Below are 144179 nucleotides of genomic sequence, written 5' to 3'. Positions count from 1 at the left end.
ATTGTTAAAAGGGTTATGCTGAGGGCTTGCTTTGGTTTGTTACTATTACAAAAATAATGACTAAATAATATGAATTATTATTTTTGTATATTTGTATTTGAGTTATACAAGTTGAACAGCCAACGTAAAGTCAAATAAAAAACAATTGCAATCATTTATTTATTTACTTTTTGACTTGTCGTTGCTTCTTCTTTTGAAGCCAACCGGAAACAAACAGTCAAACTTGTTCCTCCGGATTTCCTTTTACCTTGTCGTAAGTTAGTCATCACGTCTATCTTTAACAAGGGTTTTACTTAGAATTGAGCAGTGCGGCTTTGAATTGTTTTAAAGCAGAAGCAGTCATTTGGCTCACCTCACTTCCTCCATGCCAGAGTGAGCTGGATTCTTTGTGATGGCCTACGCTGATGCTGTCACGTCTCCTTGTGTGTGTCACCTCCACAGTCTCAGGTTACACAGCTGTGGGAAACCTAAGGCGCGCTGTCCTCGCCTCCACTCCTCAGCTCTGTTCAGCACTAAAGCCTCCTCATGCTTGGGCAGTGGGGTCCGTTTCCAAACATCTATTAGCAGTACTTTAATGTAGATGGATGTATTTTTAAACCTAATTGGCATAGACTGTTTGACACTGCTGTCAATGCATTTAAAGCTGTGATACAATGAGTAATTTACAACTAAGTTTTTCTAGGCCTAAAATGCTATTTTCCAGGCTAATTTTAGTTACTTTACTAGGTGTTTTGCTGCGGTTGCTATGTGATTTATGAAACCAGTTTCCTCCGTCCTATTATTGTCATTGCTATTGTGTGTGTATAATGTGTGTACACAGACTCCTTGTGTGATTAGCCACTAAATAAATGGGCAGAAAACATGATGTATCATTAAATAATTTAAAAGGGATGGGCACATTTGCCTATGAAAATCGCCTAGCATATCAAACAAATATGCAAAATGACAGACTTCAATATGTGCCATGTGATCGTCTTAGTATCCTGGAACTCCTATTTATTATTAACCTTTATTTAAACAGTGTAAAACAATGAGACAGTATCTTCTGCATGCTTGACCTGCAGAACTTCTTCTTTATTTTTGAATGGTGCTTATTTTTCTGTATGTGCTGCACAAACTGTTTTAAAGCCTTATCCATCGGGGCCAGTGAAGCTCCCGCCCGTCACAGTGAGATCCGATAAGAATGTTTTCACAAATGCTAGTGTGGCTGATATAAACAAATGTACTATTGTATATTAGATTTATGTCATAGAGACAAGAGACGGCTTATATGGATTTTTGATGGTTTGTTGGATCAATACAAGTTGGTTTATTCTGTAGCACATTAATACGAATTATTAGTCAATATTCCAGAGAGACACAGATAGGCGCTGAATTAACTATTGTATACAACCATTTTCTCTCTGTGAACAGTGATCAGTACAGTGTGCAGAAAATTATCCAGTTTCTCAGCAAAGTGAATAAAATATAATCGGTCTTTCATCTAAATTAAAACCTTCCTAGAACTCTTGATCAAAACTTTGCAGCAGAGCCTCATTAAGCCTTATTAGAACATGGCTGACAGTTACACTATAAGACATACTGAAAGGAGCAAGTCATGCAGATAAAAGTAAATCTACTGGACTGTCTTAAGAAGGCAAGAGTTGGCACACGGCTAAAAGGCGCAAGATGGAGAGGAATTAAGCTTGTGCAATTAGGTCTGTACAATGTGAGGCTTGACTCCCAATCAAAATACCTGCACGGTCAAGTCTGTCTGAGAGAAAAATGTTTAGTGGCTGTTTCCTTCAAACACAGCAGGTCAACTGTATGCTTGTCCCCAATTAGAATATCCATTCTTTGTCGAAGAAAACAAGAAGACTGACGTGAGCTTACTGTTGTTGAAAATAAAGCTCTTATTTGGCCAACAATGTGAGGTCATTAGCATTGCATGATTACATGGCAAAGCAGGCAATTGCATAAGAATTGGAACAAAGCTGCACTCAAAGAATTAGATGGAAAAGCAAGAAAAAAAATACTTAAAACTAAAAAGGGCAAACAAATAAAATTCGGTATCCGCCCCACAATGTGTATCCACTCCTAAATAAGATGGGTTTATTCTTGCACATTTTACATAATTTTCACCAAGTTTTAAAAAATCGAGGCAGTAATTTATCTGTAATCCCGGCGACAACAAACAAACCAAACAGGTGGTGGTAATTAAGATAACATATAAATATTAAGTTGTGATAATTTAAACATCTACAGTGTTCAAATGTACAGTTCATAACATGGCCTACGTGACAGCAATGGCATGACATCTTACTGAAACCACCGGTGACACGGCATGTTTGTATTTTTTATACCACAGCATTTACACTGCACCTGGGCCACTTTGACGGAAATGAAACCGACACTTCCTACACAATGCTTTTTTACCAACTTGAGTCAAAGTTTCCATGTACTTGAGTGTATGCCACACATAACGAGGCACAACACTAAGTACCAGGTATGAAAATCCTGTCCACGAGATGTTAATTAGCCTGTGCTAAACTGCTTTTTCACTACAGCCTTGCAAAAGAACAGCTCAACCATTGTGGAAGCCACAACAGAGGGAGTGAAGCAACGAGCCTGGGAAGGAGAGAGACAACTTGGCTTCAACACCCCAGGGTTGGCAACCGCTTATTCCCTTGGCCGAGTCTCACTCTCTGTGGAAATCTGCTGTGTCGGTGTCACAGTGGAAACTGGGAACAGAGAGGACCGTTCCCATCACGTCCTCAACAGACCCCGACCAGCTGAAGGGTCTGAACAGGCAAAGTTTGCTCTTTGGCGACAGCTACAGAAACATGTTCTAACCACAATGTCAGTCTGGGCTGCCCCACTGCATTAAACTTGTCTTACATCAAAGAAGGGGGACGTTTTTAGTATATTTCACTGTGCAGAGTGTCTGTGTGTGTGTGTAACTGGGACTACAAGAACGAAGACAGAGTTAACAAACACTAGATAAGTCATGTTTACTTTCTGAATAACTGCATCACAGTGTTCAACTGATACTAGGTTTGGATTAGGTTAGTGATTGATAAGATCAAGTAATAAAAGGATGCTGGATGTAATACTTAAGAACTACATATTATGTTTGTGTGTTTTTAATTTCGATCGCTTCTTCTGTCGTTTACATAAATCTTTTGGTATATTTGGCTCCATAGGAACACTTTGATGCACATTCAGTAACAGTGTGTGAGGTTGTGGTTACGATGGCGATATCCGGACGCGTACAGCGAGGACTACAAAAAGACAAACGAGGTGACTGGGGATGTCTGTTAAAAAACTTTGCGAGCTCGAATAAATCATTTAAACCAGCTATTGTTGCCAGACTTATTACTGAATATCGTTCTTAAATGTGATACCAAGTCCATCTGAGACCTGTGTACACCTTCAGACAGCCTCCAAGTGAAGCGTACATTGTTTACTCACAATTTGAAAGCAGCGTGGAGAAGTCTTCATCTGTGTTAAACTGTGATCCGCTCAGGTGAAACTGTGATCCGACTTCTGTGGCTATCTACCAGCGATCATGTTTAATATGAAAGACTACACACACGTTTATCCCTTGTAACTTTGCAGCACTTATCCAGATAAGATGTGACTGTTTACTTGGTTAACTTTCGTTATGCATCGATACAGCGACACAAACCCAATGACGAGGATACTCACATACGTTGAGAACTACAAACACATATATTCATAATTTTTACACTGCATGTGAGCATCGTTTCTATCTTAACGTGTATGCTTTTATCTTTGTTCTTATATTTTTTGTATCTATTCCTGTGTAACTTGGCAATATTAATATGAATTCCTTGTTATTGTTGTCTTTCCATCTGTCGGTGATGATTATACCTAGCTACTACATAACGAAACACATGGCCTGATTTGCATATTGGAACTTTATGTGTGCACTAGAATACATTTATATGTAAAATTAACACTTATCACAACATAATGTGGGCTCGCAGGCTGATAAAGTAGGATATCTGATCTCGGTGGGTCTTAATGAGGCTTGATGCAGACCTCATTCAGTATACTATTTCTAAGCAAATGCCTACTATAATATTTATATTATATATTATATGGCTTAAACGTGTACATACATTCGCTCACATTATAAATGATGGTCGGGTTGCATTTTTCTGGAACTTTTTAACAATGTTAATGTAAGAAGATGACCTGTGGTCAGTCGCGGCGCCAGAGCCTTTTTGTTGGGTAATCTATGGTAGGGCTAACCCATACAGTGGTGGTGCTCAAGTCAGTATTTGCAATGTAATTACATACACGCTATATCGCCCCCTTGACAGTGAAACGCCACGCGTGAGGTTTAGATTATTTCCCTGTCTCAATCAAAATGGAACTGTATGAAATAAAACGGCACATTTGTCTTGTAGTAAATAAAAAGGGATCACTGTGAACGTGACGTATGATAGTACACGTTGAAGATCCAATGGGGATACTGAATGGCGGTTTCGATTGATCTCAATCAATAAGGCATGACGCAGATCCAACGTTGCGTTGCTCTGATTGGCTGTAGGTCTATTCAAATTGCATTCGGAGGCATTTTGATCTGACCGCGGCCGTGCTGATATTATAACGCCAGAGAATTTCCACACCTTTAGTGTATAAAACTCCCCCACTACTTAGACTATTCCTTGCACCCCTCTTATAGCATAAGCCCGAATGGTCTCAACCATATTGCATCAGTAACGTGCACTTGTTGTTACAACAGGATCAGTTTGTGTGCTGTGGACACGACCCGTATATTTTCGCAATCCGTGTTCTCAACATTTAGCATTTCGCTTATTATTTAATTGAATTTGCATCACTTTTCATGGTGGGGCTAAGGTGGGGCTAAGCCATTTCTTGGTATGGCTGTAGCCTACCCCAGCCATACCCTGGCGCCGCCACTGCCTGTGGTGATGTAACATGTCGTATTGATCTGTGGCGCACTCATACGCGCAGGGCTCGAGTGATTTTTGCTGTTGGGACTCGGGTTTGAGTCCAGCATGAACTTTTTTGTTATGTTCATGTCGATGGAAAACTGAATATTATGTTTGAATAGAGGATTCCTAATATTGTTTGCCGAGACCAACATTAATGACCAAGCAGCATTTTAAAGTCTAAATATCCCTGCACATGCAGTAATGACATGTCTGCTGCTATCTTTGCAAAACGAGTTAACAGTCACATCTTATCTGGATAAGTTCTGCAGAATACCGTTTTTATAAAGGGATACATGTGTGTGTAGTCTTTAATATTAAACATGATCGCTGGTAGATAGCAACAGAAGTCGTCCCACAGTTTCACCTGGGCGGATCACAGTTTATAAACCATTAAAAAAAACAGTTAAACTCGAACACCGGAGATTCCGGTTTAGGAGGTGCGCACGCAGCGTCTCGTTTTAACTGAATAATGGTCATGTTTACATGGACATACTATTGCCTAATTACCGCCCCCCTTCCAGAGACACACTGTCAAACACACTCATACCTGCTTGGTATGACATTGAAAAAGTTACATTAAATACAAATACATTACAATAAAATGACTGTTGTTTAATCTTCACATCTTGTGATCATGTCTATAATTTTGAGCACCAAATTATTGAAAAGTATCGATAAGAGTATCGAAAAATACCGGTATCGATAAGCAGTAGCCTATCGGTATTGGTATCGATAAAATCCTAACGATACCCATCCCTACTCGTGGGTATAAATAGCTCTTATAAACTTCAGTCAGGTAACCTTTTTTCCCTAAGTGACATAATACTTCATCACACCAACACTATGAAACACGCGAGACAAGAAAATCATCCTTAGTTACTATGACGTAAAGGAAAATATAACAAAGCTCACAAACTGTTGATTTTTAGATGCAAAAATAAAAGGAACATTATTTAAGATAAAGGTTGCTTTTGGGTGCAGAGACGAACTGGTCTACTTTAGTGTAAAGCGCCCAAAATAAAATTGCCTACGTTTAAACGACTTTTAAATACGCAAACACGCCTTTAGTTGATACAGAAGGGTAGGCCTACAGAACGACGTAATACATGACATAAACATTAGCTGCATTGTGTCTCTCCGTGGTGGCACACGTGTAAGTGCCTCAATGGGTTAAAATATAGTGAACTCACTGAACTCATGGGTCCCTTTGGTAACATTGACAGCTCAGAGCTAAGACAAAAAACACACATGGAACCGGTTTGACTGGATTTAAATGTTAAAGCTTCATGAAGTGAACTGAGTCACAGTGTGTTATTACCTTTCCTGAGTCCATGGCTGAGATGAGTGGGAGATATTCTTCGTATTCTTTGTCTTTTGTTAAAGTTGAAGGCGATGGTGGGACGTCCTCGGGGTCTCCCGGTGGGTTTTGCTCAGAAGTTTGTAATGTTGAAGGCTATTTTGCTCAGTTGAAATCACAAAGTTCGGTTGAGTGTTCTTTAAAGAGAAATGGGTCAAGTCTTTTGTGTGGGGTTCTCTGTAAAAAGCCGGGCACCAGCTTGAGTTTCTCCCGCGTAGTGCAGTTTGTGTCGCGGGTCCTTCAGCTCTTTCTCACCATTTCACATGAGTAAAGTCTTCCAGGATGTTGGTGTTAGGGCAGCCGAGGAAATACCGCCTTGTCCGGTAACAGATCTCTGGAGGCATAGGCCAGTTACGCTTCATATATTATAGCTGACGCAATGTTTAGTGGGATGTGCCCGATACAGGCCCATCCTCCTAAAGAGCCAATGAGAGGCTTTCCCATTAGACACACACCAAGCCTGCCAGCCCTGGGGGGAAGTATTCAGATCCCTTACCTAAATAAAAGCAGAGATACAAAAAATACGCAGCTAGAAATAAAAGTCCTGCATTCAAACCCTAAGAATAAGTATAGTATTATCAGCTAAATCTACTCAAAGTATCAAAAGTACTTAGCTACTATGCAGCAGAATGAAGTGTGTTACTGTTATTATAGAGGCTATTATGTATGCATGCACTGTAGATTATCCATTCAATATTTGTGTTTTTGTATTATTATAAACTTGCATAAATCTTAACTTGTGTGCAGAATTTAATGTCATTGTGGAAAAACCACAATGACATTAAATTCTTGTAATAACATTTTTTAAATCACCTAATTTTTGTTTATAAAAGTCCTGTCTATCCTGGACTTTATTTATTTGCACTGTTGTCCCCTTTTTCACTGTAGTTGCTATGTCTATTTTGTGTAAGTACATTGATAGCAAAGTACCTGTCCAATTAATCAGAGTCTGATTATTGTATTGTTGCCTTGCTCAGGGGGCACCTCAGAAGTACTTGATCATTGTGGGACTTGAACCAGTGACCTTGCAGTATGGACAGAGCCCCACTGCCCGACGTTAAACAGGTTCAAATTATATCTGACAAATTAGGTAAAAAACAGTTTTGTGAATACCTAATTTACTATGACAACATGTTGTTGAGTGTGTATACACATTTTTTTTAAATTAAGTGTCTTCATGTAATGCAATCTCTGTCCTTTCCATTATCATTTAACTTCCAAGCGAATTTGTGCAGTCCCATATGTAACCCAATGGTCTTGTGTTTAGTAAGTTGATTTTAAGAACACTTTGAATGTTTTACTTTAATTTGAAAGCTTTTTTTGGAATAATGCCATTTATGCTGATTGATGTATTCCAACAGTATATTGCTCTCCAAATGATTTTGAATGCATTTGTCTGCTTCCTTTCTGTTTTTAGCAGTCTAACAATGAGTAATTGAAAACATCCACATGTGTAATCTAATGATCTTTAAACCATGTTGGTGACATGACATGTCTACCCTCCATACAACCCCTGTGCTGTGATCTGGGATGTTTGTTACCAAAAGCTTAAAAAAACAAATTTTTAAAATGAAAATACGCGCTACCTTTTGTTTGGGATTGAGGGGAGGTGTCCGGTCTGACTGGATGTAAAACAATTAAGAAAATAATTATGGGAAATGCACGTGTTTGTACAGTGTTGGAGAGACCAGAGAAGAGGGAGGGTAAAGGGTAGAATTTGAAAAAAATGTTTCCCATTGTATTTTATCTTCTGCCTTTGAAACCTTGTGAAAATAATTATAGGGAAACGCAAAGGAAGTGTGAGCCACAAACTGACTACATTGGTTTCACACAAAATGCATTAAATTAAGAATTTAAAACAAATGACACAGCAATAAGATTGTTCTTAAACAAGTGTCATATTTTCTCAACAATATTTCTAGGAATCACTATTTTTCATTCCATTTACTTACCAAATTATTCATTTACAGTAATAGGAAAAAAGCTTTCTTTAACATACATTTTAAAATACATTTTTTTTATTAATTATGCACACCAAATTCATGTAATATAGCTAAAATGATAGAGGGCTGAAACAAACAAAAAATTCACCCTTATGCTTATCACTTTATCCAATACACAATAACTTTTTAAATGATGCCCTGCATTTGATTACAAGTGGTTACTGAAAACGGAAAGAAAATAACCATGGGTGTAAAGGAAGAAGAATGCCTGCATTGCAACAGCAGCAGCAAGGGGACATTAAGGGGTGGAAATGACACATGACGGAATAGTTTATTTTGTTTGGTTCTAACATGCAAATCCTTTGAAAGCCCAACAAAACAATAACAGACATTTTCTGGAACAAAGACTTGTGCAAAGGTTCTGAGGGATAGTATTGTGCACTAAATCAAACGCTCAGGATGCCAGCCACAAGGAGTCCAAATGTTGTCATGTTTATAGAAAGCCTTTGCATGAAATTATGTACTGTTGGAAACCTTACTACACTTTGCCAACACATGGAAAATGTATTTCCCGATTCACAAAGGAATCCTCTTTCATCCATACGCTTCCAGGCCTGCAGCCAAAAATAATCTTATCGAAACAAGCAATGAGTGGATTAAATAATAATATATTTTTTTACGGTTTGGGAAGTGTGCGTATTTCCTTTATTGCTGTGAGTTAGATAGAACGATTGATATTACTCTCACGCATAGTGCTAAAGCCAGAGGACAACAAAAATAGCTTAGCATAAAAGCTATAGAGGGGGATACAGCTTCTGGCTCTGTCAAAAGATTAAAAAAGGTTCACCAACCATGAATCCTAGAAGTTATTTATGACATGAATAGTTTGTCATTTTGGAAACTTATTTGCTTTCTTTTTAAGAGTTTTTATATATAATAATATATGATATTGTTTGTACGGTAAACATGAAGCTACAGACAGAGGCGTAGTTTAGCTTAGCAATACGTTTGGAAACTAAAGTGGCTCAGTCTGAATGTAATAAAATCCACTACCGGTACCTCTGAAGTCCACTAATTAACTATTGATATCTCTTTTGTTTAAAGGAGGTTTACCTTTGGACAGAGATTCAGTTCTTTATGCTAAACTAAGCCAAGCTAAGCTAAGCTAAGCTAAGCTAAGCTAACCTTAAGGCCAATTGGCTCTAAATGTATATTGGAGTTGTTATTATTATTATTAGAGAATTTCACAAAATCGTAGACTATTCTTGTAAAAACACATGTTTTTTTTTATTGTTTAGAGGCCTTGAACATATAATACATTCACAGATAGCTTGGTCCCTTCAGGCATCACAAACAGTGTAAACACAAAACATTATCACCTGACTAACTTGTTTTGTCAAACTTGTTACAGCCTGTTAGCACATTCGGCAGATTTGGGTAAACATTGGCATTTATATGGAGTCATGTCTCTGTCTGCCTGATGAATTTAAGCACAATATTCACTCTCTTTAAGGTTAAGTGTTCTCTAACCCTTGAGGGGAAATATGGCTGTGTAGCTACTGAATTCTTCACTATGATTACAAGCTACAGATCACTTTGAAAACAACGCTATGAGTGTTGACCTCATATGCACCTGACAGCACCTGTACTAAAACCCCGGGGCAATTTCACGTGAGTCCACTGGCAGCTCATGTTCTCCTGCTCTGAATGAAACCGGTCTGGGCCCTCCTGCACGTAGGCTCCCCTGCTTTGTTATTCTTACGAGTCACTGTCCATCACCAGCCTTTGTGTCGCTCAATGCTCTCAGGACAATCCTGCAGTGTTGGAGCTCACAGTTGAAAACATGGCGCTACATCCACTCTTTATCTTTTAATATTAATCATGAATGAGCATCTTCTTATTCTGAGTCACCTTTTTGGAATCCTGATACAGGATTTTATTTGGAGTGTTTGCTCAAAAGGGTGTTTTTGTGTCATTATTGGCAACAACCCCAACATTTCTGTGGAACTAGCGACTCTCCCAAACAGATCACATGTCAGCAAGTTACCACTTTATTATTATTAAAGGGGACCTATCATGCAAAATGCACCTTTGTACGTCTTTTATACATGAATATGTGTCCCCGGTGTTCCAGGGAACTCACCAAGTGTCAGAAAACACAACCCTCTCTATTTTCCTCCATACCCAAATCTCTAAAAAAAGGGGCTGCAACGGATCTGATAAAAACTGATCCAGATTTGAATACTTTACTGACGTCAGGAAAGTGGCGCTACGGCTATTGGGCCAACTCTCCACCTATCAGGGGAATGTGGGGTTGGGCCACGGCCGGCCATTGCCGCTCGAAAGCGCTGGAGACGCTGTAGTACATATGCCAGGCCTGTAAGTGGCGCTGTAGTCTGCCACAAAAGCAGCGAAGAAGACTTTCAGCGCATGGTTACCATGGTTGCCCTTCTGTTTATTCTCCGCTGTGGCTTTTTTTCTCCCTCCCCGAGGCAAGCGTTTGCTCCCGCTGCTTTAATTCAATGCAATCCCTCCCCGTCGAGGCAAGCACTGTAATTATCTCCGGTTAGTCCACCAGCAGTTGACAAACACCCACCTCTCCGCCTCTTCCAAGGAACGAGGGGACCGTGTGGCAGAGTTTCAGTTTCGGTTTCTTTCGCCGGTCAAGATGTCCGTTAAAGTTTAAATCTTCCGGACAAAATTAGAAAAGTGCCGGTCAAAGGTCTTCTTTGTTATTTATTGAGCTTTAAAACAAATGAATAACGACTCTATAGGCCTATAATAATATAATAAAACACGGAGGACGGAGATCTTTTTTTCTCACCCTCTTGACTTGATCAGAGCACGCTCCCCTCTCCTGCAGGGGGGTGTGGTCAGCTGCAGCTCACAGAATCAGCCCCGTAGACAGCAAACAGCACATAGAGCGAAATGAGGCATGGCTAAAATGCATGATCTGTTTGGTATTTTGAAAACAGAAACGTATAAATATACCTTATATAGGTATGGCCCTACAATATATCATTTAAATATAGCATGATAGGTCCTTTAAGTAATATTGATAATAAATCTTCAAAGATTAATAAAAAAACGTTTTATTTACCTGACGTGAAAGCCGGTTGAACAACTGAAAGTGTAAACATGCCAAATACTCATGAAGTGATCATTTGAGGTCATGTGTTTTCGTTACCTCCTCAGGCATGTCAGTAGGTAGGGCATCGATGTGGTTGGTGAAAGCATTTAATCCACAATCATTTGAATTAGTTATGACGTATAAACTACTAATGGAATAATACAGGCATGCAGGCTCATAACAAATAAACACAATGTGTATGGAATACTCAACCTCAAATGGGTGAACGTGTTGGAGATATTCGCCAAATATATACAGGTAATAAAATGGAATTAGATGCTCAAAGCATCAAAAATACATAGAAAAAGTCAACAGCCATGTCTCTACCATGTCCGAAATCTTAACCTGGATACAAAAATATCATTTGTACATGGCCAGGCTACCTTTTTTTTCCTGTTTTCAGCCTTGTGCTTAGCTAAGCTAACCAGCTACTGTGTAGCTTTACGTTTACTTTTCAAAATATTTACCGTACTGACATGAGACTTGTATCAATGTTCTCATCCAACTCTTGGCAGATAGAAAATAAGCCTTTTTCAATAAAACGTCCAACTATTTGTTGAATTACCAGTGGATAATGCAACTTTGTAATAAGTCTGCAGCCTGAAAAGCAAACTATAATCAGCTTCAAACTGACAGATCAATGCCTCTTGCTGTTTTCATTTTTTGACACCTACTTCGAAAAACAAGGTTGAGTTATCCCTGACTCTATTTCCTAAACTGACCTCATTTGACCACATCGTTCAAAAATGGTATTCACAATGTACAAAGATAAGGAGCTCAGACTATGAGCGGAAATGCGTCAATAGTAAACGTGGTACAGCATCTACCTGTTTGGCCCAATTTGCGTGTTTGCAGGAACTTCTCAGAAAAACCGAACATGCACACGCAATCCGAACACTCCCAAGAGCCTGGGTTTGGTTTTATCAATAAAAACAGATTTGTTTCCTGTTCTGCACAGCCAGGGTTGTGGTCTAGCAAAACACAAATGCATCAAAGACCTTCTTTAATCGTGGGGTCATAGCAGTTCATAGTTGGTGCATGTGAGATTACAACCTTAATGTCAGATTTGCCTATAGAGGCCTGAGATACTTAAATCTGCAACAAACAAAGGTAAACATGGATGGGTAAAAAAAAGTGTTAAAAATTACATTTCACAGCAATTGAGACTGTACAATATATTCTATAAATATCCCGTTGCCTATTAGTGTATTGGGAAGACACTGAGCATCATTGGCATTCATTTGGAGTTTGCTTGTGTCTTTCTGGTGAATATCGGACCAAACTTCACATGTCTTTTAGCTCTGCTTTGGTCGCCAAATCCTGAGGGAAGTATCTGGCTAAATGATGATGAATCATGATTCAACATAATCATCAGGGGGTTACTATAATTGTATTACTTTGTTTCAGATTTGGGGCTTCCAGTATGAAGACCAGTGAACACAGAAGCCAAGTAACAGACCAGTGACCTTCCAGTGGACCTTGTTTTCTGTCACTGGTGAAGAGTTATGGACTGGCCTCTTGATTAAAAGTTTTCCCTTGGCTCTTTAGTGCATGTCTGGTAGGCCAAGGACATAGGCTGGCCTGTCATTCATCCTTTTTAAGCTTTTGGAATGTAATTGGCCGACAGGATCTCATGCCATGGTTGTTAAAATAGTGAGAATTGTCTATGGTCTGAATGGGGTTGTACAGCTTAGCTATTACTCCCAGGGGTATAACCATGGATACAGCCAATCCAAGGAAATCTTCTCTGGCACAAAGGGAAAAAACCAACAAGGGTCACAGTGATATTTTTTTAGCTACACTCTAGCATGGCTCTAGGGATGTCAGTGTTGTTCAGTTGGTCTATTGTGAAACTGGAGACTAACTAAAATGGGGACATCTGCTTGGTTAATGTCATGCCTATTCAGCAGCTATTGATAAACTGGACTGTACTGTATGTGCAGACACACTCAATAAATCCCATGGAAATATCCAATGTCTGTAACATACCTTAGGTAACTCATATCTAAAGTCAACAGGAACATACATTGAAGTTAGACTGTTTGTTTTGATGAACCTTTACACAGTGCATTCCACTATAGGCCTACTGAAACAAGTCTAAAGCTGCCTTTAAATTACATGAAGGGTCAGTGAAAGCAGCTGGGTGGTTTTGCTTCTATTGTTTCCTCCCCTTATTGCCTGCATTGCTTTCTACGTCACTCCAGCAGCTCTGTGAGGCTGTACTTATGCAAAGCAGTGCTTTGAGCTTAATGCTAACATTAGCATGCTAAAATACTCAGAGCAACAATGCTAACATGCTTAGATTTATCAGGGAATAATGACAATGTTCAAACATCTTAGTTTAGCATGTTAGCTTGGGAAAATTCTCTAATTACCAAAGGTGTGGACTTAACATGACTTGGAGTCGAGCTAGAATCGCGTCACAAATGTGATGACTTAACAAACTACTTGGACTTTAACCCCGACTCCTGAACCTTTCTTGCTTTTTGACTCACTTTAAAAATCCCCCCAAGCCCAATGATGAAAAAGCATGATATTTTAAAAGTGTACCATAAATCAATGTATGATTTCCCTTCTTTTCATCAGCACAACATTTCCCAGACCATCCCAGTCAAAGTGTTTCCCATTAGGGAGTAAATGCAAAAAACGTTGCTCGAACTGTTGATGACACGTCAGAGGGCTTCATCTTTTGTTCTTGAGCCATACAGCTTAGGTAAAACATGTAATAATGAAGTAACAGCCAGGGGCCACATGAAAGAAAAATGAGGACAATGAATGTTGTGTGACTGGTATTTCTCTGCAGGGAATTTTTTACAGGTGTTTCAAAAATCCAGATTGAGACCACCTCCTGTTTGAGGTGCTTCTTTATTACCACAGCAGGTTAGAAATCTTTTTCACAAAGCTTTAACTTTCACTGACCAGCAACCAATTTACCAATATGCAGTGTCATCATTACTGACACAAATTAAAAGCCTCAGTACAGTTCTGTAACAATAGCATCATCAAAAAACATATGATGCAATATGATGCAACCTTGAAGTGTGTCTAATTTCATTTGGCAGGCTGCTGCGCTGATGATTACTGATAACCCTTTACCCAGTGACCTTTCCCCCTGGCCTCAGCTGATAATGTTTATATTATTTCACAGCTTTTACAATAGAAATTATAAGAAAGGAGTTCTACAAAAAAACACTCTTTGATTTAATCCGCTACTCTTCTCAGAAGTGCCACACAATTGAACCTCTGTTGTGACCTCCTAAAGCTGTGCTTTGCAAATCTGAATCCCTCTCAACTGTTCCTAACTCTGGCCCTCTCCCAAAAAGCCTTACTCAGACTCGTCAGAGATAATGCAGATTAAAACATATTTAACTTTTCTAAATTGACAACCCTTAAACACAAAGTGCCAATTCTGCATGTGTAAACTTTTGGAGGGAAGGAGGGAGAGATTTTCGTCATGTCTGCTTTGCTTGTTTGTTTTCATCCATTGAACCCGCAGGATTATCATTAAATATGTTACATAACTGAGGTGGAATTCAGACGTCAGGAAACAATCTAAACTCATGTTCACCTGACTTATATCAGCCACACCATTCATATTCAAGCCCATTTGACTTGTTTATTGTTTATGTGAAAATAAAGTGTTGAAAACACCGCATGAGATTCCTTTCACACATAAATAACTATTTAAGTTTTCAGTCTCCTGCTGTCTTCCCTAACACATAAAAACATCTATGAAGGAACGATATCATTTTGTGCCAAGGCAATGGTTTATGACATAAGAGGGATAAAGCTGCACTTGGCAGAGCTACTGCTCGCTTCTTTTGTTGACAACAAACAAAAGCAAAGTGTGGTTACTGCGTCGTCAGGTGATGCTTTCAGGAAGTGTTCTGCAAATCAAACACAATGGTTATGTTACGTAATTCAGCTTCTTTTCAATGACACATTGAGATTCTTTGGGTACAATTTTACAGGAAAAGACTCACCTTCTGCCCTCAAGCTTTCGGGTTTGTAATGCCTTATTTGTGATATGATATAAAGTTTAATATGTGCCCAAAAATCATTGAACAGGTCTGAGGGTTCAATCACACTAGTATTTATAACATCAACATTTTTGGACAGACATTAACTATTTTTAAAGGAAAGGCTGTGTTAAGAGAATTCACTCATAGAGCAGTGGTAGAAAAAGTACTAGTGGAAGTACAGGAGTGTAGGAATACTCTGTTACAAGTTAAAGTCCTGCAATCAAAATTGTACTCAAGTAAAAGTAGAAAAGTATTGGCTCTCAAATATACTAAAAGTGACAAAGTAAAAGTACTCATTATGCAGATTGGTCCATTTCAGAATAATATATATTATATGTTTAGATTATAAATATCGATACATTAAAGTGTTTATCAAAGCTGATAAAGGTGCATCTAGTTTTAATTACTTTGAATGCTGTACAGTAGGTGTAACTTTATTTTAGTCTTATTTGTATTTCACATCATTAAACAAAATCTGCAAAGTAACTAAAGGTATGCTAAAAAGGTATCACAAACTAACGCAGATGGCCGACTGCACTCTGTCCTCCTGACCTTTGAGGGAATGCAGAGAATCCCAAAAGTCAGAGATGTAGGAAGCTATCATATCATTTTATTAGCATTCAATTTCCTGCGACCGAAACCAAACAACACACATGGCAAAAACAATCCCCAAACAAATGTAGGGATTACAAAACTTGCAAACAGTCACAGGTCACCTAGCCTCAAGCACTTCCATGTCATGTGGACTTTTGAATTTGGTTTGCTTTGCATGAGTGGAGTGATGATTATGCAGTGTGTCCAGTATGTTGCTGAAAAATAAAACCTGGAAAATATATATTTTTAATTAAATGCAACACTAAGTTCATAAAACTCCAAATGTATAGTATTTTATTTTCTATTCCTGTTTTAACAGGAAAGCTTAAATAATCAGTTTGAGAATTCCTTGTTTGAAATGCTCCTGCATATCAGTTTCTGTAATTCCGCTTAGTAGAAAAGGACTGATGATGAAGATATTCACGTGGGAACACATGGGCATTGTTTCTGCATTTGTTTACTTCAACTCTGCTAAGCTCTTATTTCACTAACGCAATGAGATTCTTTGTCCGATCATACATTAGTTAAGGTTTTGTTGAATAACTGTGTATGAGATTTGTCACCACTGCCTAAAGGTGAGAAATGGTCCATATTAGATACAATCGAAGAAGGAAGCTACACTGACATGTCTACATTGAAGGCAACAGGAACTATTTGTGAAGACTTGTATACTTCAGTGCAAGACACCATTGTTTGCCAGTCATTGTGAGGACATTCTTCAACAATCATCTGTTACAATGGCAGTTTAACATTAGATACTGTACAGCTAGCATTGAACCACATTTCTGATTCAAGAACCTATATCATTTACATTGTATCTTTCATTATCTCCATATTGGCTTGTTGTTGTTGTTGTTGTTGTTGTTGTTGTTGTTGTTGTTGTCTTTGAGTGCAGATAAATCAAATATGCCCAAAAGGGCATTCAAATCCATTGCTTGATTGCTATTCTTGCGAAATGAAAGTTATTCTACTTGATCAAAACATTCTATGCGAGAACTACTACTCGAGAATCATCATTCAGTTTAACTTTAACCAATGAAAGGTAACAAATGTCTGTTATTTTCAGTCATGTAAATATTTTTTAAATATGTTTTCTTGATAATTTAAAGTTATATAAAACACCTTGAAGGATTTTGCTCTAGAAGGCTTTAACTTTATGGCACGTTATGGTCAATTATTTTTAAAGGAGGACTTTTTAGGTGATTTACAAATTCTTGTGATTTTAAACAATATTGTAATTAGTCAAGTGGATCTGAGATTACATTTTTTTTCATAATTTGAGTGATTTAAAAAAAATTAAAATCATCACATGACAGTAAATACCTGCTTAAGTGTCATAGAGGCACACATTTCTTGTGAAACAGGTTTTATGGGAAGCACTTTAAGTGACACATGAGGTGTGGTAAAATTAACATTCAAGCATTGACCTGGACAAATAAATAACTGCTACGAGAAATGCTCCAAGGCAACAGACAACAGAGGGCTGCGTTTCTGTTTGGTGGCCTTTTAAGAGAGTTGGCATTACAACTGTGGTCACCAAGGATGTCTCAATCTCTTTCATTTCACATCCCCCATTAACTGAGAGGTTGTGAAACAAAGACATCAAGCACAGTTCCTCACCAAATATAATGAAAAAAACCCACCATTGTGTGTTTTTTATTATCTTTTGTAGAAAGTTATTATAATATAATATTATCATAAATCCTTTGCAATTTCTTGGTCAAACAGCAACAGCAACAGCATGAATTATAAAGTGTTTTTTCCTTTACTATTTAAGGTGACACATATTTATAACAAAAAGTCTAATAGACAAAATACATACAGAATACTCAAGAATCAACAGGTGCAATTCAGTTGTTGTCAGTCAAAAAATATAATAATAATATTTTTAATAATATAATAATAACATTTTTAAAACCAGAAAATGTTCAGTAGGTACAGCAGTACATTTCTCAGTGAGTCTCTACTTCTGAGTAAGTTCATCATTCAAATATACAAATGTGTCAAAGCTCTTAAATCAGTCTACCTTTACTTGCATGTGGAACAGAAATGTATAACATTTAAATTCCATTCAAAATGACATCGAAAATATGTCAGTTGGATAACATGGTACTTAATCTTTTACTCATGAGAAAAAGTCATTTTGAAGACTCATAATTTCTCTTTGCCAGCCCAGTACCAAACCAAACCACGTGAAAGAGCCCACAGAACAAAGCGCAGCCCTAAGACCAGCCAGAATGAACCGGTTGGGTCAGATGCAGCCAAGGACTAAATGCCCATTCTTATTCTCTCCATCTCGCCTCATCTATCTTTTACAAACTCACCTAGGTCCAACAAGGTCCTGATTCACTGTAACTGTCACTCTGCCCAGTGCCCCCGCAGAACCCTGAGCAGGCAGCAGGCAAGAGGCCAAACAAGGCTGTAACTCTCTGCTAAATCGCTGACACACTCCTTTCCTTTCTTTGCTGGACCCACAAAGGCTGGGCCCCTGGTGTCACAGGGCCCCTAAGTCCGTCCCGATTAAGACGCCCGTTGAGGTGCGTGGAGGGGAGAGGGAGCTGGGGAGAGCTAAATGTGTTTAATCCCACAGTAATTAAACAACCAGAAACAAAGGAAGGCAGTATGAAATATTAGACTTTAATGTACATTTTAGTGGTAAACTTTCCCATGACCCTCTCACCATTATTGGACTTTGTTTGTACCTTAAGCTCCTTACACACCGAGCCGATTTTCGGCGTCGATAGATGTTGATAGATGTCGGGCCGTCGATGAGCGTCGTGTCGCCCTACTCAGATTGGTGTGTACTGCACCGTCGTGTCTTTTCGGCCGTGCCGACACCTTCCGACGCCGATTCGACATGTTGAATCGGTAGGCTGTCGGCCAAAGGCCGTCGGCCAAATAAATCACTCTGATTGGCTGTTCAGCTTAGCGAATCAGTGCATGAGAAGCGAAACGGAAGTGAGGGACCCAAACAAACTATTAAGAAGGCAAATCTGAGATTTCATTTAACTCCAGCTCTCGACACAGGTTCGGGAAAGCCCCATGAGCTTCTCGTTGTAGAGTGAAAATGGAACGCACACGCTATTTGTTGTTTGTTTATATCACGCAGTCTGTTCTTCTTCTCTCGGTGTATCACGCAGTCTGTCTTCCGGTTGTTGACTCTTTTGAATGACGAATACACACTACCGACGCCTGCTGGTAAGGAGAGTTATTGCCCCTCACGCATGCGCAGTTCGTACGTGCAACTTGGCCGTCGGCTGAAGTCTTTGCGGTGTGTTCCAGTGCGAAACATGGCCAAGACGCAGGAGACGTGAGGCGACGTGAGCCGACGATCCGTCGGGACGTGTTCTTTTGATGTTCTTTGGTGTTCTTTGGTGTTCTTTGGTGTTCTTTGGTGTCAGTTTGGTGTGTAAGGAGCTTTACATTACCGAAGATTATTGGCTAATAAGTTAAGCTTCTGCTTATCCATTTGCCGAGCTAACAGTAGCTACTGTAGTAGTAGTAGTAGTAAATGCCTCAGTAAAAGAAAAAAAGGCTTACAAGTACTCACAGTTTAATGCATGTGGTCATGTCAGTGCTGTAATACACACTCATACAGTATGCTCATGTACAATAAGAAAGGAAAAATAGAAATACTCGATATCTAGCTTTTCATTACATGGTAGTGGAAGAAGTAATCCTGTACTTGAAGGTAGGGTAGGTAAGAATGGAGAAACCAGCTCGAATGCGCTAGAATTTGAAAGTACGCAGCCGAAAAAAATCTGCCCCTTCCTTCAGACTTCCTTAAGGTAAGGACACACCAAGCTGACACCAAAGAACTCACACAGACGGACCCGACTGTTGTGTCGCCTCAAGTCTCCTGCGTCTTGGCCAACAGTCGCACTGGAACACACTGCTAAGACTTCAGCCGACGGCCAAGTAGCACGTACGAACTGCGCATGCGTGAGTGGCAATAACTGTCCTTACCAGCAGGCGGCGGTAGCATGGATGTATAATAAGAACTGGATACAGCGTGGGAGGCGGGGTCTCGTTCTTTCCTATGAGAGCTGCTCATTGGCGCATGAGGACAAAATGGCCCAACTTTTGAGAGAGCGAAACGTCACAGATTACCCGTCATGCCTGGCTTTCAGAGCAGAAGTACCCGTATGTGCGCTCATAGAGCATGCGCAGTTGAGTTGCCCCTTAAGCCCCGCCCCCGAGCTCCCACTCTCAGATGCGCGTTCTAAATGCAGAGGAAAATAACTCTCAGAATAACATTATTAGCACATTTTACAACTTGAGGACCGAATGTTTTTAATAAGGGCTATACAAATGTTCATACTGGGTAGTTTATTTAGTTTAAAAAAAATTATCCAACGATTTACAGACCACTCTTTCCCAATGTAAGTCAATGGGAAAAAGTGTTTCCGGGCCCACCAACCCATACAGAAGTGTAGTACCGCCGTTTGGCCGCAACGAATATTTTCCTCAGAGTCCGCGCACTTCCTGGGGGCTTGGGGCGGTAGTGTGTATTCGTCATTCAAAAGAGGCAACAACCGGAAGACAGACTGCGTGATACACCGAGAGAAGAAGAACAGACTGCGTGATATAAACAAACAACAAATAGCGTGTGCGTTCCATTTTCACTCTAGCGAGAAGCTCATGGGGCTTTCCCGAACCTGTGTCGAGAGCTGGAGTTAAATGAAATCTCAGATTTGCCTTCTTAATAGTTTGTTTGGGTCCCTCACTTCCGTTTTGCTTCTCATGCACTGATTCGCTAAGCTGAACAGCCAATCAGAGTGATTTATTTGACTGACAGCCTTTGGCCGATTGCCCTTGTAGGTTTTCGGCCAAAAAGGTGTCGGCCCGACCGAAAAGACACAACGGTGCGGGACACACCAATCTGAGTAGGGCGACAGGACGCTCATCGTCGGCCTGACATCCATCGACGGCCAACATCGGCTTGGTGTGTCCGGGGCTTTACAGAGCCCCTCCTCCAACACACACGAACGTGCACATGACCAATGAGGGTACGAGATAAGTTTGTGCACAGATGGAAGGCTGACAGGCAGGTAGGCCATCCAGTTATTTTAGCTGGGCCGGCTAAAATAATTGGTCGTGCTTTTTACAGCGCCACGGCTTCCACAGATGAAATATTTGTATGTATTTATTGTCAAAGCATTTAATGTATTCATTGCTATCGGGATGTTAATAGCATTCCATGGAATATAACAAAAAGTGTTTCTGAAGTGAATTACCTACCCCACCTTTAAGTCAAAGTAGAAATACCAAAGTGTAGGAATACTCAAAATCTTACTTGAGTAAAAGTACAAAAGTATTAGCATTCAAATATACTTAAAGTACCAAAAGTAAAAGTACTCATTATGCAGATTCTCCCATTTCAGAATAATATAGATTCTATGTTATGATTATAATTATTGATGTATTAATATTATTATCATAGTTGGTAAAGGTGGAACTCATTTTAATTACTTTATTTTCTGCTGTGTATGCTTGTGAACTTAATCCAGGTGTAGGTTAAGTCTTATTTAAGTATTTATTTTTATTAATTTGTGGAGTACAATATTTTTTCTCTGAATACAGTACTTGAGTAAATGTACTTATTCATTTTACAACACTTCATGGTACAAACCCATGAAGACACAGCATACCAGGACGTGAAATAGTCTTTTCATTCATTAATTAATTTTTCAAAAAGAATAATCTTATTTAGCAAGGAGGGGCCAAAGTCAAAGCAGGTTGATTTATATAAAATTACAAAGGAAATGAAGAGAGAACAACATATGTTAAATATCGGATTTATGTGCAGCAGATAGTGACATAAATGATGTTTTAGATGAGTGGACAGATATTAGATCAGTGTCGTAATGCCTCTTCCAAACCATCGCTGCTTCCAAAATGGGTTATCAAAGAGTTAAAACTTGCACATTGTCCTTAATATAAAAGGTGAAATGGACACATTATGATATCAAACTCAACACCCCTCCTCTCTGTACATCATTATGTCCAATTAGAGAAATGTCTCGCCCACTGCCTCCGAGACCCGTGCAAAATAGAAAAACAGATTGTCACATGGCATTAGCCTGCTGCTGCAGTGTTTGCTGAAACTCACTGGAGCATCTCTGAGGTCTGCAGCCTGAGCACAATGAGGTAAGAGGGGACTGAAGCCAAAGAGAGGACATGAAAGCCTGTCTGCTTGTGAAATCTGCATTTGTTCTGTCAAAAATGTAAAACAAGAACCATTGGTGGGTGACACTACTTGTAACTCAAATAATTTAACCCAGAATGTTAGCGAAACGAGCTAATCTGTATGTGAAAAAGGTTGCAAATGAGCAGTGTTTGCCAAAGGAAGCTTTGCTGGTAATACATCCAGCCTATTTGAATTCCAGGGTCTTGCCAAGTGTCTGGTGTTATAACAATTTAAACACTCCTCAAAAGGCTCACGGAAAGGAGGAGTATTAACTGTTAGGGAATCTTTATTTCCCGGAAAAGTTTAACATATCACTTTTTAGTAAGCTCGGAAATGTTTTATCCATGTTTCTTTTTATCTATATAATTAACACAAAGCATACTTTCTTTGTCGCGCTCTATATTGCTGTGGTGCTGTGTGTCGAGGAATTAGCCTCCTTTTGTGGTGTTCCCTTTCCTGTATTGTGATATAGGTTTGTGTGCATGTAAATGGTCTGCAAATGCTAAAATCCAAAAGTTCCCTCAAGAGGGAGTTTCTCCCACACACTCTCCTGCCTGAAAGGCCTATATTTTGATTGTTTACTTTTGTAACATAGTGACATCACTATGTAACAATTGTGCTTCTATTGGCTAGCGCTCAGACACATTGTACGTGATAGGCTAAGAGGCAGGACATCTCTAAACAGTTGACCAATCACAATAGAGCCGACCAGCTAACCAATCAGAGCAGGCTGGACTCTGGTTTCAGATAGAGGGTGAGAGGTGCTGGAGCACAGGCAGTATGATAGAAATAAAGAGCTTTTTGAACATTAAAGCAGGTAAACATGTCACAGTGGAGGCACACAATACAAAAATGAACCTGGAAATGAGCATTATATTTGAGCTTCCTTACATTTTCAAACATTTAACTCATGTTACCTCTCGGTTGTATCTCAAATAAAGTGATGTATGCGCTATACAACCTTTTGACTGATTGCCTGTTTCTTGCCCTTTCTGACATATTTGTATTCTCACAGTACAGCAACATTTTCAACATAACAGGAATGATTTCTGAAACTGAAAGAATAACCTCAAATTGTGATGACTGTGGCCACAAGAAGTAAGACCAAAATGTGTGGTAACTTGGTTTGTGGTTTTGAAGATATCTTGCTCTGAACTGACATTTTGAACATCTTTTAGCGGTTTAATTAGTGATTCAAATCTTTAGTGTTTACTGCAAAGGACCATCAGATTATTTTTATTATTAAAATATATGGTTTTGCTCGTTTTGCTTTTATTTACTGGAACAGACATAGAGAGAAAGGGGAAGAGAGAGGGGATGACTTGCAACCCAAAGGCTGCAAGTCAGATTTAAAAATGGGCTGCTGTGGTAAGGACTCAACCTTTGTACATGGTGATTTATTTACTCATTAGGCGAGGCAGTGAGAGCATGTAAATATGAACTTGAACTCAAAGGAGAGCCTGAGGCTGATTTAATCATGATGATTATGCATTATTAGAACATTACAAGGAAACCTGCTGCCGCAGGCCTGGAGCTTCACTCACTGGTGTGTCGTTATGACTAGTCACGCACCAACTCTGTGTCTCTCCTCCCTTTCTATCACTCTGCATTTATGCCAGCACATCTCCATCCTTAATATTTTAACCCAATCTCTTCATGTGTCTACCTTTGTTTCTTTAATCTATGGCATTTCTCTCTTTCATTTACACTCGGTCATTCCTGCATGTGTAAATGGAAAAAGCAAGGTTTAGTGATAAAAAAAGAAGAAAAAGGCACCTGGCAGCATTTTGTTATACAACAGTTCGAACAGTTATGCCACGAATGTGTCTCAGGAAAGTATCACAAAGGATGAGCAACACTCGTAGCACAATGCTGTAAATAAAAACATACTTTATTGATATGCATAGCACCAGGCCAAATAATGTCTTGTGTAGTTACGGCCATTTTCCAGCCCACTGTCTGAAGTCCAAAGACTTCAGATTTATGATTTTATATTCAACTTGCTATTTTTGTCAGAGTAATGTTTTCTGAGTAACAAGTGATGATTAAGAATGACCTAAGAATTCTAGATCCTTTCAGATATTTCCTGTCAGACTTACATGGTGGACGTGCACACTCTCACTCATTCATTCTTGCTGTCTGTGTCATTGTCGGTTTCCTGACAGCCAACCACCAACAGCATGGTTTCATATCTGGTACTGACTTTTCACAGAACACAAGTCCATGTAGTTCACCTCACACCGACGGACGGGAAATAGAAAATGTGTACGTGCAGGCAGGCATGCGGCATACTCTGTATAATATCATAATCAACCACATTAACATGTCAGTTTGAGAGCTGCACTCATCTCAGAGCTGTTCCTGCTTCACCTCATTTAACCTTCAATACACACAGTCACATATACACACACACACACACACACACACACACACACACACACACACACACACACACACACACACACACACACACACACACACACACACACACACACACACACACACACACACACACACACACACACACACACACACAGAGAGAGAGAGATTTGTGTAAGATGCTTCCTGCCACATTTGGGTTATGAACTCGAATCTTAAAAGTATTATATTTCAACTTTTTTTTGCAGTACCACTCAGTGGTGATTCAGGCACATTAAACCACAGGGCTCAAACTGTTGCCAGGTCATGTTTTCAAGGGTCCAGTTAAATGAAAGACACTTTTTATTTACTTCAGCTTGAAAAGTGCAGGGTAATAATGAATGCCAAAACCCAGTGTAACACTGCAGGTGATACACAGCAATAAAATACCTGGTTGCATTAAACCGAGCAAGCATGCAAGTTTTCATTTTCTAAAAGCAGTTTTGTTGTATTTACTATTGTACAAGTTATATCAACTAAAAAAATAAAACCCTTTTACATAGCTTAGTTCAGTTCATTCATGAATTCATTCATTTACCTCAAATGTCAGGTCCTTTAATCAGAGCGTTACCTGGGTTGGTATTTTGAACATTTTAAAGGGGTTTTACACGTTAAAATAATTGGATTCATTCAGGGGAAAATTGTAAACATGTTTTGATTGATCTTAAGGGGAACTGAAACCACCCTGATACTTTTGGTTTTCCCCCCTTAGAACAAACATTGCAGCATTAAACAAAATTAAACAATTTTTTCCACCCGATCTTTTTTTCTCTGTGCAGCTTTGATGTATCAGGATGCTCTTGATTGTCATCATTTCCCGGAAGCTACACTGAACCGATCACTTCTTAGTCATTTCACAGTGCAACCTCAAATGTCCTATTTCTCTTTTTTATTTCAAGGTACATACAATAGGAACATGCATGACACTGCACAACCCACCAAAAGAAAATTATGTTTTAGAGTTCTCAGTAGTTTTCACTATAAATTAAAAAAAAAAATTATTTCATTTTTAATTTATTTGCAGCTTTAAAAGATGCTTGTTTTTATTTGAGGTTAGATATTAATTGGTGAGACTTACATTACACAACCAATTTACTTCTATTTACTGTAGAGATGTTCTTGCAGGGCTTTCTCTTGAAAGATAATTGAAAGATAATTCTGTGAGGTTTTAAACTCACACGTTAAAAAAGCAGGAACAGCGACCATTCTTCGTCATACAGTTGTACATGCATGACTGGTATTTAACAGTAGAGGCAGGAAACAGTAAGAAACACACTTGTATTGATAGTCCTCAGGGTGTGGGCAAATAATAGCACAGGGAGGGGTGAGTCATTCCACTGATCCCTTCATTAAGTGTTTTTATTTACCTCTTTGTCAGTTCATTCATCAACTGATATGACATTTGTCTTTTCGAGAATAAATGGCAAACAACTGAAAAGGAACTGATGAGTAATCTGAGCAAAAAGGCAAAACAGAGGCAACTGTGCACAAACAGTTGCATAGGCTATTCAGTGGGTTCATTCATTCATTGAAACACTTTGTGAAACACCGGACTCTTGTTCTTCCACACACATCACTGCACACCAACCAGCAAAAATCCTATTATTTTGATCGGATGTGAGGAAATTGAAATAATGAGCAAGTTGGATGTACTCTTCCATTCAAGTTCTGCGAAGAGGATGGAGACACATTAAGCTGCTGTAATTTCACTATCGGCTCTTCAAACAACCACATGCTTTGGTGGAGAATCAGAGACAAGGTAAGTGATATAAGTGATCAGAAAGGAGAACGATTTTCCAGGAAGCCAGAAAAAGGAATCTTAGTTCATTTGGAGATGAACATTAACTGGAAGGGTCAAAGATTATTTCTTAGTTGATTCATCAGAGAAAGATGGAAGGCATCTAGGATCCGCAGCTCCTTTTACAGCTTGAAACGACTTGTAAAAGAGTGTTAATAATGGTAATATCGGTGTAGACGCCCCACGATTAAGTAAACACAGAGGTCAATGTACAGGATGCCTGTAATCTCCAATCCTTTTTTGTCTGTCTTATGCAGCAGGGAGGGGATGTCTGCTGGGGCTGAATCAGACTAAATATCCTTCCTCACAATAGTCATCCCTGCTGTACAAACACGGAGTGAGACAACTCGGAGAACTACACAACAATGAAGAGAAAACCAAGTAATTATTGAACTAATAAGCAAACTTTGATGCGAGAGGCCGCACTATCGTCATTCCCGAGCTCTTTCATGCAGGAGAAAAATAGTTCAAAAAGGCATCAAGGTGCTGGTTTGGTCTCTGTCTTTGAAGAAAATAATAAAAACAAACACAACAGCACTAACCAGAGCAACACAGCAGAGAGGAAGTAACTGCACACAGCCTTTGACTTCAGGAATATTCATTGTTTCTGTGGAACAATTCACCTCATTCCTCCATGCTATTTTAAACATATTTTACGTGAATGATGAGTTGATGACAACTGAGAGCAGATTTTTCACAAGACATGACAAAACTTGATGATTGCTGGTTTTTATTTTACATGTGATTCTTTTAATCTCAATTCATAGAACATGTATTAATAATAATAATCCAATAACACATTTTCCATATCGTATTATTAATAATGTATTTTTCTTGTTTCTAATCTTTTTTCTTGCATAGGTTTGTCCAATTGAGTGTGAGCTTGAACAAGGGGTTGTCAGTCTGAGCTCAGAAAGTGCTTTGTAGACTGGTAACATGATGGCACCCCCTTGTGGAAAAATAATGACAGAACCTTAAATACTTTAAATATTAGACTGATATCTGATCTACTGTAGTTGAAACAATGTTTTATATAGTATAAACGTGAAGATCCACCAATACACAAACCTACACATCAGGGGTGGAGGGCTCAAAAGGAGCAATCTTTAAAAGTTGCTGACCTTACTTAACAAACAGCTCCCTTTTCTCAAAGTTCACTATGGTGCCATAGAGTAATGTATTTACTGGACTAGCTTATATAGTAGGAGGTATTTGTATATCCAGTTGTCAGTTGTCTGGCTATGGAGAGTAAAAACTTCTGTGTATGAGAATGATGCGTGTCAAGCATTTCCCGGAAGAATAGATGTACTAAAGAACACACCCTCCGGCTTTAAGGTTCAAGGTTCTTTATTTAGTCATACGAACATAGCTACAGAGTAGTTATGCCGATGAAAATCTTGTGTCACAGGCTTCTCCAACAGAGCAACACAAAACACAGATAAACAGAAAAATATAGTGCAAGTAAATAGTAAATAGTAATACAAAAAGAAAAATAGTTTAAAAAAAGTGAAATAGTGAAATAGCGCAATAAGAGTCTATATGCAAGTTATTGAAATACGATATGTAAATAGATAAATCATTTTAAAATAATTTGGCAATGTCATGTTGTTTGCTTTTGATGTGGGAGTAAACTGTAAAATATGTGGTAGTATGTGTTTTAATGAGTGTTAGATTGGATCATTGCCATTCTTGACTGTGACTCACTGAAATGTCACAATGCTCACTCTGTGGGAGATCTTATCCACAGTGCTACTAAAATAACTTGAGCACAGTTCAAACCATGTGAGTGTTACTAAGTCTTCTAGGTCTGTTTTTAGTTGTGTTGTTGGAGACCATGAACAAAAGTAGATTTTTTAACATCAAAAGTATAGTTAAACTATCAAAAGATATAAATAACACTACAGGAAATGGGAAACCCCCAAAAGCTTATAGGGCCCCTTTAAATGTGTTCACACATCACAGATAAAATGAACCATCAGGGGCTAAAATGATTCACATTCAAATATGGGTGACCGTATTTCAATTGAAGTATGTGTGATCCAAACTCTCTCTATATTGTATAATGATAAGAACATTTAATGTAAACTAGTGACAATGCTGGCAAGTGATTATGCATGTTGATAGACGTAAAACCTCCCATCCATGACCTTGTTGATATGGAGGATCAACCTAGCTGAACGGGAGCACATAAATATTCCATTAGGATCCTCATGTATTATCTACAACAAAATTACATTTGGCCCATTCTTGTAAAAACATCACTTTGAAGGTATGTTCCAGCCCAGCAGAGCAGCGTTGGAGATTAGTGTTACCTCTGCAACAACATTAATATTACACAGTCTGCCTGACTGCAAGCCCATAATGTGCCTTTGGGGATTCACCAAGTTACTAGAATGATACAGTGTCCATGCTGATGCTGCGAGCCAGGTATCAAGGGAGCTATGATACACCAGATAATTAACTCAAGGGCCAACCGAATAACTCATATTCTGATAAATTATTCAGTATTTGTAGGCAGATGTATGCACCCCCTGATCATATTACAGGCAATACAATAGCAACTCACTGAAACATTAGCAATTCCTTGCTGTCTATTTTATTACTGTGCCGCCTCATTTCCATGTGGACATGCTTTGTGGATGCTGCAGTTTGAAGACTGCCGAGGGATGATCGATGAGTGCAAGAAAATGAAAACAACAATTATATTGAACAAAACAGAGCAATTCTATGGTTATTGTATTTAACCAGCCCATTACAGTTTTTTATAGGAAACACAAGATACACATTTTATTTTAAAATCTGTTTAATCCCAGACATATGTTTATTGTGGAGGGGATCCATTGATTGAGATGCTTATTTCTTCCTATTTCCTCTAGAAAATAAATTAACATCATAATAAGAAAGCAAAAAGTATTCCCATTAAAAATATTTAAAACTGTTATTATTATTTTCAAATCTCAGTGCAGTTTTATTTTGCTTATGAAGACCATGCAATGCTAACATTTAGAAAATATAAGAAACAAACTTCAGTTGAGGTTGTTTAATGACATAAATAACAAAATAACTATTTTGAACGTAACACAAAGGATGGTTCCCTGTGTACTTTATATTGTAAATGAAATGTTTAGAAAATACATTCTAGCTTGTGACTTGTAATTAGTATGGGGGCCCTACTACAATGCAGTAGCTGAAGTTATTTAACCGAGTGAAATAATTTTGCAAGTGAAAGAACTGAAATCTTCTTCTGACATGCTGGAGTGATCTTGAACAAAAACCCTAATCTAAACCAGTGAAGGGTGTGGTTGTTTCTGTGGGTGCTGATCCTGACCTTTGACCTTCCTTGAAGGGACAACAAAGAAGGCAGTTTTTAAGTGGGGCAACAAAGTGTCAAATATCTTAACTCTTTGCTCTGGTCTTCCTTTAACACTATTAACTAAGTAGCCTACCCATATGAACGGAAAAACATAACTTCAGAAAAGTCGGAAAGTAACTCAGAACTCAAGTACATATTAAATATTGTACCTTTTACTCCACTGAACATTTGCCTAAGAGCTTTAGTTTCTTTCCAGATCACAATTTTCCACACATTTCACAACCAGTGAAAAACATGTTTCTTCAAAATTGGTCATTTAAAAATAGCTTTCCTAAAAATACACATAAAAACATATATAATAAAACATGTTGCATTCGTCACAAACCTGCGGAACTGAAGCAACATTGTGATACTTTTTAACATTGAACCAACCACAAAATTATGAATACATCTTTAAGAATTCATAGCAATCTTTTTTTTTGTCACAATAAAAACTACAAGTTCTTAATAAACGTAAATCGTTGTCTGAGTGGCCGAAGATTCCTGCATATTTCTCCATCTTATTTACTCGCACATTGAATCAAAAAAGGATATGAAAACATATGGCTCACTATCAACCATTTCTAACATTGTTATTTTTGACTTTTGTATTTTCACCTTATATTTGCAATCGACCCATATTGTATTGCAACTGCTCTACAGCCATTTGTTTAGGGAAACATTTAGTTTTATCTTATCTTATAGTCAATTTTGATTATACATACTTTTACTTAAGTAAGGTTTTGAATGCAGTAGCCTACTTGTATTTGTAGTGGAGGCTTATTTTCCTTAAGTAAAGGATCTACTTATTTTAGCACTTAAATGTACTGTAGAACAGTGCAAGGGTTAAATCCCTTTTGTTACCATGGAGATCAGGACAGCGGTCGCCACTTGACAGGGTGGGGGCGGGGGAGGTGGAGTGTGCTGTTGATTGACAGCAGAAGAGGCGGAGTTACACGTTATACTCTGCGCTCATTGGTCAGATTTACGTCACGTTGCCAGTTTGGAATGCAAATGGAAAGAAGTTGCTCTGCCCCTGCTGCCGCTGGTCTGCTCTGAGCCACCGTCCAGAAATGGTGTAGAATATCAGGAAAAACAGCCAGGGAAAAGAGCCAGAAAGAGGAGCAAGGCTTTACGGTAACGGTAAGTGCAACGTCTCGCTTGCTTCTTGGGACAGAGTGTCACGGTTGGCACGGGGCGGGCGGGGGCAGTGACCGTGTTTGTGTTTGTGTGTGTCGGAACGCGTGAGGGTAAACGCTTGCACTTAGCTAACGTCTTTTCGGGGCCCCAAAACAGGAGCAACGTTTGTTTCTAGCTTGCCTGCTAACGTTTTTTGACGGCTAAGTTTAGCATGCAGACCCTCCATGTGGTTTGAAACCCTAATATGGAGACGAATAACAAGCAAAGTAGCGCTAACGTTAGCGAACGTTGTAAAGGAATTCAGCACCAGCCATCGTGGAGAAAAACAACTTGGCTATGAATGAAAATCAGTACGTGAGAAAAGCGTGCAATAACAATATTTTGACCACATTAGCGTCCCTTCTTCGGCTTTGCTAGTGTTTGTTCATCACTTTTAAAGTGTTAAGTATATACCAGGCTTTTTCTTGAAGGACTTTGATCCAATAGGTCATGACCTTTCGGACAGGAGGAGTTATTGTGACAAGTGTAGGCCATCTAATGCTCCGCTAGAGCTGGGATGGTGTGGCCATGCCCTCCCTGTGACCTGAATGTGTTCAGAATAACATCACAGCTAAAGCTAGCCTCCCCTTCCCCTTGTGTCTGTGTTTAGACCTTAAACACAAGTACAATGTCATGTGTGTGTGTGTTTGCATTTGGGCTGCAACATATTGTTCCCATTAGGAATTAACCTGTTATTTGTTATTTGTTCTCTTGTTTATTGATTTGTCAAAAAAACAACATTATGTGCCCATAAAAATCAAGTCAATATTCAAATGGGTTGTTTGTCAAACTAATAGCCTGAAACCCACATATATTAAGTTTACTAACTTATATACCAAATACAATAAGAACATCCTCACCTTGTGAGGGGATGCAACTATCATATTGGCATGAAATAATTATCTAAATAGTTACTGATTTGATTTTTATGTTGATTGACTAATCAGTACATTAACTAATCAATTCAGCTCTTATTTTTGCCATTGATTTTTTTGTTGTTGATTTTTCTTCTTCTATTGGGGTGCCCAAAATCGCACAATGACGTGATTTGTATACCTGTTTTCCTCTGTTTGGTAAAAACCTGTAGGGTAGGAAGGCCAAGCAAAAATGAACAGAGTTTTAGCTCCTGTATTCAGCATCACTAGGCAACCCTTCTATTCTTCAGATGAGGTCACTTTAGGCCATGGCTGCCCTAGAGTATGTGTTGCCTCCACCTCCTCCTTAAACTATACGCCATCTCTGGAGGGTCAGATTATGCTTAGAGATTTGCTTATTTCAAGATAAAAAGCATCAACAGGCTTACACAAGAAGCTCATAGATCTTCCAAAGGTTAATTGCTTGCTTTATCAAGCTGTTATATGTAATTCAGTGGAAGCTAACATCAAACAGTATTAGCCCTTAATTCTTCTAGCTGAATAATGGTCTATAATGCACAAGCTGTCATGTGCTATTTATCTCAGTGTTATGAAAAGGTTGATTTGTTTATTTCACAAGAGAGTGAGAGCCACAGGTCATGTTTTGCATGTTGAGATGTTGCGCTCCATCATCTGTGACCACTTTATTTTCACTTGCTTCTTGCATTACATCCATTAGTGATCAGCCTGATGCACATCAGAGAGATTTGATGCGTTCACTCTGCCGAAAAGTGGGAAAGATCTTTTTCCTGTGCAGAAGAAGCACACTTGCATGCAAGTTTTGTTGGCAAGAAACTCAGATGATGTGCTTCTCTACATGAAAGATGCCAGTTCAGTCACAGCAACAGACATCATTCCCATTTAGTCAAATACAAATTGTCAGTTGGTGTGTATGATGTCAGAAATAAAAAGTGTTTTGACCTTTTTCATAGGTGGACGATATATTTTGTGATAAGTGCATGTTTGTTAGCATTTTCTAGACAATTCCTTGATGATTACATTTGACAATTACAAGCAAGGTTTGAGTTGGATGATGTCAAATTTAAATATTTTCAAAGGCTTACACATTTTACACATTATCAGGTCAAAGACCATTCTGACCTGTTGATGACTTTATAGATGACTTAAAGATTATATGGTGACCTTTGTATTTGCCTTAAAGTGTTATAACCATATATGCATTACTTTTTCAGGCAGAATAGCACTATCATCAGGATATGGTATATTTGTCGTAATTATAGTTCAAATAAGAGCTTTCCATGAGGGGTAAATGCATTGAGTGCCTCATCTCTATCCTCATTAAAAAAACAATGCTATGTCATTTTTGGCAAATTGCATCTTCTAGTCTTGGTAAAGTAATGATAAAATGCATTCCTGCAGTCATCACAAGCTTCCTTAAAGTTATAAGTCTCTACTTGTGACCCAGAGGCTTTTTAGTTTTCTTTAGATTGTTTGTTCGTCAGATGTTTTCGATTAAAACAAAAATGAAATGCTTTTTCCGATGAAGGCAGTAAAGCACTATCTACTTCAGCTCATACCTGACCTATTTATTTCCTCTTGGTAGGATCGACGCCTGTGAGAGATGCCTCAGAGACTTCTCTGATAGAACAGCCTGGATTGAAGCGTGTTGCTAATCTGCAAGCTTTGCCAGAACTATTCAACTGTCATATTTTTAGATCAAAGGGAAAAATCCTTAATGTTCTGCCTCAGTCTCCTTCTGTCTGCTTCCCCTGGGTTTATTTTGAGTTGTTGACAATCCAAGTAATTTTTTGGAATCTCGTGGAGCAATCGGCACTTTACTGGCTGGGGCTTTACGAAATGATGCCGTACATAAAAGAGCACAGTCTACTGGGTAGAGTGAAATGAAAGTGTTTTGTGTCTTCACAGCATGAGTCTATGTGCTGGAATGGTACACGCGCTCAGCACACTTAACCTGGAAAGCAGCCAGCATCTCTCTTTGTGCCGGTCTACTCAGCTGTGGAAGGCAAGGTCCGTCTGAGTCAGATGGCTCAATTACGGGCTACCCGACCAATCTTGCCTCGGGATCAGAGGGTATCTCTGTCTTACACACTGTAACAAAGGCTGTGCCCCGCTTGCTCTGTTTGGACAAGACCCATCGACCATCATTGGCCTCAGGGGATAACCCCAGCATCACCAAGGACATGCTACTTTGTAGAGCAGAGGATGTGGAAGCTGACTATAATGCCAGGACCCTCTCATTCATTAGACATTAACCAGGTGATGTTTATTGTTGTCAATATTGTGACCCTACTGAATTCAATGATCATAAATAACTCACTGAGGGCTGCAGCTCAAGTTCTTATTGATTGTCTTTTTCAATGTAATAATCATTGTTTTAAATATCAGAAAAACTGTTCTCAAGATTCTTCTAAGTTGCCATTTTTCCATAATCAAGAGCCCAAAAATATAACCATTACAATGCTATAAAACTACATAATAAGCTATAAATGCTCAAATTGGAGCTCACTATCATGGGAAACAAATTAATTGGAACATTCTGTCAACTGACTAATTGTTTTGGCACTAAACTCATTAATCCTATTGTTAATTATTCAAATACAAAGTGAATGCATGCATTGGAGTGATAACAGTCTCCCACAACGTATAGCCTGGATAAACCTTTCTGCAGTAAATAAAGGATGATAAATCTGCCACCTAATATATCAGAATATTCTGAAGAGATTTCAAACGTCTTGAACACTTTGTCCATAAAAATGGATGAGTCTGACAGGCAGCTGCTGCTCTCCCCTGTGAGATTATAAATAGGCTCTACTAACCCAAATATAATTGAAGACAATTAATATATTCAGCCCCTGAAAGGAAAAAATGATTTGCAGTTTTAAAGGATTATGATGTTAAATGAATTGGCTAGTGTTATTTCTGTACAAATGTGTTAGAGGGTCTCATAAGTCACTGTCATTCAGTTTTGTTTTCATTTCAAAATGTTCAAGCTAACTTTATTGTGCATACGTTGATAGTGTCCTAGATGTCAAATTCTATCTAAGATTAAGGCTAATATAGTGTCTACGTCATTTAAATGTATAGCACTCCCCAAAAGAGCTTGTTGGGCATCAGCGTTCGTAAAAATGATAATGAGCTTGAATGCTCTTTGAAAACAAGGCAGGCTTTATTTGTTTTTAAAGACCCTTGCCTAGACCACTCTTTACGCCCCATTTCACTGTGGACACTCTTTTTGCTTAAGTATTTTTGTGAGGTTTAGGGTCCTGGGCTTTCAAAAGTTTAGGTTCATGATTAAGCAGCTTATGTCAACTGAGGTCCCCCATTCCTTCTGTTTTCCTTCTGTTTCCTTATTATTTTGACGCCCCCTCACCCTGCTGCTCAGCTCTGTCAGCCAAGTGTGAGACTTGAGGCTTGCGTTTCTGGCTGCACCGCCAGCTAATCTATATGCTAATGAGAAGATAATAATCAATGAGGTTCATGCATGGTTGGCCCCAATCAATACCACATTGCACCAGCAAACGATTCAAATGGCTACATTTCATAGAACCAGACAGTTGGGTGGCGTGTTAATGTGGTGGGACGGAGCATAAGTATGCCATTATCTTCTCTCTTTATCTATCCTATTCCACATAAATGAATCCTGTAGTCATTAGAGAGGTTTGAATTCAGCTGCAACGCTATCTCATTTCATTTTTGCAGGGGATCTGAATTTCTACTCTTATTAATTTGCATTTCATTTCCGTACGTGAAATAAATGGGTGGTTTGATGCTTTCCTGTTGCGACATGGCTATCCCATCATCGAGTCAGATTTGTATCATCAGTTAGGATTTGGCTTAAATGGTGCTGATCAGGCAGGATAAGGGTACATTTGGTTAAAGATGTAGTTAACCAGTACTTCACTAAACGGGCAGACACTGGGTAGTGGGCGTCATGATGGACCGCGATTCCTTTTTATTTTTTTGCTCTCTAGCCTCAGTATCACTCTTGTCACAAAATGGATGATGATTACTGTCTTTCTATTCCGATAATTGGTTGAATGTTCAGGCTGGCCATAAGTCACTTCTCCTGTCCATCGCTGAATGTTGTGATACAAAATGGTCCCACTTACTGCTGCTGGTTATTTGTGAAAACGGTGCTCTCTCTATTAATGGTTTAAAACCCAACCTGCAGACCCTCAGATCTGAGGCACTAAAATGGATATAGAGCCTTCAGTTTCACAAACAAAGAGTAGGCTACCTCTGCTGTAATTTTTATGAAGTGCCTCATTATCTGAGATTTTACTTAAAAAATAAAAACACATTTAGATGGTGTTTACATTCTACCTTATGTTGTAGGGTCCAAGCATCCTTAAAAAAAAATCAGTATTCAGGCAGAGGGGGAGGGGAAAGACTGAGTAAATCATTACCATCATCTTCATTAGAGAGAATCCTGCCGTCCAATCAGCACGCTGCTCTGGACGGGGATTCCATAGGCACCCCGTTGGCTGTCGCTAGGATACCACATAATCAGGAGGCAGGCCGCGGCCTGGTTGGTGGAGTGGGGTGTTGAAGCTGGGACGACGAGCTCGCTGTGTGTTGGGGGTAGAAGACGAGAGGTGCTGGGGTTCGGATCCGACACACTCGCACACGCTCATTCAGTCCGTCAGCCAGCCAGACACTCAGTCAGGCAGACAAAGAGGAACAGCATCCGGCAGGAGGACAGCACGCTCCCGGGGGATGGGGCATCATACCCCTGCATCGCGTCGGGGGGGCCGGAGGAGGTAGGAGCACCAGGGTTAGAGGGCTTTGTCTCAGCAGCAGAGCACCCCTCCACAAACACATGCAAGCATACATTTCTCTCCTGGCTATTAAAGCATCAATAGATTTTTGCAGCTTTCTAGCGGTGTTTTTTTTAATGTGGGTCATCAGAGTTTTCCTATATGCGTACTGAGGGAGGAACACTGATGGATGCACTTCCTCTAAGCGCTGTAGAGACAGCCAGTCTGTCTGACAGTCTCATAACAGCTCTCATCTTCCTGCAGGCGATGCAAAACCTCTAGACACAAATCTGACTGTCAGTTCTTGCGGTCTTGTAAAGCCACTACGAGTAGATCAATATGCTTTTTGTAAGGAGTGCAAATGTGTTGTTATGGTGCTGACCGAGCGACTGTTTCAAATGTATAACGGGCTGCTTTGATGTGCTCACACAAACACATTGGCGTTGGGTACCAGGTTTTTCCAGGTCAAAGCTTGATTAAAGTCGTAGATGTGGGGTTAAGGTTTGGAGTGGGGGTGGTGTTGTTTTCGCCATTGCACCCCTTCACTGATGGATGGGTGACTCCTCTCAGAAAGACAGGCAATGAAGGCATCATTACCAGAGGGGATTCCCTCCCGTCTCCACACACATGAAGAGGCAATGGGAAGCAGACAGTGGGATGTAGGCTAATGACGGCATACAGGCAGGCAGTGGCAGTGCTTTGTTTACAACCAGAAAGCAGGACTAGATGTCAGCTATATTCAGTTGTATGGACAAGACTTTTTCAAATTCACGACAGACACTGCAGAAATGTCTGTTAATTGGGTCTTCATTTGAGGGTTTTTTCAGTTTTTTATTTAAATCGTCCTCATTTCATTTTAATGACCCTGACAATGATTTCTTAGAGAAGGGTGTTGACAAGATTTTTTCATGTCATATGATTTTTTTATAAAAACATGAAAGATCTACTACTAATTTCCTAATTGCCTATTCATGATCATCTCAAGTTTTCATTAATAGAACATACAATTCTTTCAACTCCAGCCTTTTTCTCATTCAGTGACTAGGGCTTTCAATTTAAAGGAAAGCATATGTTTTTGTAAGATTGCAATTTGTTTCCAAGTCTGCTTTGTTGCATAAGTGGGGCTAAAGAGCTCTGTTTTGGCCCCTAATCCGTTCAAAGGAGTAATGAGAAGGAGGAGGTGGAGGAAATAGCTTAAGAATTGCAGCATGGCGGCAGCACAGCTCCTTATTTAATTATTTCCATCACACTCTCGTTTCCACTCCAACCCCTTTAAAATCCTCAACCTGCTCCCTCAACCTTCACCCCTCACTCTCGTTCCCTTCCTGCCTCCCCCTATAACTTAATGCTCACACCTCTAACCCCAAGGCTAGAAATTCCATCCTCCCTGTTTGCCCTCTCTTTTCAGCTCTGTTACATCAGCTGTCATGCCGTTTGAATCCCCCTCCACATACACACTCGTTCATTAATCCCACGTCATCCTCTCTAGTACACCACTACCATCTCAAGTCTGCCTGTTTCTATTGGAGCTCCGCTTCCTCAAAGACTTCTGAACTTTCTTTATATTCTTAAAATGTCATCTTTGCCTCCACTAAGGAATGAGCCTGTCTCTCCTCCCATCCTCTTCCAAACTCATCACCTTTCAAGCTGGAGCCTTCTCCATCTTCTCTGTCTGGGGAGCTCTGAAGCGTTTCCTCTTGTGCTAATGGATAGCTGTGCACCAGGGGACCAACCTTAAGAAGGCTTTTATGGACAGGTCCTTAATCATGTGTTCTGTTCTCCTCCACGCTCATGAGAAGAAATGGAAGACTTAGACAGTGTATGTCATATAGTATGGTTTGACATATGTATTGGCAATTTTCTGATCAAGGCTAATACTTTTTTTTATGTATCATGGTTAGGAGCGTCTCAGTTGGAGTGTGTGCGAGGGAGTTTGAGTCATTATAACCGCCTCTGCTGCCTTCTAATTAACTTGCACCGAATGCCTCTTTTCATCTTGTATATGTGAAACTCTCAAACATACGGAGACCGCTAATGTAAGCCAGCCACTCTGCCTTTCATGCTTAATTCACTGGAAATCATTAGCTTCCCAAATTGCATTTTTGTGTGTTTCTCTAGCCAGCTTTGTTGTAACATGCATGCCTCTCTTTTTTTAGTTTTTGGAGAATGAATCCATACACTGTGTGTAGAGTTTAAAAACTGAGCTTCTTCCAGTAGTCAAAGGACAATACTGGAATGTATTCGTAGAGGCTCCTTTAAATGTAATACTAACTCCAGTAACGAATGTGTGCATGAAAATAAACAGACTTTAAAAGAATCATTTATTTCCCAGCTGGCTCTCATCCTGCTGCACATTTGTACAATGCAGAACATTGCTGTTGTATTTACTGCTCTAAGTCCAGCTGCAGTCGATGGCAAATCAGTATATGGAAATAGAATTGTGGATTAATCAAGTATATTAGAATTCAGGGCTTGTGAACTCCTATCATTTGGTTTCATTGAAGCTGCAACGATAAATTAAATGGTTAATAAGCTGATCATGTTGAGCGGTGACAAACAGCATTCTTTTATTTTTGTTATATATTTTAAAGACAAGAAATTGAATCCATCAATTGGGAAAATAGCTCGCAGATCAACTGATAATAAAACTTGCTCTTACTTGCAGCCTTTTTACTCCCCTTATGACTTCATTATGAGATCAAGTTTTCCTTTACATTTGATGTGTCTAACCTTTTCTTGAGGTTGAGCTGCTGAACATATGTGAAGGTGTTCTTTAGCTACTGTATAGCTGCTCAATTAAAAAAAAAAAATGTTTTTATTGTTTTTTTATTGAAGAAAGACATTCTGTTTTCTTGAACTTAGTTACAAAGAAAGTGTTGCATGTTCTCATGTGCTCTGCCTTTCCCCTGTCCTCAGGCACAGGAGAGCCATTCAGAAGAGTCGGGGGTCAAAGGTGAGAAGAGCAGAGGGCACCATGGAGAGTGAGCCGGGGGCCCCTGCCCCCACGGCCAACAGCACCGGGACCGCCACCGCCTCCACCGCCACCTCCTCCAGCACCACAGCTGCCAGCAGCAGTAGTACCTCTAACACTACTGCTACTACTTCTACCACTCCCTCCAGCAGTAGTAGTAGTAGTAGTAACACAAACAGTAGTGCCAGTAGTAGTACTGTAGCAGGGAGGCAGGCGGTGCCTCAGATATCTGTTTACAGTGGGATACCCGACCGGCAAACAGTGCAGGTGAGTTCCTTAGTGTTGAGATGAAATTGTTGACGGCTTGATATTCAGTCAGGATTCTGTATGAAGGGCTGACAAAGTGAACATGTCCATCCCAGTTTCTTAAAGTCCAAAGTTAAAATGTTTTCAATCTTATATGAGAATAAACAGAAAAGCAGAACATGTCCTTATTTTTTATGCAAAGGAAACGGCATTTTCTGCCATCTTCTCATGAAACATCACATTAAACATGAATGGATCATCAAAATAGTTGCTCACTAGGTTAATGTCAATCACCAGGTCTATTGCTCGGCTAATCCTTGCAGCTTACATTGTGTGTGACATCTGCATACACATAAAGAGGTGATCATACTTTCCTTTACATTACTGCCCTCTGTTGGTGTATATTACACCACATGCACCACATACATGTCAACACATCATTTTCTAATCAGAATGAAATAAGAGGCATTTGTCATCCTAATCAATTCACTGATAAAGGAAACTGAAATGACGGCCATCTCACAGAACTCTTCAGGTTAAAGGAATTCTTTATGTGCTTTGTGCTCTTGAACCTTTGACCCCGGGATAATCCTCTACACAGGCTTACCCTCTCCCTGAATAAAGTCCACCCAAGCTTTTAGTGCTGATCCTCTGACAGCTAGGTTTTTGTTATATTCAGTGGGCCTTTACTTGTGCTCAGACCGGTGACAATCAAATGGCAAACGGCATTCTCTGGGCGGAAAGGGGCTGCTGCTCCTTTAAAGCCAATGAGTGTTGTCTCGCATCTCTGCTACCAATTTCACCCCCATTTCAAGATGTGTGTGTCCGGATGCTTCTTTGACACTATGGACCTCAAGTCAACATCCTCTTTGGTTACTTGGCAACAAGGAAGAGGGTACTTTCAGAGGTGAAGGGCAAAGAGTTATTCTCAATGGATGGAGGTTTAACTGTTATAATCGGGTCAAGGCGCAGATGAGACTTTTCTTGAAGACAATTATTGGGTGACACACTCTATGACCTAAAACTGAAACTAAAATTCCTCAGAACACAATTGGATTTGAAGTTTCTTTTTTTTTAACATGTTTTCAAGGTTAGGATTTAGCTTGAATTAAAATATCCTCCTTGCAAAAAAGTTCAGTTTCCCATCTGCCATTGATTGCTTTGGGTATACAACAATATTTTTTGAGGTTGCATTTATAATAAATATTTAAAGGCTTTGAGAGCATATATGGTTTTGGTTTAGGCTCCTTTTTAAAAGTGATTGACTTTCACTTTTCAAAAGCTGTTTAAACCGTGTATATAAGCACATTGATTTGGAAAGATGAGTTAATAAACTCAACCAATTATTTGACTACCATTTTCTACTATAATTTTTACACCCTGACTGAATTTAATATATCCTAACTTTTTTTCAACATTACTGAACTACCTGATTCAAGATTCAAGATATTAGATTGTCATACGTACAGTATAACAGGCAATTGCACTGTTCAGTGAAATTCTTACGCTTAGCTCTACACACCTAAATATTAAGAAACTATACATACCACCAAATGTATAAGATAAAAACTAGCATTGAAAATGACAAGCTGACATACATTTAATAATTCCTCTCTCAGAATAAAAGTGTGTGATGTGCTGCATGATAAAACAAAAAATCTATCCGTCTATCCTTTATATGCAGGTGTTCCAGCAGGCGCTACACAGACAGCCTAACACAGCAGCACAGTACCTGCAGCAGATGTACGCGGCTCAGCAGCAGCATCTGATGCTACAGACCGCTGCCCTCCAGCAGCAGCACAACCTCAGCACCGCTCAGCTGCAGAGCCTGGCTGCTGTCCAGCAGGTCAGCTAGCGCTCATCACTTGAAAGAATCAATGTCACAGTGTAAAGCTGATGCTGTTATTGTTGCCCTACCTCAAGACATGTTTCAGGAAATGGTACATTTCTCTTTTCTCTCTCTCTCTCTCTCTCTCTCTCTCTCTCTCTCTCTCTCTCTCTCTCTCTCTCTGTCTGTCTCTCTGTCTGTCTGTCTCTCTGTCTGTCTGTCTCTCTCTCTCTCTCTCTCTCTCTCTCTCTCTCTCTCTCTCTCTCTCTCTCTCTCTCTCTCTCGCTCTCTCTCTCTCTCTCTCTCTCTCTCTCTCTCTCTCTCTCTCTCTCTCTCTCTCTCTCTCTTTCTCTTTCTCTTTTGCTGTGTAATAGGCCAGTATCGCTGCTGGCCGGCAAAGCTCTTCACAGAACGGCACTTCATCCCAGCAAACAGGAACAACTCAAGCTACGGTAAGAGTTCAGAGTTGGACCTGTCTCCTAAGAGCCTCGAGAGTTTAAGTTATCTCTGTCCATTAAATTAAATTAAAATAGATTTTGGCACCAAGAAGCTTTAAGGGAACTTTGCGCCACACCAGCCATGTGAGCTGTGCTTACTTTTCTATTGCATTTATTATTTGGTAGTAAGAATGTTCAGAAACTCAAGATCTTGTATTTGTTATGTCTTGGTCGAATGTAATTGGTGTATTGATTTAGATATCAGTAGAGTAAAGGAAGTGCATAATATTGTTTACTTTGTTGACTATGATTAATTAAGTTTGTCAACAACCTTTTCCTCCATGACTAGGACGAGGCAGTAGCGACTTTATTAATCACTACCTGTGACTATATTAACATAAATATTGTTGACAAAAAAGGCAAGACTTAAATGTGGTTTTTAAAAAAGATAATCATTGACAAAAAAAGGACATCAAATGTTATAAACTGTTTGTTTTTATCAATGCAGCAGTTCCATTTCCTGTGTTGCGTGCCCGATATCAGGACTACACCAGCAGCACACCTTAAGAAAAGAGTAATTAACTTACTTAAGTTTAACTTAACAATGATATCAACAGAGTTCGGAGAAAATAACTGTGTAATTTTGGCTCGACTTGATTGACTGAAATGTTTAAAGGTGGGGTATGTAATTTATTTCAGAAACACTTTTTGTTATATTCCATGGAATGCTCTTAACATCCCGATAGCAATGAATATATTAAATGCTTTGACAATAAATACATTAAAAAAATGTCATCTGTGGAAGCCGTAGTACTGTAAAAAGCACGACCAATCATTTTAGCCGGCCCGTCTAAAATAACTGGATGGCATACCTGCCTGTCAGCCTTCCATCTGTGCACAAACTTATCTCGTGCCCTCATTGGTCATGTGCGCGTTCGTGTGTGTTGGAGGAGGGGCTCTGTAAGGAAGTGGCAGATTTTTTCCGGCTGTGTATTTTCAAATTCTAGCGATCTCGAGCTGGTTTCTCCAAAATGACCTACCCCACCTTTAATATAAAATTGACAAACAAAACAACTAAAACGTTCGCAATTTTGATTGACTGAAACTATATTAACATTTACGGTTTTCTTTTCAATGACTAAGCTAGGAGTGAAATGCCAATACTTTTAATCAACTTAAATAAAACAGCATGAGTTTGACTAAGGACATTTAACACACGACTAAGACTAAGTAACAACTGGTAAAACTGACACTACTGTATGACCTAATTATCCTGTTCATCTTCTCCCTTCAGATCAACCTGACCACCTCCCCGGCAGCAGCGCAGCTCATCAGCAGGGCCCAGAGCATAAGCTCCACCCCCACCAGTATTTCCCAGCAGGCTGTTCTACTGGGCAGCCCATCCAGCCCCACGCTCACAGCCAGCCAGGCACAGATGTACCTGCGTGCACAGATGGTGAGACTGCACACTCGCGGGGCATAGCCACTGGCACAGTCATGAGTGTGCATATATGCATAAACACAACCTCACACACATACTGCTTGAATAAATATGCACTATCCAGCTCGTGTTTTTCTCCCCTCTGTGTGTTTTAGGATTGGTGTGTGCTACTCTGCAGTAGTTAGTGCTTGATTTACATTATTCCACCAGAGAAGGTTGCCAAGATAATCTATCTGGCCCCAGAGGGCTCATTACAAGCACAGAAGAGACTGTGTGTGCATGTTTAAAAATGTTTTGGATGTCACAGGTGTTCTCTATGCTTTGGCTGCAGGATCACTTGCTTTGAATTAAGGTTGCTGAAGCATTATTCAGTCGTTATTGGCCTGTTTTGCAGCTGGTTGTGGGTAACTTGTCGTTTTTAACTTGCTATCAGCTGGCATCTGGCACATACTCTGTTTCTGCTTCCTCATTATGACCAAGTACACAGCATTGTCAGATGTGTTTGATGCTGCGGGCAGACAGAGAAAACACATTTGTCAGTTTAGATAACCATCGCTTGAATTTCTTGTTGAGTCTTCTGGTGTTAAATTAGTGCATATGATTTAATATCAAGCCCGATTGTATTAATTTCCATTTTTCTTGCTTGTTTTCCCACACATACAAACATTAGAAGTTCAAAACAGTGTTACTACAAAAATCCATCTAACTGAATAAACGTTTTCTTATTTTGTTAAAAAATACAATTTTGTCAAGAAAGAGATCAAAATCTTGGCACATTCTCTTCTAAGCAGATGAAAAGGGTCCTTTAGCTTAATCATATTCTGTGCCTGAGGGTCATCATAGTCATCTTTACTCTCTCTTAGTGCCCTTCTAGATTTGATGAGTTTGTTCTCTGGCTACTTTCAGTACTTTATTAAAGATTAGTGAAGAACCAATCCCAGAGGCATTTTCTGACTCATGCAGTTCTTCTTCTCTGTGTGTGATGCTTTAGGCCCAGCAGAGTAACCTGGTGCAGGTGGCCCGGAGTCTGGGCCGGGCGGTTCCTCTGTCCCCGCAGCTCATCTTCACTCCAACTGCCACAGTGACGGCTGTCCAGTCAGAGAGCTCCTCGCAGGCCTCCTCACAGGTACATCCATTAGAAAACACTTTCGCACTCAAAATAAACGCTAAATTGCTGGACTTTATCACTTAAAGTTTAAATCGCAGCTCAAATCCTGCACTAAACTATGTGATATGACAATATTTAACAAATATTTGTACTTGCTGTACTGCTCTATTAGAAGAAGAATAACTTTATTAAAAAAACATATATTTTTTACATTACACACCCATAGTTCATACACATGAACACATGCACAAACAGGACTACATGCAGGATAGGAGAGGTGGCAGAGCGAAGGGGCTGCCAGTCGTCTGGTGCCCGGAGCAGTTAGGGGTTCAGAGCCTTGCTCAAGGGCACCTCAGCTAAGGAAGTTAATTGGCACCTCTCCAGCTAGCACTCCACACTCCGTATTTTGGTACGATCGGGACGTGAACCGGCGACCCTTCGGTTACCGAGCCAAATCCCTACAGACTGAGCTACTGCCTCCCCATAGAATGTTTAATCAGACCATTCTTCATTGGTTTGCAAAAGAGTACATGAATAAAAATACTGATAATATCTTGCCTTCAATCCACTCTGTAAATCTGTTTATCAATCATTTCCCATCATTTTGTCTTTCTAAGAATCAGGTCCAGAATCTAGCTATCCGTGGCCAGCAGGGGGCGACCACGTCCTGCTCTCACACTCAGACCCTGCAGGCTCTCAGTCTGAAGCAGAGCCCCGTTCCCATCCAGCCGGCCAATCTGAAGAATCCAAGCCAAGTAGCGCAGGCCTCCACAGGAGCAAAGGGCGGCTCCTCTGACAGTTCATCTGAAGCTGGGAAGAAGGGGGACAACTCAGAACCCCGAGCTATAAACATGAGCCGCAACGTCACATCTATCAGCGCTCAGCCACTGATTGCTCCAGGTAAGTGGAGTCTGCAACCCAACTGCCTGAACAGTTCAAAATAAGGTTAAAGTCTGACCGGTGCAGGCCTCGTAACAGTAAAACGGATCCAAGCAGGGCTTATACCAAGGCCACATGGAAATAATCTTTTTCACAAAGGCTTTAAGAGTTTGGTCTAAGGGTCAATAAAGGAAACTAGCAATTGATTAAGGAGTGCAAATAATGAGTCAGTTAATCAAGTATTACTTTTGATAGCAGAATTAAGGATGTAAAATTTGGGCCGACCACCAAAATATCTCAACAACTAATGGATTGGTTATCATTACATTTTATAGACATTTTTGGACAACCGACGAAGAATTGTTATGATTCTGACAGTCCCTTTTATTTTCCTTGAAGTGCACTAGCAGGTCAAACCGTCAACGTATCCTGTTAAATATCTCAACATGCAATCAAAGACAATCCAGACTTTCCTTTTCAACCAAATACCTGCAAAAATAAACATCAGCCTCAGCTGCGCCTTGTTGCTAATTAGCAAATAAACATTACATGCTACATTTAAACGATGAATAAACTGAACTTTATACCTGCATAAATCAACATGAAAGGATTGTAGAAGTGAGTATGTTGCCATAATGATGTTAGCGTTAGTTTCACCTCACAGAGCTGCTAGCATGGCTGCTAACTCTTGGTACAGGTGTGTATGATAAATATAGACGGTCTGCTTTTTTTTTTAGAGGCTTTGTGTTATTCCGATTCACTGACACTTGATATTCCATAGGATCTTTTTTCTCCTTTATGTTAAACTGGCAAATTGTCTGTCAGCTGCTGTGTGCTTCTCTTTTGAAACAGATGTCCATCTCAAACCTTGAAATAGACTTGGGGCTTCAGGCAGCTGTCATCTGTACAGCAGAAATGTGTTCCTGTGTTTATAGCAAGACTAGATGAGAAATGAGTTTTTACACTTTGCCCTGATAATATCTCTGGCTGTGAGTGTGACATGTCAGTGCCTGCATCACAATCCCATTCTCTCAGAGGGGGTGAAACCAGCCGTGTTAAATAAAATGTGTTGGGCTGTGTCTGGAACAGTCGAGCTGCTTTGTGATTTGGAAGCTGTGAAAGGCACAGTGCCACGCAAGAGTCTTTCTAAATCACTTTGAATGTCAGCAGCTGTTTTTTTGTTTTTAGTGTGAATGATTGTGAGTATGCCAGCAGTACAAGCCGATTAAATCAAATCTGGACCCGTTTGTTTGCAAGATAAGCAAAGCATTATCACATTTTCAAGAGGCTCCTGATAAGACATCACATTTCACAGAAATGTAGGCAAAAAATATATGTACATGTGCTGGGAGTAGTAACTGTGTTCACCCCTAGAAATAATGTTGCTTTTATGTGTGTGTAGTGTATGTTGTGGGGCGTGTGTTTATGTGTGTGTCTGCAAGGAAGGGAGGGGGAGTTGGGATTATGTGAGCGTGTCAGTGCACAACTGTGTCATGCTTTGTTGCAGTAATGGATTCACATCAAATGAAAGGGAGGATGGAGGCTGCAAATCTGGCTGCATGCTGTCTGGAGAAATTAACATGGGTTGCCATAGCAGCAGGCCATGAGGGACAGGTGTGCACATGAGATGCAAGGAGTTAGTACACTGCACGTGAGGCTGTGTGTCCGCCTGATGGGAGGATTCAGTATGAAAGCTCGGATTCAACCTGACAGTGACTCGGTCATTATGCACTTTATTTGCAATGTTGTATCAGGGGAAGGCTTTTCTACTGACATGCCACTGTCTCTTGTAAATCCAAAATGTCAACAACTACTTTTATGGCTGATGTTTAGTGTCTTGTTATGGCCAATAGATAGGGATATAAACAATAACTTGCTGCAGGAAACCAGTTCTCTTAAAAGGAGCGTAATTGTTACATTTAATACTAGAAAGGCACTCCAAGTGACATCGGCAAAGCCCATGCCCTGTCTTGCAATGTTAATAAAAGTAAAAAATCGATCCACCATGTAAATGGATCATTTGTGGGCCATACTACACCCCTCCACCAAATGTTGTTAAAATCAGACCACTGACAAACAAACAAACCAAACTGAAAACATAACCTCCTGGGCACAGTGTATTAATGTGTTATTAATAAGTGTCACACATTTATTCATAAACACAATTCATCATTTTTTCTCTCAACCTAAACTGGTTTTGCTAGGCTGTAAAAGAAAACATTTGGTTTAAATGTTGACCAAGTCTTCATTACCAGCATAAACAGTCTAACAAATTACAAAAACCTCCTCACTGGCTGTTTCATATGAACTTGTTTCGCAAAAGATAGCACTTTAACAAGTTTAACAAATAAAATGGTAAAATAATATCTTAATAATTAAAAAAACGTCTGCAACTAAGCAATGTTATTGTGAAAACTATCATGAATCAAACACATCTTTACTTTATTAGGGTTGAACTTGACTCAGCAGAAATCATTCTGGTCTGATCTGAGAGAACAATAGAAACAGAAGAGATGTGACTCATTTTGTTTGGCTATTTTTGCTCATCAATGTTTTGGCAGACCATTTTAGAGCATTGTCTCTGCTACTGTGAACATTACCATCATTAAGAGTCGGTCCCCTGAATAGGATTTGGACTGGAAACAAATGTTGCATCTGGCTTGTTGCCGTAAGTGTTTGTCATCGCCTCCTCTTGGCACTAAAGATTCAGCACCTTATTATAAAAAGACACAGCATGAAACCCCCCAAAGTGCTGGCAGATTAAAAGAACAGATATGCACTCAAAATCTGACTTGGCATAATTATGTAGCTGCTAGCAACAGAAGCAGTTGCCAGTTTCACTTGAAAAGGATTACCAAGAAATAAGGAAAACCACTTAAAATGTATAACACCTTCCTTTCTTCTCTCTTATCTTGTCTAATAAGAGTAATTTGGTTTTCTCCCTGAGAGCTTGCCAATGTGTTTTGACATTAACGTGAGACGGCAACAGTTTTTTGTCTGAAACTGTGGAGTGTTGAAACCAAACAGGAACTGGATTCATTTAGGAATTTAATTCTTTTGATGATGATCTGTATTAGAGTGAGGAAAGATGGTGTAAAGCCTGCTGCTGCTCTGTTGTTTTAGATCGGAATTTGTTTCATGAGTGAAAGCCAGAGTGGCAGTCGGTGAGAAAGTGGAAACTCAGGGATTTTCCAGGGCCTGGTTCTACAAACCCATCGGGGACGTTAACTGTCCTCCATCGCAGGACATTGTGCAACAACACGCAGATAGAGTAGGAGGTCTATGGGGTGGCCACTGCCACATACTGAATTTTGTATGATTGCATGCGTGTGTGGGTGTGAGTGTGGGGGGGGCGGATAGGTCATTCCAGTCCTTAACTCCAAGACCTTGAGGGGGAAAGGCATCTAAAAAGATTCCCCTGTGTTCCTCTTCTTCCAAGACTTCTCTCTGTTCCTCATTAGGGGCTTGAGAAAGTTGTCAGGATACACAGGGAGGGCTGGTGGTTTCCGTTGTGTGATGATTCAGAAATCCCCCTCCTATCATTAACAAATGCTGGAATCTGTTGCTACCATATGATTCTGTGAGATCTTGATAGAAAGTGCTACTATTCAATTCTTAACTGTTCGAGGTGCATTTTGAATCATGTGTAGGTGGTTGGTTTTTGTAGTTTCTTTCTTTTCTTATTTTATTGCCATATTTTCGAGCACATAATCATTAAAATCATTAAAATCATTAAGGTCAGGTTAGTGCTTTTATTACCTTTTTTAATCGTAAAGTGTAAGTTGCTGCAGTTGGAGTATTTTGTATTTTCAGTGACAGAATATTAGATAATAATAGATTCTTTGAGTTCTTTCTCATGAGTTCTTTCTCATGCCCTATTGTCACGAGTAATGCCATTTTCCCATGGTTTTTATTATCTATTAAATAGTTTCCAGTTTGTCTATTTTTTTTTATAAATGTAAAAGACAATGTGAAAAACTTAAATTACCCCCTCAGAGAGCCCAAACGGACGTCCTGTTTTATCTGAACCAAAAGTCAAAAACATTTCTTAACTATTAAATTATTGAAGTTATTATGGTAAATGTGTTTTGCTATTTTCGCTTGAAAAAGGATGATGTTTAAAAAATATACAAAAAATATTTGTTGAAAACTTAGTTTTCTGTTGGTCAACTTCTCCATTGATGGTCTAATCATCCCAGATCAGGGCTCCTATCATGTTATTGTTTCTCTTCATCTTTAAAGGTCCCATGACATGCTTTTCTGGTTATTACCCGTCCCCTTGTGTGTTACAGTATGTAGCTTTTTCTGCATGTAAACGGTCTGCAAAGTCACAAACCCTCAAAGTACACCCTGTAGCGAGTACAATTCTAACACAGAAAATACCTGTCTATGCTGCCCCAGAACGCCTCGTTGGAGATTTTTCTTTTTCCATTTTTTTCTTCCTGGTCATAGTGACGTAACGCTGCGGAGCTCCGCACACACACACACTCACTCAGCCTTATCTCTTCTCAGCCGCGGTGCTGCGCGGAGCTCCGTACACACACACACACACACACACCCACACACACACACACTCTGAGCTCAGGCTGTGAGTGTGTGTGTGCTCAGGCTGAGTTCCGCGGTGTCTCGCTGTCTCGCAGACCCTACGCAGCAACCAGGAAACAACACCAGTAATCCAGCTCACACTGTCCGCTCCTCGAGCCTCAAAGGGCGGAGCAGCGAGCCCCGCAACGTCCCGCCAACACGGCACCCAGACCCCACGCAGCATTCTCATCTGTTTGTCATTACTGGTGTCATTTTCTGGTTGCTAACAAACGCCATTGTAACACATAATCACTGATGTTCCGCTGTAACGGTGGTAGACTAATCAGAGCACAGTGGGCTCATAGAGAGGGGGGGGCTCCAACAAGCCGTTTAGGACAGAGAGTGAATACACATACTATACAGAGATGCTGTATGAGAAACCAATGTGATTTTGGAACATTGAACAATGTAAATCTATTCTAGTATACCTCAACAATGGAAATATGATCAGTAGAAATGCCCATGTCATGGGACCTTTAACATTGCGGTTTTCTAAAAAATTAATATTTAGGAGTTTTGTAGAATTTTTTTTCAAGAGCAATTCATAACTCCTCTTACAATCAATTATTTTTGACACCCTTAGGTGTAGCTGCTTATCCATGATGGATGTTATCTTACCCCAAAGTGCCTGTTTAAATTGCTTTTCAAGCCTGAACCATCTTTCTAAGCTGACATCTTTAATTCTATTGCTTCTGGATGTATTCACCCATCCTGGGCTCATATCCATCCTTCTCTGAATGAGCAAATGAAGGCCTTCACTTTTGAAGACTGAATAGACAGATTTTCTGTTGGTGGGTTTCACAGAGTCTCGCCATGTGAAAAAGCAACCGTTTTCAGCATTAAAGGGACAAATGGCATGCACTCTGCTGGATAGAAACATGTATATATTCCACAGCAGGGCACAGACTGCGGTCAGAGCCTCGCAGGGAAACTTTGAAACCAGATGGAGCCGATCCCACAGAAAACATCATGAAAAGAACAGGGTGGGGGCGAGGGGGATTTGAGACAAACGCTGATGTACTTGGCAGTTTTCCATAAACTGATTTATTAGAGGGTTTATTAACATCACGAACACACCTCCATGTTCACACAGCTCAAAAGCTTATGTTTTGTACTGTACAGGAGTCACTTCTTGTTTGGGTTAGAAATGAGTCAATTAGTTGTTAGTATTTCCTGGTAGAGTTGTAAAAGATCAAAGAGGCAGCAGAGGGGCTTGGAGCTCCTGACTCAACATTAACTCCATACAGAGTGTCAGAGCTCTGCATGTTGGTTCCTGGAGTATTTCTAATATTAGACTAGCCTTGGGATACTTCCGCTGAGCAACTCTCGCCCACTCAGACATGCTCCCACAATGCAAGATTGATGCGCTGTGTCTCGGGCTTTCCAGGCAAGTTATGAGCTCAGGATGTCTTTTTACCCACTACAGCACTGACAGGTGGTGACAGGCCATTTTGAAACGTTTTGTGACTAATGGTCAGACCCAAACTGCTACAGGGAGCCTCTCTGTGCACCTTTCATCGAGCTCATAATATGACATCCTGTCAGCAAGGGGCACACAGGTGAAGGGAAAGCTACAAACATGCTTTTTTGTGAAGCAGGCTACATTTGTCATTGCTCTCTAATATATAGAGTGTGGTGAGTTGTCAGCACGCATGAGATAAATGTTGCTCATGCTCTGTCACAGATCTCACCTTTTTATATAAGACAATAATGTTTGACAAGACTACTGCATGCACTGTCTAATAAGAAAATAGGGCTGCAATGATTACTCTTATAATAGATTGATCTGAAAAAAAGCCAAACGTGACATCAAATGCTTATTTCGTCCAATTAATGTCCAAGATATTGAATTTGCATTAACAGGAACCAGTACATGTTTTCCATTGTGGCCTTATAAACAGTACAGAGATGACCATAATTGTTTGCTTAGTTTCATCACCATGTAATGTACAATTCTTACTTTGTCAATAGTATTGACAAAGCAAGTATTTCATATATTATACATATTATATAGTATTGAAGCAATAGTATAGTAAAACATGCTATGAATGTTTCCCCTTTTCCACCGTCTGTGGCCACATTAACACACGGGTATAAGCAAAAAAGCAAAACTGCATACCAGTTGTCTAAATGAACCAAATACGATAAGTATATTTTGTAGGACCTAATTCAAATGGAAATTGGCTTTGAGGAAGTATGTCAAGTGAACTATCTGTGGGTGGTGAGCACAGCAGTAAGCTGAATTAATGAATAAAAAAAACAAATGTTTTTCTCGTTCCAGCGTACACTCATATCCAGCCCCACTCCCTGGTTCAGCAGCACAAGCAGCAGCAGCAGCAGCAACAGCAGTTTGTGGTCCATCAGAGTCAAGCCTCCCAGAGGGCCGCGGGCCAGCTGCTGCAAACAGCCTCCATTCAACCGTCTCAGCACCCAGTTCCTGTGCTGCCCAAACCTGCTCCGCACCAGCCCTCCATGCCCAGCCAGCAGGCCACCATATTCCACTCCACCATCAGCCCCCACGCCCTCCACTCCTCCCTGAACCACGCCAAAGCTCAGCCCGTCCAGCTCACTGCCATCAACCTGCAAATACATCCAACAGTGAGTACACTTGCACACCACGGTCTCAAACTAATGAGAATGATCATAACTTTTCATTTAAATGTTAATGTATTCCATTTAAAGTGTTGCCAGCATCAATGATAAGGCAAAGGTCATATTATTGCCTGTAAAAGCTGGCACAGCCTCACCTTGCTTTGTTGAAAATGATCTACTTCATTTAAAAATATTTGAAAAATGAATTAAAAAGAGGACAAACGAAGGTAAAACTAAACATTTCTCCTAGGATATATCTTTTTCCTGGCATCATATTATTCATTGTTACCAGAATTGCTTCTTAATGTGATTCATTGTATTTCTCCCACATTTGTTTCTTACGGGACACGACTTTTGATCCTAACATTTTGTGTTGCTCACTCTCTTGATTTTCCTTTATTTTAAAGTAAGCAGCAAAACAAAAGCTACCGTTGCAACAAAACCCACACATTCCATTTCTACTCCAAGACATACATGTTAAAAAAACAGAAATCTTTGGCTAAGAGATTCCTGGTGTGATATTTTCCAAGCTCAAATAGTTTTTAGCTCATGAGTCACTGAACACTTTCTTCACTGTTGCAGATGTACTTTCTCATGTTTTCCTCTCTCCCTTGATAACCATCATAGGCCTCCCGAATGCTTCACGACAATAAAGATAAACCGACCTCACTGGTGGTCAGAGAGATGTGTCCACCCCCTGCCACGCAGCAGCAGCAACCACCACAACAACAACAACAACAACAGCAACCGCAGCAGCAGCAGCAGCAGCAGCAGCAGCAGCAGCAGCAGCAGCAGCAGCAGCAGCAACCTCCTCCACCTGCACCATCTCAACCCACCAAGCCTGTCGAGCTGCCCAAAGTCGAGCCACCCACACCAGCTGTCCAGCCACAAGGTAATGACTCAGCATGGAGAACTCAAACATTTCGGTAAATACACTTTAGTCAAATAGCCACTGGGACTAGGAAAAGTGGTTGAAAAAATGTTATCTTTGGGCCAAAAAACTGTTTATTTTTGCACCACTCTGCTTGAGTTGGCCATCTATTTGAACTTTCATTGAAGGACCATAAAATCAATGCTGGTGTTTACTTGTAATTCAGAATGTGGTGTGTCTGCAGCACATTTCGTTTCACTCCTCTGTCTCTTATTGCTTTGTTTTATCTGCGACTCATCTGAGATGCAGCCAAATAGCTCAGCTGACCCACAATTCACTCGGCGCTGCTCAAACATTTAAACTCGACATAAGCCCTGAACAGCAGAACAATAATGCACCCAGACTCAGACTGTTTTTATTATGTTGTTGCCTGTACATTACATTGGAGACATTTGAGCACACTTGGTCACTGGTTTATTGTATAGTATCGGCCTGGCTGTTGCACACAATGCAAGGGAGACATCATGTTCATATTGTGTTCGCAACCATTTACAAACATGAAGGTCGGGGTAAAAAGTTATGATGTAAGTTCATACAACACCACCACTAACTACAGCCTGTATTGATTGGTGTCAACAAAACCACAAAAAGATGATTAATTACATGGCTTTTTTTTTATTGCATTAGATTTCGCAAGTTTTCAGACAAAATATGGTATATCAGAACATGGGGAGACTAAAATGACATCATCTTGGGTCATTTACAAAGAGTCACAGGACATGGATGTTGTTGAAATCCTGGTATTAGGGTTGATGCTCCACAGCTTAATTTGGACTTGCAGGTGTTTCAAATAAAAAAAATTCTTCTTCACTGACGCTAAAGAACCTTTTCACAGTTCTCATGTGTCAGTCTGTTCTGGTGTGGGGTGCATGGTTAAAATATACGATCAGCTGACTATTATCTGGATCAATCAGTGAACCTCTACTGAACGCTATAAGTTCAATATTTTGTACACATCTATTCTCTTGGATTGCATTCGATTGTGTAGGTGTTCAGGCTAGTTTCTAAACTTAGGACAAACTGATTTGGAATGGGGAATGTCTCACTCTTTTTGTATTGAGGACATCCGTGAAAAGTTACATTAATTAAATGTTTGTTCAATTTTCTGTATTTTTTTATGTGCACACATTGTAAGCAGGGTATTTGGATCAAAGATATAGAGCATGTTCAGATGTTTGGCTCGTGGTCAGAAGCTTTGAGTGTTAGTGTGTTACATGCTGAAGCTTGATTTTTCTTGCTGAGCACCAAATTATTTTGTTGTACTTTCTAAATGTTCACCCAGATTCAGTTTCCAAAGTGATATTTCTCCTTAGTGGTTGGAAGTGGGGCTAATGTGGTATTTATTGTAAAAGGAATCATTCTGCAGACCACAAATCACTGTTTATGAAGAGTGAGTTGGTTGTGATTCTCACCACTACTGCAGAAAACTATTTTTATAATCCACTGGCAGGGGCTGATGACGTTGGGTACAAAGTTTCAGCTTCTTTACTTTCGGAAAATTTATCAAAAGCAGTTTTCCTGTCAAAGTGGCTTATTGAGTAAACAAGGCTTCCAGCTAAAAGATTAACTGCACCACATTTCTTCAGACACTTCTTTCAAGTATTTAAATGAAAAGTGTGTAAACAGAGTTAGTGGGTGTTACATTAACTAATGAACATGCATTACTGAATATATAATATATACACTGCATTGAGGACTGTGAATGTTCTTTTAGTATTTTGGGGTTTTATGTTGTGTTGAGTCAAACATCAGAGCTGCAAAAATCAAAAATAGAAACAGCTCCCCCCATACATTTGAATGATGGGGCTGTTTCTACTGTTTACCTCACGATCATCATTACAACATTTTTTATTTTCAACTTGATAACATCGGGATAGCGTCACATCGTAGAATTGTTTCTCGTAGCTCAAATCTTATGAAAATGTAAAACTTTAAAAATCACAATACAAAGAGTAGTAAGTGCCATGTTTGTAGGAGGTGTCTTGTCCAGGATCATATTTAATATTTTACCAAAACAACACACACCCCACAATTACAGCACCTTGAACTTTTTCATGCCGTACACCAGAGGTGGAAAAAGTACCTAGAAATTTGAGTAATTGAAGCAATTTGACACTCGGCCTCGATTATCGAGTGTCTGGCCGATAATCGAGGCCGATATTCCGCATTTTACAGATTATCGGTATCGGCCTTTTTTAAAATCAAATTGCCGATACAACTTTGGCTCTGATGCGGGCGTTTCTCTGGCTGCAGTCACCACTGTTCACGAGCAATGTCCCGCCCACAGCGCTATCTGATAGGCTATTACTGAAGTGTCAATCAACACTGAAGATTTTCTGGGCTGCAGCCAGCCAGAGAGGCGGGACCTTCTCAGATTACAGGCAGGTGCGAAGAACGCAGACACAGACAGAGGCAAGCAGCAGCAGTGAGCGGTGTTTCGGAGGTAAATCAGTTGAAAGCCGAAGTTCAATAAACATCCCAATCCCCCTATGCTGAAGTTGCAAAAGCACCACGATCTTATGATCCAATTCTATCAGTTTCCCAGTTACAAAGGGACCGGGGGGGGGTGGGTAGCGTCTCGCAGCGGAGAAACTGGGACGACTGGGACTGTGACGGATGCTAGTGGAGCCTCGCAGCAACTCTGCTTTCTGCACCACAATCTGGTGCTGCTGAATTGGGACTACTAAATGAGTGAGACTCAAATATCAGAAGTTCAGAACAAGTTTTAGTAGTTTTTATTTTATTTTTACTTCATTTACTTTACTCAGGGTCACAGAGAGGAAACCAGTTTTAAGATGTTGAAAAGTTCATTAAACATAAAAAGGCATTTCAAAGAAGTTGTGTTATTCTACATTTTGACACCAAGATTTTCTGATTTTACTGCAAATGTATATCTGTTCCAAATATCGGTTATCGGTCTCCTTGATTACTAATAATCGATATCGGTATCGGCCTTGAAAAAGCCATATCGGTCGATCCCTAATTTAAACAAGAGGAAAAAAAACGGAATACTATTGTGCTGTTTAAGCAAAGCAATTTTAATAAAAGGCTGTGCATTGACTTTGACTGGGTTTAACCTGTTAACCCCAAGCCTGTTTTTCAGGTCTCAGGCTCGAAAATGACATTCCCAGAACAAATGACTATATCTTCACTTCTAAAAGGGGTAAATTAATAATCTTTTTTCTCAAAGCAATGATACACCTGTGAGTTGGATGTAGAAAAGTCAGAATCAATATAGAACTTTTTTATTTTAAAGTAAATTCAGATTGAACATGTAAATTATTGTTTCCGTCCAAAAAAAAAACATTACTTATAGTGAAAACCACCCTTGAATGATGGGATAGTAGACTAAAAGCTTTAGCATTCCAAACTATAACATATAATAAGTACCCTATATCAAGATTGATGCAAAACAATCTAAATTTGACCTTTTTAGAGAGGTTTAGAAAAAAAAAACACCTCTGGGTGGATTTGCCATATCTCTGGAACCCATTGGTCGATTTTGGTGATTGACACCTCTTTTGAACCGTTAGAGCCAATAGAATTGAGGGGAAGTTCCTAAATCCACCTACACATTACCATTGAGGAGTGAGATTGATGCGCACGCAGTTTGCCCAAACCGAAAGCTACGTTACGCTCTGAAAACTGAAAACTAAAAACTAGGCTCATTGCCATAAATATTACGATGGATTATCAGTAATCCTTTCAAAGGGACACAGAGACATTGGATTAACCTTCAGCAGCGTTTATATGTGTTTTAATGCCATTGAACACAACTTTTGAGTAGAAAACAGCAAAGGTAAGACATATTTGCCGTTTTGGCCCAGTAAAGTGAAGTTGTGTGTTGTCTTTGCCAGCCTTCGCTGCCGCGAGTTTTGGTCGCTCAGTGATGATACGTATACCATTGGAATCTCAGCTTTCAGGTGATATCTTGTTTAAAAAGTATAAAAGATTGCTAAAGTGAGTTATGTGCTAAGTGCGTTAGCACTCTTTCTCTTAGTGCTAATTCAGAGGCTCTGCATTAGGCTTGTGTTTTGTTTCGGTAAAAATTGTTCATATCGTCAGTTATCCGAGTTTCTTCCCGTTAAGTGAGTATGACACATTAATAGGTTGTTAAATGTTAAGATGCCCTGAGACACAGTTTCGTGAATATTGTTGTGTTTAACAGGTTAAGGTTATTGTATTTGTATGAGCTACAGTAAACAACCTAGCTACCATCTTCTGGCAATTACTTGAAAATAAAATAACATACAGTCAGAAAAAAGCATGTTAACAGTTGGAATTTATTTACATAATTTAACATCTAGCTTTTTGTCCTCAGGTGTAAAATATTGTGTAAAAAATATATACAGTCTGGAAATGTATACAATTTGAAAATATGTAAGAACCCTGTGTCTTGTCAAACTTCTCTCAGAGGGGGCATTCAGCAGTGGGGGGACTTGGGCCATACAATCCCTCTCTGTGCCCCTGTTAAATTAAATACATGCGTTGTTGTCTCGTGATCATTTGTCGCTTTTAATGGATCGTATTTATATTTTTAACACTTGTCGGAAATACAAATTAAAACGTCAAAGCCCCGAATGTTTTTTCTGTAGCCCCGGACAATTCTCCCTCAATAATATAATACATTAACCGTGCTTTACCTGAACCTCATCATGACACTAGAGAGGACGGCAGGATTGTAATTTCCCGTGTTCAGTGAATGCAACAGAGGCAAAACACCAGACCAATCAGAGAGTTGCATGGAAATAAACGTGTGCTTGTGTCATTCAAGCTCGGCTCTGTTATCCCTTTCACACCAAGGCTTTTCCCGTTCTAGCTCCGTGCTAGAGCTTTTCTGGTTCAGAACCGGTTCTTCGGTTCAGCTCCCGCTCTGTTCACACCGCTCAGAGTCCGACTGGTGCTGCCGCTGCTGCGTCATGACGTCACAGCTTACGTCGCTGATTTTCTCCCCAACGGCACTAACTACAACAACAACGGGGGGGGGGGACTGCGTTGGGTCGATGATCGTGTTGCTTTTAATCATACGAAGCCAGATTAAATTAAATAACGACTTCTCCAACCTTATACTTTTCTCCAGAGTGCCGTGGTTCATTGTTTATTAATGTGTTTCAGCGGCATTTACCGACCGCTGCAGTGCTGGCTGCTCTTCCACGGGAGTGTATTCTCCCGTTAGCTCCGGGTTAGCTCACACGGCTCTAAAGTATTCACTGTCTGACTGTCACACAAGCAGCTGATACATATCCCCAGTTCCCCTTAAGTGAATGTGTGTCAGTCTGAATTGACGCTGTTTGGTGTCAGTCTGAATTGACGCTGTTTGGCATCACAACGCTGTTATGAAAGTTTCTCTGGTATAACATGGGTGGTGTTAGCATAGCAACCGAAGCTAAACTGACTACTTGCTAAGCCGTTTTCTACAGGCACTTTTTACCGGCGTATTTTTCATTATGATTCTACTTGTGATAGTCGGACATGACAACCTGTGCAGCCCATGTATTGATTCCATCCGATAGCTGCTATAATAACAAACAAAACGTCTGCCTGCTCTCCACAATGATCAATAACAGCGAACGGATGGTCAAAGTAAGGTACAAATAAACAGAATCACACGAAGCCTGGTGAGTGTTGCCTGACTTTGTAAAGCGTGTTTTTTTTTTTTACAAGTGGGTGGTTGCGTTCTAGTCACTTTGCTCAGCACTACTGCTTGTTACAACTTTTATTTGCCGTACTCGCCTTAACTGTTAGCTCAGGTTAATCTCGCCCCCCTCCGACGTAAGCGTGACGTATGCGGTTCTTGCTTCTAGACGGACAACTTTTTGGTGCTCGAAACGAACCGGATTCCGGAGCTTAGAGGCTGCTCCGCTGCGGTGTGAACAGGAAAACCCGGTGCTTTTCAAGCTCCAGCTCCGAACCGGCCCTGAAAGTGTGTGTGTGTGTGTGTGTGTGTGTGTGTGTGTGTGTGTGTGTGTGTGTGTGTGTGTGTGTGTGTGTGTGTGTGTGTGTGTGTGTGTGTGTGTGTGTGTGTGTGTGTGTGTGTGTGTGTGTGTGTGTGTGTGTGTGTGTGTGTGTGTGTGTGTGTGTGTGTGTGTGTGTGTGTGTGTGTGTGTGTGTGTGTGTGTGTGTGTGTGTGTGTGTGTGTGTGTGTGTGTGTGTGTGTGTGTGTGTGTGTGTGTGTGTGTGTGTGTGTGTGTGTGTGTGTGTGTGTGTGTGTGTGTGTGTGTGTGTGTGTGTGTGTGTGTGTGTGTGTGTGTGTGTGTGTGTGTGTGTGTGTGTGTGTGTGTCAATAGAGCATTTAGTGTGATTGAGCGAGAGAGAGAGAGCGCACGGGACCGTGTTGTTAGCATCTGGTTAGCTAGCTGCACTAACGGACATAAGGAGCTGTTTCCACAACAAGCTGTAGGAGATTCCTCTCCTGTCAGACTGAGAGACTCAGGTGAGCTAAAGGACTCTCTGAGTGTTTAGATAGTTAACTATATGAAGTTATCTCAGTGGGTCTCAAACGGTTTGGTCACGAATTATTCAAAAGAATATTTCCGAGGCACACCTTCATATGATCATTATAGTTATAAAAAAACAGTTATGAAATACTATATGCCAGTAAAACAAGAATACAGTTTAAAAGGAGAGTGATTTGTAAAATATCCATAAAGAAAAAGAAAATCTGTTTACAGTTCTGTTTCAGGGTGTTGAAAGATGTATCCATAGATCTCTTAATTTTGCTCTCAAAGTGCACCAGATTGATGCATTTAACCTCAATATTTAAAAAAATAAAATAAAATCTTCCCGGGGGAGCATGCCCCCGGACCCCCCCAGAGGAGGTGAGGTCCGCCCCCCACTTATAAGAAATTGCTGATTATCGAGCCTCCTACAGTCGCAGGTGTACTGTGTATGTATGTGCGTGTGGGGAGTGTTGCAGTAGAACATTCCACTGTAGCGCCCGGTACCTTAATGGGAAACCCTACATGTTTGAGCAACCTCTATGAAACGTTAAGCTACCCCACAGCACCCCCAAAAGAAAATCTCTGGCGCCGACACTGTGGGCTAAACCCCTAATGTTTCCAGGTCCAGGAAACGCCCCTGGTCAGGCTGAATCTGGAGTCACTCTTCTCCCGGGTTCCCGGTTGAAGCATGTGTTCATCATGCAGCAGCCTTCTAGTGTTAGCCTCTATGGGAGGAAACAGGGGGGCGGGCCTCTGTAAAGCTTCTCTTTAGCGGGTCTGAAGCAGCGGTGCAGCTCAAACACGGTCAACAGCGGCAGCGCTGTGTGTAGGATCATTACAACCACAAACAAAACGCAATGTTTTCTCTCTGAACACCTTGGAAGTTGGTAAGAAAGCTTGGTAAACGCTGGAGACTTTTAACATAACGAGGCATGGCGTTTACTTTCTCTTTGTGGGGAGCAGGGGCGTCGGTGTTGTGTCTGTGGGAGTCACGCATGCTGAATTTACTGTTTGTTATTGACCGTCTGTGTGTCAGTAGGTCACTTCAAATGTTCTGCTGATAATAGACCAGAGCAGTCATTTAAAGCAGCAGGCAGGTGGATATGACCGCATACTGTTTGCATGTAGCTATAATGTGATGATTGTGTGTCTGCTTGGACTTTAAATAATATGACCTCATGATCATACACAGCCAAGTATCTGTTAAAGAGCTCTTATCTGTGATTATAGAAAGAGAAACTATTCTAAGCTTGAAAGAAATAACACATTATAACATCTAATTGATTGAAGTTGCAGCTACTTATATTATTTAAGTTTGAAGATATTTAATGATTAAAATTAAGTAATTCAACCCTTTTTAAATAAAATAATAGTGTGGATTTACCCTCCTTTGCTGTGCGTGTGTCCTTACAGTATTTTAATTTTCAATTAATCTGCTGGGTATTTGAATCACCTATAAAATGTCACAAAATACTGAAAAAATGTTTCTTCTAAGTTCTTCTTAATGAAACCCATAGTGATGTATTTTAAATATGTTGTTTTTATTAAAGTAAAAAATAATCACTTATGAGAAGGTGAAATCAGAATATGTTATATATTTGTAATTGAAGTTTCAATCTGACAATTAATCTAGGGCTGCTGATTGTTCTCTCGACAAAATGCCATTAAAATGTAATAAAACTGAAAAATAATTAATTAATTATCCAGAGCCTAGCGTGACATTTTCTAAATGCATGCCTGTAATTGGGACCATTTGAAAACACAACATTATTTACATACAACAATATGACAAGGAAATGCATCAAATATTCATCTGTGAAGGAAACTGGGGGGATGTTTGTATGTTTGCTGGACAGAAATGCTTAATCAACCCCTCTTTTAGCTCTAATTTCATTCATAGAACCCACCAGTGACCAGCACTCATACATTAACTGGACGATGTTGAATTTGTTTCTTTATCAGCAGGCGGAGGCTCAACCAAGAGGCCGAGTGCTGCGCCACCTGGGACCCCACCTCCAGCCATGACCTCCGGAAATGAGAGCGAAGCGCCCACCGTGACCGGCAGCACGCCGCAGAACGGCGAGAACAAACCGCCACAGGCCATCGTCAAGCCGCAGGTCCTCACACATGTCATCGAAGGCTTTGTCATCCAGGAGGGGGCCGAGCCGTTCCCCGTGTGTGTAAGTGGCCCGATCGCAGAGTTACTAGCAGCGAGACACGATAACAACACACTCTCTGATGTACTCGCCTGCAGGGAGCTGTCAGCAGGCAAACACAAAACCCTCTGTTACTACTACTACTGACAGCTCACAGCTTCTGTGGGAGTCAGTCATTAATTTGAGTGAGACTGAAGGAGTACAGACGGATGAGTGTGTGTGTGTGTGTAATGAGCTGCAGCTTCTCAATTATCTCGAGGCATATAAAAACCCTGCTTTAATTTGTGTCATCTCCCTTAACATTCAGGTGATTATATTGTTTATCTGTATACGGATAAAGTGTGTATCCCCCTTTTTTATAATGATAAGCTAAACGTGAGAATTAACACCCTTTTGTTCAGGTGCAACAACAACACATACTGTAGGCTTGTTGTTATTTTTAGACTTGGGGCTCACTGCCTCCTACTGGACATTTAGTATAAATGCTTGGTATATTTTCATGCATACAAGTCTAAACAAGCACAAAGAAGTCATACTGTTAGACAGCCTGAAATAATGCAGTATCTACATTGCAAACACATTGATATGGTTCTTTTAAATTGGGCTAATTGCTAATCATTATATAATATAAATGATTGTTGGAAGTCTTTTTTTCTATTTATTCCTTAGGTGTTAATTCTATGAAATGTCAAAACTTGAGATATCCAATTATAAATTATATTAAACAGAGAGAAGCAGCACATGTTCACATTCAAGAAGTTGTAACCATTAATTATTAAACCATTCATGCTTGATTTAATGATTTAATGACTCAATAATCACTAGTGCAAATCATTTCCCTGCTGATAACTCATTGTTTCGGAACAATTGGACGCACATTTCCTACTTTGATAACAATGTCTCCAGCAGCAGTTTGATTATCAAAGTGAGCCCAAAAGTTATTAAGCTAGCTATTGTTCAGAAGTGTCTGTGTTTTCCCCATTTCCTCTGATCTAGACAATGATGTAACAATTAATTAAGCGGTAGTCAAATGCTGCGATCATCATCTAAAGTAGTCTTTTCATTGATCTAATATATAACAGCCTTTTTTCCTATTCCTGGAGCATGATATCAGATTTGTAAATATCCCTTTTCTGTCACCAGGTGGAGCGTCTGCCCATTCTCATCGACAGCCCGAAGAAGATGGATCATCCGCTCTCCTCGGACCCCGACAAGACCCCCGTCAGCAACGCAGCAAACAGCGACTCCGAGACCGAGGACATGAACACATCAGGTAATACATATTATTGTATGAAAGAGTACAACAATTTATGTTAATCAGTTTGTGTAGCACAGTGCTCTCATTAAACTCAGGGATGCATTAATGAGACTTTAAAAGAAAGCGGTGAAAAGTATCTGCTGTTTAGAAGGTTTATGAAATTGTGACATTACAATGGGTTAACTTCACAGCATTAAAATCTTCAGAACAGATACAGAAAAGACAAAAGGATGTAATTACCTGCTTCTGCATCTCTGCCTTGCCTTGCATGCCTTTATTCGCCAGTCCCAAACCAACCTGTTAAATAATGTAGCTCTCCAGGAGTGTTTTTCACTCTAAATGCATAAAGTCTGTGATAAATTGAATGTAACCCAAGTCCTTTTTTCCTGGAACATTCTCATTTGTCAGGCAACAAAACTGCAAAATTCATGTGAGTCGATGACATGGTGCTGTAAACTGATTTACCTTCAGACTCCAGCCCTGTGTAATAAAACACACAGCCCTCTCATTTATTGAATGGAGCCAGTCCGCTGACACAGTTTGGTGCAAATGCAGTATTTTTGGATAAAAAAAAGTTATACTGGCTCAACTTTTGCTGCAAAATCATGTTTTCTGGCAAGGTGCTGCGTGGCCAATCACGTTCATGCAGGTACACATTCCTGGAAATAACTTGGTAGCATGAGCATATTTCTAATGGTTGCCAGAGTTGTGCAATTCTGTACAGGGTTTTAATACCTGATAAGACTTGAAACACATGTATCTGTCACTTAAACCAGACTTCCTAGACCATATCTGACACATGTTGTCTAATTTCACAAGAGAAACTAATATTGAGTGTCCATATTGTTTCCCTTCCTTCAGAAAAAGAACAAGAACCCAAGCTGACATGTGAATACTGCGGCTGGGTCGATTTTGCCTACACATTTAAAGGTTCTAAAAGATTCTGCTCCGTGGTTTGTGCAAAGAGGCGAGTCACTTTTTGATTCTTTATAATTTTTCATTTTGTGAAAAAGTAAACACATTAATAATGGGCTTTTGCTGACAGGTACAACGTGGGCTGCACAAAACGGATAGGCCTTTTCCGTCCAGAGAGGAGTAAACCGACCAATCGCTGGCGTAGAAGATCTCAGGGTCGCAGCAGTATAGAGGCGAAGAAGCAGGTACACACACACACACACACACACACACACCACACACACACACACACACACACACACACACACACACACACACACACACACACTCTCTCCCACTGCTGTAAAAACCCTCCTCAACACTTTACCTCTCAGTAGTTACTGCTCCCGCTGCACTCTTCACGCCTGAGGCTTCTTAATGAACTTTTAGCATCATTTGTGTCAGTGCCCGATTATCTTCCTCTGTCATTAAAGGGTCATTACCTACTTTATGATCGTTGTCAACGTTTATTGGGGAACGGTAGGTGCGAAGAGCATCAGAATGGATTTTCTGCCTACTACGCAAATGATATAGTCGTCAAAAGCCACTTGATTTGTTGTCTTGTTTATTTTTGCCACTCATCTGAGACTTTGACTTTGTACGTAGATATCCCAGGACCTTGACACTTTTAATGACACAGCAAAGCTACTTTTACAATACAGACAAGTAGTTTATATGACGGTGAATAACATATATGTTCTGGCTGGAGATCCCTCTTTCTAAGGTTGTATAGCCTAAATGTTCTCAGTTATGTAATGCCTCAAGGGTTCAGTATTGAACCTCCAGTGGGGGGTGCTTTTGTTTCACATTTTGTTCAGGAAGAAGATTTTATAATTTAAAGGGTTTAGCAACTTTTGAGGCATTGGCATCCATCCAACAACTCTAAAATCCTTGTAGGTGTATTATACTCACTTACATACAGTATCAATCTGACTTATAACAGCTTTAATCTTTGCTGAGTCTATCACAATGTCTTAAAAGCGTTTTACTGTTCCGCCATTTATTTCCCATATGCCGAGTGTTTTACGTCATGCTCCAACTTTGTCACTTTCAGAAGCTGTCCCCCTCCCCGCAGCAGACTCAGGGTGGCTCTGTCTCCTCCCCCCACCCCTCGCAGCCCAGTCAGGAGGAGTCCAGCCCGTGTTCGGACATGTCCAGCTACGAGGAACCGCCCTCCCCGCTCTCTGCAGCCAGCTCGGGGACCCTGCCCCCCGCCCCGGCCCCCGCTCAGGTCCCCGTACACCGGCACCCGAGCAGGGCCTCGGAACAGGAGGTCTGTGCTGTCAGAGACTCGCCTTCGCTCTGCTTCATACCCAACGACCCCACCAAGTGGAACGTGGAACAAGTTTACGACTTCATCCGATCACTGCCAGGTGAGAGGAGTAACCACAGTGTTAGTTCATCGACACTTCTTAAGTGTTACATACTAGAGCTGCGACAATATGAACATCTAGCAGAGGTGGGACCAAGTTATTGTTTTGCAAGTCACAAGTAAGTCTCAAGTCTTTGCACTCAAGTCACAATAAGTCTCAAGTCTTTGCACTCAAGTCACAAGTAAGTCTCAAGTCTTTGCACTCAAGTCACAAGTAAGTCTCAAGTCTTTGCACTCAAGTCACAAGTAAGACTCAAGTCTTTGCACTCAAGTCACAAGTAAGACTCAAGTATTTGCGCTCAAGTCACAAGTAAGTCTCAAGTCTTTGCGCTCAAGTCCGAGTCAAGTCTCAAGTCAGGATGGGCAAGTTCAAGTCAAGTCCAAGTCCTAAACTTTGAAAACCGAGTCTTAAACAAGTCATTATGTGCTTTTCACCAAATGTAATGACATCGATCAACAGAATAATACTTAATAATCAAACTGCTCTTTATTAGTCACATTAATAATTTAATAATCCATTTTATCTCTGCTGGTAAAGTAACGTGGTTTTTTTCTATTTTAAGACGGATTCGTAAGGTAAGGCTACTGTGACGGTTTGATTCAGAAGGAGTTTAATGTATAAGATCTCTGACGTTAAGGTAACCAGAATGTTTATTTCCACTGTGTACAACATGCTATAAGGGACCCACAATCTATCTTTATGCAAGGGATAATGTGCAGCGAGGCGTCTCTATGGGGAAAAGAACACCCGAATCTAGATCCCTCTGCAGGTGGTACTTTAAGTATATTTTGATGCTAATACTTTTGTACTTTTACTTGAGTAACATTTTGAATACACAACTTTTTATTGTAACAGAGTATTCCTACCAGAGGTGGGGGACTCGAGTCACATGACTTGACTCGAGTCAGACTCGAGTCGCATATTTTTGGACTTGAGACTTGCTTGACTAACATTGATAAAAGACTTGGTATTCAAAGTCAAAAGTCAAAGTCAGCTTTATTGTCAAGAATTCTACATGTTGTACATCCAGAAATATCGAAATATCGTTTCCCGCAGTCCTACAGTGTGACATATATACATCAGACAAAAAACAAAAAGGGCCTAGATAAACATGGTATACATTAAACAAAACAAAGGGCCTAGATAACCGGGGTATACAGTTTAAAATGTTAATAATATAATGTAAGTGTTCAAAGTACATGACTTGACTTGACTTGAGACATATGACTCGAAAGGACTTTACTTTTTAAAATTAAATATTTGCATTTGTTTTTGTATTGTACGGCAATGAAAAAAAAAAAAGATACTGTATCTCGTTCGCACGAGAAAGTTACCAGAGCGCCAAGTAGGAAGTGGAGCACACGGGAGACAACCGTTTTGCAGTACATACATTATGTTAGATATATTTCGAACTCGGACTCTCATTCACTTCATGAAATCGCTACAGCAGTCATTGGTGTTCAAGTCCAAGTCGAGTCGCAAGTGTTTTGTGATTTTGTCAAGTCGAGTCCGAAGTTATGAAATTGGTGACCAAGTCATGTGACTCGAGTCCACACCTCTGACATCTCTCAATTATCTGAGAAAAATTACTTGGATTCACAATATTATCCTGATAATCCTCAAATTATGCCTGATCCGAAAACATACTGAAAAGTTTTATTAAGAAATACATATTTTTTTGCATCACATATAGGACACACATCTCTTTTAGTGAACATTATTTTCAGAGAAATACCAAACAATAATATTAAATAAGATAATAATAATAATAATAATAAGGTCACCTGGCAAAAGATCATTTAAAAAATAATTGAGTCTGTTCTTTCTTACATTATAATTGTTACTTCCCTAATGATAGCGAGCTATAACACGTTTTCCGAGTCACTCGTGTGAAGATATTATCCTAATAATGAAAATGAACCTCAATAAATTCACAACGAAGTATCTTCCATACTCGGCACAACATGGCAATACTATATCGTCCCATCCCCGATACATAGACATGCTTTTATTTTTGAAGTTTTAGTGTCACTAACATACTCTTCCCTCCGCTGTTCACGCAGGCTGTCAGGAGATCGCAGACGAGTTTCGATCTCAGGAGATTGACGGACAGGCCATGCTCCTGTTGAAGGAGGACCACCTCATGAGCGCCATGAACATTAAACTGGGACCTGCACTCAAGATCTTCGCACGCATCAACATGCTCAAAGACTCTTAGCACGTGCATTGATCTTGATTAATCTTTTTTTGTGTGAGAGAAGAGCGTAAAACAGGTAAATGATTTCCTCATAGCACCGACAACACGGACTGACTGCTGCACTATGACCTCATCACTACTGAAGCCCCTCAAGCACTAAAATCCTGCGTTTACATGCATTCAGTCACAAGGAATACAATCTGGAGCCACAGTGAGATCTGTGCTTTATGACAAATGTTGATTCTCACATTGAATGAGTGTATCTGGATATCTGATCTTGATAAGGAACAAAGCATGCAAAGGTGTAAGAGTACAAGCATGCAGAACATATCGCATTCAGGCTGCCATATAATCCACCAGACCTGGGCGGTATACTGCGAAGCGAGTTCAACAGAGCCATATCGTGTCATTTCATGACTATTATATTTGATTTACCACTCGATGAAATCTGTGCCTCTTGTGTGCCACAACTGCAGCTCTTAAACTTTGAAGCAAAAAGCATGAGAATAAATTCTGCTCACTGATTGACTATAAAGGCCTGCTATTTACAGGAACTAGTTAGAGAACAGTGGTGTTGGCTTATTTTAATCTGAACATAACCTTGAAAGGAGCAGGTTATGTCTGCAGCATAAGTTACCATGGCAATCTAGCCAGGTTAAGAGAGCCACCTTCGTAGTACAGTAAACTCTGGCTTTAGGCTCAACATACCTCGCTAACCCTCTAACTTGGCTTCGTAGTATACCCCTCTGATCTGGGTGTGGCCCTGCTTACATGGTGTTCAGATCTCAGCCAGGTGAAATGCTTAATGTTTGTGCATTTAAAGCTTTTATAATGCAATTAGCGTGTAGGACAACATGCATGAAAGGACACTGCAGATTCGAGTTGCAGTTTAGACCTCCAACCCCATAGTGCGCCCCAGTTAAAGTACATTATTGAATGCAAAACAACACGCAGCAAGTTGATAAAATCACCCAACCAAGCTGCCAATCAGAAAGTTACAAAGACCTAAGACATGCCATTTTGTCTTACCGTGACATGTTTGTGATTAATACAGGGTGTGGATTTAGAGGTAGTCTATTAAATGTCATCATCCAGATAACACATCTAGATTCAGACTCTTTAGATTATAGCAGGTGTAAACAGTCATGGATTTGGCCAGAGAAAGAAAAAGTTGAATGCAAGAGAACTCTTTTGAGAAGAACGAGCCTGCCAAAGTGCACTACCTGCTCAGTGGGGTCTGTTGGGGTCATACTGCAGCACAGTCGTTGCTGAATTAGGGCATTAATACAAACATGAGTGAATTCTGAATTAATTAATATTATATTATTAGAGATGTTTTTGTACAGTTTGGTTAGTGTATGAATGAAAGAGAACCATTTCTCTTTGTATGTGTGGCAGGGAACAGAAGATTGCATTCATTAAAATGTTCTCATTTTTATTCAGCAGATGCTCCTTTTCCTTTTTTCACAATAAGAACCTCACTGCTCTAGAATACAAAGCTTGAATGCAGAGAAACCGTTTACGCAGTGTCTTTTGTGACATCGATTTCCCTTTCATGAGAAACTGGCCAGTTTTTCCCCTGTAGTTTTAAACTGCTTACAAATTATTTTTCACCGCTTTTCAAGATGATTTACTAAAATAAGACATTGATTTCTTGTCTCAGTTTCATAGGAGGACACTAAGTTATCTGAGGAACAATTGTGGTGTGCTGCTCTCTTCACAAAGCCCAACTTTTGGCACTTATTTTCCTTTTTGTCTGCTTTAATGTTTGAGACACTCCACCTGAAGTGAGGGCAGTGATTGTGCAGAAAAGCAAACGCATGTATTTGTACATAGAAGCTTGAACTAAGTGTAAAACTGTCATTTTTTAAGTTATCCTTGTTATTTTAAAACAGAAATGTAATTATGTTCAATATTTTTGAAATATGCAAATGTATAAATATCATGGCCTGGGAGTTGTTTTTTTCCCCAATATGTTCAAATCTATTTGTGTTTTGTGGCTGTGAAGGAAGGTCAACTTTTATAGGTGAGGCTTTGTCAAATGCTTGTATTTATCAAAACAGTTTGTTACACAACATTTTGCAATTATAAATTATTTGCAATGCACATCTGTCTCGCGACTTTTTTGATGTCTTTGTAAAAAAAAAAATTTAAATCTCTGCCTCAGTGCATTCTCAAATGCTTTACAAGTGCCTAATTTGTCAAAAAACAATAATCTGAAACACAGATAATCATTTTGAAGTTATATTAAAAAGAGAAAAACTGTTTGAGAAATTAATAATTGCTGCTTTAAAACTTTTAATGTATGGTCATGTGATTTATGAGATGTTCTTACCTTATTTGGAGCCTATTATTTGTGGTAAATATTGACAAAAAAACAAGTACAAAAACTAAAGAAACATAAAACGGGATATGTTTTACAAGTATTTTAAAATTATTTTTAAGAGGCAAGGTTTAGATAAAGGAAGTAAAATAAAAAATATATGCACACCATACATACATACATACATAGAACCTGGAGTAGTGTAAACATTGAACACACTTTAGTCGCAGATGTAATCAATATTTCAGTGCAGTTCTCGAAGCAAAGAAAACGGGACATTTCCAGCTGTTCACCATAGTCTGTAAATAAGAGCCGTCACAAACATTATTCTCTTACTAGACAATGTTCTATTTATACAAACACACCGACCGTTTTCTGCTTTTTTATTTCTATAAAAAACGAGGAACAGGTAAGTTAATTGGTGAGGTGACACCATGGGTGACACGCTGCTGCAGAAACATACGGTGTATAGACAGGCCCATTTGTTTTGATTTGAGAATGGAGCAAAACGAAATTTGTCTTTATTTTACACAAAAATGAATGAAGGCTGGTAATTTAAAGCATTAATAGCTATATTTAATATTATGGTACAATCGCACATAGAGATTTGGTAAAACGTTTTCAAAGGCTTGTACTTTTAAACCCCTCCTTTATCCGGAGGAGAATGGTTTAGCCCAGATTCAAATGTGACCGTTATGTAATGACTGCACGCACGAGACTTTTACACTTTATTGAGATAAACAGTTCACTACAGTTTATGACGTTTCAGTCAGTACATTTATGTCTTTCTTATTTTTAAGTTTTAATTAATTAACGAGAATACCAACAACAGGTACGTTATTATCTAAACACTGTCTCTGTAAATGTAATCCATTATCAAAACGTCACTTCAGTAAAGTTTACAGGTTTCAATGTGCAGCCAAAATAATCATAGCAAAGTTCTTCATAAAAGTATTGAAATAGGGTAGCCTATGCCTTGAAAAGAATGTCGCAGAGGTAAAACATGCAAGCCATTAGAAACCCCATAGAAAACAGTCTAAACTAAATTCCTACTGGGGAGAGTGGGGTAAGATGAGCGAGCCACCCCCTGTAGGCCTATCTAGGAAAATGTGCACATTTGTTGTCATGTAACCATAAATCAGGAAGCACCATAGGGAAGCACCCATCAATTCTATTTAGCTGTGTGTGAGAGAAGCACATGGTAAAGTGGTAAATGTGTTGCTTGTCAAAGTACATTTGTCAGGTATAATGACTAATGTCAAAGAAAATGTATCCAGGTCTGAAAATATATATCATACATGTTGGTTATTTAGCAAGGTGTAAAACCATGTGAAACATTTAGCCAGGGAAATTGTAAGTATAGTACTTGTTGAGTTTATGAACTTAGTTAACTGACTGCTACACAACTTAGTTAACTGACTGCTACACAATTAAAATAAATGCTTTTATATATTTCTATTAGATGTGACTCTTTGGCGTTTCTGTTATTATTAACACTGCTGCTTTAGTTGTTCTGACTGCTAAAATCATCTGTTATTCCTAATTTTAAAGCCGATATTCGGGGGGCTCGGATCCTTGTCACCTTTTTCATACCTGATGAGTTTGCTCCCTGTATATGACAAAGAAAACTTGAAACTAAACAAAAAACTGAAATGATAAATAAACTATATTACATTGACTAAGCTACTTATTATTGCAGCTCATACTGTTTGTATTGTAGACATTGTTACAAATTTCATCAAGCTGTGTTTTGTTTATTATTTACTGGATGCACCATGACATCAAGTCAAATTCCTCGTACGTATCAACCTGATTCTGTTCATTTAAATGTCTAGACTTTTGCTGAATGGCCAAATCAAAGAGAGGATGCAGCGGAGGATTCCCCCGGCGACCTTCCCTGTCCAGAAAAGCTTGACTCCCCCACAGGTATAAAGCTTTATTGTAGCCGTTATTGTTTTCAGGCACGTTCAGGGACCATTAGTAATTGAATGATTATCACAGTGGCAGTTAATTATCTGAGGGTGTGTCTGTGTGTGGTGTCAGGGAGCCCGCCCACCGCCTCATCATCCAGCCTGACGGAGCTGGAAAATTGTGTTTCCAACCTGAATCTCGCGCATGAGCTAGTGCTGAACAGAGACTTCTGCTTCTAACCCAGCCTTCCTACAGACAGGCGAGAAAAGCACTCTTTTGTACAAAATGTATTAAATGTTGAGTCTCTTTTGAGATGTTTTTAAAAAACATATTTCTATCTGTAGCCTGGAGGCCAGAGTGACGGATATGGTACAGCGGGTGTTTTGGCACATTCTACGGGAGCAGCTGGTCAATGATCCTCCAAACTACAGCCAGACTGTAAGGTCAAGACTGTAAGTGTCTACTGAGACCTCTGAACCCACTATTAGTACAATATACATTATGGGCTAATACACATAACCACATTGGAAATCTCACAAGCTCATTATAGCTCTGCTATTCACAGGAAAATAAACATAAAATACATGTTCAGTTCATAATAAGTAGGTCTAGAGGTGAAACAACTTAAACGATATACAGTATCAAAGAACAGAAGATCTACATTTCATATATAAATATGTAATTATTATCTAGTAATCGATTAAAGCAATACTTAAAAAATGTAACTTCTAGAACAGTCCATAAGTAGTATTACATATCCCGCTTCAATCTCATTAGTATGCATAAAAAAGTGACAGGTCACACCTTCTAAGTCCCGCCCCCTAATTATGTTAATGACCCCCCTTTGATATGCTAATGAGCCCTTTGTTCGAGGTGTTATCGCGTACAGGTGTGACATCCTCCCCGGTACCCCCCACCCCCCTCAGCCCACCCCCCCTCCCCCTCACATAAAGGTGCTACATCCTCTCAGGTAGCCCCCCACCCCGCTCAGCCCCCACCCCTCTCAACCCCCTCCTCCTCCCCCCTCCTGTCCGGTCGGCATGTTCGTTACAGTTTAAATCTTCCGGGGCAGAATTAGAAAAGTGCCGGTTAAAGGTCTTCTATGTTATTTAATGAGCTTTGAAACAAACTGATATGATTCGATATTAAACCAACTAGTTATAGTAGATTAATTAACTATTCAAAACGTGTACAGTAATTTACAATAACACGGGAATAATAAACGGACTGCTCTCCCCCCTCCTGACAACACGCCAGTATCATGCAGCTCGCGGGTCCAATAATGAGTGACTCGACAGTAAAACTAAAACAAACTTTAACTAGTTTAGGTAGTTTGAGAGGTAATTAAAAATAGCTACGTGTGTTATCTACGAGTGTGTTTTGTTCCGCTCACCGCATGCAGAGATGCATGTCGAATAGTCCGCAGCACCGGGGTCTCCCTCCGTCAGCAACAGCGGGTATCCCCCGTCAGATTAGACGTTACTAGCGTTTATGTCCATGCATAATCAGCCCCTATAGGACATCTTTTGTCTGTCACACACTATTCTTGTATGTCACATAAGAGGTGCAACTGATGCGGTATTGCGCTAAAGGGGATATCCTTCTGGCCGGAGAGATTTCCATACACACACACACACACACACACACACACACACACACACACACACACACACACACCCATACCCGTATTCCCCTCCTACCCCGCCTTTTAAAAAAAAATAAGAGTTGGGTTAATAACTAAGGAGGCTCTCTTGAAGTGTACGGATGGTGAACTAATGTTTAATTACTATACTAACTATAAGGGCCTCTCTTTGTTGAAAGGAGGGGTAATCTGGTAATAAATGCAACAAAGTCTCTCTGAAGAGGTTGGCAATAAATTAAAGATCTTAATGACCCCATGGCGTTTGGTTTTTTTCTTTATGTTTAATTACATCAAATCCACTAATAAAATAATCCCTATATGAAGTTATATGTGTCATCTTTCCTGAAACTGAAGTGCTGTCCGTTTTACAAACAAGTTATCTTTCTGCTTCTTCACCCCTGAATTGTCCTCCCCCGTCCCTATTACTTCAGCCATCACATCAAGTCAGATCTGTGAAATTAAACACCTCTTCTCAAAGCGTGACTTCCCTATTGGGGGAGTGGGGCAGTAGGGCCTAACCCGATTTGGCCAAATATACTAACATGCAGAACATATGGTATGTTTTGAAAAAAGACTAACCATCTATCCAGTTCAAGCTGTCTTTAAGATGTGACATTGCGCTCTGACTTTTTCCCGTAAAATCGTGACAAACTATTACTTATTAAATTTGACCTCATACTGCTTGGTTGAAAATGATAGATGAGCATTTTACCAACAGATCAACGCGCAATCAACCCATACAGGACATCTCTTTCTACACATTATGTGTTATCACTATAATATCATGTCATTATTTAATGTTGTTTTGTTTGTGTGTGTGTGTGTACAACGAAGTCTCTTTGAGAGGAAAATTATAATTTAAAGATCTTATTACCCCCTTATTGTTTAACTACTTCACACAACTATTAAAGAATCCCTATATGAAGTTACATGAGGCTACATTTACTGGTGTGCTTCCCTAGATGATGTAAATAGTCTAAGTGTCATGTTAGGGGGGCATTACGGACCTCAGGAGTCCGCCCTTGGAGGCTTGGAGAGCGGATAAAGAGAGGTGTAGAACTAACAAAAAATAATTAAGTATTTGCAATGCATAAACATAGAAGTTATCACTGTCATATTATGATCACTTAATGTAAGTAAGTTTAAGTAAAACTAACACAAGTCAATATTATTCACCTAGGCATTAGTGGGCTTGAGGGTCTCAGGGAGCGTGGACAAAGTGACTTGTCTCTGTATTTGAGGATTCTCAGTGCAGGCACTAACAGGAAGCTGCTGTGCATTAGTGGAGAGTCCTCTGAAGGCAGCTGTTATTTCATTCACACACTCATCTGTTACCTGCTGACTCCTCATAGTAAGTCTAGCCAAGTCAGCTGTTAAGTTGTCCATACCATCGCTTGATAACTGGTAACTTTTGATTGACAGTCCAGCCATGGCAGCTGCCAACTCGTCCATATAATTCTTAAGAACGTGGTGACAATACTACAAAAAAAAGTGTATATATTAGGTCAGTTAACCTTGAAGAGCTAAACAGTTCAAGTGGTAAGTAACTAAGTATTTGCAATGAATAAACATAGAAATGATCACTGTCATATTATATAATCACTTAATATGGAGATAAGTAAAACTGACACAGACAGTTTAAACTGCTTGTTAAAATGCTATTGCTTAGTGTGTTTTCTCAGCACACTAACATAAATAAGGATGTATAATATAAAAAACTAGAAAACGATATAGTATTTTCAAGTCTTACGGTAAAATTAAGAATAAGTCACATTAAAGTGTGTCATGATTTTCCGTAAAAAAGTCAAGTATAGTTTGTCAAAAGAATATGAAAAAATCATTTTGTAGAGTAGTATGTTGAAAATCTCAGTGTTTAACTGAACACACCTACATGTGATAACGCCTCGAACAAAGGGGTAATTAGCATACAAAGGGGGGTCACTAGCATCAGAGGGGGAAAGGTGCTACGGGAATGAACTTTGAGGAGGGGGAACTTGTAAGAATTTCCAGCTTTTGAAGATAATTATATGGTACCCGTCCTTACAGCTAAACAAATCCTATGCCAGGTATTCTACAGACCACAAGAAGCACAAGAAGCCCCAGAAAGTATTACATTCAGAGCTAATAATGGTGAAACCGAAGAAGAAGCAAAGCAGATTATAATCGTTGCGGGTGAAAGGATAGAGAATTTGCAAGTGATGTTAATGCACTTATCTGATATAAAAAAATGCATTCATTTACTTCCAAGAGACCCCTAAACATCTACAAACGGATGCTGGAAAAGAATTATTTGTTTCTTCAGCAAGGCTTCAAAAATCTTGTTAAATAATTCTTTTCCAGCATCCGTTTGTAACTTTTTAGGAATCTGACTATCTTTTAGATTTGCATCAAATGTTATAGCCACTTCTAAGATACGTTTTTTTTAAATGTTTTTCTCTCATCCTGCTATATTCCTTCCAGGGGAGGATCCCTGGGGATTGATCAGAGCAAAGAAAGGCTGTAAACACTGACACTCTGACACACAAAACACTGAAACACTGAAACACAAAAACACTGAAACACTGAAACACGAAACACTGAAAACACTGAAACACTGCAACACTGAAACACTGACACACTGAAAACACTGACACACAAAAACACAGAAACACAGAAAACACAAAAACACTGAAACACTGAAACACTGAAACACAAAAAACACTGAAACACAAAACACAGAAACACAAAACACTGAAACACTGAAACACTGAAACACAAAACACTGAAATACTGAAAACACTGAAACACTGAAACACAGAAACACTGAAACACTGAAACACTGAAACACTGACACACTGACACACAAAACACTGAAACACTGAAATACTGACACACAAAAACACAAAACACTGAAACACTGAAACACAGAAACACTGAAACACTGAAACACTGAAACACTGAAACACCGACACACAGAAAACTATTAAACACCCCTGCTATATACTATGACCATTCTTTACTTATTTATAATATGGTTCAAATGGAGTAATTTGAGTTGTCTGATGCACTTGATACAATTTTACTTTTTAAAATACTGATGTGTTTATTCAAAACCATTTCAACACACAGTGTCATGACTTTTTCAGGATCTTTTTGTCAAACTATACTATGACTTTCTCTAATTTTTTTATTTTTTTTATTAGAGATCCTATACTGACATTGCAGACAAAACTATATAATATATTTCTTAACTACATACTATACTTGGACTTTTTTCAAGATACTTTTAACATACTATACTAGTACTTTTAAATTAAATGTTTGGACATTCTACACTGTGACTCTTTTTTAAAATGATATGTAGGAAATAATATACTATGATTTGAAGACAAGTTTTTTTTAAATGTAAAAAACACTTTTTTTATTTGCAGAATTTCATATTTACAATTTATTATTTTCACCCCATAGGAATCAATAATACAATTATACTGATTGCAACATCCCCAGGATCTTTTCCAGCATAGAATCCCCCAGATGAAGGGAAATATTATAATGGAGTTTTTGCACTTCGGCCAAAGTATTCATGTGTATGCTGTTTTTGACACAAAGATGCATTACATCTACAAACAGAGCATACAATGCGAGCACATGATACACTTTTGGTGTTTGTTTCATTTCTTCGGTAATGTTACAGAATGTTTCGGAAAATGAAGATTCCAGTACCACTTTAAATGTTTCGTTTACAATCGTTTCCCAATGACCCGGAATAGTACTGCCATAATGAACGATATCCAAAATGTCTTCTAGTTTACAAACTTCAGCCGTTCTGTTTACACGGGGATCACTACTCATTCTGTTTTCAATCGTCATCAACAACACACTTATTAAACAGGTATTGACTGCATTCTGATAGATAAATACAGATTGTTTTCCATAGTAGTTACCCATTTTTATTTTACTTTAAAGAAAAGTCAAAGTATCGAAAAAATCCCCGGCTTCAAATCAACCGCTGGTTATTAGTCTTCTTCCTCTCCATCCAGCTCGGCGTGGATCTTTTCAAGTCTCTCCTTGAGGCGTCTGCAGTTTTTGAGATTGTGCAGAAAAGCCTCCGAAGCGCCTTGGATCCTTCATTCAGCTATGTAAATGTTTATATCATTAAGACTCTGGTCAATCGCAGTAATGAAGTCGGCGAGCCAAAGTCTTTTTCATTAACGCGTTGTAATTGTTTCTGAAGAAATATTCTGGAATGTCATTCACACAATCGTGTTGCCTCTGGCTGGGGTGACTGACTCGGGATCCATTGCAGATTTCTTCTCTGTACCGATGCAGCACCCTCTCCAGAATATCAACCAACTCCGATTTCACTATGTTCAAAAACAGAGACGTCTTGGCCCCAGGAGTAACATCAGCAGCTGTAGTATTGCAAGATTTGGGTGTCCACAATGCTGGGGACGATAGTAGTCCAGGAGTTTGTTCCTGGCTGCATCTCGCGGGGGGAGACTTGGTTTTTCTCAGATCCCTGGCTAGTTTTCAACGGGCGTCTTAGTGGGGTCCTTCGTTTTAGATGATTTGCTGAGTGGGGGGGGGTGGACTTATTGCGTTGAGTGGGGGGAGTCATCTGTAGAATTGAGAGTTTTTAGAAAAGTTCTTTAAGCTTTGTAGCTTTTTCATCTATCATTTCCAACCAAGCAGCAAGAGGTCAAATGTAAGAATAAGTAATAGTTTGTCACGATTTTACGGAAAAAGTCAAAAGTATAGTTTGTCTGAAAAAAAAAAATATATATATATATATATGGAAAAGTCATTGTGTACAATAGTATGTTGAAAAACAAAAACAAAAAAGAAAACTCAATTCATTACAAAATAATGAATATTTTACCAAGTTATAAAGTTTTGCATCCATTAAAGTGTAACTATAAGTATCTTTGTAGGAGAAAAAACAAAAAAAATAATAATTTAAGTTACTTCCATAAAACTGGATTGTCTTACCTTTAAGAGTCACAGTCTTAAAGAAAATCTGTTCAGAAAAAGTACTTAACTTTCTACCAGTTGTAGAGTTGTCATACATAAAACTGTATCCAAAAAAGTAAGTGAAAGACAACGGGAGAAAAAAAAAAAAAAAATTCCCCTTTTAGAGTCACAGTCTTTAAGAAAATACATTTTATTACAAAATAATTGACATTCTACCAGTTGCCAAATGTTCCTACATTAAAGTGTATCAAAAAAGTATCTTGGTAGCTGAAAATAACTAAAATATCAGAGAAAACCTACATTATTTAACTGTACAAGTGTTTTTTAAAATAAAAAAACGGGGTATTAAAGAAACCCCCATTCCTTACAAAGTACTTCATATTATACCCTTTTGTTAAGTGTTGCATACATCAAAAGTGTATCTAAAAGTATCTTGGTAACACAAGAAAAGAGAGAAAAAAGTAAATAAGTGTTAAAAATCACAAAACTTGCCTTTTAGAGAAACAGTCTTTAAGAAAAAATCTAATCAGACAATGTACTTCATTTTCTAGTTTTAAGGTTTTGCATACCTCAAAGTGTGTCTAAAAGTATCTTGGCATGAGAAAAAAGCCAAAATCTGCCTTGTGTCAGTGAATAAGTGTTAAAATCACAAACTTATAGATAAGCTAGAGGCTATTTTAGATTTGTCTATTAGAGTTAAAGGGTTAAATAACATTTTCAACTGCTGTTCATAGTTACTGGATACATAACGAACCTCATCATTATCTCGATTTTCTACTTCCATTTTTTTATTTAACAGTGAAACGTCTTATTTTAGTACAGTCTAGTCAAAGGAATTAATACTATTACTATATATGAAAGCAAGAATAAAACACATTTTAATTTGTTATGGTTGCTTAATTGAAAAACACACCATTCGCCACATTTTCAGAAAGACATATTACATTTGACCAAGTTAATGTCGTAGTGCATTCAAGGTAATAGACTTAACGATTTGCACTGCTGCTTCTCTCCGCGTTTCATTTACAGTGATCGGTTTATCGTTCAATTCACATTGCCCAAGTAGATGTTTAGGGGTCTCTTGGAAGTAAATGAATGCATTTTTTTATATCAGATAAGTGCATTAACATCACTTGCAAATTCTCTATCCTTTCACCCGCAGCGATTATAATCTGCTTTGCTTCTTCTTCGGTTTCACCATTATTAGCTCTGAATGTAATACTTTCTGGGGCTTCTTGTGCTTCTTGTGGTCTGTAGAATACCTGGCATAGGATTTGTTTAGCTGTAAGGACGGGTACCATATAATTATCTTCAAAAGCTGGAAATTCTTACAAGTTCCCCCTCCTCAAAGTTCATTCCCGTAGCACCTTTCCCCCTCTGATGCTAGTGACCCCCCTTTGTATGCTAATTACCCCTTTGTTCGAGGCGTTATCACATGTAGGTGTGTTCAGTTAAACACTGAGATTTTCAACATACTACTCTACAAAATGATTTTTTTCATATTCTTTTGACAAACTATACTTGACTTTTTTACGGAAAATCATGACACACTTTAATGTGACTTATTCTTAATTTTACCGTAAGACTTGAAAATACTATATCGTTTTCTAGTTTTTTATATTATACATCCTTATTTATGTTAGTGTGCTGAGAAAACACACTAAGCAATAGCATTTTAACAAGCAGTTTAAACTGTCTGTGTCAGTTTTACTTATCTCCATATTAAGTGATTATATAATATGACAGTGATCATTTCTATGTTTATTCATTGCAAATACTTAGTTACTTACCACTTGAACTGTTTAGCTCTTCAAGGTTAACTGACCTAATATATACACTTTTTTTTGTAGTATTGTCACCACGTTCTTAAGAATTATATGGACGAGTTGGCAGCTGCCATGGCTGGACTGTCAATCAAAAGTTACCAGTTATCAAGCGATGGTATGGACAACTTAACAGCTGACTTGGCTAGACTTACTATGAGGAGTCAGCAGGTAACAGATGAGTGTGTGAATGAAATAACAGCTGCCTTCAGAGGACTCTCCACTAATGCACAGCAGCTTCCTGTTAGTGCCTGCACTGAGAATCCTCAAATACAGAGACAAGTCACTTTGTCCACGCTCCTTGAGACCCTCAAGCCCACTAATGCCTAGGTGAATAATATTGACTTGTGTTAGTTTTACTTAAACTTACTTACATTAAGTGATCATAATATGACAGTGATAACTTCTATGTTTATGCATTGCAAATACTTAATTATTTTTTGTTAGTTCTACACCTCTCTTTATCCGCTCTCCAAGCCTCCAAGGGCGGACTCCTGAGGTCCGTAATGCCCCCCTAACATGACACTTAGACTATTTACATCATCTAGGGAAGCACACCAGTAAATGTAGCCTCATGTAACTTCATATAGGGATTCTTTAATAGTTGTGTGAAGTAGTTAAACAATAAGGGGGTAATAAGATCTTTAAATTATAATTTTCCTCTCAAAGAGACTTCGTTGTACACACACACACACAAACAAAACAACATTAAATAATGACATGATATTATAGTGATAACACATAATGTGTAGAAAGAGATGTCCTGTATGGGTTGATTGCGCGTTGATCTGTTGGTAAAATGCTCATCTATCATTTTCAACCAAGCAGTATGAGGTCAAATTTAATAAGTAATAGTTTGTCACGATTTTACGGGAAAAAGTCAGAGCGCAATGTCACATCTTAAAGACAGCTTGAACTGGATAGATGGTTAGTCTTTTTTCAAAACATACCATATGTTCTGCATGTTAGTATATTTGGCCAAATCGGGTTAGGCCCTACTGCCCCACTCCCCCAATAGGGAAGTCACGCTTTGAGAAGAGGTGTTTAATTTCACAGATCTGACTTGATGTGATGGCTGAAGTAATAGGGACGGGGGAGGACAATTCAGGGGTGAAGAAGCAGAAAGATAACTTGTTTGTAAAACGGACAGCACTTCAGTTTCAGGAAAGATGACACATATAACTTCATATAGGGATTATTTTATTAGTGGATTTGATGTAATTAAACATAAAGAAAAAAACCAAACGCCATGGGGTCATTAAGATCTTTAATTTATTGCCAACCTCTTCAGAGAGACTTTGTTGCATTTATTACCAGATTACCCCTCCTTTCAACAAAGAGAGGCCCTTATAGTTAGTATAGTAATTAAACATTAGTTCACCATCCGTACACTTCAAGAGAGCCTCCTTAGTTATTAACCCAACTCTTATTTTTTTTAAAAGGCGGGGTAGGAGGGGAATACGGGTATGGGTGTGTGTGTGTGTGTGTGTGTGTGTGTGTGTGTGTGTGTGTGTGTGTGTGTGTGTGTATGGAAATCTCTCCGGCCAGAAGGATATCCCCTTTAGCGCAATACCGCATCAGTTGCACCTCTTATGTGACATACAAGAATAGTGTGTGACAGACAAAAGATGTCCTATAGGGGCTGATTATGCATGGACATAAACGCTAGTAACGTCTAATCTGACGGGGGATACCCGCTGTTGCTGACGGAGGGAGACCCCGGTGCTGCGGACTATTCGACATGCATCTCTGCATGCGGTGAGCGGAACAAAACACACTCGTAGATAACACACGTAGCTATTTTAATTACCTCTCAAACTACCTAAACTAGTTAAAGTTTGTTTTAGTTTTACTGTCGAGTCACTCATTATTGGACCCGCGAGCTGCATGATACTGGCGTGTTGTCAGGAGGGGGGAGAGCAGTCCGTTTATTATTCCCGTGTTATTGTAAATTACTGTACACGTTTTGAATAGTTAATTAATCTACTATAACTAGTTGGTTTAATATCGAATCATATCAGTTTGTTTCAAAGCTCATTAAATAACATAGAAGACCTTTAACCGGCACTTTTCTAATTCTGCCCCGGAAGATTTAAACTGTAACGAACATGCCGACCGGACAGGAGGGGGGAGGAGGAGGGGGTTGAGAGGGGTGGGGGCTGAGCGGGGTGGGGGGCTACCTGAGAGGATGTAGCACCTGTATGTGAGGGGGAGGGGGGGTGGGCTGAGGGGGGTGGGGGGTACCGGGGAGGATGTCACACCTGTACGCGATAACACCTCGAACAAAGGGCTCATTAGCATATCAAAGGGGGGTCATTAACATAATTAGGGGGCGGGACTTAGAAGGTGTGACCTGTCACTTTTTTATGCATACTAATGAGATTGAAGCGGGATATGTAATACTACTTCCATACGAAGAGACTGGCTCTTTCTAAAGTTAAAGTTCCCCAATTATACTCTTTTTCAACAATATATTATAGGTCTCAGATTTATACAAAACATGTCTCTGAAGTGTTTGGCTCCAAATACCAAACAGATCATTGTAGCATTCCATAAGCCCCTCTGTTTCAGCCCTGTTTCAAAAGTGCTGATTCTCTGTCTGTAGCTTTAAATGCTAATGAGCTGCTGCTGGCCACTGCAAAGTGTTTGGTTAGAAGCCAAAAAACCGTTATGACATCACAAAGTGGCCAAAATCAGCTCATTTTCAGACAGGCTTTTATATAAATGGATCAGGACAACAAGTGAGAGAATCTTTTTTCATGAAACTTTTCAAATCGAAAAGAGGGGACATATTTATGTATAAACGACATGAAAAAGTAGATTTTTACTTAATAGGTGACCTTTAACAAACGAGTATCTTATTAAATCTTATGGGCTTCATCCATAAAAAGCACAGTTGTGTTAAGGGGGTTAAATTATGGATATGAATAATTTCATTTAATTCCAAAAGCTTACAAGTGTCCCAACATGTTCAAATTATTCAAACTATTGAATAATTTAGCTTAGTTAGTAAGTCCACCAGACGCTTGGTTGTTGAAGATGATGCTTGAAGTTGAGAGTTTAAAAGATCCTCGTAAGATGTTTTCCCCATTTACCAGCATTTGATGAGAACCCCTAACATTTAGTTATTTAAGAATTGTAATGAAGCTACTGAGATTACATTTTGCAGAGAAAAACTTGTCAGTGTCTTCCGCGTTACTGTACTGGAATGTTCTCCTGTCACCAATCAGCCAACATGTACACCAACTTAAGTATCTGTTTTTTAAATTCAAACGGCTAATAATAACCTGTCAACCTGTTTATCTATCAGTTGAGCTAAACTAGGGATGGTTTTTTGTATTTATCGTACATTTTCTGGATGTAACCTCCACTAAAAGTTGTCTCATATTTTCTTTTAGACGCTGCAGTCCGTGCTGCTGCCCCGGCACGTCAGTCTGATGTCCCAGCTGGAGGAGGTGCTGGACATGGAGCTGATCCGGGAGGAAGTGGATCACGGAGCTCTGCGCAGACTGACGGGTTACATCATCAACACCATGGAGACTGTATGTGCTCCTGAACGGCGCCCCGAGGTCAGAGCACTGAGGGACCTCCGGGACCGCGAGAGATCGTGAGGTGAGGGGCGGGTTATCAACGCCTTATCTGACAAAACCTGTTATTGATGAATAAACCCAGTAATTTGACCTATTTTTAAACACCTCCAGGGTTTGTAGCCAACTGTTTTCATTCATATCACGGATAAACCAAAAAGAAACATCTAAAAAACAATTTACTTACTTTTTATTTGTTATTGAATTTGTATTACCTTTTTGTTCTCTTCTTGCAGCTCCTCTCTTAAAGATAGTACTGAATAAATAAAGCTTGCTTGCTTGCATTTGGAATTTTTTGGCAAAGAATCACAAAGAACATTTTATTTAAGAACTCTGTCTGGACTTTATATCACTTGAATTGCTTTTATGTCATTCTGTTTATGTTTCGTTGCTTTTAGTTTGCATTACTCTCCGTTCTTTATGTGTTTAGTTGCTTGTTTTTAGTCCATTTCATTTTCCGTGTAAATGTGTTCCGTTTTTATAGGAAAGCACTTTGTTTTGAAAGGTGCTATATGTGTAAATAAAGTTGTTTTATTGATATTAAAAGTGATTCCCTGCCCCTCCCTCAGGCAGATCTTCCTGGGCCTGATGAAGGTGGACATGTTGAACCTCATCATCGTGCTCCTGAGGCTGAACCTCCTGCAGGATACAGAGCAGTACGAGAAGGGACATTTCTAGCAGATCCTGGACCAGCGGCCTGGTGAGGAAGAGTGTTTAAATCTCCGTGATAGATGATGAAGTGACTGTGACTGTGAAACTCATGGTCATTGGATATTTCACATTTTCAATTAAACTGATTTTGACCCCACTCTCCATCATGCCATTTATCCTCTTTCTGATTGAGCGATCTGATTTAGTGCCATTGCAGCAGATCTAAATCATGTGTAAACATGGCCTTCCAATCGTCACGGTGTATTTTACTGTTTCCCTGCAGATGTTCTGGACGACACCACCGCTTGGCTTCAGGCGGCGGCATCCGAAGAGGCTCAGTGTGACTGGGCTGACAGCCGCCCCCCCTACTATCCGTTGCGTTTGGATCCTTTGATATCAAACGTAATGCAAATAAACACAGGAGAAAATAAATGTATGCAACAATTTTACCTTAGAAAAGAAGAAGTGTAGTAACAGTAATACTTTACAAATGCTGTTTAAGCTTAATACATTCATTAAAAGCATAGACTGTATTTTTGTTTAAAAAATCAGGTGTCGACCTTCTGCATTAAATAAATAAATGTATTTAAAATAAAGAAGAATTAAAGTAGTTTATATGTATAGCCTAAATATAAACCATAAAGACAATTAATTCAGTATATCTACTATACTGTATATTGATCTTTAGTTCAAAAAGTTGTGTAAAAAATGTAAGTTAATTAATGTATATACCCTTAATAGTTCCACAGAGGGGAGTTGTTTGCAGTGTAGGGAACAGTGCCTTGCTCAGGGACACCTCGGTAGCACTTTGGGTAACTGGTGACCTTCCAGTTCCCAAGCCACCACCGCCAATCCTGCTAGTAATCCCTATTTTTGAAAAATGTGACGGTGATCTGATTACTTATTTTTTTAATGTCCTTGTAATCAAATACAGTTACCTTGTATATTATATATTCCCCCTCCTCCTCCTCCTCGTGTTGCAGCATGTGACACATTAGAGCGCAGCCTGCTGTTCTGACACAGCCCTGTCAGATAAACTCAAGCACTCCTTCATCAGCATCATGTTTCAAATGTGTTCTTTTCTCCATGTTACTTAACACTATCCATTATTTAAAGGTGGATATTTTCAGCCTACAATAAAGTCTTCCTATAATTGAACTGAATTTTGAGGTGGTCACGTTTGCCTTCGTATTGCTCCCACATGGAGTGAACTAGTGCAGCCTAATGTTTCAAACATGTTCACTATACTATTGCTATTAACTAGCAATTTCATCTATATACTGTATACAACGTTTTTTCTATTTTCTTAAACATTTATCACTAATACGGTTCACCCCCGAATAAAATATATATATTTTTCCTCTTATCTGTTGTACTTATGATTTTAAATTATAAATCTATATTGTTTTGATGGTTTGCTGAGTTTAGGAGGTAACGACTGTACAGATACGTATGCGCCTTCTGTTAAATATAATGGAACAAGATATTTAGGACTTTGGGGTGTAAGACTTCGTTTAGCTATTTGAGTGTTTCATCCATTATTTTAAAGTTTTATCCAATGGATTTTTAATCTTTTCTTATTTTATAAATTTGTTTTTTCTTTCAATTTCCAATTTACACGTGCCCCCTTCCAAATGCGAAAGTACCCCATCTTGGCAACCTTCTTGTAGAATATCCAGTGAAACATTTTCCATGGGATCCACAATGATGTCATCAAGATGTGTTAGTTTCTTTGTATAGGCTCATATTTAAACTGTGATTAACCCTCTCCCCCCCACCCCACACAGACGGTGCTGATGGACCGCCTCGGCCTCGATGCTCCGGCCCAGCGGCTGCAGCCGTCGGCCCTGGAGGCGTCGGTGCTGACCTTGACCAGCCCAGGGGTTTGTGGGTAAATTCAGGCAGTCCGTCAGGGCGCTGAGGGCAGTCACAGCAGGTAAGAGGAGGGTTTGGTTATGCATGTACTGGCTGTCACGGGGAACAGGTATCGTATGAGAAGGAAACCAATGGAGGTGACAGGAGGAAAGTAGCTTGTCAGAACAGATTCAGCTAACCTCATTCTTTCTGTTCAAGAGAAGCCTCGTCATGATTAGTGGATAAATGTGGAACAGCAGCGTGTCATATCAAGGCCTGCTCGCACTCCCAGCCGCAATACAATGCGGTGCTGCAGCTGGTGACCGGAGCTGTGAGCGGCCAGGGGGGCGGGGGGGGGGGGGGGGGGGCTGCCTCAGGGGAGCAGGATCTGCTGAGAGGACACATCTCTGAGCCACCCTGTCCACACTCTCACAGGTCAGGCTGAGCACAACAGCGGGACACATCATGGAAAATTATACAAATTCACATTTAAGTTTTCAAGTACTTAGATAGTTGGATATTGGTTATATTAATTCTAATTTAGGGCAGGGTTTCTTGTATCTGTTAGTTTGGGGATGCATCGATATTACACAACAAGAGCAACATGCCTTGCAAGACATTTTTCAGATAAGTCTTTCATCCATCGATGGATGCTAACTTTTTTACAAAAAATAAATAAAATGATTTAGTTTGCGCTTAAATATGACAAAAGAAAGCAGCAAGGGGAGCTGAAACCAGAGTATAATTACTAAAATATTTGGAGAAATATTCACAGAATAGTGCGGGATGTTGATGGTAGTATATTTTAATCCGTAGGAAAGAACATGCGTTATAATGTCCTTTAGTTATCACATGTCCACATGTGTTTTTAGGACTGTGTGCTGCTGCAGAGAGACAACCTTCCTTCCTGCTCTCTCCCCCTCCCTCGGTCAAACAGGAGAGAGGGTACAAGGCTTCCTCGGGGCGTTGCTGCAGGGCGGTCCCGGCAAAGCAAGTCCAGAGCGGCCTGCACCCCCCCGGGCTGGGGAGCGCAGAGCTCACAGAGCGGGGGGCGGCCTTTGGGCGAATCGTCCACTTCAACAGAAGCGTCTTCAGTCCCTTCTACGCTCCCATCCTCAGGAAACTGCTGTTCCCCCCCGGGAGAGGCCAAGACCAGGGGGGCTCACGCCAGACTGAGGGCGACCCAGAACCCCCCCTGGTGAACCTCAGCATGAGGTGCTGTTTGAATGTTTTGTTACCGAGTGTTAATACTGTCAACAAGTGTTCAAAGCAAAGACATATACAGTCTGCAGCAGAAAAACAAAATATATATTATTATATATATCAAAAAAAGGTATAAATCAAAGCATGATCTTAACTATTATTGCATTGATGCATCTCAAACACACATTTGAACGCACAAAACATTAAGAAAACAGTTGAATGAAACATAATGAGTAACAGTTTTTAACCTGGACAAGAGTAGCAAGTAGTTTCAGTGCGTTACTGAAAAGAGTCATAACACGACGGTGCTTCAGAAATGTTTTGGAAAAGGTCAACTAACTGAAAACCATATCTGTAGGTTTACTTCATCCCTCAGGAAAGGCATCAAGTACCAAAGATGATGCTTAGAGTTTGTAAATAATACTTTTAATATGTAGCTGGGTTCTCTTCTTATCTTAATGAAGACAGACTTTTATGACGGTGAGTACTTTTTCCTGAATTCATGTTTTTTGCACCTTTAGTTACTAACCAAAAACTATACTCAGTGTGTTCCCCTTCAGTAGGTGCTATAGGTGGAAGGTGGTGTACTAAACAGGCTCCTATTTGTACAAATATGTTCCATTCTTCGGCAGCCACGATTCAATCCACCAAACAAATGAAAAATATAATTAATAAATTATTTAAGAAATCACCGTTTTTCCCTCAATTCATGTTTTAAACAATATCCTGGGAAAACAATGACTGGATACACTTAAAACGACAAAGCTAACACAAAAGCAGACAAACTCAGCTTAAACAGCGCTACATGGCACTCTCTTGAAAACCTGGTCATTTTATGTTGAGCCGTTTCAGATGATGAAAATCATTGTTTCTTCAACAATGCATCGTAAAAATGTGGCTTTAAATAGTTTGAAAAGACAATATATGACTTTTAGCGGAGAAACACAACGTTATATACGCTGAACAAGCACACGTTGTGAGTACAGGAGACCCAATGAAATGGACTGTTACGTTGAATAAAATAAGGGATTTCTCAAGGTTTGGAAAAATAATTGGTGACATTTAAGATTGTGTTAGTTGACAACTCAACAACATATTCAACACAGGTATAGTCATTTACAGTAGAAAGTTACTGTAGGTTTAAATGGGTAAGAGATTTGAGGATTCTGAAAATGTCATCAACACAGCAGAATATTTTTTTTAAAACACCATGCCACAAATCAAATGCTTAGCTCTGTGACTTGACAATAATATCAATGTTTTTTCATCAAACTTAATGATATTGCTTTCAACTAACTTAATACAGTTGTGGGAAATCTTTAATTAAAGTCAACGTTTCAGTTTCTCAATGTGTAATCCAAACCATGGTAGGCACACATCAAGACTAATTGTTTGTTGACATTATACATTAAATGTTCTAGTTCAGGGGAAACACTGAAAGTATAATTGTTAAATATGACCCAACAGGTTTGTCACTTTACCTTTCAAACAGACGGTGTTATGTTTCCTTCTGTGATTGACTTTTTGAGCCATAATGCAAAACCAAAGCTGACAACAGACGTGATAGGGATTGTTTTGTCATTGTATTATTTAATTTTTCATTAATATAATATTGCTTTGAAATTTGAAACAGTATCACATTTTCATTGACAAACCATACTCTGTCCACAAACATGGGCAAAGCATTGTATGCTGGTACAGTTTTTTTTCTTTTTTTCTTCTCTACACGTCGTTACATTTCTGTTTTATCCTTAATAACTCCCACAGTTTCTATCTCCAATAGACCTGAATCAATAGAAATGCTCATTAATGGTCTATATCATTAATGGTCTACAGTGCTCTAAACATAACAGTACCTACATGACGAGATCAGAAAGCCACCTGGAGGCCAGGAAATAGACTGACCCTTTCTGATTACTCGAGACAGGAGTGATACACGGGTCCCGTATAGCCGGTGGTGGTGGGGGGGGGGGGGGGTTACCTTTCCTCTGTGTGTTGGGGTTGATATGGGGCCGGTGGAGGAGCAGGGGATATACAGAGTGAGATCTAAATGTCAGAGTAGCTGTTTGGCCCTGCACGTTGCATTAGGCTTACCTCTCATTTCCTCTCTACCTCTTTTCCCTCCGCTCTGCCCTCTAACAACAACACACACACTCACATCGGCTGCTCCCCTTCAACTCACAGCTTGGTATCCGGAAACTTGAACGATGGGGTGAGCTACACAAGGAAAACATTGATGTTAAAAAAGACTGGTACATGCACAGCCAAAATCATGCCACCAAAACTTGCTTTAAATAGCTGCTGCTCATTAAAGTGTAATGCCTTCTTTTCTTTCATCCATACTAGAGCAGGTTGTCTTGGTGACACAGAAAATGGAAGAAACATACAAAGTGTTGGGAGGACAGTGGAAACATGGGGAGGGATGGGGATGAATCGCGCTGTGTTGGTGTCGAGAGGAGGGAACATAAAAAGCAAATGGCGAGATGAGCGAGGAGAGACGAGACACAGCTACAGTACAAACAGAGACTGCTTAGGCCAAGTGCATCAAGAACACAGAAACACTGCCAGCATGCATCGTCAGTGGAAGCTAACAGTCAGAACAGAGTGGCACCGCACACAGACCGTCTTAACAGTCAGTGGAGACGAGCTCAATGCCTCACACAGAAACAAGGACAGTGGACAGGATGTAAACAGCAGCAGTCCAAACTCCCATGAGGACAGACAGAAACCAGGCATACAGCAGGAAGTGCACACAGGGGAGGACCCACAGATACGCGTCAACTCCACAACGAGCATTTTGAGTCACAGTGCAGGAGGGAAATTCATTTTTTTCTAAACACAAAAAAACTGTGTCATGTTCCCAGCATAAAAATCCATTCGCATTAACACGACACCAGAGCAACACTTAGGATTTGGCTCTTTTTTTTATGTAGTGGAATTAAATCTTTTCACTGCCGTTTATCTTCAAGTGACATACTTTGCATGTACTGTAGCTAATTCTAAAATTGGTGTGAAACAGAACGGATAGCTACCCATGTAATCATGATAATAGGATGCTATGTTAGGAAATGTGCGCCAAATTGTGCTCCAGGCTCATTAAAATACAAATGGGAAAATGTGTTTGAGGACGTTGTTTTGGTTGCGATGACCAAAATTGCGAGATGTAATGTCAGTACAGTATTTTTGGTGGTGTGTTTCAATGATTGGATCCTTCGTGATCCCTTCCTTAAATCACGCTTTCCTTTCAATCGACCCGGTCTATCAAAAAGTCACAAAATGCACTTTATATTCTATATGCACCAAAGAAAAGAAGGTATTAAAAGGGATAGTGCCACGATTCAACACAGTGATATTATTTGTTTTAAATTGACAAAGAAGATACTGTGATTAAAGCAGTCTCTCTGTGCTACCATGAATGCTGAGAGACTGCAGGTAGGGCAGTCAAAGGCCAGAGCAACGACTCTCATATGGACAAAACTGTACCATCAAGAACGTCGTTCGGACGGTCAGTCAACAAACACACCAGGAAATCAGAAGAGGCGTCTTCTTTTCAGTCTTTTAAAAGCAGGGGGAGGCGTGCAGTTGTTGGGTAGTGGTGATATTCAGCAAGGTCGGGGGCTTTAGTTGATTATAGATAACCTAAATGACGTAAGGCTGTTGTCCTCTGTAAAGTGTAGGAAAGTTCCTGTGTGTGTGTGTGTACGAGGGTTCAGTTCTTGGTCCATTTGAGTCCAGACATCATCCGTGATAGGTTCACGACCAATCCATCGTGGTGTTATGAGTATTGTACAAATGCGTAGAAAAACAACAGGTTGTTTGCTGCATGTTGCTGTTTTGTCTTTTCATTGATTTAAATGTCCGTCTTTCATCCCATGCTTATCAAAGCAGCCTCCTCTTAGTGCCTCACAGTGGTAGATGCCTGGTGAGACAGGACAGGCTAAAGATGGAGAAAGGAACAAAATAAATATATATAACTGTCTGTGAGGCAAAACCACAAAAACAATTCAGAAATGTTGAAATTAAAGGTGATAAAATAAACGTTCAAAAATAGTTTTTACAGAATAAACGTTTGTTTTTTGCTTTATCAAAATGACACGTTAAAGTTAGAGTTATTATATTGATACCACTCAAACGTCTGTATGGTTAATATGAAGCAACGATAGCAGCCAGCTAGCTTAGGTTAGCAGCAATTGAATCTAATTTGAGCTAGCTAGCCTGGTTAGAAAATAAATCCACATGCCAGCATCTCTAAAGCTTCTAAAGTTAGTTACTTCTGAAACCCATTTGTTCTCAAAGACTGCCGTATTATACTGTATATAGTTTAGAGTCACTTATTCCTAACAATACAACTTGGAAGTCATTCAATCCCATGGAAAATTGGATTGTCAAGGTCAGGATTTTTAAATAAATATGCTTCCATATGAAATATTTGTTTATACTTTATACTGTACATAAGCATATCTTTGATATTCAACTTGTGAGTTTATGGATAACAAATAATTGATTATGGTCCTTGTACAGTAGTTGAAGTATTTGAACATTTCTTACGTTTTGTGCTTAAATGTGGGGTAGGTAAGTTTGAGAAACCGGCTCGAGATACACTTTTTGTTATATTCCATGGAATGCTCTTAACATCCCGATAGCAATGAATATCTTAAGTGCTTTGACAAAGAATCCATTAAAAAATGTCATCTGTGGAAGCCGTAGTACTGTAAAAAGTACGACCAATCATTTTAGCCGGCCCGGCTAAAATAACTGGATGGCCTACCTGCCTGTCAGCCTTCCATCTGTGCACAAACTTATCTCGTGCACTCATTGGTCATGTGCGCGTTCGTGTGTGTTGGAGGAGGGGCTCTGTAAGGAAGTGGGACATTTTTTCCGGCTGTGTATTTTCAAATTCTAGCGATCTCGAGCCGGTTTCTCCAAAATTACCTACCCTACCTTTACAGTAAGTGTACTAAACCTTGGGTATTTGTTCAGCCTTTGGATAGAGCCACGTTAGCTTTGTCAGTCTTCATGATACACTAAGTTAGCTGGCTGTTGGCTGCAGCTTCATATTTACTGTACAGACCTGAGAGTGGTATCAATATTCCTACCTATCTCTCTGCAAGAAAACAAAATGTTTCCTCTAACAGCTTAACACACTGGCTGTTTTGGTATAACACAAGTTTTTAGCTTACCCAATATTATCAAGTTTACCATTTCTGTACATTTAACAAACCCAATGTTAATCTAGATACAAAGTTAATCAAATCATATGAAAATGCTTGTTTTGCCTGCAGAGAATCAATACAAAAAAATAATGGTGTGAAAGAAGAAGAACAATAAAGATGCAACCTCTGGGAGCTATCGGGGATTTGGAGGCAGATGCAAGTTGCCAGGAGGAGGAGGAGGATGAGGAGGAAGAGGCAGTTTGGTTGAGAGAGCAGGGCCACTGTAAAATGAGATCAGTCCAGGATCATCTGCTCCAGGGCTCCGCCATCGGCTGCAGCAGCAACAGGAAGGGAGGCTGCCGGAGGGTGTACCGAGGGGGGGGGGCCGCAGGAGTGTTTTGTCATTGCAGGTAAAGAGAGGTCGGTGTGGGTCGCTGGGCGGGGCAGAGGGGGGTGCAGGAGTAGGCCGCCCTGAGGGATGCTATACCATCACAGTGAGAAGGCACGGGGCTCGCATGTATGAGTGTGTGTGTGTGTGAGAGTTAAATAAAGACCCAGATGCAGGGGGGAGAGAAAAGTACGAGGGAGTGCAGAGGGGCGGCTGCAGGGGTCCGGCCTCAGAATATGGTGGTCTCGTACTTGGTGCTGACGGGGCGCCTGTGGGGGTCCCGCTGGTCCAAGAGCCAGGTGGTGCTGCCCATGGAGTGCATGTCTGCGTCCATCTCCAGGGGGTCCATCTGCCGGGGGGGGGAGGGAGGGAGGAGGGACGGACGAGAGGAGGGCGTGAGACGAAGGCCACAGCGCCACACTGACTGACACAGAAGTCCTCGGCTCACACAGGTGCACGTGGATTAGAGGTGGGGTCCGGTGATCGTGTTATAATCACAGACACTCAATCCACAACATGGAGGATGTCTGACAGGAAACACACTCTGTGAACCAAAGCTACCAGCCTCTGGGAGGTAAACATGTAAACTGATTAGTAGTTCAAAAGCAACATGTGCTCTCCACCAGCGGGACAAACAAACAGAATATAAGTGGTCAAAACACACATCATTAACACTGATTAACTTGTTATGAATTCAAAATGGTTAAAAGTAATCTCAAGAAAGGTTTCTAAATGTTAAGATTCCCTGTTAACAACATGTCTTAAAAAGATAGAACTATAAAAAGTGACGGAAAACTATTAAAACCATCCACAAAGACAACTTCCACCATCTTGACACAATTGAGCAAACCGTGCTAATAAAGGCTAATATAGAGAAGGTAGTTCACATCAAAAGACCCTCTCCCTACCACTCATTGCAACTACAACCCTAAAATGTCAGATGAAGATGAGCGATGGGAAAGTAAAAGGATGAGGAGAACGTTAATGGAAGAAAGACTAAGAACCACGAAACAAGGAGACAAAGCCCGCTGCGGCACCACAACAGAAACCAAAGAGGGGGGGGGGTGGGTGTGTAAGCAGATGTGTGAGGTGATCACAGGTTGAATAGAGGAAAGGAAAGAGAAGGACCTGGACTCCGGGGCTAACAGAGTGCAACGGGAGGAAGGAGGGGCGGTGGGTAGTACACGTGTGACAGTGACAGCAGCGGCATTCGAGCGGAGGGGCACCCTGGGAGGCAGGAGGACCAAGAAGACAAGAACAAAGACATGTTAAAAAAAACGAGAGAGTAAAGAGGGACAAAGAAGACTTAGTGGTAGCAGTTTATCATCTGTGCTAAGGCAAAATATAGTCTTTTACTTCTTGTGTCTTGGAATAGTAACATTTATTTTGCTATAATCTTCCACTGAAACGCAGGTCTATCAAGCTTTCTCCTGGACAATCAGAGCGTAGGACAGTTTTCAGTTCATAAACACAAACTATGACCAACAATATGTTTGTCAATTACCTTTCTGTCCACGACTAATACAAGACAATATGACAGCACTGACATCAAACACTTACTGTGACTGTATCAACAAGTATTATGATTGACGACAAAAACAAGGCTAGAATGTAGATTTAAAAAATCTAAAATGTACAGGATAGGACTACACTGCCAGCAGTCAGGATGACTTAGTGTAACTTACTTAAGCCTAAGTAGGAAAGTTAAGACTTAAATAATTCATAACTCCATTTTGTCCATGTCCTCACAGCGTTGCATGACAGGGATGAAGAATACATCCTGCAGATGCGCAGGTCATCTGTTACAATTTTTTTTCACCTTTCCATTTTGAATTAGTGACCCATTTTTGTCTCTTTCTTCACTTCAAACAAATATATAGAGTAGTCATATTAGCAATCTGACTTTACCAAATCAATCATTAGTGGTATAGGCACCTCCAAACATCAGAACAGAAATGTTTGTAGCCATCAAATTATGATCCATTTACAGTACTTCCTTTACAGTAAACTAATGGAGCTATCACTAGCTTAATTAGCTAACTAGCTATATTTTTACTGTGCAAATTAGTTTTTCATAGGATGGCAAAGACATTAACCCCATGCTCTGCCTCTGAGTGGCTTACCATGATATTCTTACCCTTAGCCATGACCCCTCATGCCAACACTAAACAATCCAAATAACAAAAGGCAACAACTTCAAAGCCAATCAGAGGCGGAGCAGGGTGGGCCATGCCTCCGCCTACCATGGAAAAATAAACTTGAAGGCAACGGATATCCGGGCCAAGATCATTCCTGATAAGCAACTTGAGATGCAAGAATGGACTCGAGAGATAAAGTCTATGACTGGATTGTTTCACAAGTAGCCAGTCAACACAACAGTTTATTCTTTAGCCAATCAAATAAATCTCTCTTAAAGTGGTAAATCTGTAACGGTTATCATTGCAAACAGCATACACACATAAGTGTGCGGCTGTCAGTCTGTTCAAACCAACGTTTGATTTGGAAGCCATTACAGAGCCATAAAAAAACCCTTAAAACAAATTGAAGCAGATAGGCGTCTCCCCCCTCTCAGTTAAAACTTAAACAACCAGCGAGACTCATTATGCAGATCTGTGATTACTCCATATATTATCCTTACAGGCAGGTAGTAAAACAAAGTGAATTGTGTCTATGCACATGTGGTCTAGCAGTGTGCCTGCTCCCGGCTGTGCAGCAAAGTCAAAGCATCGATGCACAGCTGAGGCTATACGTGAACATTTACAAAAATCGCTCGATCAATAGTGAAGAAGCATAGGTCTAACCACCAGACTTCAGGAAGTCCCAGAGGAAATCATATACCCGCAACAAATAAAAGTATTCATTCATCATGTTTCACATGTGCAAAAAAAAAAAGTGCCTGTTCTGAATGACTAAGCGTTGAGGAGTGGGCGGGATGAAGTTGCCAGCAAAGTCATGACTCATCACTTTCTACAACACACAGCAAATATTCCTCTCTAGGTGGCCCGTTGGGGATTAAGTCACTGGGAAAAAGTCGGTCATGAGATCTGCGTACCTATTCTTAATTATGATTGTACAACTCCATGTTTCCCCCCACCCCCCCTGTCCCATTAACAACTAGAGCACACTCACACGCTCACAGATGATAAGTGCACACCATGTTTTTCCTGAAGAGTTGTACGGTGGTACTCACTGCTGATCTCCGCATGCTGTTCCACGACTGAGACACAGGGCGGCTGGTTTTGGTCTCTATGACCTCCGAGGGCAGAGATGTAGGCGGGACGTAGTGTCTCGCCCTCGACTGCATTGCCATCTGATAGGCCACCTCAAACGCCTGCCCAAGGGTGAGGATGATCTCATATGTCTGTGTCTGTGTGGAGGAAAGAAATATTGTCGAAAAAGTGTGTTGAAATCAAATTCACCACCGAATATAAAGTTAGGTCAATCATTTTTAATAAAAGTTAAACATCAACCTTTGAAGCTGGTGTTAAGTGACACAAAACAACGGGTTTTACAACACGTGAATGACACAATCACCACGACACAACAACAGGCAGCTCAATAGAGTATGCTTTTTAAATTCAATACTTCAATGGGCATGAAAACCTTTTATGCTTGGCTGAAATTGAATGTAATTATCTTTAATGATGTCTGACACTCATTGAAGCAGTGGAGAACTTTAAGAAGACTAGGAAGAAATGACTAGCAAAGTCTTTCAGAATTGGGCTTTGCTAAATGTAATTCAGGGTTGTCCGTTTATGCGATTAAACTGATATTTGCACATGTTGATCTTGACGTGGCATCTTGTTATTTAATTTGCCTAACGACCTTAATTAAAAGCCTAACATTTCATGGACGAGACTAAACATTTGGTATTCGTTTTTTCGTACCAAGTAGTTCAGAGGATTAAAATCTACTCTAAGTTTAATTCTAATGACTTATGACTTGATTGGAGTAACCATTATTTTCTTTAGTTTCTAAATTCCTGTTTTCAGCGATTAATTGTGCTTCACACACAAAAATAAAGCCATGCCACACAAAAGCGCTACTCTTCACATTGTTTGGATAATAACTGTGTATAATTATATGTTGGCTCGTTTAAATATCATGCACATGCTTAGGGAAAAGCTAAAGCGGTGTCGTGTTACAAATGAGTGAAGATCAAAACTGGTGAAAACTTTGATCATCACTCAGTAAAACAGATTCCCTGCAGTTATGGGATGCTTCACAGTGGCCCACCTGCCAATGATAAAAGATTGTCTTTGACCTTTACAGAACATGAGACACGAATTACAACATAATCTGTGCCTGTACATAAAAATGCCATGCATAGCGGGAGAGGAACTTCAATCAAGCCATTTGATGAATCAATCAAGGGAATAATGTCCACAGTATGCTGCATGTGGTTTGACTGCAGGATACCAGATAACCCACAAATGGCACTTTGTTTTTTTGAAGTTATGGTGGAAGGAATTTTTCAAAAGCTCAAGAATGATGTAAAGTTTTTTGGGTTTCCTCGATGGATTACACGGAACAGTTACAGACATATTCATATTATTCTTACTCTAACAGGATGCACTCACCACTTCCACTGTGCTGAAGACGTGACAGAAGTGGTGTCCACTCTTCAGATCCTTGGTAATGTAAGCAAAAGTGCAGAGGTCATCCGGATCTTGGGCGGCGCACGAAATGTTCCTGATCTCATGCTCCGCCACTATAGTCTAATGGAGAAAGGAAGGAAGTGAGTTCCTACTGGAAATCAAGCGCTAATGGAGACTGAGCGAGTCCACTGCAATGTTTGCGGACAGATCGATACACACTGACGCACACAATCTTACACACACACATACTTTCACATTACCTTCGTGGCTGCATCAATAAACTTGACCCCTCTGTAGGTAATGGACAGTATGACTACTGGACCCTTTCTTGAATCCTTTGATTTCTGTAATGGACACAATTAAAATGTGAGTATAAACAACAGGACAAGCATTTGGCTCTTCCTAACAAACAGTGCAACAATAATGTAATAACAGAGATATTATTTAGGAAGTGATTATACAGGGAAAAGTCATTGTCAGTTGTATTTGTTCTTGTCACCTTGTCATTTCATGTTTTTGTTTTTTATTTTGTGAAATTTGTATTTATTTCAGTCCATTAAACACTTCTGAGATGTTCCTCAGAGCAATTAAAATTACACATCTTTGTTCAGTAATACTTACCCTAATTTTAGCACAGGCATCTTGTGTGGACTCAATCCCTCGTAGATCCCTGATGATCATTGATCCTAGGTACTGGGAGAGAGTCGAACACACATATCAAATCAACGATATACAATGGAACCACTAGATGCAGTATTTAAAATTAAATATCCCTGTCAAACTATTTTATGCAATGGCAGGCGGTTCTGTCATCTATATTGTATAGAAACAGTGTGTCTGCCTCCAAGCTAAAGACAGTAAAAAGTGACTTACGGGGCCACCGGATAGCTCAGTGGTTAGAGCGACGGCCCATATGCAGTCACTATAGGCCGGTCATGCAATTGTCTTAAAGAGACAGAGGGGAGGACTTAAAGTGTCCCTTTCACTCTAAGTTCTTCATATAGGCCCTCTGGCCCGAAAATACCTTCTTTTTTTTTTTTTTTTAAAGAAGTGACTTACGGTGGCCTCGTATCCGCAGGAGTCCAGGATGAGCTTCTCAGGCTGGTGATGCCAGGCGGACACCGTGGCGTAGGTAGCAGACTGGCTCGGAGGCCGGAGGTTTAAACGAGAGTCTTTCTGTCGTTCACTCTGTCTGTCCTGCAGGGAGGCAAAATCATTGGTTGGAAAAATCACAATTCACATTTACGACATAAAATAAACGAAATTATTCTATAAGGGGCATAGGAACTGATATTTTTATAATTCCATATCCAGAAGCCATAATAGAGATCTATCAGGTACATATTGAGGAGGTTTGACATCAGTCCCCCCTCTGCATCTACCTATACTCAGTTTCCAGTTTATTAGCTATACCTAGCTAAAACTAATTCAGTCAAATGCAACCGTAAATCCTTCCGTGATATAATTGTTTTTATGTAACAGAATATAAAATACAGACAAATCATGTTGATGCAAAAATAATATAAAAATCCTTATCCAACACTTTCAAACATGTTCTATTACATCCAAATATATTAAAGAGATAGCTACACAATTATGAATGAATCAAAATCACAAATATTATTGTGACATAAAATACTTTAGGGCAGGGACATCCTCTGAGTTTCTTCTGCTGGGACACTTTTCTTCACATATGCACACCTCAGTCAGTCAAGCAACACTGATGATCAAAGTGTTCTGAGCATATTAGACTTCTGACTGCTGGGTATTGGTATGAAGCCAACTGAAGTCTGCTCGGTCAGCACTTTAGTGTGAGTCCTGTGTGATCTGTTGTTATACTCATAAATATTCATGCACATGACTGGGCTCAGCTCTTTCATAAATCACCCATCAGAGTAAAATATACTACTGACAATTATCCACTAAGCATTTATAAAAAAGATAAGTATTGATTTAAAAATATAATGGCTCCTGAGTGGTGGGGGTGTTATCTTTGTACGCGTGTCTGTGTTTTCTCTTTGACCTTAGTGAGTAGGAAATGAGTCATGTCAGATTAACTGTTTGTGCATAATGTCGTGGTTTGACCTTTAGCAAATCATAACCTTTGATTAATGAAACATATTTAATATAGAAACCCAAGAAATTCAGGGAAGCACATTAGAACCCAATTCATATCAGCAAATGAAATGCTTAACTGAATTTGTATGTTTATAAAATGTTTATTTTTAATATTTCTTACATCAGAGCTGTTGAGGGTGAGTTTAAATGGAGCCAACAACCAGAATGCGCTAGAAAAAGTAGGTTAACTTGCGTGCTCCAAGCTGAACTTTATGGATTTTATTATGGAGATGTAATGTGCTGCAGTAGCTAACAGATTACTTGAACAGATATATTATGGCTAGATTGAACAAAATCGCTGGTAGAACAATAATTCATGACTGTCATGTTTTAACTCTCAGTGAAAATATTTAAATCGAAATGAATGATCTTATTCAACGACTTAGAAGACATAAATGAGTCATTTCAGTTTGAATTTGACATATTTGAAGAGTTTTGTCTGAGATAATGCAACACTTAAAGGTAGGGTAGGTAAGTTTGAGAAACCGGCTCGAGATACACTTTTTGTTATATTCCATGGAATGCTCTTAACATCCCGATAGCAATGAATATCTTAAGTGCTTTGACAAAAAATCCATACAACATGTCATCTGTGGAAGACGTAGTACTGTAAAAAGCACGACCAATCATTTTAGCCGACCCCGGCTAAAATAACTGGATGGCCTACCTGCCTGTCAACCTTCCATCTGTGCACAAACTTATCTCGTGCCCTCATTGGTCATGTGCGCGTTCGTGTGTGTTGGAGGAGGGGCTCTGTAAGGAAGTGGCAGATTTTCTCCGGTTGTGTATTTTCAAATTCTAGCGCACTTGAGCTGGTTTCTCCAAAATTATCTACCCCACCTTTAAGTGTACAAAACCTTGGGTATTTGTTCAGCCTTTGGATAGAGCCACGTTAGCTTTGTCAGTCTTCATGATACACTAAGTTAGCTGGCTGTTGGCTGCAGCTTCATATTTACTGTACAGACCTGAGAGTGGTATCAATATTCCTACCTATCTCTCTGCAAGAAAACAAAATGTTTCCTCTAACAGCTTAACACACTGGCTGTTTTGGTATAACACAAGTTTTTAGCTTACCCAATATGATCAAGTTTACCATTTCTGTACATTTAACAAACCCAATGTTAATCTAGATACAAAGTTAATCAAATCATATGAAAATGCTTGTTTTGCCTGCAGAGAATCAATACAAAAAAATAATGGTGTGAAAGAAGAAGAACAATAAAGATGCAACCTCTGGGAGCTATCGGGGATTTGGAGGCAGATGCAAGTTGCCAGGAGGAGGAGGAGGATGAGGAGGAAGAGGCAGTTTGGTTGAGAGAGCAGGGCCACTGTAAAATGAGATCAGTCCAGGATCATCTGCTCCAGGGCTCCGCCATCGGCTGCAGCAGCAACAGGAAGGGAGGCTGCCGGAGGGTGTACCGAGGGGGGGGGGCCGCAGGAGTGTTTTGTCATTGCAGGTAAAGAGAGGTCGGTGTGGGTCGCTGGGCGGGGCAGAGGGGGGTGCAGGAGTAGGCCGCCCTGAGGGATGCTATACCATCACAGTGAGAAGGCACGGGGCTCGCATGTATGAGTGTGTGTGTGTGTGAGAGTTAAATAAAGAAGTAGGTTAACTTGCGTGCTCCAAGCTGAACTTTATGGATTTTATTATGGAGATGTAATGTGCTGCAGTAGCTAACAGATTACTTGAACAGATATATTATGGCTAGATTGAACAAAATCGCTGGTAGAACAATAATTCATGACTGTAATGTTTTAACTCTCAGTGAAAATATTTAAATCGAAATGAATGATCTTATTCAACGACTTAGAAGACATAAATGAGTCATTTCAGTTTTAATTTGACATATTTGAAGAGTTTTGTCTGAGATAATGCAACACTTAAAGGTGGGGTAGGTAAGTTTGAGAAACCGGCTCGAGATACACTTTTTGTTATATTCCATGGAATGCTCTTAACATCCCGATAGCAATGAATATCTTAAGTGCTTTGACAAAAAATCCATAAAAAAATGTCATCTGTGGAAGCCGTAGTACTGTAAAAAGTACGACCAGCCGGCCCGGCTAAAATAACTGGATGGCCTACCTGCCTGTCAGCCTTCCATCTGTGCACAAACTTATCTCGTGCCCTCATTGGTCATGTGCGCGTTCGTGTGTGTTGGAGGAGAGGCTCTGTAAGGAAGTGGCAGATTTTCTCCGGTTGTGTATTTTCAAATTCTAGCGCACTCGAGCTGGTTTCTCCAAAATTACCTACCCCATCTTTAAATACTTCAGAGTTCATTACCTTGAATAGGAGTAATGTTATTAAATACATTTTCTATATTGTGGTATCAAATTTGCAACAATTCTTTTTCAATATATCCATATCACCATGCATTGATAGAAGTCTCTTGAGGACATCTAGAATATGTTATTTTACAGTCCTCCCCTTTTGTTATGTAACCCTAACCCTGCAGTAATCCTACCTTGTTATCATTTTTTATGGCCTTATCCAGACAGATAAAAAGATAGCTACAAAAGGATGACCGGCCATTCATATAATCTCACACTGCTGTACTTTACATTGTCACATCGCCTAACCCCCATTACCCCCTTAGCAGTTTTTCTTTTGCTACAGTCTGATGGTTTTGTGGCTCTTTGTGTCTGCCCACTAAGATTGAACTCAACCATGAAGGTTTATTTTTGCAGAACTACTCTGCGTTTGAGAAAATGTGAATACAACTCCAGCAACAACGTGTGACAAGACACCCTGACACATCTACAACTTTGAACATCATCCTCCTCTATTTGTGCTTGGTGGTTTTTTCCCAGAAGACTTTAAAAGTGAAGGGAGTTGAAACTCACTACAGAGCGCGGCCTCTCGCTGTACGACCGCAGGGAAACACTACAGTCCTGATCCGCTGCTCTCCTCCTCCGGTCCGACTCAGTCAAGGGCAGCAGCATGTCCATGGAGCGGCTGGTGTACGGGTCCATCTGACTGAGGGGGGACGTGTTCTGGGACAGGAGGTCATGGAACTGCCACACAACAAAAGAAGACAAACCCACAGTCACACAAAAGCCTAGATTAATTATTTGACAGCACTGTCTACATGGGCTGGTTTTCCTGATCTACATCCAAGCCTAATCCCCGACAAAAGAGCCTCTTCCGTGGAGATTCTCAATTCTCTTTAGCCCGGTTTAATCTGCCTGGGAAATCAGCCCTGAGTATTTAACTGTTGTGAACATAATGATATTGAAGAATCTCATTCCAAAATTAGATATCCGCCGCTATAAAAAAAACAGTGGATTCCATTTTCTCACAAAATTATGTTGGCGTAAAAATAAAGCTTGTCTAGAAATGTTGTTTAACTTCCATCCTACGCTTTTTCAGGATTGTGATCATCAATCTACTGAAATACTGAACCATATAAGAAAAATGAAAAAACTGTGAACATATAAAAAAAAGAAAAGTATTTATTATAGACATCATTGACACTAAATATGGGTTGTATTGAAGCCATAAGCAGAACAGCCCTTTTAATTGGGCATATTGAGCACACCCAATCTATTAACCAAATTAGCTTTGACTGTTATTCTGCACTTAGTTAAATAGCAGCACTAACAATGCTGCAGTCTGATTAACAATGGTGGTACTTTAGACCCCATTTACACGGGAACGTTTGCGTTTACGCACCGTATGCGTTTTCAAAAAAGTCTTCCGTTCACACGCATTCGGCTCAATTAACGTGTCCATTCACACGAGACCGCTGGAAACACTGTAGTACATATGCCGGGCCTGTAAGTGGCGCTGTTGCCGCCACAAAATACACCAAAAGCAGCGAAGAAGACCCCGGAGCATGGTTGCCATGGTTGCCCTTCTGTTTATTCTCCGCGGTGGACGGCGTGTGCTCCTGCTGTAAATCTCTCCGGTAGTCCACCAGCAGATGAAAAACACCCACCTCTCCGCCTCTTCCAAGGGACGAGGGAACCGTGCGGCAGAGTTTCCGTTAACATTTTTTTCCGCCGGTCAACATGTCCGTTAAAGTTTAAATCTTCCGAACAAAATTAGAAAAGTGCCGGTCAGAGGTCTTCTTTGTTATTTATTGAGCTTTAAAACAAATTGATAACGACTCTATATAATAATATAAGAATAAAAAACGGAGCCTCTCTTTTCCTCCCCCTCTTCTGACAGCCCAACAGCTGATCTCTGAGCAGGAGAGGTGGGGAGAGGGAGGCGGGGCTATTTCATCGTTATCAGAAAACGATCGTATAGAGGCGTACAGACGGATCCGTTTGACCCCCCAGAGTGTTCCGTTTGCAGATCTATCCACCTTGGGAACCGTTATCGTTTGCGGGGTCCGTTTCTATCGTTTTGTTACGGCCTCGTGTAAACAAAAGGGCTATACGCAAGAGAAACTATGCGAATACAACCCGTATCGTCCATGTAAACGGGGTCTTAGGTGCTTTGGAAAAAATGATATGCGGACTTTGCTCTGTTTTTGTAGATTGTAGAGCAAAGTCTAGTGTCAAGTGTCACCTAGTGAAAAGCTAAATACTGTGACTGGGAACTGCATGTTTCCACCTGTATTTCCCAAACCACATGTAAGAATGATGTTTGGGGGAGATGAATGTGTCAAACCAACAAAGGACTTGACTTTTTAATTTAAGTCTGTAACTTTGACAACTAGACAAACATCATTATTTTGGGCCAAACCATGATCTTTTTACGAAACCTAACCAAGTAGATTTGTTGACTAAAATGAACCAAGTGAAGTTTTTGTTTTGTTTCCATTTGTGTTGGAAAACCCTAACCCAGGTAAGCCAAGTTTCTGTCATAATGTAATTGAGAATTCAGTTTATTTCTATGGGAAGGTCATTTTTTTTTACGAGACAGTGTTACAATTTCCACATCACCAGTCTTACCATAATTGGGGACAGACGACGGGACTTGGACGGAGCCTCTTCATAGGGTCTCTCTGCTAGAGAGGCAATGATCCTCTTCCTGTGGCCCAGGGCACCAATCTTTATAACCTGGAGAGGACACAACATAAGACCTTACAGTGCATTGTCACATTGCAAACACAAGCATTTACTTAGACTAAGCTAATAGAGATACATCCAAAACACACTGACAGAGTTTGTGGCATGCAACCCTCACTGGCAGGCATCCACAGGCAAACAGAAATGACGCTCGTCAATAATTCAGCCTCAATCTATTTTGCCGTAAGCTTAAAGTACAGCGCTGTCTCTTTCCTGGGACACTCTATAATTCACGATCCATTTTTGGACATGGTTCCTAAATAACAGAGAAGAATGTGGCGATTTACAGGAGGATAAGAAGTAATATGCAAAAAAAACTGATTTTCAAAGGCTCCATCGAACAGATCCTCTTAATTAGTCACAATTTCAATTTGTTTTTTAATTAACTATTTCACCACTGCAAGTTCACCTGACACACGCATATCCACGATATCGCTGTCTCTTTAAATCTTTTACAAATGCCAGATCCGCTTGTGTGGCTAAAACCCTCAAAGGAGGAAGCAAGGGTTAATTTACTGTAGTCAAAACTCATTATCTTGATTCTGTATATTTGCATAATTGGCTATTAACATTCATGCTCATCCAGTAAAGGTGGATGTCGAGTGATTAATGTTACATTCGCAATTATGTTGCAGCTGCAAAACATTCTATAACAGGCTCGTATGACTCTTTGTCTGAAGGCTTCAATTATGTATTCAGTGAGAGTCGGAGGCAGATGAGGCAACTGGTCTGTGAGCTGCTGCCGTTTCCCTTTAGCAGGATCCCAGAGAGACCAGTGTGCATAAGGTGTGTGAAAGAAGAGAACATTTAAATACTAATAAAGAGCCTTGGGATTATTTGAGAATGTACACCAGCGCATAGATCAAATATAAACTTCATAGATGGCTGATCCTAAGATGCTGAAGAGGATGTAGGAAATGTAATGGGAGTCCTGCCAGGAAGCTCACACACTGAAAGTAATGTGCTCGGCTCTCACACCCATCTTTCTTTACTGCATCGCCATCGCAGTGTGCTGGACTCCTTCCCTCACATACTGCATATACAGTGGATTTGGCTGCTGCTTTCCTGCTGTGCTAATGCTGCAGCTATGGCTGGTTTATGCCATTTCCTTTGTGTTCATCACAATGAAACACATACAGATGCAGAGATAAGTGGGAGAAATATGATCTCCGTAAACTGCCGTCTGTGAGTGCTTATCAACCAGATCAGATCATCTGTTTGCCTGTCAAAACATCCACCATTTCATGTCTACATGGTGCTTATTACCAAGCCCGTATGTCATGATAAATTGAAGATTAAAGAAACGTCAGGAAGAGGTAATTTTGTAGCAAAGCATGATAGATTTTTTTCTTTCCTGTCCAGTTAATCATGTTGATTTATCTTGGGATCCCATGAGGATGCTGTAGTCTAAAAGAACACACTGACGCACAGAGACAAATCCACACCTGCACACAAACAAATAGCTAATTGCGTTTCTCGAAAAACCTCCAATGCAAAATAAATATGTCCTCTTTGTAATTACCAATTATCATAAAATGTTACACGATTTAGATAAAAACTAAATAAATGTATTAATTTTCCTGTCACCAGTCTCTATGCGGCTCCATAATTCACATTCCATCAGTCAGTTACTACTCAGCGATACTACAAATATTTCTGCTATAGTATTATGAAAAATGCTTCAATAATTTGGCACTTTTATTACTTCAGCATTGCATTTGAAAGTTTGTATCAACCTCAAACATATTCTATTAACGGAGACATAATTGTGATTAAGGAGATGATTCACAAAGAGACAGTCCATCGTCATGAGACACTGAACATTTTGTTCTCCTCCATTGAAATCCAAACAGTGAATACATGTAAGAGAAGGCTTCTCACATTGATAATCTCCAGCTCCCACAGGTTCTTGACACACTCCAGTGTGCGGTAGCCACTAGAAAGAAAGTTGGGCAGATATTCATGCAGGCCGAGGCCGTCCAGCCAGGACACAAGAGACGTGCTGCCATCACAGCCCAGTGCTTTCACCTAGAGAGAAGGAGAGACGCATGTCTTTTTGCAATGAAATGTAGAGTATATATGCTTGTTTTCCAGTTAGAGAGAGAATGGATGTATCGGTGGCAAATGTTCTACTTTATTCAAAATCCCCTGGGAAGAATACGAACAGTTTTGTTGAGCCTTGGACTTTTTTTTTTTTTTCAAGTTATTATCAAAATGTGTTCAATCATTTGTTATTAGAGCAGATGTAAGCAGGCTAACCGGCTAACAAAAGGTGGTGACCATGGTAAACATTATACCTTATCAGCGTGTTAGCATTGTCATTGTCACAATGCTGATGTTAGCATTTAGCTCAAACAACTACTGTGCCTGTTTGCAGCCTTACAAAGCCTCTAGCATGATTGTTGCTTAGCCTTTTACCCTCCACAATTGCAGGCTTTTAATAAATTATTAACATTTAGCCCAGGTTCTACAACCCATGTGCAGCCCTTTCAGTATAATATAGACAAGTCGTAAATATCCCAGGCTCCAATACTACTTGTAATGCATTTTGGGGGTAGTATTTAAAAATGACTGTTAGCAATATAGTGCAATAAGAAGTCATAATTGAAGTTTTTTTAATGTACTTGTTTACCCTTAAATCTATGGTGTCAGTGGTGGAAAAATGTTATTTTTCGAAGTTTTTTATTTAAACTCTAAGGAACCACAGTATCTCTTCACAAGTGTAACCTTTCTCCCTTTACTGTGTTATCTATTTTTATTCATATGTCCTATTTTTGTAAACATGACATCTTGACCTTTGTCGCTGAGACACAGTCGGTCACCCCTCAGTGCCGAGGTTAAGTTGTGATGTTAAGTACCTTGGGCAAGCTGCGTGCCGCATGGAGGATTTTCTTCCTGTGTCCTGGGTCAGTGATCCCGACGTCTCTGAGATCCTGGTCCTCCATCACGTTACTTCCCTACATGTGCACAAACGCAGGACACACACACACAAATAAACACATCCACACACAGGCACACACACAAACACACACAGCCACTCATACACACACACACACACACGCATGCAAACAAATAAAGACATAGACACAAGCACATGCACAGACAATACACAATATGGACATACGTACAGTAATACAACACATTAAAATAATCAGTTATCAATTATAATATACTGTATATCAGTGCAGCTATTGAAACATACACTGGCATACAGTATTTACGCACAATATACTGATATAATACCTTTATAAGACCATAGGCCAGGGAAAGTATCATGACTCTTTCTACACTGTAACTACTGGGTCAACATTGCAGCTAACACACTTGCTTGTTAGCACATGCACACACACACACATCTCTGACACAAGCAGTAACAGCAGAGTGGGAGGACAATGAAGTCAAATGAATTGTGCATGCCAAGAGTAATCAATCTGAACTGGTGCGACTCAGAGGGAACAAAGCCTTCATAACTGCAGCAGCATCTACAAGATCCCTGTGTTTCATCGAGGCACATCGAAATATTCCAAGAGGAACCAACCATTTTTCCCTCCAGTTTGTTACAATTCCTTAATTTAGGACATTGAAACAATGGAACAACAATCATTTTCCACCTCTTCAAATCTTGAATGACAAGCAGATTATTGTCTATTTCATATTTGCGACTCCTGCTGCGTTGTCATATTATTCTGGTTTATAGGCAGCCATAAAGATACAAGGAGAACCTTGAAAATGTGGAGCTAAGCGTTTTTTCCCTGTGGACTGCTGCGGATTGATTCTTCCTGGCCAAGAATGTTAAAATGTTCTGTGGTCTTTACTCAATCTGCTTTTACTGGATTGGCTTCAGAGCACAATGCAGCAGTATTCACAGGCCTGTATCAGGGTGCAGTTTGGAGATTACTCACTGATGGCTAGAATAAAGGTCAAAATGAAGCGAAGTCTGATGTTAGGGAGACCCAAAATAGATTCTCCACTTTTATTAACATGGTTTGAAATTTGATGATGCCTCAGGAGACTCTGCACACTTATTATTTCATGCTGCATTTGAAACATGTGACAGGAATGTATGGTTGAGTTCTTACATAGCTTATGAGCAATGGTGGTTTGATTTAATCTGATACGACTTGCAGATGTAGCCATGGTAGAAGTCCTTCATCTCACTAAATGCACTCAGTTAATGCAACAGTGAATTAGAATTGCTCTATTGCTCTTCACCACAGGGGAATTGTTTCGAAAAAAATTGAATTTTGTTGCTTTTCTCAAGAGTCAGCCGCTGTTACAATAATATGGCGTATAAAGAAGACTTAAATTAAGTGTTATAATATGTATGTTCAGTTCCACATTATAACATTGCAGAAAGAGAGGGTTTGCAGAATATGATGCAATATTAATGCAGGGAAGATGCAATGTAAATGCAGGCTGAGTGACTTCTAAGATATTTTGCACTAGACAATTTGCCTCAATGCCACATTAGTTTGGACATGGGAGCAACAAAGCACAACGCTAAAGTAAAAAGAGTAATGGTGAAATTATTTGACTGACAGTGAATCCCACAAACAAATCATGATGTTTACGCTCTGATTGATGACATCTGAGAGAGGTCTGGCAGAAACCAAAAGGGCACAATATTAAACATTCACCAATGTCTGCCTGACTACTCTGACCTTTCCCTTGTTTGCTACTTCCACAGCCTTGTAAATATCCATGGGTAATTTGCCTTGTGAAATTAATGATTTATCTCTTTGATGCATCAAGTCCGGCAGACACATTAGTCGTGGCATGTAAGTGAACATAAGATTGCTTAATGACCCATCTTTCCCACCACATTACGTCCCGGAAATCTTGATCAACATGGAATCTTCCGGCCCAATAAGCAAAGGAGCTTGCTTTGTTTTCTTTCTACTGTTTTGATATCCGCACACCAGTGTCGGGCGATACACAGCGGGGGCGATGAAATATTTGTGTCAACCAGTAAAGATTTTGAAATACGTATAAAACTAAGCTAGCTAGTATCCCTGGTTGCATTAAGCTATTGTGGGCCATGCTGCCGATCAATAAGAAGGGCTGATTTATGGCAATATTGGATTTGGAGGATTCTTACATAAATTATGTTAAATACCTTTTATTTGTCAGGCATTCAATATATTAGTTTAGGTAAAGACCAGAATTGTAATTGTATCTTTATACTGTTTCTCAATTGAAGTTCCAAATAATAAACTATATTATTACAAACGATAATGTTACGTATACAGGGATAAAGAGTGTATCTTAATTAAGGCCAACTGTCAACCTTTAGTATTTCTATACTGACATGATTTATGACTTATTGTTCGACAGATAAACAACGTTTTTATATGTACTATAAGCTTACTCCAGCTTACGCCCCCCCTGTATTCCTTTTACTCCGACTTCATAGTATTATAATATACTACTCCTTTGGGCTTGTTGTCTCTTCATTAACAAATACAAATCTGAGTTTATGGGAGCAAATAAGGTTCACTATTATTTTGAAGCTGTAAAATGTGTTTTACAAGTCATTGTAAAGCCTGCAGCTGAATGTTTTGTGCCTGTAAAAATCCTTTGCTTGCATGTATCTCCAATTACATATATGTAAAGTGTCTGTAGCTGCAGACATATTTAGTGAATTTGCATTTAAATGTGTGCAGGAATAGAAAATTGGGTTATCCAAAGTCTGAGACAGACCAACAAACTGTCCCTCTGTCTATGCAACACTGAAGTTACAAGCTAAGAGTTTTGAGCACACATTTTTATGCTGTATTTACGATTGAGCTGACTAGCCAATCCGTTTGTTGCTGACATCAAATCATAGGATTCAGACTGTCTAATGAGGAGGTTTGCTAAACGATAGCCTTCATAAACATTAGCCTAATAACTTTCATACAGCTTCCATTTTTGATCCCATGATCCCAAGGTACACCAAGTTATCCAAACAAAGCTATGGATCAGGAGCCAAATCACCAAAGAAACAGACCAATAATGCTAAATCATTTTGCTTTTGTTTTTTTACAATCAATCTTGTGAAACCTTGTTGTTTAAGATATTCCTGCACACATGAACACACATTTTTAGTCCCAAGGGGTTAAAAAAGAACAACAAATATTCATAACTCAAAATTAATCAAATTCCTTGCCTTCAAACGCATAACCAAATTGTAAAATATTGGGCCTAGCCCTGAAAATGGCCCTTATTTGCTCCCAAACCAGCTTGTATCTCCATAGCACCTCATAGTGATCACGTGTGCATACGGACTTACCAGTAAGAAAAGATCAGAGAGCAGCAGTCCTCAACTGGAACGCTTTATGAATACAACCACTTTCTCTCTGAGCTTACTGGTCTCACTTAAGTGAGCTCAGCTGTGACAAACTGATGTAACATATAGCCCATAGTGCAAATGCAACTCTGTGGTGTGAGAAAGGTCCGTGTTTACCCTTTGGGCCTATTATTTACAGTGTGTAGCCATGTTTTTCAGAGCAACATGTCCAGGGGATTGGAAACGAAATAGCGTTTTCTACAATCATGACCGAATGCAATATCAAGTTCCCCTGCAATGTTCTCTACGGGAAACATGATAATGCTTTCAGGCAGACTGTTTACTACAGTCGAATTCATTTATCAATATGTAATCTGATGGAGGCTATTTAAAACTGCAATATGTGTCAATGCTTTGAATTTATTTTTGTTATCATGTTCATCACAGTGGACATCCATGTGGCTTTTGATCATTTATGAACTAGTGTCATCATAAATGTGTACCCCAAATAAATGTCTGCATGCAAAAAATTTGTTTGCATTGCATTTGAACATACGCATGCTGCTGCAGTCTAATCAGATATTGTGCCGTTTTTGCAGGACCTTCTCATAAGCATAATAATGTGTAGAGCATTTAGTGAGATTTGGCAAGCAACCATGCAACTACAGCGCGTTTTGGTTTATTGTTTGTGCAGGTTATCTATTTATATCTATATAGAAGTCAAGTGGGACGACTGTAAATCAAAAGAATCAATATAAAGGGTAGAGGAAGTGGCTTTAGAATTTACAGTAAATGAGATAGCACGGTTGGAAATGCTGGGAAAAAGTTAATGGGTTTTGGTTGTAATTTGTCTTTCCATTGGTGACAGCCCATATTCTTTAAAGGGATTCAGTGATGGGCCATAAATCTTAGCAGGGTCATGCATTGCACAGGAGGTGAAGAGGAGAGAGAGCGGAAAGGGAGCTGTGGGGTGAGTTGGGGAGAGAGAGGGAGAGGGTGAGTGGAGAAGCTGACAGACAAGCAGAGGGTGAGAGAGCAGAGTGGTGACACTAAAAGACAAATGCGGCGGGGTTGACACGGGGACAGACGGAGTGATGTAAAGTGGAAGCGACCTCTGAGATGACATGCTGCAGGTGACTCACCATGAATCGTAGGTCGTCGAAGCCATTGAGCAGGAACTTGCTCTCGTACTGCGGCAGCCCCACGTGCTCCAGCCACTCTCCGACCGGCTGGTCCAGGGCTTTACCACAGGCCCCATCTGCCGAGAGAGGGAAGCGCTTCAGCAGGGAGAAGCCGTTCAGACGGTAGCAGCGGCACTCAGAGGACGACACATGGCATTGCCACATCATCCTCGGCCAGCAGAGGCAGAGCCGAGTGCAGCAGCACCAGGCGGGGTGGGGGGGAGACAGGGTCCAGGCCGGGGGTGAGGGGCTCCCGAGGTAAGGGTGGGGGCCCAGCTAACTCAAACACAGGAGGAGGGTAGGAAGTGCTGCAGGCCTAGCTCGAGCCCTGCAGGGGGACTGACTAGGCTAATATACACCCACTGGTGTTAGTGTGACTGACTGGAAATGTCAGGCGAGGGTGGAGGTAGTGCAGGGAAGGAAGCCCATCTGAAGCTTGGTGGTGTTAGTTATGTTGGACTGAGCCACTACGGCATCTTCCAACAAACAGGGTTCACTAAACATTCCTTTAGTGAGCAGATGAGCGAGTTTAAGAACAAATGCCTAGCTAGTCCAACAAAACAACAATTCTGAACACTTCAAGTCAAGCAGCTAAATCATTTTCAGCCTGAAGGGAAATGGAAACATCTGTCACTAAATCAAACATTTTCATACATCACACATTATTTACTCGGTTAAAACTATCCCCATTAATATGTTTGTCTAACATCAGAAACTACTGCATCAGGGTGTAACACAGAAATATTCATTTCCCCCAAAATAAATTTGTCACGGTTTTCACCACATACTTGTAACGCTCTGGCTGAGTCCCATGGCTTCATTGGTCAATCTCTTTGAGAGCTAGGACACGGCTCATACAAGGAAGGCAGCAGCATTCTAAAGTACTGTTGAGGTACTGGTGTTATTTTTGATCAAGGAATACAAATTGGCTTAAATCATTTTGTTTTCCTCTTTACTCCAGAGCCACAAAGAGTACGATCAGGTAGAAATATTGTAAATCCTACATAAAAAAAAAAAATAGGTTGGCTTAGGATTTCCAGAGTGTGCTGATTTCAAACTCCTCAAAGCTGTCTGGAAAAAGGCTTGGTGTCCTTGGTGGTGCCAGTGCTGCCCAGCATCCACACTCTTCAGCAGACTGCTGGCTGTGCGGCTCCGCCAGTGAACGTGCTTCTCATCTCTCAGAGCAGTAAATCCAGGTTCAGATCCAGCAGACGGCAGGTGAGCGCCTTGACTCTGAAGCAGTGGGGATCACTACAGGTGCAGGTTAAGCTAGCTCCTTTTCTTAAGGCAGGCGCCCCCTTTTCCCTCCCCAGCCCACCTGGTTCTTCTCCTCGCTGGGTACAGCTAGCAGCCTCTGTGCTCAGGGCAGAGGTTTGCTGCATCCCCTGCCTCTCTGAGACATGCAGGCAGCGCAGATGCAGTCACAGCAGCTGCTCCCGGCTCACACGCGCTCCCCTCACTGCTCACAGGGCATAACGTCCTGACGCCGGTTACTTCTACACAGGAGACCGCAGATCTGCCTCAACCTCAGCCCCTACTGCCACGTCCTTGTCCCACGTCCAAGACAGGCAAGAGACTCAGATCATCTCCCCTTCTCATCCGAGCAAATCCCTCAAGCTCTTCTTTTTAACTCCCCCCCCTCCTCACTCTCATGTCTCTCTCTCTTCCTTTTGCTCTGGATCTCATAGCCCCATTCCCACACTGTGTGACCGCACTGCAGGGCTGCCGTATGCTGCCTGATGAAGTGGGGTGCCGCTCCACGTAACCACCTCTCTCTCCCTCACTCTCCCACTATATCAATTCCCCTCCCTCTGCCTCTCCCTCTCTCCCCCCTCTCTGGCTTGCACTCTCCCTCACTCTGTCTCGCTCCCTGCCTCTTGTCCTCAAACACACACAGACACTCTCTTTCTCTCTCTTCATCGTCTCACTACCCCTTTTCCCCTTTTATCTAGCTGTCCTTTTTTTGTCATACAAATGCACACTGTCTGTCTCTCTCCCCTCTCTCCCCCCCTGCACTGATTAGAATTGCAGAGGCACTCTGATCTTGCCAGTGCAGTAAGGATACCACCATCAGAGGATAGGAGCTCGCCCCAAAAAAAGAGAGACCAAAGAAACCTCAGTCCTTCTCTGCCAAGAATGACGAGAATGTAAAGGGATGACGAAGAACCAATGCTCTTCTGCAGGAGCAACGCCAAATTACTTGAGGCTCACATGAGATATGGAAACAAAGAGCCTCATCAAGTCTCCGCTCATAAGCAGACCACTGTAATTCATTTACATCCTACTTTGATGATAGGACAAGGGAGGGCAGCGTTGATTTAAATTAGCAGAAGTCTCTTTTGCACTGAGAAAAGAAGAAGGGAGGAACAAAAGAGACACTCTTCAAATCCTGTCTCATCTAATCTCACACAATCATACAGCGTGAAAGCTTTCCAGATGCTCAATCTCAGATCAAGCATTTTAAGTGTAAGCATTTAAGTATAACAGATGACACTTACTGGGAAAAAGCCTGGATAAAAAAGTGTGATCAAATATAATTCAAATCGATGTTGGGGTAAAAAAGAGTCTTGGTATTGGTAGACTTTAGCCAGACCTATGCTGGGCTGCTCACTGCGTCCACCACTGGTGTGATGTGGGTACGGCTGCAAACAGAGTGTAGCCATGCAGGCTTTCAAGCTGCTTGCAATCACCTCACACATCCCCAGGTGGTAGTCAGTGAGTAAAGCAGTCAGGGCAAGGAGGAGCGGTGCCAACAGAGGGAAGCAAAGTGAAGGGCTATTGATTGAACTTCCTCCGTAATTGGCAGCCCGTACCCCTGTTGCTCAGGCGGTAACGATCAGGTAAAAGGCCAGGGTCTCCGTGACCCGTCAGTCATCCAGAACGAACAGTGCTCATCATCCGCTATCAGGATGAGAAGCTGCTGTCAGACTGAGGAGGAAGATGATGGAGCGAGTGAGGAAGGCAGAGGGAGAGAATGAGACAGATGAGAGACAGAGAAAGACTAATAAAGGATGAGGCGATAACATATATGGGGGAGATAAGATGCCAATAGGACGTAAGAAGGATTGAAGTGGACTAATTAGGATTCACTACGAGATCCCACAACTCCTTTACTCTTTCCTCCTGAGCCTCTAACCGAAGTCTGCTCTTACACCACGATATCCAGACAAAGACTGTTCAAAATACCGCCACCCCATCCAATTACATCCATTCATTTGGGACAGCAACACCTCCCACGGTAGTAGGACCTAATTACTGACTGACAGAGTATCCAACGCTCCTCCTCTGGGGGGATCTGGGTCACAGTCTTATCCCCTTTTAAACAGGCCGAGCTGTCACATCTATCCAAGTGGCTTTTCTGTACTGTTTGAGCACTGTTCGGTCTTGACTAAAAACAAAAACGATTTACAGAGGAAGAAGAGGTAGAGGTTGTGCTTAGATAAGGCCGTGGCTCTTTATCAGAGGAGGAGAAAAGCACTAGCTCCTTGTCAACACACCCAAGCAGTGGAGAAAATGAGCTGCAAAGCTGAATTAATTCAGGGAAACTGAAGGCGGACTCTTTTGCTTTGAACGTCAGACTGTGCCTGTACACAAACCCGAGCCGATGCCTCCTGTGTGCTGTTAGCTCTCTCTCCTCTCCCTCTCTCTTTTTAAGCTCATTTACTCGTCGCTCTCAGCACACAATCGAGACGCTTGTGATGGGCACACAACACAAACAACCTCATCTTTGAGCGAGCAGAATGACACAAAAAAATTGCAGGGCTGGGTTTTGATGGACAGAAATACCCCCAAATGTTCAGAAATCTGCTTTCGGGAAATGAATGCGCGGCACTCGGCAACTGACAGGAGAATGACAGCATACAAGGAGAACGATGGATGGAATAGAAATACACAAAACAGGAATAGATACGATTTCCAAGTTGTGTCATGTTGAAAAGATAAGAGCTATAATGAAAAGTGACAATTTAGGTTACCATCTGCCCTCTCATCTCCTTCTCTCTGCCCCCCTCCCATCCTCTCTCCTCTATCCCTCTCCCCCCCTCCCCTGGTAATGACTCTGAAGGGTACCTGTTTGTTCCCTTTCATTAAGCTACACTGTGGAAAATAAATATGACCTCTTTACTAAGCGACACGTACAAAAACAGCAACAAAAGCATCTTCGCAACCTCCCAGAACTCCTTGCACAATCTCAGATTAAAATCGGAGCAGCAACTGTATGACTCAGCTGAATGTGGGACATTTTCTGCATGCTGTTCTCCCAACAGGGACTATAAATAGCACACACCTATATGTGTAGAGGGGAAAAACCAACAACATATTTGCTCTTATGTAATGTAGAATAACCTCAGGTCTTAATTGTTAACATGGCAATTAGTGTAGGAATGCTTAAAGTCAAGTTACAATGAAAATCATAAATTACCTCTGCAATGGAAAACAGCTGTGCTCTGAGATTGCTCTGCTGTTATGCATTTCCTTTTGCAAAAAAGTATATTGTTATATTGTGCGATGGTTAAAAGAAGCTTAAAAGAAACTGATTTACACATAAGAGAATGTTAAGATGAAGAATTAAGAGGGGGTTTTGGTAATTATAATTGGTGTTGTTACTTTTATATATTTTTTAAATAAAGCCTAATTAGTTTGTCTGTTTTGCACATCCTCCTATTAATATCTTTGGACGTCCTGCACTAAACTGTTTTATTGTAGAGATCACTACAGTATCTTCTTGATATTTTCTATTCTATATTTCTGTCATTGACCTTCTACTTTCCCCCTATTTTGTATGTAGGCTACTCTTAATATTTAAAAAATGTCATCAAATATAACATATTCAACAAAAAGATTTAATAACGTGCTTTAACCACTAGGCGGTGCGGGTTAAAAAACGGTAAAGTTTCAGGTGTTAACACAATAAATTATACTTTCCAGTATAATTTCCAGTTTAGTTTATGACGGATTTATTTTGTTATCCACAGATATATTGTTTTGATATTTGTAACACCAAACCGACAGAAAAGATGGTCTTAACATGACCCAGTGGTCTAGTTAATAAAACATAATAATATCAAACATAATGTTACTATTAACTTTATTGTGAAATTAAAACAGAACGGTAAAGAAAAATACAGTTTCAGTCTCTCGATTTGAAGCTTATGCATTGCACCATGAACCTGTATAGACCTGTAACAGTCAACTGCATGAGGAGTTGGAAAGGTAGTTTCTGAAGATGTTACAAATAACACACAGCATACAATGCCATAATAACTTTGTATTATTAGTGTAGGACACTTATGTATGTATAACATCTGAAGATGTGTAGTTTTATTCATGTTTTCACATAATTTTAAAGGATATTGCTATATTATTTCACATATTGTAGTTCTACACATTAATATCTGATTTGTAAAACATCACAGACAGAAAGGTATATCCGTCATTTAATGGTAAGCTATTGAAATTGTGATTCCATAGATGTGTCTCCCATCACCCAAAACCCCTGACTATTCTCTCAACTCAGTATTTACATTCTTATATTCAAAGAAAATCAGTAATATCTAATATCTAAAGTCCCTGTCTATCAGCTGTGCACTGCTACCTATCTACCAATTGGATCAAATATAAAAGTCAGCCGAATTAGTGTTGATACAGCAAGGAGACGTATTGTGTGAAGAGAAATTGAAGATGTTGTTTAATTGCTGATATATTTATGATCCATGTCACGTATTCAGTTTCGGCGGCATTTCTTCCAGTTTGTCCAAAAGTCTTCTCATCAGGGCTCTATAAATACAGAACTACGGCAGATGTGTAATATTTAATGCAGCCGAACCGTGTATTACAATGCCGTTATGTGATGACTTCCAAAGAGAAAAGCAAGAACACTCGGAATAAAGTATTATTATTATTATTTTTTTTTTTAATATTTTCGGATTTCCCATCGCATAAACACCATATCGCAATGTGCATTGCGGCTAAAACATCCAATCACCGAGCTTCAACGATATCTGAGGATTATGGGTAGTTCGATGTTTTAGCCTATCAAAACCTCTGAAAAAAGAAATGTGTCTCTCAGAATCGAAAGGGAAAAACCTATGGGAAAAACACAAAAGCATTGTACACAATTTAAACCAATGAATGTTGTGTAATTAACAAGGATAAACTGATGTTTTTTAGTGGATGAATACTGCAGATATCACTGTCAAATCATTTGACAGTGAGGGGAATACGGTTTTATTGTGAAAACTTTGAGACCGGAAATACTGTTTTCACCCCGTGAGGGATGACGCTAACTTTACATGGACGTTGCCGTCTATAGAGAGGCGAAGTCCCGCCCATCTACTTCCGACCCATGGGACCTTATTTCGGAAAAAATATGTATTGAAGTCAATGGGGAGAGAAAGATTATCTTTCGATCCCGTTTGAATTGTGCCACGAATTACATATATGATGTTTGTCAATCTTAAAAAATCATTTCCATGTCAAAAAAGTCACAGTTTGTCGTAAAACCGTTGAAATATAAGACTATGACAAATACGCAACTAGAAAGACTACAAATCCCAGAATCCCGGTCCCGCATGCTGGCTCTTACGAACCGACTAACTCCCCTTGTGTGAATGTACAGCTCTCAACATGCCCAGACTTGTAGTGATTTTCACCTCTTTTAATACTTTCCGCCTCATTCTGAAAGAAAGAAGTGAAACGTGCCAACGTGACGGCCGTCTTGGTGTGTGGTGCGAGACGGGAGATGTAGTTCATTGAGCGGTTTCACACAAAAAAAAGTGTTACTTCACAGTTTTACGATACATTTTTATTTTTTGACTTGCAAAATTATCTTTTAAATTGACAAACATCATATGTGTAATTCGTGGCTCAATTCAAACGGGATCGAAAGATAATCTTTCTCTCCCCATTCACTTCAATACATACTTTTTCCGAAATAAGGTCCCATGGAGCTCCCCCGGAAAGGGAGGGACTTCGCCTCTATAGAGAACCGCAGTGACGCGTCCTAAAACCCGGAAGTAAACTCCTTCCGGTTCCTTCGTCAAAAACGCAATGCAATTTCTCCATAGGATTTTGGAAAATAGCTCGAAATAAGGTCTGTGGTTGACACACATTTAAGAGACGGATCACGTTTTGTTCAGCCGGATAATATCCACATGTCTACCCTACTTTTATAATTTTCTAATCATAAATCTAGTCGCCAGAAGCAAAATGCTAACGTTATGCTATAAACGAACTACAGCAGGGTCGCTGCTTCAACGTCACGCCAACTTAAGATCCATATTCAAACATACAGATTCTAAATGGTACAAGTTGAAGCGTTTGTTTGAACAGTTTGCAGGAGGCAGGTACTTGCTTTCAAGCAGAACAGGGCAAACAAACTTAGCGGGAGTGTTTTACGTGTTCAGCCACATGTTAACAACCATCGTTTTTCAGACACGTAAACTCTTCAAAAATCACCAGCGGGGTCACTGCTGATATATTTAATGTCGTAGAACAAAACGTGATCTGTCTCTTCAATTTGTGTCAAACACAGACCTTATTTCGAGCTATTTTCTAAAATCCTATGGAGAAATTGCATTGCTTTTTGTCGAAGGAACCGGACGTGGTAAAAATGCTAACTTACTTCCGGGTTTTAGGATGCGTCACTGCGGTTCTCTATAGAAATTAATAGGGGAAAGACGTAGTATACACATTCTCCTGGCGAGACCTCAAATCATCTTCGTAATATCTATCAAACTATAGATCCTACACATCCACTGGACGTGGATTCTAAAAGTACAATATACACTTCTCGCTAGAAATCTAATTAAAAAGCATTTGAATGGCCAAACTATCCTACAATTTAGGATTTTCCAGAGAGGGTTATTTGTGAATTATACGACCCACCGGAGCGTTTGCATTCAACGGGAGCACTAGAGGTCGAAAACTTTCAAACGTGATTATAGGTCGTAATAAGCGCTTGAACAATCGACCTATTTGGTCGTATGAGTTGGAGGACTGTTGCAATAGCTATATAGCTTTGGGGTGTCTATAAGTAAAATGTAACAAAATATTTGATTAAATGACTATATGTCCTTAACATTTTTGAATACTCATCATTTAATGAATTGGTTGCATTTGTCAAACTAGTACTTACCTTTTAATTTATAGTAATGTATGCCAATTTAACTGGACTGACACTTTAAGCCTTCAAAATGGGCTGAAGGGGAGAGTGATATAAGATAAGTAATTTAATTAACAGAAAATACACAGATAGGTTAATGGTGGTTCAGCAGTTAAACTTCGTAATCCTCCTAACTACAAAGTTGTTTATTTTCTGCGTCTTTGCTTTATATTATTTTATCACAACCACGTATTATACTGTCTTTCAGCTCGGGGGGTTGGTCAGTAGATTGTTAATCTATAAAACATACTGTTCATGAAAATGTTATCTTAATAAATCTGATGAGCCCCCTGAGGCAGTGCTGTGCATACCCAGAGGAGCTGTTACACAATCATGTATGATGAAAGCAGAGTCTCTAACTAATGTAGGTTTACAGTGTAACAACCCAGGAGTGTTATCTAAACAAACTGCGCTGATGCCAGCTGGCTTCTCCCTCTGCACCGCCTGAAGGACACTTGCTAAAGCGTGCCATTCAAGCCCTATTGAGATCTACTGCAACTCCACAAACAGAAAGAATGACAGTGAGGAGGAATTTGGAATTAGATCACCCACCAAGTGGAAACTTTGTGTGTGACAAATAACAACAATGTGCGAGACAAATGTCAGCTTCAATCTCTGTGAGTTATAAGTACAAGAAAAAACTCCCCTCCGTCATCTATGAAGGTGTGTTTGAATACTGAACAGCAGCTCCTAAAATACATGACACGGTGTTAAAACTTAACATAACATAATTCCCCTCCAATGAACTCTACGAGGCGATCATGAATGGTGCACCAGGCTTTATTAGGAGCTATAAATGGTTAATGAATAAGACTCACCTAATCCCCCATACCCTGTTGTCATCTTACATTAACCAACCAATAAATTACACACCACATAGTCATATCTCTGGAAGAAGAAAACCCATTCATTCAGCATAAATTAAAATTCCTATCATCATGAAAACATAATATGTGGTGAGGCATTACCTGAGCTTGGTGAGGGCTGTTTCTTTTTGGACGTTTCAATGCCTGCTCCGATCAAGTTCATTATCTTCTCAATCTGTGAAAATAAAACAGGCATGAAACAATGCAAACAACTACTAATGCATAACAAATCAATACAGAAATTCCTCAAAACATGCACGTAGCTCTGGTGTAACCCCATCCCACCGCAGCCAAACCAATTACAACACAGGAGAGTGGAGGAGTAGCACTGGCTGGGGAGTTAGGACGGGGGGCTGCTGGTGCTGGGAGTTTTGGGAGAGGAGGCGGGCAGCTTTGCAATGATGGATTACAAGCAACAGTCCAACGCGGACAGCAATTCAATGACTAACCCACTACTCAGCAAAAACACTGCGAAGGGATGAGCTGAATTACAATCTGCAAGGCTGGAAACACATGCCATTTGTTTACTACCTTCCCAAACACCTTTCTCAGTAGAACATTTGGTTCTTTCTTTCTCTGCACTAGCCTCGGCCATGATGAGCTAAATATGGTCTATGGTCGTTAATCGTCTGGGACACAGAAATACACTGTTCTGTGGATTCTCAGCAAACCTATTATAGAAACAGTTTTATCGAAATAGGACTTCTTTGCCGACAGCTTTAACTTGTATAAAATGTTAGATTTCTTTCTTTCTCTGTGCTTTGAAAACAACGGTTCAATTCTCCATTGTGTTTTAAGGGTGCTGATGTTGTACTTTGCTGCTCGGTGCAGTCTGTCAGTGTTCGCTTTTCACACTGTGACGTTATCAGTTTAAAGAAACGGACCTGTGACATGAGGGATACGTGTCAAGTCTCATGTTCAATGTATAAGAGTTGGCAGCTCTGAACGATCGACGTGAATGGGTGCATTTCGATCTGAGAATTACGGCTTACTGCAAGGTTAAGTGAGCACAATGCTGCATGCAGGAGTTTACAGAGCAACTCAGGGAAGAGTTGTTTAGGGGCTTAGAGCCCAAAATGTTTATTTAAGTGGTCTCTGGATTTCCAGGAGAGCCAAAGTACATTTCCAGGTTGTTTGTCTATGTGTACTTGCTTGATAACAGTAACTCAGGTTCCGACTAAGTGCTTTTGGTTGCTAGACACGGTATGTCATCAAGTTATGTAAGTGAGGACAAGGAGATTTGTTAATTTCTTAGTTTTCTTCCAGACAAAAAACTATCCTTTTGTGCTTTTGGGCTGATTGACTGTCAAACTCAAGATGACGAGAGGCCTTCAATGTGTCGATCAAAGAAATAGTCCCTCACACGAACAACATTGTCATATTTACTTGTCGTTTTTTTGTCATTTAAACAAAGTAGTCACTCAGCAAATGTCATTACCGTCAGACAGAGCAAGGCTTGCCATGCTAAGCTTGACAGCTAACTCATATTGATTGAACAGAAACGCTAGTGGAAGCAATCTTCTCATACATCCAACTCTTAACAACCAGATGGATAAGCGAAGCCCCAAAAATCTCCAACTATTTCCTTAAATAAAGCATGAAAACTGAATAAGATTGGAGCTCTTTAGCAGGTGTGAGATGAGTTGTTATCCTAAGGGGCTCTCTGCGTTCCATCCTATTAAATATTAAAATACAAGGATTGTGTTTCACTGATATCATTAAGCTCAAGTGGAACAGACAATTCATTTTGCCCAAGTACACAATGTGATATTTCTTCCACAGAAATATACACAGTAATATATTTACAAGTGATTACGTACCAACTAAAACAAAGAGTGTGGGATTTATCACATGTACTGCATTTGAATAATAATCACTTGTTGCTGGTTTGAGAAGTTTCTCTACTGAGCACCACAATGCTTTCTGACTCATAGGTCAGACTATACATATTAATTGATTTCAGTATTCTTTGACTTCTGTACAACAGTGGATATCTGCATGTACGTGTTTTGACGATTTATAACAAGGCAATTAGCGAGCTGGGGTCAACTAAAATCCTTTGTCTGAACTGTTGCAAATCAGGCTGGGAACTCAATTTAGAATCAACAGTGAAGTCTATTCACAATCAGCAAAGAACATTTTTTGCAAGCCTGAAAAGCTGAATCTGCTTTCACTAGTGACACCAGACACAGCCAGGCTTATTTGATGTAATATTTAGTGTTTGAAAAAGCCCTATGCACTTCGCTAGTGGCATCAACACTGTGGAAAAGCCTTGATTCATTTGGAAGTCAGGCACGTGGGACGCATGGCATATGCCTCCAGCAATAGAGACCTCACATTACTCTTTGAATTAACCCAGTTACATTCTATATCACACACACACACACACACACACACACACACACACACACACACACACACACACACACCACACACACACACACACACACACACACACACACACACACACACACACACACACACACACACACACATTACATCTGGGCTTAAGTGCACCTTTATTAAAACCCGTCACCAAAATGCTGCCTCGAGGGAAACCAGCGTCATCATAGCTAAAGTGCTGAAGTATTTCATAATATCATGCAGCCTCATCCACTGTATGAATAGCTAGATGTTGGGCACTATAACAGAGTATTCAATACAGAAAGTAAGTCAAATAAATCAAACATATTTTAATTTACTTTTCATGAAATCATTTCCATGCGAACTCAGGTCCATTAGTATTTCCAGTCATCCATTATCTATACACGCTTATACTTGAGGGTTGCAGGGAGACTGAAGCAGACCCCAGATGACATTGGAAGGGAGGCAGGGTACAACCTGGACATATTTTGGGAGTCAACCACAGGAACTGACAACTATTTTCACTCACATTTCGACACATACAAAGCCACACGGACCAGCCTTCCAGCAGGTTCTAACCCGAGAGTCCAGACCACTGAACCACCGTGCCACTCCATTAACAAGTAAATTCACTTCAATCTTAAACTAAACTTTTTAAACCATAAGAAGAAATTAAAAAGCAATGCTTTGACATTTTGGGACCTATTTGCTTTCTTGCTAAGGTTTATAACAGTCCCATGTCAGCCAGTTAGCTTAGCTTTCCGAAAAGACTGGAACAACTTTGCCCAGTCCCAAGGCAATCAATCTATCTACTAATTTAGGAGTAAGTTGGATATTTAAGAATGGATAGAGCTAAACTTTCCCTCTGTGTCAAGTCTTTGTGTGAAGTAAAGTTAGGCTAAGAGTCTCCTGGCTGCAGCTTTATAATTGCCTGACCTGACCAAAATGAGAGTGGATTTGCTCCGCACTTGGATTAGGATACTGTTTATGTTCTGATTTTATGTAAAGCGTCTTTGAGCATTAGGAAAAGCGCTATAAAAAATCACATGTATTATTATTATTATTATTATTATTATTATTATGATTATTATTATTGTTAAGGAATAATTCTTCTAGATATCTAACCTTTTGCTCTGTGACGTTTTATGATCTACTCTGACGTCTGTTATCTCCTTTAAGGAAAGGCATTGGTGCCATATGTGTTGTTGTTACCAGTTTGAGACCGGTCAACTTGTCTGGCACGAATGGTAATTGTTGTGAGAACGCTGAGGCACTTCTTTATCGGTGTTTGTGGACTCTAAGGTGTGAAATCTTTGAGGCCATGAGTGTCGGACGCAAGTGATTCAGTGTTCCCAGCTGTTTAGTCTACTCCTTCAGAGATGTTGATTACTCTCTGTGAACCAGTTAAAAGGTCTAACATAGAGAGAGGCTCTTCAGAATTGACGTGGCAACTCTACCGTGAAGTCAGAACCTCTGACTCTTTGACTTGTGATGTGAATCCTCCGGCCGATACTCTGAATAAACCCATCAGTGTTTGACATCAAAAGCTCCAACTCTCCAAGTTTTAAATTCATTCTGAGTAAGAAGCTGTCTTATGTTCTAGTATTTTAGCACCCGTTAATATCGATTAGTGTAGGCTAGGTAACAAAAGAAAAGTAGCACTTAAGAGTTTAACTTAAGCACAAGCACTTACAATGGTCTGGCTTGTTGGAAGTGAATATGTCAGCACTTTCTTGTTGTCATTAGTTTGAATCTTTATGGTTTATTGCGCTTATTGTACGGCGCTTTGGATTAAAGCGTCAGCTAAATGCAATGTGATGTCATGTTAAAGAGAACATTCTCTGTTCAACAGCACAAAAACTCCTTTAACAAAATAGGTGAGTAAGGAAATGGAGTTGAATTAGAAATAGCGTTGTCCTTATGGGACATATATGAAACCGGTCAAGATGTAGTTACTCTGACCTGCATACCAGCTCTCAATTGGAATTCATTTGACCCGAGAGCACTTTCCAGTGATTGTATGAGAGCAGGATGGACATAATCAACTTAGAAGATCTATTCACACAGAAATGTAATTAATTGTGCAGTCATGAAGCACAGAGCTCTGAGTGGACTGTCCTGGAATCCCTGGTGCTCATCTCTGAGTGATGGCTAAGCTCTGCACCCTGAAGAGATTTACATGCTAATACAGGTTGATCTGCTCTTCAATTCCTGCATACGCTGCGAATAAAATTATCCATTTTATGTCACCTTTTCATGCCCAAGTTTTCAAACTGAAAAAAGATCTGACAGTTCTGATTTTATTTTATTATTTCCGATACAAGTCAAGAGGCTGTCAGAACTGTTGTGATCAATTCATGTCCTCAGATGATGTTACCTTAAGCTAATACGACTTGTTCTTCTCTAACTCAAAACAGTTGAATATGCAAATGAAACGTCTTCTCTCTTTTGCTTGAGTCCAGCTCCTCTGAGAATCTGTTGTTATTTTACTTGGGAGAATAAGAATAGAGAACAAGCTCTTGGTAGTCAGGTCATTTGACTCTAGGGTACATAAACCTTTAACCACACTTATAAAAAACTGCAAAAATGGACTGAAGTCAGAAAACCCCAAGTGTATGTAGACAATGAAGAAAATAGGTAGTGATCTTGGGTTTGCGGTTTGGACCCAAATTACCCCAGAAAGATTAGATGAGCAATATAGGCTGCATCTATTTTTCAGGCAATCAACGTATAACAGATTGCTGACTTGAATGAACGTGGCTTTAATATGTAGGGACGTGGTTGTTACTTAAAGAGAGCTCCATAATGGCCAGGGGTCGGCCAATTTTATTGAGTCTTATTGAGTTTCTCCACAGGCCTTATTATACCATCACTCATTATGTGCTTCACTGACAAATATACAGAATATATGTGGCACTGTTCCATGAGAGACAACTCTTAGTATTGAAATACTGTAAACCAGACAAATTTGAATATTGTAATGTAATTAAAATAATTGGAAGTGTTCCCAATTATATACATTTTGCTGAAAAAATGTATAGCGTTTTAGATTCAAAGTCACAAGGTTTTTGCAGCTCATTCACCCATTTGAACACACACTCAGTGGGGCAGTGAAGTAATCCTTCAATTCGAATTGCGATAAAATAAACAAGAGACATTTAAAATGAAAAAATTAGCATTTGAATCTGAAAAACGTTTGCAATGACAGGAGACACAAAACATCACAGAACACATGTAGCATTGGGTCAAACTCAAAGAGGAAGAGTTCAACTAAATGTTTGGCAGAAAACTCGGCCGCAAAGAGAGAGACACCATGTCCAGACAGCAAGCAAGCGTGTGTGGGTGTTACGTCTCTACACACAAACAGATCAGCACTGCATGTGCTAAACATCAGACTGGAGATGAAACCACCTGAATGATAGACGAGTAATATTTGCTATTGTCCAACATTTGTACTTTTTACACAGATGTAGAAAACGTTCAGCTCACTAGCAAACTCTATTCAGCCATGTAACACCTTATTTCGGTTTTGTAGTGAAATGAGGAAGTATCAGATCAAATACCCCTCATTTCAACCTCTTGAATTAGCCACTCTTTATTCATTGCACCTCTTTCCAAGCTAGAGACATATAGAAACAGGGCATCCAACAAATGTCAGCGCTTCTTGCAGTAACAGTGTCATGGACATAATGGGTTAAAAATAAATATTGGGATTGTTTGAACCTGTATTTATAGAAGGCCAATTTTGAGAGCCCTTACAAACCCTCTCAGGGTGCTGGTCTGACCATTAGGAGCAATTAGTGGTTCAGCTACAGTACAGACGCCCACCATTTATCTGTAACATTTTCTTTGTCAGCTCTTCATTTCGGTTCATGGGTTATAATGCACTGTTGTCTTTTTGTATATGGCACTGTGACCCAAATGGGCACAAAGAACAGGAACATGGTGCAAAAATAGTCATATTCTACAATAAATGCTTTACTCGTTTTTACGAAAACCAATTCCAGCAGCCAGAACGAACAGCGTGACTTACAGTCCATTAACCTAAATAGCACCTCTATCACGATGAATCACTGTCAGCTATGGGCTGTGAAGAACAAAACCATAAAACAGATCAATACATCAGCAAACACTAATATGTCTATGTAAAAACCAACTGTGTCCCACTTCTACATTGACCATTATTTCTATCTACCACACTTATCTTCAAATTATACTTGATGCAGTCAAAATACAAGAAATTACTATATTTAACCATTTGAAGCAACTGTAGAGACATGAGCTCTTTATCAGACCGTGATTACTGTGAAAACTACTACCCTTCAAAAGGAGAAAGTGAACAGTTTCCTTTTTTGGTTATAGAATGTTCCTGAAGCTGCCTTGTCATCCACCATTTGTCATTTCTACAATTTTAGGTGTGCATTGTCGGGAATTCATGTTAATAAACAGATTAATGAAACATCGAACACTTTTATTTTCAGATTTGAGTATAGAGTATAGATTTTAGTATCGGAATAAAATAAGTGTTTTTACACTAAATACGAATTGCATGTGTTTGTGATTTCTTTTCATGCACTTGCCTTTATTCCTCCAATCTTTCTAGTTTAGTCTCCAAGCTATTTAATAAGATAACGATAATGGGAAATAATCTCAAACACAGTATTGTCCGCTGAGTCACTGATGTCCCCTGCACATAAATGGGAGCAGGACAGATAATGGGAATGATGGCTGGATATAATAAACTAAGCAAAAAGGCTGCCTGCCTCACTGGCGCTGGAAACGGAATTACCGCCTCAGTGTTATTGTCAATAAAGACAGATGGGCCAGTAGCTCCACATGATACAAGACCCAGATCACATAATTCTATCCAGCATCCTCATGATTTGGATAGATTTGTATTTATTTGACAGCTTTGAAACCACACACCACGAATAAAGCTGCTAAGAATGATCATAGTAAAGTCATGATGGCCTCAGTGGTGAACTGTACATGTGGTGAGCCATAGTGACATGAGAGAAGAGCTTTGTAGATGTATTCCTCTGCTTATGGTTATAGAATATATGTTTTCATAAAAGTTTGACATAATAATTATCAGTGTCCAACTGGTTTTAGCTATATAACCCTTTATGTCTCTAAAGATGAAACAGCATTTATTTGTATGTTTTTTTGTAGGATTTTAGTCAGGTACTACTGGTGATCACAACACTGTGTTCTTCCTACACAAAACTGCTTATTCAAATGTCAAGAAGCTCATGACGATGACTAAATTAAACACCAACTACTATGAAATTTGACATGGACCCGAGACAGCAGTGGTAAAGAAAATGTAGTTTGTGTTTATACTTTTTTAAAGGTCCCATGTCATGGCCATTTCTACTGATCGTATTTCCATTGTTGAGGTCTACTAGAATAGATTTAAATTGTGCAATTTTCCAAACTCACATTGGTTTCTCATACAGCATCTCTGTATAGTATGTGTATTCACTCTCTGTCCTAAACGGCTTGTTGGAGCTCCTGCCCCCCCTCCCTGTGAGCCCAGTGTGCTCTGATTGGTCGGGACGTTGCGAGGCTCGCTGCTCAGTGAACTGGCTTACTGGTGTGGTTTCCGGGTCTTCGATACAGCGGGACAGCGAAACTCATCCTGAGCACACACAAACACTCACAGCCGAAGTAAAAACAATAAGTGTGGCTTGATATTGAGTAAGAAAAAGGTTTATAAACGCTGTGAGAATGGGTCTGCGGAGAGCATTTCTCCGCGATCCCAACTCGTCTATTACCAACCAGGGAGTCAATGGGACTCCCTGGGTGTTTCTCAATCGCGAATCAAGCTGCTGCAGAGCCACTATTTCAAGCATACTACGTCATTGAGTGCCGCCGAAGGACTGTTCCAATCTCCAGCATACTTGGAAATCTACCGAGCCCGGCGTTCTTCGTAGCGAGACATTTCGAGGCTGCACATGTGTAGACTCCGCGGTCTTAAAATCCCCACAATGCTTTGCGCACGGACCAATTTCCCCAAATCTGTGGCGGAAAATGTAAGGCGGGGCCTCTCATATGACGCACACCTGCACACTTGCTAGCCTGTTCCACTCTTCGTTTTCCAAATGCCAGGAAGTATTCTTGCCTCGCTTCTGAAGCAAGATGCTCGGCAGACATGTGCTACCAAGCAAGCGTACTTGCGATTGAGAAACACCCCCTGTTAGTTGAAAAATTACGCTAAAGGTCCTGGTGTGTGAGGAGCTCTGCGGATTGGTCCATTTTGGTTCCAGGAACCGCATCACGTCATGCGGTTCCCGGAAGAAACAATTGGAAAAAGAGAAATCTCCAATGAGGCGTTCTGAGATGCATAACAAAATGATTGTGATTAGTTGTGACAATGTGGGAGGCGTGTGGCGCAGTGGATAGAGCCTTGGTGTTGGGATCAGGGGGTCACAGGTTCAAACCCCACTGCAGTCAGCATGTCGTTGTGTCCCTGGGCAAGACACTTCACCCCAAATTGCTCCTGTGGGGATTTTCCACAGTATTGAGTATGAAAGTCGCTTTGGATAAAAGCGTCTCACAAGTAACATGTAATGTAACAGGAAAGTGATGAAAATGTCTGACAAATTGAAATCCTACATTGCTATCCCCAAACTGGCAAACTTCCATTTGATTTCAAAGCACTAGCTTTTAAACAGGTCTAGCCCAAGTATGTGTGAAACAGCAGCTTTTAACAGCAGCAGGTTAAATTAAATGTGGTGTCTCATGTGTTACACCCTATTTAATACGCTCTATGGTTCCACCTGGTGAGACATTTTACGGGCAATGTGGCAGGTGAAACAGGACTGTGCCCCCCCCCCCCCCCCCCCCCCCCCCCCCCCCCCAACACCATCCACACTGCTCTCATATTCATGTACCACATCTGTCTAACCAGATCTTGGGATGTGTTCACTCTGCCATGGCTCTCTAGTATGAATTATAAACAATCTTGCATGTACTTTGAAAATATTCCCTCTATATCAACACGAAGAGAGGCTTTTTTGCAATCTCATTTTATATAATTTTTACTGTGAGAGACTCAAATCCATTGATATTGAATTCATTTTAGTGGTTCAAATCTATGGTATATCTGTTTTATAAAAAGAAGACAAACTTAATTTGTTATCACTAATTCAAAATTATAATTTAAAAATAGCTGTATGAATCAAATCAAGTCAAAAAATAATAATAAACCACAGTTTACATCATAATAAAATATGTTTTGTTTCATTAAATGGGTCCCAATCTTTGTTATGTAACCACATCCATTAGAAGGTAGCAGCATATAAACCATAGACTGTTTAAAATAGATATAAACACACACACACACACACACACACACACACACACACACACACACACACACACACACACACACACACACACACACACACACACACACACACACACACACACACACACACACACACACACACACACACCACACACACACACACACACACACACACACACACAGACACACACACTGTAAGCACTTTAAAAGCTTGCATGTGTAATGACCTGAGGAATACTGCTGGGAAATGTAGAGTATGCACACGAATGAAGCCACTCAAGCATCTGTAACATGTGGTTGTGTTAACCTTTTCCTTTTGAGTATTGAACAGATGTGGTAGAGACGTCAATCACCTTAATAAAACATTTCATTTCTATTTTTAGCCCATATGTAACGGTTACTGAAATGCAGTGCAAAGTATTACATTATAAAGTTTATTTATGTTATATGTGGTACAGTTTTAAACTTAAAGGGTAATTCCCATACAAAACATAAGCACACCAATAAGAAGGGAAAATAGGCGTGTGTGCACTTTACATTTATGGATCCATTTTGGTTTAGTTTGTTCGACAGGAGGAAGTCAAATTGTTTACTGGCAGCTGCAATGCAGTTTGAAAGGAAAGAAAATTACATTTGCTTATCAACCGTACAAACACCTTTTAAAATTAAAGACAATTGGCGATGGGTGAAGTTATCACTATGTGCAATGGTAAACATGAAAACTAAGTGTTTGTGGGAAATAAAATATGAATGTGTAGAAAATGTAGCTACTTAGATATTGTGCAATTTAGGAATGGCATATAATTTACTCCATGGATGAATCAAATGGCATTGTGAGGGAATGTGGTGATGTAGACGTGTGGTTATTTATTCTTCAGTGGCTGATCTTTTTATTCTTTTTTACTGTAAATCTTTGGGTATAACTTTGTGTTTAATGTATAGATGCCTGATCTTTTACAGAGCTATAAGGCTACCTTGGCCAGGTCTCTGCATTTGATTTTTTATCTCAATGGGACTTCCTTTAAAAAAACAAAACAATTGTTTTTGTTGAACAATATTTCCATTCCATTCCATGTTTTGGTATATTGGACTTTTAGATATTAATGTATGTTTTTTCACAGTTTATAGCTGTTTCCACATGTGTCCTTAACATAAATACGTTTGTGTAAGGGACATCTCTCTGTGGCCGAGTTTATCAATCCAAAATAAAATGTAAAACATGAGTGTTTAAAACGGTAGCTTATGGATTTCTTTTAAATAATTTTGTATTTTTATGTACTTAATGTCAAATGAGAAACAGGAAACACACTCAGCTTGGTTTGGTTTCATATCAGTTAAGTTCAAATCGCAAATAAACAGACTGGTCTATACACAGCATTGAAAGTGATTGGGTTAAGGGGGCATCTCGTCCCCTAAATGATAATTAGACACCAATAAACATGCCAAGGAAATTATTGTCCCATATCCTGTATTCAGATTACAAACCTCTGCCATCAGATAGGTGCTTTAGGGTTCAAACAAAATACAAATAACAACTACATACAAATAAATAATCAATACATGAGAAAGTGCCGCAAAACAATATTTCATCACTCTATCAGTAAATCTCACTCAGGAAACAGGGTGTGAAATGAGGGTCTGAATTGGAATGCACTTTACGTCTGTTACTGAACTTTAATTTTTGTGGTTTTAAATGGTCCACTGTTACACAAGCTGCCACAAATAATACAACTCAAAATGTATATATACCACTGAAAATGTCAATGGGGTTTAAAGGTTATACTTCATCTCATAACTTCGTTTTTAACAGCATCTGAATACCAGCATTTGCATTCAGAAGGCCTGTGTGTGTGTGTGTCTGTGTGTGTTTATATTTCTGATTTAAAGCCCAGCCTTCCTCTGAGCCTTGTGCGTCGCTTCAATGTTTGATGGTGGTTGATTGCTTCACAAGATAAATTCATGAGTCAACTTTTGCCCTCGCTGCACACGCACAAATGCCCAACCCAAACAAATCCCTTGAAATCTGGAAGAGAAACAGACACTCGGGAGCAGCTGCAAAACAGGATGCCCTTGAGAACAGGACACCCCACCCAACATAGCCTGAATAAACATTTTTCGTCAGAGAGCAGAGGGTGGAGCAGGCACGGGACACAGGGGGAGACAAAGAGAGGGGCACACAAGGCCAAGTAAAGGTTTGAGGTGTCGGAGTACTCCCACTGCCCTTGTTTTAAACATCACTAAGGTACATGCTCAAGACATATTGTAAAAGCCCAACCGGAAATGGATGTGACTATAACATCCACAGGGCTGTGATCAAGTACGCCTATGTTAAGTCATATATTCAGTGCAAGTATCAGCAGTTTCAAGGTTGATTCAAGTCCAAATGGGAAGAACACTAATCTGTTCATGTTACATCTGCTTTGCATTGCATTGCTGTTAGATCATGGTAGCGCTTCCTCTCCAGTTTTTTTATTGCAGGAAAGGTCACATTCCCTTACATTTAAAGAGCACTCGGAGAGAACAAACTCTGCCAAAATCAATAGTTCAGTCTACTATGATGTGCAGATCTGTAAGTGTTTTTTAATAGCAGACATTTTAATCAGAGAATTCACATTTGGATGTGCGTCTGAGAAGGATTATAAATGGTTATTTAGCCCATTTTCCGTGGTAAAAATAATTAATTTTTGCATCAGTAATTCGGATCCACTCCAAAACCTTCTTCCATGAAAGTTTAATGAAAATGTTAATAATTGTTTTTCAGTAATCCTGCTTACAAATAGACAAACCACCAAAAAAATCTAAAAGTTCCTTGACTGATATATAACGCATATGTTTGCACACATTGTGTATCTAACAGACTATCAAACAGGCTTTATACTATACTCCAAAAGGTTGCCAGCTAATATCATTTATGAAAAGATATTGTACAATGTCAAAACTAAACCTTAAACCCTGACTAAGATTTTTTTTTTTATCGTTGTGATAACGACTAACCCTCAGCAGAAAGTGTCAGAAATGTTCTAGTCTGCTGGATGTTTAAAAATAAATCACATAATTTTGCCTACAAGCTGTGCACTAATAATACACTCTATTATCAGTCATAAGCTATTCTCCCCTCAAAGGTTTTGGACTATTTAAGTGCCTTTGAGAGTTTTGGTAAGAAATGACTACTAATTTCAGAATCTTTACAGTGCTTTAGGATCAATTGACGCTCAAAAATCATTCGAAAATCACAAGTTGAGGCTTTTGGGGATGGGGAAGGGGGAGAGTTGCTCACAGAGGGCTGAAAGTAGATGGCGTAAGACGGAGCAAAGGAGCCAGAGGAGTGCAGGAGGAGACAGTGGAAGCGTGGGTCGGCCCCTGAGACATGTACTGAGTGGATGTGGAATGACAGCACAAGCCCAATTAGTCTTAGATGCCAGGGCTGCTACAGGGAGGTCGGTGCAAGTGATCAAGCCATTCATGCATTCAAGCTCTCACCCACAGGCACTCTATGCCAACAGCCTGGGTAAAGTTACAGTCTATCACTGCTTCTGCTGGACTCCTCTGATCGCTCTCATACTGCTGCCTCCGCTCTGCTTCCTTCCTTCCTTTCCTGAATCTTTCTTTCCTGTCCTAAAATATGCTGCTTTTAACTTCTTACAATAAGTAAAGCAATAATAAAGCAAATCACAAGGAATTGTTTTAAAGATGATATCCTAATAAACTCAAAATGGAAGAATCTTGTAAATTAAATAAATAAAATGGAAAATATAACCATGAGACTTAGAAATCAAGTTCAAATGTTTGTAGAAAGATGGGGAAATAAGTAAGGTATACCACAGAAAATGACTAATGATCCTCCAGTTAGATGGGACAATTATGACAATGAATGTGGTATCTGTGAAATGAATGCATCTTCTTTGCATATTCCTGTATTTTATTTTATTTTATTTAACATATTAACTGTATTTGTTGTGTGTATGCCTTGTAACAATATGATGTCCTAAACATACATACAATACAATTCTTTCTTTCATTCCCACTTATAGTTGCATCTCTTTTTGGCCTCTTCACTCTATATTTTCACACACTCACTAACACACTCTCTTTTAAGGACATTACCACACTTTATTTGAAAGCCTGTCCATGTCTTAACACCACCACTGCCACTCCCTCTGTCTTCTACACCCTCCCACTGGTTTCCCTTCCCCTGAGCTGGAGTATTACCTCATCCCACTCAGAAGCAAACGATGGCATGCGCTCCATGGACGGCTGACCAGAGCGGCAGTTAGACACGGACCCACTGCGGCCAGCCAGTCCTCCATCTTCCTCTCCTCCAAAAGGTGACGCCAACAAGTCAGAGTCCGACTTGGACAAGCTCCGAATCAGCCCCAGGTCTGCAGGTCTGGCTTTGACCGCTGCCACTGATGTAGACTCGGTTGAAACTTCTCTCGGGTTGTCAATGTCCGCTTCTCGATCCTGGATAACTGTGGCATCCTGCATGCACTCTGCCATTGTTTTGGAGCTGCAAAAGTGCAGCTCAGGGTCCTCCGTTTCCTGCAGAAATCTCACTTGTAAAGTCAGTCCAGAAAGTGATCCAGAAGTTTTTAAACCTCTAGTTGCAGTCCTGAAAAACACAGATTAATGAAATATTTGTAATTTGAGGAATTTGCCTCCAACTCCTACAAAGTGCTCCTGTCCGGAGGGAGAGGAAGCATGTAAGTGAAAGACTTGTTGTGCACAGAAACAATCATCAAGGTCCACCCACTAGTTGTATCCTGTTGCCCTCCCCTTAGTGGCTGACCGCCTCAAAGGGCCTCCTTTATCCTCTTAACTGTGGCTTTTTTGGTCTCCCTTCTAAATAGTCAGTATCTTTTCTTCATTCTTAAAACTGATGGTTAAAGACTTGAACTGACTGCGCTGGAATAAAAACAGTCTTCATTTTTAGCATCCTCTTACCTGCTGACTCTTGTAGCCTTGCTGCTTTCCCTGCTCCTTGTTTCAGTGTCTGTCTTGGTCGGAGGTTGTTTCCCAGACTCTCCGGGAGGACAGGCTCTGTACCGTTCTGAAGAACAGAGGACGGGAGGATCCCAAAGCCGGGCCTTATTCAGACTGACAGCTGGGGTAATCAGGTTACTGAAGCACTGGGTGGCTGCTCCATTTAAAAAGGAGGGAGAGTCGGGATTCCTCTTTTTCTGGGTGTGTGTTTGTGTGTGTGTCTAAGGGTGTGACTAGTGTCTGCAGGAGAATAAGGTTACTGAGTTGGAAAAAGTACAAAGATCTTTACTTAGGTAGGCGTTTGTAGAGTACGAGTAGGTAAGTATCAAACAATGGTTTTCACATAATAAAGACTGACTTTTTTCAGAATAATACACATAGTATTGATAATAGTTATTAATGTACCGTATGTATTTTAAAATAATCTGCTGGTAATGATGGAGCTAATACTTGAATTACTAATACATCGTGATTTATAACCACTCAAAACAAAAAATATGTTTTTTAGCTTGAGAGTTTTTGTGTTTGTGTCATAATGGCAACATGTTGTCCTGGAGGAAACTGGGTGTGTACACAGTAGAGGTTTTTGTAATTTGCCTGGTGTTTATGTCTGTTTGTCTGTCTGTCTTTCTGTCTGTGGACAAAATGTGTCACCACAAAAGTGTGGCAACCATTTAAGACGCAGTCATGACACTTTACAGATGTGTATATCTAAAATGGGCCACCCCATTTCACCAATCTGGCGCTGCAACATGGTGTGATTCTCATCGCAGGAAAATCTCTAGTTATTTGATCATATTTATTAAAAATAAGAATCCGTAAGTAACTAAAGCTCAATGTAAATTCAACGTAGTGCTGCACACATTATTATATTTGCCCCCAAAATCTGTTGAATAGAAGTAAAAACGGAAGAAAATAAATAGCTCTGTTGGAGTACGAATAAATTACCCTGAAATAGTAACATTACTTGAGTAAATGTACTGAGGTATAGCCACAACTCTCTTTCTCTATTCATCTATATTATCTATGATCCAATGACCTGCAGTGAAGCAGACAGCTTAGTGTTTCCCTCTCGATGCCTCTCCTATTTTTCCTTGGTAAGATCTGTCTGAGCAACCCATTTAATCCCATTGGTCACAATAGTGACTGTAAAACATATTTTCACTTATAAGGCTCTATAAATGTTACTGAATTATATATCAATGTATTTCCAGAAAAGATTGGATAAATAAAGGGTCTGTTAACGTAAAGATAGTACAATGATTTTTGGTAAACATAATCTTTAAGGTATCTAGTATTTATAAATACATTTGCAATACGCACTACCTATGCATGTGAGAAATGCAAAGCACCACTTGAGTGCTTCAAGATGTACCATGGACAGTAGAAAGGGAACTATAAGTGAATGCAAAGAGGCTGTAATAGCTATAAAAAACAACAAAGCAGACCCAATAAAGGCTGTGGAGATGCAGTACGAAGGACAAGTCCATGACAAAGGGGAAAAGTCCAAAAGGACTGGAATGTTTTGGAAAAGAAGTTCAAGTTAATCAATCAGTAGATTGTAGTTCAAAATAGTGATGCACTAACTAATCGTGCACTTGGTTCTAAAGCCTATGATATATATATTGCATTTTTGTTCAGTGTAGGACGCCTATTCTACATGCTACCTTTTCTAAATGTCACCTTTTATGTTCAATGTGAATGAATCACACAACTGGCTGTACAGTTGTTTGTGAATGTTGCACTAAAATATCAGAAAGACAATGTTACAAAGAATATTGCACTAAAGTAAAAGTTCAAATGTTACAACAGATGTATAATATTAATGTTTCAATACATGTTGCACTAAAATAGAAATGTTGAAAAACCTTGATGGTTGTTCATATTGGTGTTCTGATATGTAAAAAGTAGAATTTGATGGGGATTGCCAGTGACAGAGTTTTAAATGTGTAGATAGGCTGGGATCTATACAAATGTGAATGACTGCATAGGAGAAGTATGCTAATTCCATTATGTATTTTCACGGCAACACATAATCCCACCGGTCACAATTGTGACCGGCAATAAAACATAATTGTTCAACTACTTTTCCATGAATTTTTTTTAAAACAATGATTGATTTTTTCAAAGGGTTATTAATGACACAAGATTTGGATATTTTCATGTCTGGGAAAAATGTGGGATTAAATGGGTTAATACGTTTTCATGCTCATATTTTACAGTCACAAATCCAGTCCAGGCCAAGGTGGTGACACTTCACAGTGGCTAAAAGCTAGGGCACATTACAAATGTGTTCTCTATTTCTTTGTCATATACTTGAAGGAAAATATCTCACTGATATAATTTACCACACAATAAATGCCATCAAGTATTTTCATTGTGAATTGGGTGTATATCGAACAATGAACTCTCGGGATCTGCAGAGAAGAAAAAATAAATCAAGATAAGAAATTGATATGGGAGGAATGTAGAATACGAATCTCACAGACTCTGTGCTATTCATGCCTCTTCTCAAAGGGAGTTGAAGCTGACAAAAGAGTCTCTTGTGAGGCATCCTTAGTATTCACAGGCAACCATCGCAGTGCACAGCGTCAGAGCGCCTCTGTGCCCTCAATCAGCCAAGTTCCTCGCATGCTCACCTCTTCCCTATGGGCAGCGCTGGTATGTGCATGACAGAAAAGATAACATCCTTCGCTCGCCAAGGAGGGTTCACACAGCCATACACTGCTTAGCTGGCAACAACAAAAGCCACATCTAATGAAGCAAGATTAATTGCACAATTAATGATCTCTGTGACTGCAATGAGGATGAAACAGTTTAAGTTATCCACATCTTCTGTGCCATTTTTAAACAATAGACGCCCTGGAATACAACATGTTTCACGATAATGATGTCTTCACGGCATATTAGAGCGACTAAAATAAAACATGCATCCCCTCCTTCAGCTGGCTGGCTGCTGAGCCGCGGGCTAAAGACAGTGGTGACTCATGAACACTCTTCTCCAACAAAGACATGCACACTGTGCAAGTCACAGAAAGTCAGCGTGTACAGTAAACACACACACTGGAGTGCAATGTTTTCATGTGCTCTGTGTTTGTGCGCCCCTATATTGTTTTTGCTCCCTGACACACAAATGACTTTTCAGGATTATTGTACAGGTTTGTGACATGTTTTCCACCTGCTGTATACGTCCCCAGCTCCACACTTGACATTTTTAATAACACTGCCCAAGATATAAAACCACTTTTCTCACCAATCTAGCCTATAAATCGTTATCCTTCTCTGCAATTTGGTGCCCTGCAGTTCCTGCCTGATCAGCCGGAATTGCAGAGAAGAAGAAAGAGGCCACTGGGTAAGAATCTAATAAAGTTATCAAACTCGGAAGCTATTAGGCTTTAAAACAAATGTGAAAGTGGGCAACGAAACTCCAAAACAAGCCTCTCATGAACACCATAACATGAGCTGTATGATTCCCTGTATGCCTGGGAATATACAGACCTGAATGACAGTTATATGCTTCTCTATTTGAAATCCCATAGTGCTTGTTTTTCTCCTTGGAGAGTTTGAGCGGACGTTAACCCCAGTGTCACAGACAAGAATGCTCTGATACTCATCCTTAAGGTCATCTGTTCCCTGAGGCACCAGGGATGCCATTCATCCAGGCTTTCATTTTCAGAGCCCCGAAATGTGGAAATTCAAACCGGAGAGAAATCCATGAAATAATAAGACAAGGTTAGAAGCCTAAAAGTCTATAAATAATGAGGTCATTTACAGGCCAACAACATCAACAGAACATACGTTTGAGAAACACAAAAAGACATATTAGGCAGTAAAAGAGACATAATTTGACTCGACTCTGTGGAAATCGAGCACAGGTGTTTGCTTTTGAAACAACACTCTTCAAATATGACTTAATTGTAAAGGCAACTTCAAGGTTGAAGGAGAAAATAAATGCCTTCATTGGATGGCAAAACTACCTGCTGTTAGCTAAGAATGGCTAAAGATGCGGCGCCTGTTAAAGCTTTCCAAAAGACAAGAACAGACCTGACCTCTCGGCGGGGAAATAGGAGGGCAAGTGTGCATGGCTGAGTGAAGATGTAGCGCTGGATATCCATCAGTGTTAGAGAGTGGGAAAGAGACTGGAGGGTAGAGATACAATCTTCTCTCACAATCTAACTGGGTTTAGTTGCTAATCAAACTGGGTCAAAGGTCAGTAAATGTCCTCAATTGCCCTTTCACCAATGCAATTTCTATAGGTTATTGGAAGATTGGCAAGAGGTTCCCCACAGTGAAGGGATCTGACAACTGTCTACTGGTGGTTTTATGGCAATTAAGAAAGGCTTGGGGGTCGGTTGGTTTTAGAGCGACCACTTTAAAATTAATTAATTGATTGCATAAAGTTTGGTACAGACATTCATGGTTTCCAGACGATGAATCCCAATGACTTCGGTGATCTCCTGACATTTATCAGTCGGTCAAAGTGTTCACATTCACAGTGATTTATCTCAACATCCAGATGGTTGGCACAACAATTTGCATTGATGCATTGTAATGTTGTATCCAATCCAATCCAATCCAACTTTATTTATAAAGCACTTTAAAACCTCAAGACCAAAGTACTTTACAAAGAAATACAACATCACACAGCCCAGCTCACAAAACAAAAACAAATATAGATAAGAACACAAAATAAACAATAATGAAAAAGAAATATATATATATATATATAGAGTCCAACATTAGGATGACCTTTGCTTTTGTTGTTTTGTAAAATAGTCTATTGGAAAGAATTGGCATGACATTTTGTGCAAGCAAATATGTTGATCCTGTGATGTTTTTGTGTCCGGTACTTCTGTTTATGATGGAATATCTACAAAGCTAATTCCATTCCAATCAGCTTCCTGTACTTATAGGCCCACTAGGAAGGATATTTCCACAAAATAGTCACACAAAAAGAATGCCTCTCTTTAGTCCCTTATGAGCCAGAAGTGTGTGGCTTTGTCTGGCCCTATGTCTGTATTTTCTCCTTTCTTTTTAATTAGCTGTGTTCAGAACGTTTCCGGTCTATTCAACTGTAGCGAAAAGGGCAGTTCGCTATCAGACAAATACTGCTAGGAATGTGTCGGACATGACGCAGAAAAATGCGATAAATAGCAACCAAAACGACAACCACGCAAAGATCACCCCAAATTAGAGTCAATGTCGGGTTAAATTTCACCCGCCAGCGAGCACCAACCCTTGTTGAGGCAGCAAGGAGGGGCAACATTTAAATGTTGTAGACAAATCATGCTTGAAGGAAAGAAATATGAATCTTGATGCGTAAAGATGTGTCAATAGCCTGCAGGGGCCTTTGAACAAGATACATGTAGTCACGAATCTCACCTTTAAAAACTATTATCAGTGATGTCAATATATCATCTTAACTGCATCCTTCAAGAAAGAAAAACATTGTTTTCGTTCGGTGTGATAAGGGATTGCTCATACTTCTCTTTTTTTTATCACACCGCATGCGTGGCATCATGTGCCTCCTTGAGAACCGCTGACGGCCACATACGGATGAAGATACATTTAGCAGATAAATTCAGCTTGCCGGAAAGATCAGGATCAAAGCACAACGTGGAATCCAGCTGTAGTTCTTTCTTTAGTATGTAAGACGAGAAACAATGGCATGATAGATGGATGTGTGAGCATGTTCTCACCTGCAGTGCATTCACGTATGCATGCATGCACGTGTGTTTATGTGTGCACATGTATGCATGGAGGTAAATGTTTGTGTTGAAGCCAGAGGCACGCAGAGCTACCTGTGTTAGGTTAATTCTCTCTGTGCTGCTCTCTGTGAAAACAATGGGCACAGCTCCACGTTTCTGAATGTCCCTTCAGGGAGGTGATGATGCCACTGACAGATTAAACACATTCCCTGTTTTGTTGCAGTATGATGGTTAAAAAAACCAAAAATAAAACATTTTCAGTAGAGTCTAATAACCATTGTGTCTTATCAAAGGTACATGGGGAGAAAATGAAGGATGGACACATTTAAATTCAGAGGGAAAAAAGGGACAAAGGGAATAAGTGAATAAAATATGCCATCGAGCAGGTAGAGCGGGCACTTTTGATAGAGTGCACTGGCCCCTTAATTAATCCACAGATAAAGCTGGCGGTTCACAGCCAGGTCACTCTCAGTGTGACAGCACCATGATAGCTGCCCTTGACAATCTTCATATCCACAGCGTACTGCAGATGTATGTCCTAATGATAGTAATGATATTAGCAGTCATGAATCAATCAGGCATGCTTGATATATTCAGCTGAGAGTTGGTGAATGTATTTTCTGCGAAGCGATACTGTAGGACAACGCGCTTCCATTATTAAATGGCTAACACAGCACCTAAAGAGAGATTAGGAACACATATTGGGAATAAAGACATTAATCACTGTTCATATTTGAGGGGAAACACATTTATAAAAGGAATTTGCACGTCGTCTAGATGCAAAATACCATCAAGCTGTGCTCTTTGTTGCACAAACCATGTCTGTACTGTCCTAAATGTCTTTCAAAAAGTCATGCAAAAGGATTTTCATTGCTAAGGTTAAATCTTTAAATACACAGTGCTTAGCCAAAGGCTTTTAGCCTTTTTAACTTTTGAACATCAAAGAATTTTGGAGAGTAAGAATCTTTTCCTTAAAAATAGACTCAGCCCTTGACTCTATATTGAGCACATTTTTAGAAGCAATATCACTTGTTGCTGGAGTAAAAGGCGAGATAGCACTCTAGTATTCAGCCCTAGCTTTCCGTTATGATGTCTACCTCACATTTAAAAGGTAACATCACAGGAGATGTTCTTGCTTTAACTTCGATTCACCAGCTCGGTCTTATTTTTAGAAGAAGAACATGTTCTTATTGTTTTGTGCACATGAAATGTTATTTCTTTAAATTGGAAATCTCCGTCAGTTGTATTGTGAAAATGAGCAAGACCTCAGAGAACCTGATAACATAACTGTTCATATGGCATTAAAGATAAGTCAGTGACTTGCATGAGAAAGTGAACAAAATACGTGCTTGGAAAAGGGTAGAACATGCTCCTTTGGTAGAGAGCTGACTAACTCAAATCAAAAGAGAAACTAAAGCAAAAAAGAACACCAGTGGAAAGCCGATTCTCTACCAGAGAAAGGTTTTGCTGATTTCTATAACAAGAGCCGAGCGCGTCTATTAAAAACCATTACATGCATGAGAGAGATGGCAACCGATGATGGGTTTTCAATGCCACCTTGGGCGCATAATGACAGGAGGTAGAAGCGCACAACAGAAAAGTCTGTTTGGAAGATAAGCTGAGCGACACTTGTGATTTGTGAAATGTTCTCCTCTCGACTTGATGGTAATCTTCCATGATTTTCATGGATAAAATGGAACCTTAATTCTCGTGTTGTGTGTGTTGGTGTACAAGTGTTGAAGTGAAGAGTTATTGGATTGCTCATGCTGCTGCTAATGAGGAGACAGAGTGTGTGAGCAGTAGTGAAAGGCTACATCCATTTTCATGTATGCCTGCACAGCACATATGCATGGGTGTCAAAATACAGAAATGAACAAGACAACTAGATCCTTTGCTTTATAATGTCCTTTTCAACATTTTAACAGTAAGTATCAGTGTGTTCGGACATACAGGACATTTGAATGGAGTTCGCTTCAGCTGCAGCTTTGTTCTTTCTGCGCTGATACTAACTTGACTATATTAATATTTGATGTCTATGTTGCTATATATGTTTCTGTGAAAGCAACATCCCTCTCACGTCTAGTAGTCTGTTGGTGGATCTCTAGTATGCATATTTTAATCAGTGGG

At 39.9% G+C, this 144179-nt stretch overlaps 4 protein-coding genes across 9 annotated transcripts in view; 2 read left to right on the top strand and 2 right to left on the bottom strand.

Annotated features, from left to right (window-relative positions):
* The window catches only part of slc2a1b (solute carrier family 2 member 1b), a 24509-nt gene extending 17843 nt beyond the window's left edge, over positions 1-6666 (bottom strand). The window contains exon 1 of the mRNA XM_034138712.1: positions 6286-6666. Coding sequence (XP_033994603.1) covers positions 6286-6300 — 15 coding nt within the window. The 5' untranslated portion in view covers positions 6301-6666. The remainder of the gene's footprint in view (positions 1-6285) is intronic.
* A 24146-nt stretch (positions 6667-30812) lies between these two features.
* Positions 30813-70104, top strand: phc2b (polyhomeotic homolog 2b (Drosophila)). 3 transcript variants are annotated; one of them, XM_034139363.1, is made up of 17 exons: positions 30813-30914; positions 33752-34102; positions 39520-39841; positions 41505-41666; positions 42023-42100; positions 42594-42659; positions 43380-43541; positions 44518-44652; positions 45252-45534; positions 52379-52695; positions 53317-53581; positions 62023-62240; positions 63360-63489; positions 64336-64441; positions 64520-64634; positions 65483-65801; positions 67865-70104. In XM_034139363.1, exons 3-17 carry the CDS (start codon positions 39578-39580, stop codon positions 68017-68019), a joined length of 2775 nt encoding a protein of 924 aa, XP_033995254.1. In that variant the 5' UTR covers positions 30813-30914; positions 33752-34102; positions 39520-39577; the 3' UTR covers positions 68020-70104. The 3 variants fall into 3 exon arrangements, with proteins under 3 accessions (XP_033995254.1, XP_033995253.1, XP_033995255.1); XM_034139362.1 differs by lacking the exon at positions 33752-34102; XM_034139364.1 differs by lacking the exons at positions 33752-34102; positions 42594-42659.
* On the top strand, positions 69174-88619 carry LOC117489670 (T-complex protein 11 X-linked protein 2-like). Its single transcript, XM_034139136.1, is given in 10 exon segments — positions 69174-69233; positions 72157-72247; positions 72365-72491; positions 72577-72670; positions 84046-84254; positions 84804-84934; positions 85169-85287; positions 86673-86768; positions 87556-87759; positions 87761-88619. Coding segments are annotated over 10 exon segments (1449 nt in total). The 3' UTR covers positions 88079-88619.
* A 136-nt stretch (positions 88620-88755) lies between these two features.
* On the bottom strand, positions 88756-136445 carry anks1ab (ankyrin repeat and sterile alpha motif domain containing 1Ab). 4 transcript variants are annotated; one of them, XM_034138797.1, is made up of 15 exons: positions 136306-136445; positions 135574-135973; positions 121791-121863; positions 112623-112738; positions 108071-108169; positions 107094-107240; positions 105096-105203; positions 103038-103208; positions 99141-99278; positions 98703-98774; positions 98342-98425; positions 98064-98201; positions 96674-96850; positions 94612-94710; positions 88756-90159 (listed from the first exon to the last, which is right to left on the bottom strand). In XM_034138797.1, the coding sequence occupies exons 2-15, from the start codon at positions 135859-135861 to the stop codon at positions 90121-90123; spliced, it is 1749 nt and encodes a 582-aa protein (XP_033994688.1). In that variant the 5' UTR covers positions 135862-135973; positions 136306-136445; the 3' UTR covers positions 88756-90120. The 4 variants fall into 4 exon arrangements, 2 of the variants coding, with proteins under 2 accessions (XP_033994688.1, XP_033994689.1); XR_004556603.1 differs by lacking the exons at positions 94612-94710; positions 136306-136445 and adding exons at positions 91353-91879; positions 93280-93832 and having other exon boundaries at positions 88762-90159; positions 135574-136049; XR_004556602.1 differs by lacking the exons at positions 94612-94710; positions 136306-136445 and adding an exon at positions 93280-93832 and having other exon boundaries at positions 88762-91879; positions 135574-136049.
* Between the last annotated feature and the right edge of the window lie 7734 nt (positions 136446-144179).

This window comes from Trematomus bernacchii, unplaced genomic scaffold (genome assembly GCF_902827165.1).
Source record: "Trematomus bernacchii unplaced genomic scaffold, fTreBer1.1, whole genome shotgun sequence".
NCBI classification, from domain to species: domain Eukaryota; kingdom Metazoa; phylum Chordata; class Actinopteri; order Perciformes; family Nototheniidae; genus Trematomus; species Trematomus bernacchii.
This window is presented reverse-complemented; position numbering and strand designations above follow the sequence as displayed.

Coding starts and splice junctions, on each gene's coding strand:
- phc2b (XM_034139362.1), top strand. CDS start 39,578: ATGGAGAGTGAGCCGGGGGCCCCTGCCCCCACGGCCAACAGCACCGGG. Junction 43,542..44,517: donor TGTACCTGCGTGCACAGATG/GTGAGACTGCAC, acceptor GTGATGCTTTAG/GCCCAGCAGAGTAACCTGGT. Junction 53,582..62,022: donor ACCAGCTGTCCAGCCACAAG/GTAATGACTCAG, acceptor TTTCTTTATCAG/CAGGCGGAGGCTCAACCAAG.
- anks1ab (XM_034138797.1), bottom strand. CDS start 135,861: ATGGCAGAGTGCATGCAGGATGCCACAGTTATCCAGGATCGAGAAGCG. Junction 98,775..99,140: donor CCTGCGGATACGAGGCCACC/GTAAGTCACTTC, acceptor ACTCTCTCCCAG/TACCTAGGATCAATGATCAT. Junction 98,426..98,702: donor ATGCCTGTGCTAAAATTAGG/GTAAGTATTACT, acceptor TGTCCATTACAG/AAATCAAAGGATTCAAGAAA.